The sequence below is a fragment of the Leptonychotes weddellii genome, chromosome 6 (assembly GCF_054177405.1).
Source record: "Leptonychotes weddellii isolate Sample4059 chromosome 6, ASM5417740v2, whole genome shotgun sequence".
Classification (NCBI taxonomy): Eukaryota; Metazoa; Chordata; class Mammalia; order Carnivora; family Phocidae; genus Leptonychotes; species Leptonychotes weddellii.
The window spans coordinates 108715869-108857740 of NC_138374.1; the positions used below are offsets into that span (position 1 = coordinate 108715869).

General features: G+C 46.8%; 5 protein-coding genes across 16 annotated transcripts; 3 read left to right on the forward strand and 2 right to left on the reverse strand.

The window, feature by feature from the left end:
- The first annotated feature begins 22674 nt into the window (after positions 1–22674).
- On the forward strand, positions 22675–32506 carry FCAMR (Fc alpha and mu receptor). Its single transcript, XM_006730409.3, has 7 exons — positions 22675–22713; positions 23030–23090; positions 24530–24673; positions 27393–27731; positions 28651–29407; positions 30064–30182; positions 30815–32506. The coding sequence occupies exons 1-7, from the start codon at positions 22675–22677 to the stop codon at positions 30994–30996; spliced, it is 1641 nt and encodes a 546-aa protein (XP_006730472.2). The 3' UTR covers positions 30997–32506.
- An 8893-nt stretch (positions 32507–41399) lies between these two features.
- On the forward strand, positions 41400–59547 carry PIGR (polymeric immunoglobulin receptor). Of its 2 annotated transcripts, XM_031024922.2 has the most exons (12): positions 41400–41542; positions 47302–47396; positions 48756–48851; positions 49598–49942; positions 51310–51963; positions 53242–53574; positions 54156–54479; positions 55346–55511; positions 55881–56002; positions 56854–56985; positions 57111–57169; positions 58240–59547. In XM_031024922.2, the coding sequence occupies exons 3-12, from the start codon at positions 48809–48811 to the stop codon at positions 58333–58335; spliced, it is 2274 nt and encodes a 757-aa protein (XP_030880782.1). In that variant the 5' UTR covers positions 41400–41542; positions 47302–47396; positions 48756–48808; the 3' UTR covers positions 58336–59547. The 2 variants fall into 2 exon arrangements, with proteins under 2 accessions (XP_030880782.1, XP_006730466.1); XM_006730403.3 differs by lacking the exon at positions 47302–47396.
- A 6045-nt stretch (positions 59548–65592) lies between these two features.
- FCMR (Fc mu receptor) lies at positions 65593–96510 on the forward strand. Of its 11 annotated transcripts, none has more exons than XR_014146519.1 (11): positions 65593–65803; positions 72968–73303; positions 74051–74182; positions 75162–75384; positions 77219–77349; positions 77700–77855; positions 78141–78199; positions 80481–80534; positions 86200–86468; positions 86927–87057; positions 93289–93423. XR_014146519.1 is itself a non-coding variant. In XM_081824935.1 (10 exons), the coding sequence occupies exons 1-10, from the start codon at positions 65767–65769 to the stop codon at positions 96425–96427; spliced, it is 1659 nt and encodes a 552-aa protein (XP_081681061.1). In that variant the 5' UTR covers positions 65593–65766; the 3' UTR covers positions 96428–96510. The 11 variants fall into 11 exon arrangements, 8 of the variants coding, with proteins under 8 accessions (XP_081681061.1, XP_081681063.1, XP_081681062.1 ...); XR_014146518.1 differs by lacking the exon at positions 93289–93423 and adding an exon at positions 87593–92366; XM_081824935.1 differs by lacking the exons at positions 86927–87057; positions 93289–93423 and adding an exon at positions 96166–96510.
- A 10011-nt stretch (positions 96511–106521) lies between these two features.
- IL20 (interleukin 20) lies at positions 106522–109231 on the reverse strand. Its single transcript, XM_006734052.2, has 5 exons — positions 108996–109231; positions 108635–108700; positions 108367–108519; positions 107698–107772; positions 106522–106707 (listed from the first exon to the last, which is right to left on the reverse strand). The coding sequence occupies exons 1-5, from the start codon at positions 109227–109229 to the stop codon at positions 106630–106632; spliced, it is 606 nt and encodes a 201-aa protein (XP_006734115.2). The 5' UTR covers positions 109230–109231; the 3' UTR covers positions 106522–106629.
- Positions 109232–120999: 11768 nt separating this feature from the next.
- On the reverse strand, positions 121000–127181 carry IL19 (interleukin 19). Its single transcript, XM_006734054.3, has 5 exons — positions 126961–127181; positions 126742–126807; positions 124371–124523; positions 123341–123415; positions 121000–122370 (listed from the first exon to the last, which is right to left on the reverse strand). Exons 1-5 carry the CDS (start codon positions 127102–127104, stop codon positions 122275–122277), a joined length of 534 nt encoding a protein of 177 aa, XP_006734117.1. The 5' UTR covers positions 127105–127181; the 3' UTR covers positions 121000–122274.
- Positions 127182–141872: the final 14691 nt, after the last annotated feature.

Below are 141872 nucleotides of genomic sequence, written 5' to 3' on the forward strand. Positions count from 1 at the left end.
TTAATAGATTTCTTTGATCAGGTAAAGAAAATTACTGTTTCTAGTTTACTAAGAGGTTGGTTTTAATTTTTTTTTAGTGGATAAATGTTGAATGACATCTCATATTTTTTCTACACCTATTGGGATGAATATCTCTTTAAATCTCTAATGGGATGAATTATATTAAGATATTTTTCAATATAACTTCTTGGAATATACTTATATTATTTGGGAAAAAAACATAGTTGGATCATGTTTGGAATATTTAACTTAGGTTTTTAAAAAATCTGTGTTCATAAATATGACTGATCTTTTTTTTCTTTTTCATACTTTCTCTGTACAGCTTGGGGATCCAGCTTCCAATAATCTCATAAAATAAATTTGGAACGATTGCCTCTCCCATTACCTTCTTTAAGAGTTTAGTAAATTTGGATTATCTACCTCTATCTCTTGAATATATGACAGAACTCACCTTTATAATTGTTTGGGCCTGGCGTTTTCCTTGAGATTCAATTTCTTTAAGAGTTGTAAATCTGTTAGAGGCAGTTGCTACCAGTTACATTTTTCATGCAGAGGTGATTGTTACCAGTTATGTTTTTCTAGGAGTTTGTCCATTTCACCTAAGAATACAAGTTTATTGGCTTAAAGTTATGTATAACATTCCTTTATTATCTTGAATCTTGTTAGTTACTCTTTTTTCATTCCTGGTGTTGTTTGTGAGTGTCTTTACTTTCCTTACTTGAATCATCTTTCCAGAGCTTTGTTAATCCCTTTGATCTTGTTGTCTCTCTGTATTTTATATTTCTATTTCAACTGTTGCTGTTGTCTTACATTTTCCCTCTTCACCTTTACTTGGTTTTCTTCTGTGGGTCTTTTTCTGACATCTCTAGTTGGATTTTTGATCCAGTTTAATTATTTAGTGTTCAGCCATTCTTCTAACACAATAGATGTTTATAAATTTCCCTCAAATGGTTATTTTAGTTTTGAAATTTAGTGTTTTTTATCATTTATATTGAAATATTTTTCTAATTCATATTATTTCTATTTTAATACTTCCAATATTTAGAGATCTGTTTAAAATTTCCAAATACATGGCTCTAAAAATATGGTATGTTTTTGTTACTGAATTTTAACATAATTCTTTTGTCATCAGATGATAAGATCTGTTTGATAGTAACTCTTTGAAGTTTGTTGAAAACTGATTTACGATTTACCATGGTGGTCAATTTTTGAAATTTTTTTTAAAGTCTATATTTTAAAAGAGTATGTTTTCTTTAATTAGGGCATTTAATATGTGTCCATTAGATCCACCTCGTGGTCTTATTCATAATGATATTTTTAGAAATGCAAAGACTGGAGAAATTTACCTGTTGAACTTCCTTTGTTAATAAATGATTAGCAACATGCTTCAGCAAATAAAGGAGTCTGCTAAGACCGGGGAAAACAAGGGACCCAAGAAACAGTGGCTCTCAGGAATGCAGTGACACCCCAGAATGCCAACTACGCAGCAAGTCTCCAAGCTCTAGGAGGAAGGTGCTCTGCAAACAGAGGCTTGTATCCCCCTCCCCCATTCCAAGCAAAGAATTGAGAGATTGTAAATATTTTGGATGGCAATTTTTCAATATGCTATCAAAATCTTTAAAAGTTTCATTTGATAAAATCCCTGGAAGGTGTACAAAGATGAATGAATAAGGATATTCACTGAATCATTATTTATGTTAAAAAAGTGATAATTAACCAATAAAGGATTGGTTGATGAACTTATAGTCTCTGTATATGATGTAATGCTCTGTAACCATCTGAAATGATGTTATAGAAGATGAAATGACATCAGTAAATAAGTCTGGGTATACTGGCAAATGAAAAAACATAACTCGTAAAAAAAGTGTTTACAGAATAGTTTAATTTTGTGGGAAAATACACATGAGAGATAAGCACTCGGATGTTAAAATGGGGTATCTTTATATGGTGGAGTTACGGGTAAATTTTAATTTTCTTCTTTAGCTTCCTGTATTTTTTAATATAAAACTATGAAACTGTGTTATAACTATTATAATAAAATCCATTTTTTAAAGATTTTATTTATTCATTTGACAGAGAGGGAGAGCACAAGCAGGGGAGGCGGCAGGCAGAGGGAGAAGGAGAAGCAGGCTCCTGGCCGAAGGCAGACACTCAACCAACTGAGCCACCCAGGCACCCATAAAATCCATTTTTAAAATAGTAAATAGTTTGTTCTGTCTCCTCAGCACACTGTCTTTGGGAATTGGTTTTGATGTAAGTTGAGCCTGTTGGGAGTGGTCCTGGGGGGCTCTCTTGCTGTAAAAGGGAAGCAGGAACATGGAAAATGGACCAGCAAGGACAGGGTGAGAGAGACTTTGCACATCAGGACTCGTAAGGGCGGGGAGAGCAGCTGGACCAGACAAGTGTCTCTAGCCTGTGCTCTATTAATCTATGGTACATGGGCCCCTCGGGGGGGCCCAGTCAGCGGACACTGGTTCTGTGCCATGAAGGAGGAGAGAGAGCATAGTCTCTTTGAGCCTCAAAGGGCTGGTTAAAGGGCGGGGGGAGTGAAACAACTACAGAGGTATGCAGTAGAAAATTCAAAATAACCTAGTATTATTTTGATATACTGGCTGAATCACGTAAGAGATAGTGGTACAGAGTAAATAATCAGAGTTCTGAGAATTTGTGAAGGAAAGGTAGGTGAAATGCATGGAACATAGACTGGTTCTAGCCAAAAAAATCTTTCAAAGAGTGCGTCATGCCTACTATGCATGTTAGTTTCTCATTAAGTGTTTGTGGAAGGAAAGAAGGTAGAAAGGGAGGAAGAAATGGAAGGGAAGGGAAGGAGGGAGGGATGAAAAAAGAAGAGACTTTTCAGGAGGAAGGTGTGGCTAAGGCAGTGTTTCTCAAAGTGTGGTCCTGGGGCACCTGGGTGGCTCAGCCGGTCAAGTATCTGACTCTTGGTTTCAGCTCAGGTGATGATCTCAGGGTCGTGAGATTGAGCCCTGCATTGGGCTCCATGCTGAGCGTGGAGCCTGCTTAAGATTCTCTCTCTCCCTCGCCCTCCCCCACTTGCATGCCCTCTCTCTAAAATAAATAGATAAATAAATGAATAAAAAGTGTGGTCCCTAGACCACCACCATCAACACCTACTGGGAACTTGTTAAAAATGCAAATTCTCAGGCTCCAGCCCCAAGCCCTGTGGTACTAAATCAGAAACCCTAGGGTAGGGCATGGCAATGTGTGTTTTAACAAGTCTTCCAGGTGATTTCTGATGTAGCTAAAGTTTGAGAACCACTGGGCTAAGCAAAATCGTTGAAGCTGGTGGGAGCCCATGGCAGATAAGGAGATTCGCTTTGCCAGAGCAAAGAAGTCATATCAGGGGTTGATGGGAGCCCAGCTGGGAAATATACAGGAACTCTGTATTATTGGAGGTAAAATGAATTGATTTTTTTCACAAATAACATGGCTGATATTTATATCCAACTAATATGAAGGAAATGTGTTAAAGAAAAATAATCACCCCTACTCTCTCCTCGCCAGCATATCAATTAGCTTAATATTTTCCCTGTTCCTTTATAGTGTTTGTACATATGTGTAGATAATATTTACACAATATAATGAAGTCCTACAGGCAATTTTGGGGATGTGTTTGCTTGTTTTAGTATTTTGTAGAGGAGCAGCGTTTTGATACATTAATCAATAAGTTTAAACTTTACTCTGGTTTATGCTATTATATTTTATATCTTTGCTCTTCCCAGGCCATCTCTGGAGGGTTGTTAGGACAGGAACAAAGAATAAAATAACCAATTATTGGGTTTAAAATTTCAAAAGCTGAGTTCTAGGCCAAAGACAAAAGCATTTGGAACTACATAAACAGCCCAAATCAGTTTTTCTCGCCTCAGAGACCTGATGAAGTCCACTGGGCTCGGGCAGGACTGCGGAGAATCCGGAGGAACATGTGTGTCTTGGGCCCGTTCCCCACACTATCCGCTCACCCAGGACCTCGTGAATGAGACCTGAACCACCTTCCTGAAAAGAGCCTGGAGAAATGCTAAGTGTGGCAGAAGTCCTTCCACTTAGCGCCCCGTGAGAGCGGCGATGGCTCTATGACCCAGAGAAGACGTGAGGACCCAACACCACCTCTCAGGACTCACAGACCCAGAGTCATTAAACAGACCGAATGTGGCTTAAACGGAGGCTGCCCTGAGGAACCTCCGCATTAGGAACACAGAACAATCCAAGTCCGGCATGGATCCATGACCAGAGAAGACAGAAGTCGGTGAACATCCTGGTGGGTACCAGCAAGGGCAGGTAATGACAAAGTACCAGGTACAACTCCAGGGGAAACAAACAGTTGGGAGGAGAGGTGGTAACAGGACAGAATTGCCCAAGAGTCCCCAGAATGGAGCCAACCAGAAACATAACCCTTCGCACAATGGGGGCTTGAAGGAGAAAGTAAGTCTTCCTATAGAAGATTAAACAAAGTTACATTTTTGGCACAATTGAGCATGTAGTCTAAGTTTTGTACTCACTGTGATGATGTAAGATTTTTTTTCATGTCTTGTAACAATAGTTATGAAATTGACTATATCCTCATCAAGTATACTGTATTTTATTTACTCATTTCCCTATTATTGAAAATTAAGATTGTCTCCATTTCTAATATGATAAAAATACAATAAAATAGTTATTCTGCACCATTTATTTGCCACCTACAATGTGCTAGACCCTGGTGTCCGGAGGGGAGAGGAACACAATCTCCTTAGTGTCTGGTGGGAGAGTCCAATGTGTAAAATGATCATGGGTACAACATAAATAGGATTATAAAAAGCGTGTGTAACTTGAGTCTTCTTTTCCTTAAGGTAGATTCCAAATAGTGAGATTCCTGGATTATACAGTATTGACAAGTTGCTTTCTAAAAGGCATCAATTTACACTACAATGAAACAATGATTGTTCCTATTATACTCCCCATTCCCTTGATTCTTATGTGTTCTAGAAATGTTTTCCAAATTTTGTTTACCTTTTTGATTTATTTAAATTGCTGTTGGGGGGCAGGGCAGATTTTTAAAAGTATTTTAATTTCTCTTTTCCTATTTTATTTCTTCCATGACTTTAAAGCTTAGGAAATTACTCCTTAAGAGATAGGATACTCATTTCTATTTTCTGTGAGTTTTAAAACATGATTTGATTTTTCTTCAGTTGTTCAATTAATTGATCCATCTAGAATTTATTTCAACAATTAATTGGAACAATCTCTCTAAATTGCTAGCTAAGACTATTCTTCCTGTACTTATTATTTGAAGACGCTTATCAAATGCAAAATTCTCACTGTTCTAGGATAATATTTTTTGAGATATTATGCCTGGTACTGCCTAGAGTCTGATTAGCCTGTGGCTCCCATATGTTGAATTAATGGCATCCACAGCTTCATGGGGAGGGAAGAACCATCAAGAATGGGGGAGCTACTGTTTGGTGTTCCAGGCTATGTTGAGAAAGTTTAAGAAAAAAAAAAAGAAAAGCTGGAGGAGTTTCAGAGAGCCCTAGCTTAGCGAGCTGATCCCAAGACAGAGCACTGATCAGAGAGGAACACGGAATAAGATGGTTGTGAAGTTCCCACCCCAGAGGGAGGGCAAAGGTCTCCCTGGAGAGCGGGGTGTGAGAGGGAGGAGAGAGGGTGAAGGGTTGCCTGAAATGCTTGTTGATTCCTTTCCTCACCCCAGGATGGAGCAGTGACAAAAGGTGGGGTTGGCAGGAGGTGGGGAGATAAAATGACAACCAGATAGATTTGGAGAATCTGAGAATTTCAGGAGGCTGGTGTTCTGTACAAGCTGGGTGGAGCTTGGGGAAACTATAGGTCGTGCAGAGAAAGGCTTCACTGGTGGGATGCCACACGGTTGTGATCCAAGATGGGGGACATAGTAGTGACTGAGCCAAGCTCCCTCCCCGCCCCCCCCCCCCCCCAGCTTGTCGGAGAGAACACAATCTACAGGTTTCTGGCACTCATGAAGAGTGGGATAGCTGACAGACCAGAAGAGACCTAGTCACCAGAGGCAATAGCAAGGGCCAGGGTGTGAGTGGCAAATGCCACTATGTGGCCCATGGATCAGATCAGGCCAGCTGCACCTTTCACATCAAGCAGGATGCGGCTCTCAGTGGAAGCTGTTGGGGAGCAGGGGATAGCTGAGCAATATCACTGCACCCAATATCACTTCCCAGCAGCCTGGGAAGGGGTGACCCTTCTAAGCTGTTAGGACTTGATTACTTTACCCACAGAAGGTCTGAAGATGAGAGAGGTTGAGTTACCATTAGTCATTGGTTGAAGTATCTTGCCAGGGTCACCTGGTCCCTGCTATCAACAGAAGATAGCACCCAGTATGGAGAAAGGGGACCCATCTTACACTGTAGGTGGGAATGCAAGCTGGTGCAGCCACTCTGGAAAACAGTGTGGAGGTTCCTCAAAAAGTTATAAATAGAGCTACCCTCTGACCCAGCAATTGCACTACTAGGTATTTATCCAAAGGATACAAACATAGTGATTCGAAGGAGCACATGCACCCCAGTGTTTATAGCAGCAATGTCCACAATAGCCAAACTATGGAAAGAGCACAGATGTTCATCAACAGATGAAAGGATAAAGAATATGTGGTGTATATATACAATGGAATTGTATTACTCAGACATCAAAAAGAATGAAATCTTGCCATTTGCAATGATGGAACAAGACTGTGTTATGCGAAGCAAAATAAGTCAGTCAGAGAAAGACAAATACTGTATGATTTCACTTATATGTGGAATTTAAGAAACAAAACAGATGAACACAGGGGAAGGAAAGGAAAAATAAAATAAGATGAAAACAGAGAAGGAGACAAACCACAAGAGACTTTTAACTATAGGAAATAAACTGGGGGCTGCTGGAGGGGAGTGGGTGGGGGGATGGAGTAACTGGGGGATGGGCATTAAGGAGGGCACTTGTTGTAATGAGCACCGGGTGTTATATGCAACTGATGAATCACTAAATTCTACCCCTGAAACTAATAATACACTATGTGTTAACTAAATTGAATTTAAATAAAACATTTTTAAGAAAGAAGTTAGCATCCAGAATAGGATGTAATTGTAAAACAAAAATTTTACTTTTATATTTCTGAATAATATATATATTTTGAAATTACCACCACCACCACACACACATACACACAGGGGCTCGGTCCCAGGACGTTGGGATCATGACCTGAGCCGAAGGCAGACACTTAATGACTGAGCCACCCAGGCGCCCCTAAAATGTATCTTTAAAGTCAGAACAGAACTTTAAGTGTGTTTGGGGCATGTTGTGTCCATAGGCAATGGAGAAGGAGATTTCTCTTCTTTTTTTTTTTTCCTTTTAATAGGTACAGTTGGGAATTTTTTATACTTTGTGTCAGAGGAACTCAAAACTCTTTCGTGTATCGTCAGCCTTGTGTGCGGTAGCCAGCGTGGGTAGTAGAGGAAGCTTCGTGTGGGGAGTCACTGCTGGAATGCGGGACATTTGGGAAACGAGAGAACCCCGCACGGCCTCTCGTTCCCTCTCATTCCATATGTCCCGGGTTGCCTGGGACAGTCCCCAGTTACACTGCTGTCCCAACGCAATAACTAAAAATGCCCCCTTTCACTTTCCAAAGTGTCCCTGTCGGAGTAGTAAATCACATGTCCATCCCGGCCGTGGAGCCTTCTTGCCACAAGGGGGCAGCATCTGCCCAGACTTGGCAAAGTACTGCAGCTTGTGGGCAGTTCAGTGGCTGAGGCAAAGAAAGCGGCCCCTTCCTTCACTCAGCACAGGGCTGGAGATACAGCACCAGACCCTGAAATGAGGGCACCGTAGAAGGACATGTAAGTCCTTGTCCATCCCCTGGCACGGGGCAGACGGCACAGCCATAGCTGAGAGCTGGGAGAGAAGCGGTCCTGGGGCTGGGGCGCTCTGAGCATGTGGGATTGACCTTGCGCCAAGCATTTCCGGTGAGAAGTTCCGGGGAGGGTCCTCTCCACCAGCACTTTCTGAGATCCTCACCTACAGAGACACTAGTCCTTGCGTGGAAGGTGCAGATGCTTTGATAGGTCCAACAGGCTCATGAAGAAGATGTTGGCTTTCCAGATGATACATCCATTAGTTGTCAACCCTTTTCTTTTTTTCTTCTTGTGAATGGGTTGAATTTTGTCTGCAAAAAAAAAAAAAAGATAGGTTGAAGCCCTAACTCCCAATACCTCAGAATGGCCTTATTTGATCATAGGGTCATTAAAGATGCAATTAGTTGAGACGAAGCCAGACGAGTAGAGTGAGCCCTCGGTCCAACAGGGCCGGCGGAGAAGAGAAGAGGTATAGATTGGAGGCACGCTGCCACAGGTCGAGGGTCGCCTGGGGATACCAGAAACTTGAGAAAGGCAAGGCTGAATTCTCGCTTAAAGGCTTCGGAGGCATCGTGGCCCAGCCCACACCTGGATCTTGGACTTCCAGCCTCCAGAACTGTGAGACAGTGTATTTCGGCTATTTTCAGCCACACAGTCTGTGGTGCTTTGTAACAGCTGCCCTAGGAAACTGATGCTCTCCCTCTCACACTTCTGCTGATCCCAAAGTAGTATTAGTATCTACTGCTGCGTAGCAATCTTGTCATGCACTTAGCAGCCTAAAGCAACACGTATTTATTATCTCATGGTTTCCTTGGGTCAGGCGTCCCAGCAGGACTTAGCTGAGTTCTCTGCAAGGCTGCAATCGAGGTGTTGGCCATGGCTGGGTTCTCACTGAGAGCTCGACTGGGGAAGCATCCACTTTCAAGTTCATACGATAATTGGTAGGATTCAGGTCCTTGTGGGTTGCTGGATTGAGAACCTCAGTTTCTTGCTGGCCGTAGGTCAGAGGCTTGCCACATGTCTCTCTCCACAGAGCAGCTCACAACATGGCATCCGGCCTCAGCAGAGCCAGCAAGGAAAAGAGTCTCCTTGCAAGATGGTGTTATGATCTTATGCATCTTCATCGTGGAAGTGACCCATCACCTTTGCTGTGTTCTGTGGGTTAAAAGTAAGTCACAGCTCACCTCACACTTGAGGGAAAGGCATGAACATCCTGAGGTAGGGGTCTGGGGGGTCATGTTCTATAAGAGGGTGGACAACACATTCCTAGGTTGGGTTTCCAGACTGAACTTCCAGGGGCTCAAGTTTCTGTGGTTCTCCCTGGTCACTGTCTCCCCATACACCCAAAAAATAAACATTTTTTCCTCCCCATTCCCAAATGAGGAGCAATTTCCCACTGGGCTGTGGGGTGACCCCCTTCCCAATTTTCCCCATTTCTCCCTGCAGCCAGTTGGACCATGACGTAGAAGGAAGACCCTAACACCTGGGGCAGGAGCAGAGCATGAAAGCTGAAAACAGGCTGGTCCAAGGCAAGGACAGGCCGTGTTTGTCCAGAATTTGATGGGTATTATCTTCCTTTGGGGATGAAATGAGCCACTGCTCATGCTCATCACCTTTTCCCTTGACTCTGCTTCTGGGCTCAGGGTCATTCCACCTTATGGCAGGGACAAGGGACAGTGTTGTCCTGATTGTCCATGTCTTTACATTTTCCCCATCCTCCTTTGCAGTTAGGCTGGAGCCTAACTTAGCCTAAACAGAGCAGTTTAGGCTAAGTACGTTTGGTGTGGTGCTCCTGGGATGATGAAACGAAAAGCCACTGTGTCTTGTCCATCCCTTTTTCCCCTGAGTCAGCAGGCATGGAGGCCAAGTGCTGAGAGGGCAATGCCACCAGATGGAGGGAGCTTGGTTCCTGAGAGGGGGCTGTCCTGGAGAGAGAGCCCTCTGCCAACCCACATGGGATGTCACGTGCATGACAAATAAAGTTTGGGTTGCTTAACAGCCCTCAGGCAAAACATTGCAAAGAGCAGCTCAGCCAAGCACATTTGAAACATCCAGGACCTGCCTTGGGATCAAGAGACCTACTGGGGCCCCTCAGATAATGATATGGACCATTGATCCTGCTCTATGCGATTTATAAGCCATGTGACCTTGGGCAAGTTATTTCACCTCTGTGCCTCAGTTGCCATACCTATAAAATAGGGTCCTCCCAGGACCTTCTCATACGGCTTTTGTGAAGCATAAATGAGTGAAACATACAGAGCAGAGGAACAGTTCCTGGCTCGCTATCTGTGTTATTGGCTGGCATGCAGGCATATACTCTGGACACCAAGGGGGTGCTCCCTTTAACCTTTTCCCCAACCTGTCAGCACAGGTCCCTGGGAGCTTCTCCTTGACCCAGGTAAAGGACTTGGCCACCCACCTCCAAAACAAGTCCACACTTAACATTCTTCCTTGTTGCCCAATTCCCCTCCTAGCAGGCATTCCCTTCCTTTGCTTAACGCTAGAGGGCACCTCATGCCTGGCACCATCCAGCACTCCAGCTGGGGTTCTCACTCCCTCCACTTGGCAGCCACAGGGGCCCAGCAGGTGGCTGAACTTGAACCTGGAACATATCTGAAGGAGATGGGCTTTTCACCCATCACAACAGCCAACCAACCAGCTCACACACTCTCCAGACCTGGCCTGGACCACTTTCATACAGCCCTATTCTTTTCCTTCTGTATAGTTACCAACATTTGTAGTTATGTACTTGTTTCTATGCTGATCAGGTTAATGTCCTTCTCCCCCACCACACTGGAAGCTCCATGAAGGGAGGCACATATCTGTTTTGTTCACTATCCATTTCTGACACCTAGCATTGTGTCTGGTATATTTCTCCTCCTCCTCCTACTCCTCCTCCTCCTCCTTCTTCTTCTGATTTATTCATTTATTTGAGAGAGAGAGTATGTGAGCAAGGGGAGGGGCAGAGGGAGAGGGAGAGGGAGAGAGAATCCTTGAGCAGACTCCCTGCTGAGCAAGGAGCCCAGTGGGGCTTGATCCCAGGCCCCCAAGATCATGACCTGAATCGAAATCAAGAGTCGGCCATTCAACCAACTGAGCCACCCAGGCACCGCTGGTGTATTTATTCTTGATAAATACTTGAGGACTCATTACAGTCATCCCTCTATCTCTTCTCATGCCCCCCTCCACCCATCAACCCCCATACCCCCAGACTACTCATCACTACCATCCCAACCTCATCACCTTGGGTAATAGTCACATTTTCCTAACAGGTTTTCATTTTTTTCCAAATGTTTACGCTCCAATACATTTTGTCCACTCTACTGCCCTGCTAAAAAAACAACTGTTTTCAAGACATTCTGACACACAAATTTATCTAGAAGGGAGAAACTTAGGAGGAGAGGGTGAACTTTCTTGAGGCCCCAAGATTCTTATTTATGCAGTGAGGATAGTAATACTGACTTGAGGGGTCATTGCAATGCTTAAATGAGATCATGGCAGGCATGGAGACTGTGAGAGATAAATATTCAATAAAGGATAAATATTTGTGTCAGTAATATTCTATGATTTTAACCCAAAGAAATGGGGACTATTTAGATAAGCAAACAGAAGACTTCAGTGGACTAGTTCAAAGGCTAATGAAAGAAGGAGTAGATTTAATTTTATATTTTTCTTTCTAGAAGGTTTAACTATTACCAATAGGTAGGTATTAAAAGTAGTTAGATTTTTCTCAGCTAGGATTTCCTAAAAATTGGAAATATTTGAAAATGGAATTGGCTTTGTGTGAGCTCCCAAGCACTGGAGGTAATCAAACTAAGATGGTATGCCTCTCTTTTAAAGATGTCTTTGAAGATTTTGCACATCAAGTAGAGACTTGAGTTAGGTCATTTCTAAGTTTCCCTTACACTTTATAATCCTATGATGATTTATGATTCTATGAGAATCCATTCCTAACTTTTCTGGTCCACTGAATTCTCTCACTTTTTTGAGGTTTCATTTTTTGGAATATATGTTTATATTGATATTTGAGTTTTCAAGTTCCTTCCACAATGAGGTAGTAAGTTTCTGGAGGATGTAACTTATATTTGTGCCTTACTGCCCTCTCCCTAATGCACACAGAATTATGCTGGATAGTCGCTGAATGCTCAATAAAGAGTAGTCAGAGGGGAATGGGGGATCCAGACAGGTCTTGCTTTTAGAGAGAAAAGCTCCCATGCTGAAGTAGGTGGGGCTACAGGATTCAATCCCCTTCTCTCTTTCAAGATAAACCTCTGCTGCATAAATTGAACATTTAGGAAGGAGATAACCACAGGAATATTGGGGATCCTATACATCACTTTTTGAAATGCAAAGTGAGGCTTCATCATTTCTTTAGGTATCTTTCATGTAGAAGTTATTAAAAAAAAACCTCACGTGAATAAAAGATTAAGGTTAATGATCTCTGAAGAAAATTTACCTTCTCAAGTTAAGTAATTTTTTCACTGTAGAGCTTGAAAGGTGATAGTGTGAACAAACAAGCTTTATTTAGAATTTAAATAGGAATGAAATCCCCCATCATTATGGAGCTTGTCCCGCTGTCATAAATCTGGAGGCTAAATACATCCATTTGTTTCGATATAAATCACCCTTGAGAACCCCCTTGTTATCAATTCCTGTGGGATTTCAGGCAGGTTGGGCTAGTCCCATAATCTCTCTGTAAAGGAAAGCTGAACCTGTCCTTTCTATTTCATACACACGAACAGGCTTGAGTCCAAGGGGAATGGAGACATTTGTAGAGGAGATGGAGCCCTAGAACCTGGGATGGGACATCTAGGTGGATGATCCCCCCCAAATGTTTAACTCCCAGATTCTTATAAACTCTCTGAGCCTACAGAATTAGCCTGCTTCTCCCTATTAAGAGCTAACACTACTGTTTCTATTCCTACTCCCACCTTGCTTGAAGATACTTCAAAGACTTCTCCCCTCCATCTCCCCTCCTAGTAAATAGGCTTATAACTAGGGTTAAGTCACAGCATAACCCAGCTGGGATGTTTTGGCCCTGATATTGGAAGAAGGGTGTTAAAAAGCAAAAGTCAACTGAGTAAATTGAAAGATAAAATTGGCTTTATTTAATGATCCATGAAGCAGGCAGCATACTATCCTAGCAGACAGAAAGGAGCTCTGAAGAGTTGTACAAAATGGAAGACTTTATAGGCAGGAGGCAGGGCAATGAAGTTATTCTAGCAAAGAGTGAATTGTTTCAGGCAAGGTCACCTTGCTTTGGGGGAAGGCAGGGGTCTATCCGGCAAGTTACCTCACTAGTGCTAACCAGGTAATTCTAGATTAACTGATTAAAGGTTGCATTCCTGGGAGAGACTGAAACTACAATTGTTAGATATTAAGTCTTGGTTTGTTGATGTGGGGCTTAGCACAAGTGACTCCATGTTAGGTCTTTCTTTTTTTTTAAATAAAAGGACTAGACCTCAAATGAGCTGTAAATCCTACTCAGCAGGTACAAGCAAGAGTCAGAGGAGTTCATATGGTATTGGATTCCGAAAATGCTAGATCAAGGGAGGCTGAAGCACAAGATAAGATAGGGAAGAGTATATTGATTTGGACGGAAATCCAGGGATACAAGTTTTAATGCCTGGCAGGGACTTCAGGAGGTATATGACCATGCTGTTCAAATGGCTCCTAGAGTATGGAAAAAGTGATGACCCAAGCTGTATGAACTTGAAATACCAGGACTGCCCCAGGAGGCAGTGGAGGAAGAAATGAGGGGGCTCAGGAAGTGAGCATGCTAGAGTGGATATACTGGAAGACTGGAAGACCTACCAGATGATTCTGTTCTATGGGAAGGCCTAGGCAATACATCATTCACAAAGCTAAAAGAAATAAGCTAGTGAGAAAGATACCAGCATTATCAAAAACTCAGTCAAGACTCTCTTCTGTAAGCCAGGGCTAAAGGTAGGAGAAGTAGGTAGAGAATTCGGCTTAGTGATACTAATTGTGATGATAGGTCCAGAACCAAAAAGGCCAGATGGATGCAGTTATTATGATGAGCAATAGGGTCAGTGTGGTGGCCAAAGGGGCCTGACTCACAGACAGTAATGGGGATGATTAAAAGAACATGATATTCCTAGAGGCAAAATAGACACTCAGCTAACAAAGCTATTTCTTAGCTTGTACCATTAGAAGAAGTTAAGGATGGATGACAAGGAGTCTAAAGGCAGTGGCCCCAATAACATGTCATGATCTCTTTCCCATTTTCTGGACCTGAGCTAATTTTCAGACTCAGATTCAACTAGATTCTCAGGAGACAAAACCCTGCAACACCACAGCAAACGTACACAGTAATGATTCCATAAGTCCTTTCCAAAGGAACCCACAGTCATTTATTTGGGGAAATGTATACTGGGGAAAAGGGATTCCCAAATGTTTGATGTTAGAACATAGAGTCCAAGCTGATGTGATACCCAGAGAACCAAAGCATCATCATGGCCCCCTATTCTAACTAGCGGGGCATATGGGGGCCATGTAATAAATAAAATCCTGGCCAAGGTCTGGCTTACAGTGTGCCCACTGGGTCTGCAGATACATCTAATGGTCTAATGGTAATCTCTCCAGTCCCTGAATGAATAATTGGAGTTGACATGCTTGTTAGTTGGATCATTGGGTCTTAGGCTTGTGCAGTAAGAACTGTTGTAGTGAGGAAGGTCAAGTGGAAGCCTCTGAAATGGCCCCACCCACCATCCAAGATAACAAATACGAAACAATATCACATGATGGGGGGATTGTTGATATTAGCATCACACTTAAGGATCTAAAGGATGCAGAATAGTAGTTCCCATGATGTCTCTTTCAATTCAATAGTTGACCTCTGCAGAAACCTAGCAGACCCTGGAGGATGACTATAAATTACTGCAAACCCAATCAAATATTGGCCCCAATTCCAGCCACTGTGTCCATTTATCTATTACAGCAGAACTGACATGGCCTTGGGCCCATAGTATGTAGCCTTGATTTGGTGAATGCATCCTTTGCTATTCCCTTCAGAGAAGAGGATGAAAGACCATTTGCATCTATATGGGTAAATAACCCATATATTGACAATTTCCCAAGGCTATGTTAAGTCCCTTGCCCTCTGTCATAATATAGTCCAAAGGGATCTGGACCATCTGGGCAACCTGAAAGATGTCAGCTCGATCCATTATTTATTGATGATATTACGCTAATTAGGCCATGTGAGCAAGAAGTGGCTAGCATGTTGGAGGCCTTAGTAAGGCGCACATGCCTCAGGGGATGGGAGGTAAAACTTATGAAGATCAGGGGACTGTCACATTGGTAATATTTTTAGGGGTCTAATGATCAGGGTCCTGCCAGGAAACCTCCTCCCAGTAAAAGACAAGATTCCATCTTGCACCTCCCACCACAAGGAAGGAAGCCCATACTTGGTGGGCATCTTTGGTTCTGGAGGCAGCGTATACCACACCCACAAATACGGCTCTAGCCCATACACTAAGTGGCAGGAAATGCTTGCTCAACCTTAAAAAGAAAATGGCAGGTTATTTTACCAGCAAAATAAGTGTATTTGGAAATAGGAGAGAAATTGCAATTCAGGACAAGCAAACTCTGGTGAACCATAGGCAAGTTCAGAGGGACAAAGGGAAGGTCAGCTTTTATTAGGTTTTAGGAGGAAACTGGGGAGGTTGTTTTAAACCAAAGTTCACTGGAGAAGAAGTGTTGAGGGTTGTGGCAGGTTCTCATTGCCATACGGGGTGGTTGGTGCATTGTTGCTGGGGCGGGGAGAGATCTTCCTTCTTTTTCTTAAAGGTAGGAGAGAAATTCCTATGTGAAACATGCCCTCCCTTGTACATATAATTCTTACCACCCCCCGCCCCCCCCAAGCAGGCTGCAATGTAGTTCGTGCATGACAGCACCCCCTTCAGGGCTTCCTGGCTCCATTTCAAATGAGTATTTCACAGCTTCTGCCTTTGAGTGGGGCCCAGAGCAGGGAAGGCCTCTGCCGCAGGTCCAGGCTGACGTGTCAGCAGCCCTGCCTTTTCATATCAGAGGTATAGGTGTTGGGGAAAAATGCTGTATGGAACTTACAGCAAGTCCCAGGGGGTGGGAGAATCACAACGTAGTCACATAGTCCCCGGGGGTCCTTTGGCAAAGCCATGCTGTGTGCAAGGGAGATTAATGTGTCTTTTGAAAAACGACTCCTGGTGTGATACTGGGTCCTGGCAGAGACGTAATCCCTGAACACAGGACCCCGGATGAGTGTGCATCTGCAACTGTCCATCATGAGCTGAGAGCTATTACCCGCATGAAGTCTTAAGGTCAGGCAGCCCGGCAGCAGTTCATCGTAAATTGGAAGTGGTACAGCTGGGTCTGAGCAGTGGAAGGCACGAGCAAGCTGCATGAGCAAGTAGCCCGGCCCCTCACTTCGGCTACACCGTTGCACGAGTGTCCCCCCTCCGTCCGAAGGAAGGGCCACATAGGCGCATCCCTGTTAAACCACATGGCAGCAGAAGACACAACCTAGGCTTCACTTATGGATGAGTTTGTTCGGTATGTGGGTTCAAGGTGAAGTGAACAGGAAGTGTGTTACAAGGAGTGGCCTTGAAAAACAGTGGCAAGAGAAAGTCCTTCCAATAGGCTGAAGTTTGGGTTGATGTTCTACTTTGTGTGGAAGGAAAAATGGATGTTAGAACAGATACAGAGGCCTGGATGGAGAGAGATTGAAAGAACAGTTGGAGACACATGGGTGGACATGGGAGTGGCGTGAAGTGTGAAACTCTTTGCATCACATGCTAATGCCCAGCAGAGAGCACCCACCTTGGAAGAAGCCATAGATTACTGAGCAGACGGAATGACTTGGCCACCTGACACATCAGCCAACTGCAGGCGCTGGCCACCGAGGTGCTGGCACAAGGGACATGTGAGGGATGCAGCCCCCGTCAGAGGGACGGGGCTGTGCACGGGCTCCCACAGGCGGCGTAGCCTCCGACGAACCCAGGCTGAGTTCAGCCTTGTTGCTCATGACCGTCCAACCTGCCAGCAATAAGGCAGAGCACCTAGCCCCCCATCTAACACCATTCCTCGGTGGCAAGTTAATTACTGGGGGCCCCTTCCATCCTGCAAGGACTCAGGATTCATTATCACAGGACAATGTCTATTCCAAATAGCATCATCATGAAATGATTCCAACCAGTAAGAAATATATTTGTTTCAGTCCCCAAACTCGTCACTCCAGAAAGATTGTGCTGAAAGCTGTTGATCCTGATTTCCTGCAGCCATCTATGCCAAGGTCTTAGGCGATACTCCTGTGAACTATGAAATGATCTCCCGGGGTTCTTTCCTCTGTGCTTTTACCAGTGGTCTGTCGATGAACTTAAACCATCTCAGCACTTGCCCAACTGCCTTTGGGATGTCTTCTGTATTTGGAGGGCTGTGAATGTGGCTGGATTGCAATCTTTGCTATCAGCTAAATGATGTGGAGGTTGTAAAAGCCTGCTAAATGTCATTATAGAATGATTACTTGTGCTATACAAATACTTTCTTCTCTCTTATCCTTTGGAGGAGTGACAAGTCTCATAGTTCACCTTCCTCTATGAATTTCTAAGTGATCAAGGCTTTGTAGTGGTAATCAAGGTGTTTTTAAACAATGCTTTCTTCAGCATCCAGTATTCTCACCAGAACTTGAGTTAGGGAGGGGGAGAAGGGCTGTGTCTCTCTTGCTAATAACTAGGATAGAATAAAGCTTGCAGGGGCGCCTGGGTGGTTCAGTCAGTTAAGCCTCCAACTCTTGGTTTCGGCTCAGGTTGTGATCTCAGGGTTGTGAGATCCAGCCCCAACAGCATGGAGTCTGCTTGAGATTCTCCCTCTCCCTCTGCCCCTCCTCCCACTCTCTTTCTCTTTCTCTCTCTCTCTCAAATAAATAAATAAAATCTTTAAAAAGAAGAAAAAAGAAAAAAGCTTGCATACGTAGGTAGAGCAGCAGAAAACTTTGCAGTGATGTATAAGGAGGAATGTAGGCTTTGACTATGGCCATGTGGGTGCATAAAACATCTCTATATATTGCTCTTAATTTATTCATTAGAAAACATGTTTTGGAGAAGGAAGAGATCAAAACAGATTGTGTTGTAACACAAAAGACTTGCCTTGCCTTGGTTAGCTGGTTTCTGATTTTTACTTTGTTGTGTCTGTTTAGCAAATAAAGTCCTTTGCTAAAATTGGGATTGGAGGATTGGAGGTGGGGGGCAGGGAGTGGGCAAAACTCTTCCCAGATCTGACATTTGGTCTCAGTATTATTTAGTTTTTCCTGGAGTCTGGGACCTGGAATCAGAAGGTCAGTGTCATAAACCTATGTAAAGATGCTTCCCATGGCTTTGCACTAAGCAAAGCAATTCAGTTACACTCTCAAGAGGAGTAGCCAGGACAGAGTTTTCTCCCCCATAAAACTTTAGAGAGGGAGCCACTGTGGCTCCAGGTCAGTGCTCTGAAAACTGGCCCAGGGCTTTACAACTAATTGGACTTTACTATGGCTATGTCTTTAGTAATCAAGAAGTCTCCAAAATGTTCAAAAGGTGATAAACTAGAAAAAATATCCTTAAGGATGTAAAATGACTGCGTGGTTTATAAAACAATACAATTTGACAAATATTTATTTTAAAATACAAAATCAATCCAGACATGTCCTTAGACAAATTGATTTATTTTTAATCTTTCAAATGCCAAAATGATCAAGTGGCAAAAGAAAAGAAAGAAGGAAAGAAAGAAAGAAGAAAGAAAGAAAGAAAGAAAGAAAGAAAGAAAGCAGCAGACCACTGAATAGATGAAAACCTTCAAAAAGGACCCTTTTTGAGGCTTTGATCATTAAAAGACACCTGCTCTCTGTTGCTGTAAGCTAATCTATTAATATTATTGGCTGACGTTTACTGAGAATTTGCAACATGCAGGGAACTTAAGTTACATGGATTGTCACACTTAATCCACAAAATAACTTTATGAGATAGGTGCGATTATCTCCCGTTTTCAGATGAGGAGAACAAGGAGTAGAGCAGTTAAGTAATCTGACCCATATCACTTTTCCAGTAAAAAGTAGGGCTGGGATATTAACTTGGAAGGAGTCTTAACTCCAAAGTCTATGTGATCAAACCACAATGCTGTACTGCTCCCGGAGGAGCTGGGAATGGAGAATGTAGCCAGGCATTAACCCTCTCTACCACCATTCAATTCTGGGGATAAGCAGGACCACCATGTACAGCTCTTCAGGTTGTGCACTGTTTAAGCATGCCACAGCTAAGGGGATGCATTTCCATTGTAGATGTCTTCGAACTCATATGAGAGGTTTCAGGTGTTTGTGAAGATCTGGACCTTCTAACCAAGTCCTGGAATAGTGACACACACCACTGTGCACTCAGAAACTGGCACACACACAAGACCACCTTGTCCCAGCCACACTCCCGGCAGCCCACGGTATTGTTTCTTTTCCTCTCTTATTGCTTTCAGTGACACAGTTCCTACCCACAATCTGTCTTCAGACCTGGAAGGGAGAATGCATAGACAGTACGTGTTGCTATCTATGGTTATTGTGCAACAATATATCAACTGCCTTGATTTTTCTAAAGAAGAAGTGCCCTTTCTAATTGGCCCAAGGGTGCTACAGTGTCCATCAGGGGCCTGGTGAGCATCCTTCACTAGAGTCCGAAGTACCTCCACCCCTTGGAGCTCCTTAGTTGTCATTTTGATGTCAGTTTAAAACCAACAGAGGTAGGCATTACATCTTTTACAAGGAAAAGAACCCACTCATGACATTTTTTCCAAAGCAAAATGTTGGGGTATTTTTAAGCATGTTGTTGTCCTCCGGGATGAGCCATGCTGGTCAATGCTCTCTTTCCATGGAAATCATCTCATTTCCTGTATTGTGCTTCGTCTGAAGCATGAATTAGGGACTACCAGACGTGCAGTTGACCTGGAGTCCATGACCCAAACTGGCTCTCCTGGGAGCCGATGGGGCCAGGCCAGCAGAAGGCACCAGCTGCCCAGCCAGACTACTGGGGAATTCCTCTCCTGAATTTTCTCCCCTCCCCAGATTGCTGCATCACTTATCTGAAGGGGCCAGCTAAACTGGGGCATCCTGAAAAATCTGGGGCCCTGGACTGGAGGGGAAATGAGAGATGGAAGGATGTGGATCCTTGACGTCACTGTCACCACCCCTAGAAAAGTTCTGCAAGAGTAAGTGACAGTGAGGACCACAAGGAACCAGGACCGGCTCCTTCCTAGAACTAGCAGGCAGGGCGCAGTGACTTGCTGCAGGTGCGGAGAGGTGAGGTGCAGAGCTCCATCTTGCACTTGGAGCTTCTTAGAGCTCCAACTGTTTCCAGCACTCCAGGGCTGCTTCTCAGACTCAAGGTTAAAGAAAAGAAGCTAGAAGGTGTTCAAACACCAGCATCTCAAAAAGAGAGAGAGTAAAAAGAAAAGTCCGGGTGGATTTTATCTCTGGACTGAGATGGCTGGAGAAGCCTCAGCTAAGCCAGGAGAAGGACAGGTGAGACTCGGCTTTCTCCCCAGAGGCTGGGGTCTTGTCTCTCCCTCGGGGGGAGGGGTGGTGGTGGTGACTTGCAGCAGCAACTCTCAAGTGTGCATTCAGGGGCCTTTCCTGGAGCAGGCTGGGCTCATGCCCAGGAGGCCAGGGAAGGACCATGGGGTTCAGCCCATAGCATCTCCCTCCTGCCTCCCCACTCTCCTGCTCACCCTGACTCTCCCTCCCACCAGAGTGCATGATTCCTTTGAGGCCCTGAGTCATGTGGAACCAACAAATGTCAGAAAGAGAAGGAGACATGGAGATCACACAAAGTTCTTCTGCTGTAGTGGAGACAAGGATGCATTTGCTCTAGGTCATTCTATCAGCCATGGGCAAAGCGAAGGCTCCAGAGTCCTGGTTCCATGCACTTCCCTCTATATCACATGGGCTCTTTTGCTTTCTTGTCTGCTGCCCCAGGGGTAGGGAATAGGAGGGAAGTGGGGGGGGGGGCAGTAGGGATTTGGGGAGTCATATGCAAGCCTGTGCTGGAGATGAGGTAGATGCCCTTCCCAGCAGGACAGAGGGATGAGAGCCGCCCCCCCACATGGCCCTCATACCCTAAAGTGCTGTGCATTATTACAGAGGCCTGTAGCCCCAGGCTGCTGAGTTGGGGCTCTCTGTATCCTGGAGAAAGATTTTCTGAAGGTCACTGGCAGGGTGGATGTCTGGAGACATTTCCTCTAATATTGTCCTTTCAGCCTCCAATCAAGGCTGATAACTCCCCGGAGACCTTTTATCTCACACTCTGAGTTTCCTCATTGCCCCTCAGGGGCGAGGTGGCTTTTGCTCCCAAGCCTAGAGATTGCTGTGCAGGTGGACTTCAGAGGAACTGGGTGGTGTGGTGCGGAGACTTTGACCTCAACATGTGCCGTGTCAGCACCTAGTGTGTTAGAAAAACAAGCCCCGAGGAACCTGGGCTTGGTGGACATTAATCAAACAACAGATTAGGTGCAGGCACACCTGGGAGAGCCTCCAGGTGAAGGCAGGCAGCCAGAAGCTCTGGACGGCGGGGAGGGCCTAGGCTGCCATGGTGGTGCCCAAGGCAGGGGCATCGCTAAGAGGGCACGAAGGAGGCGCGAGGAGCCCGAGGACCCTTCCAACTTCCTCCGCTCTCGGGGCTCTACCTGGATAGAGCAGGCCAAGGCTTTAGGGGAGACGGCTGGGCGGAGCCAAGCTGAGGTGACAGTTTGCAGCTGCGGCGCCAACCCATGGATTCCACCATTCTCCCGTCCTCTACTCTCTTCCTTTGCCCTTCCTTTCCTCTCCAGCTTCTCCTTGCCTCCCCCATTCCCTTTCCTCCTCCTTTAGCCTATGTCCCAGCCTGGCCACTGGCCTTGTGTGACTTAGTCTCGTCGGGCAAGGGTGGGTGGTAAGGATCTCCTGCGCTTGGGCCAGACCACTGATGGTCTGCACCTGTTCTCAACATTAGTGAGGTAGGGATTAGAGGGGGAAGGAGACTATGATTGCTAACTTAATTTGCTCTTTCTTCTTTCTTTCTTTCTTTCTTTCTTTCTTTCTTTCTTTCTTTCTTTCTTTCTTTCTTTCTTTCTTTCTTTTTAAATGTATAGGTCCTAAGAACTGCAGGCAGTAGATAGATTTAAAGCACAGATTTTGAATCAACCCAAAAGCATCCATGAAAACCCTAGGGGGAATACAAATGAAGTATAATGTACAATCTCTGTCTTTATAATTAGCAAGCAATAAAAGACTACGGAGCGGGGATCAGTATGGTGTCTCTTCCGAGAGTGGTCCATTCTTGCTCCTGCCCCATGCTACATCCGGCCCCAGAGCCTGGGGGTAGAGTGATGACACACAGAGTCCCACCAGGCCAGCAGGAGAGACCAGAGTAAGGGGAGAGCAGTGTGGACTGGAGGACAGGGAGGGCTTTCTAGAAGTTGTGGAGAAGAAAGAGAATAGGGCCCTTGTGCCGACAATTGCACGTCCTGAGAGCTAATTTCTAAGTCCTTGTTACCACCCGGAGGCACCCCACCAGCAAAACAGAAAGCTTCTCTTGAAGCAACCAATTCTCTTTCTGCAAAAAAGAAGGGGTGAGAAGGGAAGGGGGAGGGAGCTACTCTGTACCCAGCACATTGCCAGCACTTCTAACACAATCTAATTTCAGTTGTGCAACAACTCCCTGACGCATGTGCTCATTGCCCCAGGGGAGGAAGCTGACCCCCCAAGGCCCCACAACTCCCGCCTACGTTTAAACTTCAAGGGTGTCATCTTTCCACGATGCAAGGCTCCCCCACGTTCAGAGCTCCGCGCTGGCAAGTGGGTGCGGGGGCTGGGATCCTACAGGGGGAGTTCCAAGTCTTCTGAACACAGAAACCCCAAGGGTAGGGACCTTTTAGCCTTGGTGGTGGTGACCCGGGCCAAACACGCATGCTTAGGAGTGGGAGATGGAGTCACGCTTCTCTCAGGGAGGGCAGTTCCCGTCCTACTCTTGGTGACATATAGTGCATCCAGCCACAACACTGAGCACACTGAGGTCCTCCAGTGAGAAAGGGCTCGCCCAGGTCTCCCTGCTGCTCACCCCAGCTTCTCACCTGCCCCCCTCAGGCTTCTTCAACTACAGTGTTTTTTGCAGGTCACCAACCAGAGGGCAGGTTGGAAAATGCCCGTCCTCCTCACGTTGTGCCTCTTGCAAGGTGAGTCCCAAACACGGCCCAGATTCGGAGCTTGCAAAACCAGCCCTGTGCCTTCCAGGCTGCAGAGATTCCTGGCGGGTGGCTCAGCGGCGGCGTTGAGCGCTGCCTCAGCACTTTGGGCATACCCCTGGCTCTCTCTCCCGGGTCCCAGACCATGCAGTGCATCCAGGGAGGGGTCAGGTCCGGGTCCGGGGGGGAGTGAGACGCAAGAGCTCACAAGAGAGGGCCGATGCCTGCTTTGCTCATTTCTAGAATATTCACTGTTAGGATATTCCCAATGTTTCTGCTCTCTTCCCTTCAAGTTGATGACTGAAAGTCGGCTGCATTTGCAAGATGAGGGTTCCAGAGCATACACACAAGAGACAGAAGGGGCACTGCTCATTCCCACTCATTCCCAAAACACTCAGTGCCAGGCCCAGGACTAGGGACTTAAAGATGCAGACCTGCCCTGCTCAAAAGTGTTCAGAGTCTATGAGAAACTGGTGGGTAAATAAAATTTGCATCTCTGCATCTACTGATCTAGTCAGCACACATTTATGGAGGGCCGACCACGTGCCAGTCACAAGGGACAGCTGGATGGAGGACAGAGTCCTTGCCCCATAGGTTCTGGCAGGCTGGTATGATGAGGCTGGCCAGGTATAGATCAGGCTCAAATGACGCATGGCCCTGTCTCTGTGCTGTGGTGTCTAGATTTTATTTTGATGGAAATGGGGAACCATTGAGAAATGTGGTGAATATGTGCCCAGAGTGTCTGGTACCTAGAACTTAGTCCTGAGTACATACTGAACAAATAATCATTGAATGAATGAATGAAAATGCTCTGGTAATACCAAAAAAAAAAAGGATGAATAATTGTGTTTGGCTTACAAACAAATCAGAATTTTAATGAACCAAACGTTCATTCTGAGCAAGAACTCTCTGTCATATAATCACACCATCTCTTGATTTGAATCTCCCACTAGCCGCCTTTGAAAATTTTTCAGTAGAAGCAGATGTCCCCTGCCCCCAGATGAAAACTCAGGCAGGCCCATGATTTTTCTGCTAACATATTAATGTAGGTAAGAGTCCTGACTCAATTCCCTTAAGTCTCAAATGCTGAATTTGATACTTCTAAGGGTGCTGTTAAATATTTTGGACAGCATTTCAGTCTTCCTTCAAAGATATGCCCCCTCAGCCCCCCAAGGCCTGCGGTCAGGAAAGCAGCACAGGGGATGGGGTGGCCCCCTCTCCACTGTCCCTCTCCTCCTTCTCCTCCCCATGTTGGCAGCTGACACGTGGGACTCCAGCAGGGTCACAGGAGCCAAAGGGAGGCAAGGCAGAAGGCAGGGAACTCTTACTTGATGGCGGTGGCAAGGAGTTTAGAGCCGGCTCTTCCTCTTATGGCTGCATTTGTGAGCTTAGAGGGTCCCCTGATGGTTCATCTCCTCCCTTTGCCCCAGGTTCTGCTTTGACCCCTCCACACAGAAGACCCCATCTCAGATGCCAATGGAAGGGCCCTCTGCCCTCTGGGCCCCACCTCTGGGCCAAGGAAACACTCACTCCTTTCCCACCCCCATGCCGCATGGAGGAGACAGCCACAGCAGGTGCAACCATTCTCCCTCTGTCCTGCCTCAGACCTCTTGTGCTCTCTCAGACCAAGTCGGTCTCTAGTCCCTGGGCTCCCTCCATCCACAGGGCCCCCTCTCACTCCTCCCCGGGGGAAGCCAGAGCCACAGACAACTGTAGGGAAGTGATGGCAGAATGAGTGCAGGGCCCCCGCCTCCACTGCAGGGCTGAGAATCTGCATCAGGGAGCCCAGGTGGGCACCACGTGGATCCTAAAATGCTAGCCCACAGATGACTAAGAAAACATTCTAAAGTATTTATAATACATACCAAATATATTCCCAATTATATATAATATAATACATATACACCTTAATTATATATAACTAAGAGCTACTGATCAGTAATTCACCAAATGAGTTCTCAGGGGCAAGTAAAACTTGGTATTAAGAAAAGAAAAAATGTTCATTGCAAGAGCTCATTAAGGATTCTTAATCAGCCTTCTCCTGCGAGGTCAGACTGCCCCATCCTGCTGATGAACGGGGCAGAGCGCCTCTCGTATGTGCCACATGTAGATTGCAAGGATTCATGAGAACTAGGGTATGAACACTTTATCAGGGCACCATCACTGTTGTCCCGGGACGGTCCTTGTTTGTAATTGTGAATATTCTTGACTGTTAAAGGTAAGTTGCCATTTAGCTTTACTAACAATGGCACAGTCGGTGGCATGTCATTTAATCAAACCTACGGTGAGTACTGCTACAGTCATATAGCACTGTGGCCTCGAGGCTTCCTATGATTAGACCTCAAGACATATGTAGCAGGCAGGCCGGCTTCATGAGCATGGGCCTTGGGCCGTCATAGGGCCCCATACTCAGAAGGTGCTTGGTTTAATGCTCCGCTATCACTGTAGTGAACAGGGGTTAATAACCTCCGAACAAGGGGTTCTGCATTTTCATTTGGCACTGGGCTTTGCGATTCTGGAGCCAGTTCTGGCAACAGGATATTTAAACTGAACCTTCTTGGGGCACCTGGGTGACTCAGTCTGTTGAGTGTCTGCCTTCGGCTCAGGTCGTGATCTTGGGGTCCTGGGATCGAGTCCTACATCAGGCTCCCTGCTCAGCGAGAGCCTGTTTCTCCCTCTCCCTCTGCAGCTCCCCCTGCTTGTGCTTTCTCTCTCTCTCAAATAAATAAATAAAATCTTTAAAAACAAGCAGAAAAAACCTGAGCCTTCTTGGCTTCAGAGGGCCCTAAAGACATAGAACAAATTGATAGATGCTAGGCACCCACATCCTAAAGCAGGATGTTGAAGCTCCTGTGCAGGACTGTGGCGAGGACCGCAGAGCGGGTTGTGCCAGCCACAGCCCCCCATGTAGCCATCTGAAGAATCAGCAGAGGGTAGCCGAGCTCACCGGAAGAGCTGTTTTGGAGAGAGATGCCGGGGTGTTGGGCTCGCCTCCACCTGCGCCCTCACGTTCAGTCAAGTAAGAGAAGGAACTTGTAGAAAGCCACTCACCAAGCTGTCCCATGTCCCAGCTTTTCCTGACGGCAGGGCCAAAGTGTGCTTCCCGTGACCAAATGTGGGACCTACAGAAAGGAGCTGGCCTGGGGGCTCCACCACAAAGGCCACCCAGAAAGGACGGGGACCACCCGAAGAAGGGCAGGTGGCCCGAAGTCATAGGTGTGGTGGTGTTGGAGGAGGGGCAAGAGGCCAGCAGGAGAGGCAGTTCTTACAAGGAAGGAACTGCAGCCCGAGGGCCGGTCTGGGAGGCAAAAGTTCTAGGAAGATCTCTGGCCATCCCTTGTGCCCGGAGAACATGGCAACCAGACCGTAGCTCTCCCCCTCACCTTCCCCTCTGTCCCTCCAGATGCAATCCCCGAGGGGCCTAAACAGCAGTTTTGAATAGAGGGAAGAGTAGAACAAAGAGACAAGAGTTGCAACCAGTCACTGGACTGGACTGGATATATCACTCTTGACCAGACTAGACTTTTTCCTCCCCATGTAAGACTATGAAAGTTACTGTACCTGAAGTTATGCCTGAGATTTATCAAGGAGCAGAGCCAGTATGAGGAGATAGTGCAAGAACAAGCTTTGTTTCTGTTCGCACCAGGTCAAGTTCATGTCACTCAGTAAACAGGCCGTAGATGCATTCAAGCATAATTTATGCCTACGGCCAAAGCAGACATATTTACGGTATTGTTCATCTGTGCTTGGATGGTGGTACGTATTTCTATTTCTACAGAAAAGTGTGGTGTGAACTGGTGTGAACATTTTTCAGCCACCGGTCTGGGGATGGACCCGCTGAGTGGTCCAGGATTCTTGTGTTTAGGGCACCCTTCCCTCTCAAGGGAAAGCACACTAATCTGTCCTCACCTCCTTACCATCTCTCTTGGGTTTTCCATCAGACAAACCATAGTCCTCCCATCAGATGTTGACCCAGGCTCTGGACGGACTTGTATGAGAACGTCCGACACATGACAGGCGCTAGCTAAATAGTTGGTAAGAGTACTCGTGCATTTCTGTCTCTCAGATGGGGCCTTAGATACAGCTCCATTCCACAGTTGGGGGTACTCCTGATCCAGTGGGCTAAGCTCTGACGCATCCATATTGATTCTTCTTCGTTTCACTTTCGTGAAGGCATTTTCTGACCTGTTCCCTAAATCTGGCAGAGTTTGGAGCTTGTAACTCCCCACACAGTGACCATACCCAACACTCCCTTTCCTTTGACTCCACCCCCCCCCCCCCCACCACCTGCAGATGCAAATGCACTGAAGGGCCTGAGACTGGTGTCTGGGGAACCTGGGGGAGCTGTCACCATCCGGTGCCATTACGCCCCCTTGTCCATCAACAAGCATGTGAGGAAGTATTGGTGCCGCCTAAGCCCCGTGACGTGGATCTGCCACACCATCGTGTCCACCACCAACTACACTCACCTCGGCTACCGTGGCCGCGTGGCTCTAGCAGACTTCCCGCAGAGAGGCTTGTTTGTGGTGAGGCTGTCCCAGCTGTCCCCGGATGACGTGGGGCGCTATCGCTGCGGCATTGGAAACAGAAACAGCATGTTCTTCTTCAGCATGAAGCTGACCGTCTCTGCAGGTACGGGCTGATGGCTGCTGGGTCAAGTCTGGTGACGAGAATGCTGGGAAGGAGAAGGTGCAGGAGCCGAACCGACAGGTCCAGGAGGGCTTTAAGCCTGAGGGGGTGGGGGGTGATGAGGGAAACCTGGGGGTAAAGCAAGGACTCTAGGAAGTAGCCTTTCATTTCAGAAAGAAATTACCTTCGGAAAGAAGGTAGATATTCAGAAAAACTGCCTAAATGAATGCATGCAAGCTGTCCCACCCACATTCCCTCAAATTTTGTGGCCTGAATATTTGGAGAGGACTCCAAGAAGGGAGTGAATTGAAAAATGTGGCTTCTTTGGCTCACGATGTCTCTTTGTTCAGGCAAGCAGAGCAGGTAAGATACTCAGGACAGGAGAGGTTCTTCCTGAGACCGAGCCCCTCAGCAGACATCTGAGAAGCTGCCAGGTCCATGCTCTGTGTGGTAGGTTCCAGAGACATGACCTGGAGTTGGGCACCCAGAGTCCATGGAAGGGGGCCCAGGCAGTGGCCAGCCAGGAGAGGTGGCATGTCAGGGGGCAGGCAGAGCCTGGCGTTGCATTTGTCCGGTTAGATGTTGCCCTGACCATCTGCGGAGCTCTGCCTGCTCATCTGCCTGCTCTGTCTGAGGAGCAGTATGTGGTGGGCTGTGGGAAAGGGGCCAGCATGGGAGTGCAGGAAGGCTCGCAGAGTGTATGTGGGCATAAAACAAGGACCATAGAATGTCAATATTTGCAACAAGCTAGAGAATACACCTGGTTTTCCCTCATTTTTATTTTATCCATCATATTGACCAAAGACTGTTGCTTAGTGAGGTCGCATTCCTTGGAGCAAGCACCTTAAGCCTGGCATCCTTTGCTAAATCCTGCAGGCAGCTGGGGTAGTCTTTCCACATGGTCTCCCTCTGCCGTTCACAGATCCTTCCAGCACCATCCCCACGGCCACTCCGGCTACCGGTGAGCTCGTCATGGGATCCTTTGGAGTATTATCACCAGCGGCCAACAGACGGACCTCAGGAACAGCTCAGACTATAGAAAGCCAGGGGACAGGATGGGACAGAGTTGCTCTGACTCCAGGGACCAACAAAACAACAGTGTCAGCTGAGGGAAGGCAGACTCCAGGAACAACCGAGGCAGTAGTTCTAGGGACGGCCAGCCAGGTAGAGGGTTCTGTCTGGGCAACAGTCCCCACTCCAGAGAGTCCGGCTTCAACAATTGGAGGTGTGTCCAGTACAACAGAAGGTGTTTGGGTGTGGGACACCAGAGGCTCAGTAGCGAAAAGGGCGAGGCCCCGCGAGGAAGGGAGGGAGACAACTACGGAGGCCGATGGGCCACCTAAAGAAACAGAGGGGGTCAGAACAGCTCTGGATGTCACTGGGAAGGTCATAGGGACCAGTAGGCCATCAACTCTGGTCTCAGAAAAATGGGTGCAGAGAATCCTGCAAGAAGCGACAACTGTTTCTAAGCCACAAGACCTGGGCTCCGCTGAAGGAACTACCACAGCTGCAGGTGTGTGGACCCTGGGGCCCACCAGCATAGAGATGGCGTCTGAGGAGGGAGCCACTGAAGGGGACCTAGACATGCCTGCTGGCGACAGCGATCCCCAAGCCACACAGAGCCAGGCCCCAGCTGCTGGGTCCGTGAGGCTCTTGGGCAAGGGGTCCTCCATGATGAGGTAAACTCCCAGACCTTCATCTTGGCTGGGGCTCCATATCTGCCCCATTCCCGGCATGCTCCTCCGTGGGCTGACCACTGTACCCCACTCCATCTGCTCACTTCTCTCTTTATAACCCCACGAGAGCGAAGGGCAAGGACCATAAAAATCGCAGACCCTCCCTTGTTCCAGAGTCTTTGCTAAGAAACCCTGAGTATTTTCATGTGGTTTTCAAGTAAAAATCTAAACATTAGGAAAAGAGAATATTTAGGTGGAACCTTTGGGACTTTTTTTTTAAAAGATGAGGAACAAAAGCTCTAGAGAGGGAGAGGTACTTGCTGAAGACACAGGGGAAGATTGTGGCAGAGCCAAATGGCCAGGGTAGATTCCCTGACTCGCTCCGTCCTATTTCCCACTGTGCCACACAGTGGGGCCCACACACGGGCAGTGCAGGAGGGACTGGGATTCAGGGCATGGGAACCTGAAGACAGGTTCTGGTCCCAGCTCTGCTACTCACCCGCTGGGGGAATGAAGGCAGCCGACTTCCCTCACCTCAGCTTCTCACCTGTAAAGTGAGGGGTGAGGGCCAAATGCCCTTCAGTCTCCTGTCTGGCTCCAACCTTCCCTCCTCTGTGCTCTTCCCCCTCTCCCCCACCCCCCGACTCCTTCCTCTCCAGCATTTCTCCAGGAGAGAAAAACATCTCTCGGATCCTGATTCTCGCCTCCACGGTGCTGTGCCCCCTTACACTTGTGGTTCTTGGCCTGTTGCAAAAGAAGCTCCCGAGAAACAAGATGAGTGAGTTGAGTTGAAGTAGCCCCAAGGCTGGGGAGGGAGTTTTCATTCCAATCGGACACCCTCAGGACTGGGTGGGGTCAGAGTTGGTGCCAGGACCTCTGGATATAGAAATGCTAAGTTCTAGTTGGAGCCATTTAACCACTCCTGGCCTTGGTTTATCAATGAAATGGGAGAATCATCTCTATTCTTATGCCTTGGTGACATCCCAGAGCTGAAGGAGAAGCTCTTCAGAGGATGGCAAGACAGATGCTAACTGTAGGCATGCGAACCACAGGAGCAATCCCAGACATGGATGGCAGAAGTGCTGGGACCAGATGTGGGGGCAAACTACACTTACGCCCTCTGCATGGCCTGGCTGAAAGTGTCTTCCAGCCCAGGTTTAAATACTCGTAAAATGAGCGCTCCATGGTGGTTAGCTCTGATGAAGAGAGGGTGAGATTTGTGGGAGCAAGTGGAAGAGGCTAAGATGATCACCCCCAAGGCCTGGCCCAATCCTTTTCAATCGAAGGGCTCAATTGCAATTCTTCTGTGTCAGGAAGTTCCCAATGTCTTGTGGGGGTTGGGGGTTGGGGGTCCTCAGGGAATCAAATTCAGTTCCCAGTCCCTTCACAGCATGCTCTGTGTCTGTGCAGCTCAGGAGGCAAAAAGAACAGCAGCGGTCACCTTGATTCAGATGACATATTTCCTGGAACTGAGTCTCCAGCCAGACCAGCTGCCCCACATGGAAAGGAATATGCTCCGGGATGACTGTCCTCCCCAGGCCAGTCTGACTGTCCCAGAGACACACCCTGGACCCCGAGAAATGGAAGCATAAGCTGCTCAGTCACCATGGAAAGAGAACCAGGACCAAACACCACAACTTCAACCTTTTCTCATCCTTCCTCCACCTGTACGAAGGGGAGCTAATGGAGCTGGGGCTCCATCTGGGAAAGCAGAGGTTGGCCATCCTTGGGCCCAGGAAGGTCAAGCATTTCCCACAGCCAAAGGTGATGCATGACTCAAAGAAAGCTTCAAGAAAGGATTGATTGAACCCTGGTGGAGGTCACCTAGGAAAGTGTGGAATTTCCCTTCCTGGGGGTTTGAAAAGATAAGAGGCTTCCGATTACTATAACTTCTTAGCCATCATTCCTAGCCCTTGCTAGCTGCCCCTTTTCTGAAGTCTGTTAGCACTCAGCCTGCTGCACACATTTCATCATATTCACGTATGCGAGGCTTGCCTTCTCAAGTACATTCTAAGCTCCTTTAGGGCAGTTATCATGTTGGATCCACCTCACTAAGTCCCCAGAGAATGTCCAACTCAGTGGGGCCCCCAGTAAATATTTGTGACCAAAAGGCTGACTGGAGGGCATGGGTTCAGTGGCCTCTGAGATGCTCTGAGTCCCCTTCACTTGGGAGTTCCCCTGGTTGACTCCACCGGCAGGTGCTTTCTCCATAGAAACCAAAAAGAACAACCCCCATCCCTCAAATCATCTCTCCCCATTTGAGCCCACACTCATCATGCCATAGACCTTTTGACCCAGGCAAGATTTTCTGGGATTTTCCTAAACTCATGGATGAGGAGGGTATTTTTCAGTAGATTCTCACCTTCTTCATAAAGCTCCTCTTGTTCAACTGCTTATAAATCCTTGATATCAAGGACTGTTGATGAAGCTGGGAAATGGCCATTTTAAGGGGAGGGTGGTGTTAACAGACAAGGTGGCCAGAAGGAATTTTATGTGGATTCTGCTTTATAAACACTTCATTCCATGCCTATCGGGGAACTTTCACTCCACCCTTGGTCCCACTGTCTTTTCAGGGGTCACATCTGCTTTTTTATTTTGCCAAATCTGTTAACCAGCTGTCTGAACTTCATGTTTGGGCAAAGCAGCCTTTGAGCAATGGGAGAGAAAGAAAGGAAAGACTCCGATATCAAGTTGAGAATTGTCGGGTTGACATTTCCAGAAGGGTCAGCCCTGCCTCCTATGTAGTCAGCAACACTAGAACCCCTCCATTAATACCTCCTCACAGCTGGTGCTGAGCACAGACACTGTCCCCAGAAAATCATGGAGAGTTAGTGGTCAAGTTGGTGAGAGAGACCCCATTGTTTTGGATAAGTAGGGAAGTTGAATGGATCTAGCCAAATGGAATCATAGACTTTCAGAGCTAATAGATCTTTAGAGTCTAGGGTGAAGTAACTGAGGCCCTGTGGGGAGAAGTAATTTGGTTAAACCCAGTTAGTAGTAAAGGATCAGAAAAGGGAACTCCTAACCTTGATCTAGTGCTTTCTCCACTTTGCCATTGCTAAATAATCAATGTATCAAGGCAAAACTAATAAAAAAAATCAATGACACTGCAGTCATCTTGCTCCAGACCATTTTTTGTGAACACTCTCTCAGTGACCAGCCTGAAAAGCCTGTAAGAGTGCTGGAGGAGGTAGGACAGACACATTTCCCCATTCATCCAATGAGGAAGCAGACCCGGGGGTGGGGGTGGGGGGCGGCCCGGGTGTAATACAGCCAAGGTCACTTGACCCATTAGATGCAGGGTCGGGCTGAGAGCTCAGGCAGTAGAGGAGAATTCCACCTGACTAGTGTTTATGGGAGCAGTCACAGAACGTGAGCTTCTCAAGATTGTTACGAGGTGTTCTGAGGGGGAAAAAAAAAGTTGCAGTAGATCAAACAAGTTTGGGAAATGCCAGTTAAACAGTAAACGGGTTCTTATGCATACAATTTTTTGGAGCCTTTGATACACTAAAGGGCATTGTGAATAACCCTGGGGTGTGGGGATATGAGCGTTTCCCTAGCGTTTTGGACTCTGGTGTCTTGGTGAAGCAATCTCGCTGGCCTGGGTTCCTCAGATCGCTCTTTGTTGGGGAAAGCTGGAGGCACGAAAGCAGGGGCCTGCGAACCTTTTCTGGCAAGGGCCTGCTAGTAAATACTTGACTTTGTAGGACACATAGCCTCTGTCACAACTACACAGCTCTGCCATTGTAGCACCAAAGTGACCAAGGACAATACGTAAACGAATGATGCTGGCTGTGAGCCAACACAATTTTATTTTACAGAAACAGGTGTCAGGCTGGATCTGGCTCTAGAGCCATGATTTGCCAATCCCTGAGCTGAGCCATAAAAGCACACAAGACTCTGATGTCAAGGATCAGATCCCGCTCTTCCTCATGAGTTTCCCTGCCTTCCCCTGCCTCCCCCGACTACCCCTCTCAGGGACCTCTCCTTCCTCCAAACTCCTATAACAATTTCTGCTTGGGGTTCAGCAAGGAGGATGCCCAGCCTGACGACCCCATCTTGGGGAAAGAGGCGGCCAGCCTGGTAAGGGTGTTGGCCAAGTGGCTGGAGGCAGGGGTGACTTCCGGAAGTAGAACCGGCTGCCACGTCAGAGTGCATGAGGGGAAGCTGAGGTCTGCCAGGGGGAGGGGCCAGTACAAGTTCAAAGGGTCAGAGCAGAGTCAAGATTAGAGTCTCGGGGCCTACAGTTTGGAGCTGGGCAGAGATAATATCTGAGGGAAATTCTCACCTGGAAGGAAATGGGGCAGCCCCAAATCTTTACAGCTCTCCTTTATGGGCTAACCGATGCCTGGAGTGGGGCAGAAGTCAAACAGACACTGCAAGCCAACTCCACCACTTGGGATGATTTGTTTTTCGTCTTCTATCCCCAGCTAGCATGGTAGTCACATCACTGGGACAAGGGGCAGGGAAAGATCCATCACCAGGCTGGAATCGGGGAAGTCTCCCTGGAGATTTCGAATGCAAGATGCAGGGAGCCCAGACTTTCCCATGATGGAGCAGGTCCTCCCCAAGAGGGCACAGCTCTTAATGCAGCTGCTCCTTGCTTTAGTATCTCTATGTAGCAGGCAATACATTGCATTTGATGCAACGCTCCTATAAGGCAGACATGAGAATTCTCGCTTTCCAGACGCAAAAGCTGAGGTCAGAGAAATGAAGTAGTTAGACTCCTAGGGAAAGGGCAAGCGGAGAATTGAACACAAGCAGTCTACCTCCAACGTTAAATCCTTGATCAGTACCCGGCGCTGCCTTCCTCCACACTTGGGTTTATGCCCCGGCATTTGATCAGGTCCTTTCTTATTTAACCTTTGAGAGCCTTCTTTGTTTTCCTCTTTAGGCCCATGCATAGGAGGTTTTATAATCATTTCCAGTAATTTGTTTTCTTTGGTCACCTAGCGAGCTGATTCCTATCTTGGCTAAGCAAAGTATACAAGTTCATGGAGCTGGAACGGAGAGCTAAAAAAACAGTCACTCCGTCGAGGTCCTTACTGGCATCATAGAGCTCAGATCTTTCATTCCCTGCAGGGATGTCCGTCCATCTCAGGTAACCCAGGGCAAAGGCTTGACCCCCACCCCCAGCAACTTGTCATTGTTCTCCACTAAGATTTTGGGGGTTTCTTCCTCTCCTCCAGCAGCAGGTGTGGTCTGGGAAATATAGAATCAGCTCAAACACAGCTTCAGTCAGACACAAAAACGAAGGTATTTCCACGGAACGATCTGTAATGCACTTAAGGCAAGTAGACATGAATTGTGTGACTATTTTCCACGGGTACAGATACTCTAAGGCTAAGAGCTTGACAAATGTTGAATGGAAATGGAGATTCTACACAAAAGACAACGGACCCTTTGGCAGGGTCCAGCACCACCAAGCTCTCCACTTCCCATTAAGGGACGCCACTTGGCTTGTGGGCTCTGACCCCCCCGGGCCAGCCTGCTCCCTTCACTGTCAGCAGGGGGACAAATTGTCACCACCCCCCACCTGCTCCCCAAAGGGTCAGCAGAAACCAGAAGGGCAGCAGAGAGGCAGGGGAGGACGCTATGTTATTGAACCCTTGTCAGAAAGATCTTTCCTATTTTTCTCTTCTCTTAACTAGAACAGTCTTATTCATGAACAATGGGGCACTAGGCCAGTAAACCACTATTTGTCCCCTGGTCCCATTTTGTTGAAGACACACATTCCCTCATTAGCATCCAGAGTCTTCTCTGTTCCGCCTTTTCCAACCTCTGGCTGAGTTCCCAACCTTTGCTTATTTGCTGATTTGGTCTAGATCTACCAGTTCTGCTCTGAGAGTAGAAGGTCAAAGAAGGGCCACTTTTTTCCCTAACGTTACAAATTCCTGACTCCCCCGAGTATCTTAGCTAAGAGGGGGGAGAGCCAGGACTACCATGACCAAAGGCGCTTTCCACATTGCCCCGCAAGTGCAGATGTTGCACTTGAGACAAGAGTTCAGGAAAAGGGCATCGGCCAGTTTTACTTCTGTAGAGCCTGGCATGGTAAAGGGCAGACGGGTTAGTGAATGCAACTGGCCTAAACTCTTCATTTTGCCAACACACGACTCCACCCGTGTCGCGCGGACAACTAAAAATTAATTACGGTATATGTCACCAGAAAAAAAAGTGGATTGTACACCATTGCCCTGATGGGTATGTTGAGGCTCAGAGGGGCATGGGTTGCAGGGGATCACAGAGAATATTTTTCCAGTGGCCGTCTGACAGGCAAACCGTGGGCTGAAGGCCAGGCTCAGACCAGGAACAAGGAAACGGCATGTCTACAGATGGACCCCAGTGGCTTATGAGAGGGGCTGGGCCCTGTTACCTGACACTCTGCCTATTGACTTTGGATGTGTGCTCTAAAAATCTTCCTCCTTCCGCCCCTCCCTGGCCAGAGTATGGAGGTAGGAGAGGGCAAGAGAGTAGTTTGGTAACCTCAGAAAAGGCTGGTTCATTTGTTCTTGCCTCTCAGAATGAGAGAATAAAAGTCTCTGGGGCTCCTTGATTGGCCCCCGGAAATTGAGAGAGCCTTTGGACCAAGGCCAACTTTCCAGTCCAGCTTCACTACTCCTTGTTCTTCACAACAGGCTCCTCGGGGCTCCCACCACAGTCTCTGCCTTCACCGTTCCACCACCCAAATGACGAAGACAAACCCCCTTACCCCAGGAGCCCCCGAGGAAATGTTGTTTTCACTCCCTGATTGGGAGTGAACAGAACTAGGAAAACAGGTGAAGCGTGGGCCATGTGGGCAGTGACACAGGGAGGCAGGTAATCAGGGAGAAGGAGGGGGCTCAGTGAGTTCATGTGGAAAAAGGAGAGCTCTCAGGCTTTCATGCGTACTTGGTGGGGTAAGTTGCCCTCCCCGACACTCTCTGATGACCAGAACCAACTTCTTCCCCACCCTCCACGCATCCACCACCCAGCTGGCCAGCCTCGGACTTCTCCCTCATTCAGGTTGTTCTTGACATTGATGTGATGCCAGTCCCAGTCCCAGATGTCAGGCTTCGAGCTCCTTAAGAAGGGCCTGGGGAGCCAGGCAAATGCAGAGTATTTATAGCTAATTTCCCCCCGCCCCACCTACTCCCTAACAGGGAGGCTCACCTGGGAAAAGGCTCAGGCCTCCAAACATATGTCTGGGCTCAGGAGCTCCCCAAAAGCCTCCCTGAGCTCAGCCAACTAGACTATTGCAGGGCCCACTTTCATGGCGGGATTCCAGGCAGCGGCCCCACGAGGGACTGCCTTCCAGCCCGCAGCACTCAGCTGGGCACCAACGGCAGTAGTCCCCATCCCGTGGCTTCTCTCCAGCCCAGGATGGAGAGAGCACATGCTGTGTTCCTTCCAGTGGAAGACAGCTAGGGGCAGGAATTACTAGAATATTACCTACTGATGACGAGGGTAGGGCTGCTTGGACATGATAATCCCACATAGTCAATATCCTTAAAAGGGGGTGGGGAGGGGGCTTGATATTTAGCTTCGGTAGATTCACAGTCACAATTCTATTTTCCAGTGATTGACACTGACATGACCGTATGATTGGTTTGCTGAGGAATGCTGGATTTTGGGGCTGGCTGGCCTTGGATTAAACATTGACTCTACATGGGGTTAAACATTGACTCAAACAAAGATCTGCGCATGGGAGCCGAGAACTGACAGTAAACAGCAGCAATAAGCTGTTTCATCTGTCCGCTCTTATCTCCCTCGGCTGGCAAAGGCCGCACTTATAAGCACCATCTGCAGGGAGGGATGCCAGAATGTCAGAAGGGCAGGGGCGGTCTGGGGAAGGGCCCTCCAGCTCAGGCCTCCCCTTCTCTATGGGTGGCTGGGTCAACCCACGGTCTTGGAGCATCCACCTGACAATGCCAGCCTGTAGGGTCGGACCTGCATAGGCCTGTATGTTTGATCCTCTCCCGTCTTCCCTGAATCAGTTGAAGGTGCAAATTGAAGTCTGTTGCTGCCCATGGAAACACCATTCAAAAGATTCATCTGAAGGGTGAAGGCTTTGGGAAGTGGAAGAAACTTCCTAATGCTGGGAGACCTTGGTTCTCGACCCATCTCTGCCATCAACCTCATTGTGTGAACTTGGGCAAGTTATTCCACTTCTCTGCCCTTGGTTCCTCATCGATCAGTGGGAATCACTCTTTGTTCTGAAAGCCTGTGCTGTCCCATTCATTTGAAGCTGAATCATAAGCACCTGTAAGATACCAGCCACTGCACATATTATACTTAATATTTGTAACAAACACACAGGGTAAGTATAATTAGCCCCATTTTATAAATGAGAACACTGAGGTTCAGAGACCCTAAGAAACTTGTCAAGGGTCCCCTGGGCCAGCAGGTGAACCCGGGCATTCTGGGTCTGGAGCCTGTGAGCCTTCGCCAAGACCGCACTGCCTCACCACACTGGCCACCACCCAGCTGGGGTTGCTCCTTGGCAGTGGAGTGTGGGGTGATGGCTCCTCAGTTAGACCAGGTGCCCTTGGGGAACAGGGAGGCACACTGCTGATATCTGGAATCTCCCTGGACCTCATTCAAACTGATCATGGGCATAGCAGATGCTTGCAATAGGCTACAAAGTGGCCTCCCCTCCCCAAAGACACGTTCACCTCCTGATCCCTGGAATCTGCAAATGTTACCTTATTTGGGAGAAGGGTCTTTGCAGATGTGATTCAGTCCAGGCACTTGAGATGAAGACATCATCCTGGATTACTCGAATGGACCCTAAATGCCATCACAAATGTCTTTGTAAGAGAGAGCAGAGAAACATTTGAGGCACACACAGAAGGCAATATGAGCACAGGGACAAGACGGGCATGATACAGCCACAAGCCAAAGAATGCCCAGGGATCCAGCAGCGGCTGGAAGCCAGGAGAGGTGACGAACAGATTCCCCCCTAGAGCCTCCAGCGGGAGCACGGCTCTGCCCACTTCTTGGCCTCCAGAACTGAGAACACATTTCTGTTGTTTCAAGGCAGCAAAATTACAGTAATGTGTTACATCAGCCACAGGAATCAAACGCAGAGCTCACTCAAAACACAGAATCCTAGGACAGGAAAAGCCTTGGAGACCGCGTGGCCCAGTCCTCTCATTTAACAGAAGAAACAATCGCAGCCCTAAAGGAGGAATCGATTTGGCAAAGGTCACTCAGCAAGTTAGAGACAGAGCCAGGACCAGGGCACGTGTCCCGAGTCCAGACTGGTGCTCGTGTTGAGTCCCAGGGTCATGAAAGTCAAATGAGAAGCCCTAGTTCTTATTATTAGTATATTCTTCTCATGTTATTATTTCAAGAGGGAGGGGGGTACTTGAAAGCGCAGGATGGGACGTAAGTTTCAGAAGGTATGATTATTGCTGAGTTGGGCAGTTGGACCCTCTTGGCCAGTCCCTCCCCACTCAGGACAGGGAGGCAGGAGCTATGCCTTAGGGCCACTGAGTTCCTGATGGGGAAGCCACAGTGAGAGAGCGGAAGTTGGGTGGCTCCAATCTCACCACTAGCATGTGGCTGAGCCCAAAATAAGATGCAGGGTTTTGACTTCCCGACTCTTCCCTACGTTCTACTTCTTGTTTTCCCTTTCCCCTAAGCTGGATCAGTAGGCCCGGTGGGCTGTGCATATGTGCGTGTCTGCTAAGATAGTTTTGGGGACTCCTGGGAGCACACACCAGGACGGAATCTAGGAAATTCTCCCCAGTGCAGAATAAGGAAATGGAGTGGGAGATTTCGGGCCCCTGAGGCAGCCTGAGAAGCAACCATTTCATGGATGTGCTTCCCTCCCTCCCTGCAAACATTTATCAAGTTTCTGTCCTAGTATTCAGTCGGCCTCCCTTAACCCCTACTCCAGCCCAGACAACTGGATCCAAGTTATCCCCTGCCATGGGGAAAACAAGTTAACGCGAAACAAGAGAACAAAACCTACAGATAGCTGACGATTGTGTTTGAAAGGAGAGAAGCATAAGAAGGAAAACCTTTGAAAGGAGCTGTAACCTGGCAGAACCAGGCTTGTCCTATCCCTGTCCCCACACCATCTCCACCTCCCACGGATAGCCACCCTGAACCCGGGCAGGAGAAAGACTGCTTAGCTATTGATGCACCTGTGTGCCCTCCCACTCACCACAGTGGGGCTTATTCTAGGGTTAGAGGTGGGGGGAGGAGGTGGACAATGATGGAGCTGTCCAGAGCGGTTTGGGGATGCCAGAGCCAGGGGCGACTGCACCTTGCTTGTCCTGTACAGCCCTTCGGTGGTTCACAGTCTTGTTGACATTCACTGCAACTCCAGTAACACAGGAATGATGGGGCCCCCAGAAGGCTACAAGGGGCGTTAGGAAAGAATGAGGGTCTGCTGCACAGGCTTCCCAAAGACATCGGGAGGATGCCGACAAGCCCGACTTACCCTGCCTCCATAAGAAAGGCAATGAAGGGCTAATAGATTGCAAAAGTCCTATCTGAAGGAGCCCAGAAGTAGGGACAAGGAGAACATAGAGTGGACCATAGATAGTCTCCAGATGAGCAGAGACAAGGGCCACTGACCAGCAGGACAAGTCACATCTCCGAAGACAAGGCTATTTCTTGCCCCAGGATGAAGCCAACATAGAACCACGACAAAGCAAGGTCAAAAAAATAGGGCATTCCTTCTTACTGCCTCGACAGTAACGTTGACATAAGCCACCCCCTTGTCCATGCCCCACTTCCCCCAGACTTAACTAAACCCAGAGGAGAGAAGGGAGACAAAAAGGAAGGTAAGTCCCAAATGAGACTGAGTTTTAAATCAGGAGTGAAGTGACGGAGAGCTCGTTGAATTGTACCGAGCTTGCCCGGAAGAGACTAGGTAATTTTATTTTCTAGTATTAGTCAGATTGTGCATTTAGGGTCTGAAATTAAGTTCCATGCTAGAAAATACAATTTCTTTTCTTGCCATCCAAACCAATAGTTGCAGGCTGATATCCACTCCTGAGTGAGTGGTGAGCTAAAATAAGACTCGGGGCTTTGACCGCCTTGCGTTTTCTGGGATTCTATTTCTCCTTTCCTCCTTCCCCTTCTGGGCTTGGCCGGCAGGATGCTGTAGGGAGAGCCTGGGTCAGTCCTGCACAGGTAGGATGGGGCAGGATTCTGTGGGAGGGGTGTGTGTTGAGGGGTAGGGGGACATATGAGTGTGTGTTGGGGAGTGGGCTTCACTTGTGTGACACGGGACTACTAAGATCATTTGGGGCACCTTTGGGAGTCTTAACCGGATCATCTCCGGGAGACCACCAAGGATGAACTGAGGTAGGGAAGGAGGTTCCCCACCCAGCTCGGCAGATAAGCACCGACTTTGCTATGGCGCAGAGCCTGGGTCCCAACGTGGCTCTGAGGTCCGCCATTTTCTGGGGAGCCCAGAAGCAGCCCGTCTTTAATCCCTGCAGAGAGTAAACTTGGACGAGCCACGGTCCCCCAAGTTCCTGGAAGCACTGGGGCTGGTAAAAGGGGACTCTTCAGAAGATGTGTGAAGAGCGGACTTCATCCAGGCTAAGTATCCTAGAAAGTGGGGGGTTCCTGAGAGAGTGGGGAGATGAGGCCAAGGACTGTGAGCCGCTCCTGCCACCTGTGCTCCATCAAATGCGTATGAACCTCATACCATACCTGGACCAGGGTTTTACGTCTAATATCTGTTATACCCTCAACCCGTAGGTTTGGGATTACTAGCCCTATTTGTCAGATGAAAAGAAATATAAAGATGACTTGCCTAGGATCTTGCAGCTAGAAAAAGGCAGAGTTGGCTCTTCCTGCTTGTACTCTGTGTCTCATCCTGCTGCAGTAATGATGGAGGGTTCCCTGGTAACAGTCTCCCCAAGGTCAAGGGGAGCAAATGGAACCAGTCAGAAAAGCTGGAAGGAAAGGAAAGCAGGGGATCTGTGAGAGTCACGTGTCCCTGGCTGGCCGCCAGGCCTACGGGACAGTGTCCCTTTAAGAGCCCAGGTGTGGGTCAAGCACTGCACACAGTTTCAGTTTTGGCAGCACCATCCAGTGTCCTGCTGACAACTTTTGGAGAGCCCCAGGCTGTGGACCGGCCAGCAGGCTGTGCCCCCGAATCTGAGTTGCCGGGAGAGAAGAAAGTGGCTTAAAGTAAGTGCGGCTGCTCTGGGATCTGCAACGGGATGCCGTCTGGGAAGGGCCTGGGATGGTGGCTCAGGCAAACTTCTACATTCACAGCTTCCAGCCTGCAGACGGTGGGGTGAGGAGGACAAGGGCCACAGCCTGTGTGGCTGAGCATGTGGTCGGGGAGCAGAGGTCCATGGCCCAGAGAGATGAGCAAGGGCGCACGTGTGTGTGGAAACCCCCACCCCTTTTCTGTGAAATATCAGCCGGTGGGAAGAAGGAACGTCTGTGGTCAGCATATGTACTTTTTCTCTAAGTTCGTCCCCTGAATTCCCGACTGACTCCTCCATAGTTTAACCGTGTGACCTTAGGCAAGTCACCTCATGGCTCTCTGAGCCTCCGTTTCTTAATCTGTATAATGGGGATCCCAATAATACCTATCACTCAGGTATGTGGGGTTCAAATGAGAAAATATGTGTGAAGTTGCTTTGTAACCTCCAGAGCAACATAAAGATTGTGTGGTGTTTCTCCATTTCGTTCAGTTACTCAAGGACTTAACTGAATACCAGACAGACCTGGTATTATGATATAATGCACAGCAAGTCCTCTAGTCTTGGAAGCTTTCCACCTCCGGCTTTCTGGTGAGGGCACCTACAGCCCCTTTACAGGGCTTCAGAGAGGCTCCGGGATCCTTTCCTGTTTGAACCTAGTTTTGATCCAGTTGATTCCTGCCATGCGGAGGCATAATATGTATCATCTTATCACCCTGCCCTCACTAAGGTGGGGAAAACGAGGTCCTCCTGGGGTGAGTAAGGTGGGCAGAGCCCCCTCCCAGGCTCAGACAGCATTCCGAGTCCTGTTGCTCCCCCTGGCTCTGCAGTCAGGAGGCCCCCTTCCCTCCACGCTCTCCCCTTGCCCATCCTGACAGCATCGCTAGCCAGCCACGAGACCCTCGTCCATAAGCGCAGCGGCTGCACAAGCTCCATTCCCGGGCCCCCAGCTCCGCTTGCGCCAACTGTCCCAGGCCTGGGGCCAGCCGACCTGCTGGTGGCTTCGCACCAAAGCCTCCACCGCTGCTCTCCCCCTTCACTAGGGGGATTACAGGTTCCTGAACATCTGGAGCGGGGATGCGCCCGTTCATGGGTTAGGGTAGAAGGCAGTTATCTGCCCACCCAGAGCCAGCTCTGGAAGTCTTCATCCATCCGTACTTCTCCTTGGCCCTGGATGTGGTGATGTAGCAGAAAGAACAGGGAAGCAGAAGTCAGGAGAGCCACTAGCTCTCTACTCATTAGCTGTCTCTTAGCGCCTCTAGAACCTCTGTGGCTTTATTTTATCAATAGTGTGAAGACAGCAAATTCTGTGTCGTGAATTCACTTACCCCGGGCTTTCACAGCATCATCTCGTTCCCGCCTGAACTAAATCTAGGAAGTAGGCAAGGAGGGTATCATAATCCCATCTATAGGTGAGGAAACGAATCCTCCATGAGTTCCTGTGAGTGGTATAAAGTCACCCAGCAAGTGTGAACAATGACATTTTGGTACATCCATTTTGACAGGGTCGTGGGGACCTTTTGACATCGCCTAAAAAAACAAACTACCCAACTTAAAAAAAAGTAACGTTATCCACGCATGTGCTCGGCAGGGGCCCTCCTCAACTGTGTCTTGCCCTCTCTCTGGGTGGACTGCGGCGGGGATCCCAAAGTCCCTGGCATTGACCATGTAGAAAGAAGCTTTGGAGGCAATGTGTCCAGTTACAGGAATCAAACATAACATGCCTTACACATGGTATGGGCTACATAAATAGCAGCTATTATTTTTTTTTTCAGGAAGAAATTTCTCTGTTGGCACCTACCTCTGGGTTCAGGTGTCTCTTTACAGGAACTATCTTTCCTGTGAAAAGTGAAGAGGAGGAAATTGGAGTAACTTCTCTAAGAGTGGCTTTCCTGCTCCCTCCTCTACTGACTTCTTCCTCTCAATTTCAAGACCCACCTAGTACAGCATAGCCTCTGCTCTTGGTCCAGAGTACCTGAATTTGAATCCCATGGCAGTCACTTACCAGCTTTGTAACCCTGGGCAGATTTCTTACTCCTCTGTGCCTCAATTGTCTCATCGGTGAAATGAGTTTGCCCATTTTATTCTCTCTCCTAGGGTGGCTGCGAAGATTAAGTGAGGTAAACACATGCAAAGCACTTGAAAATAACTCCATATGTGCTAGCTATAATTATATCTCCCACTTCCAACCTACTCTCCTCTTCCAGACCATGCTGGTCTAATCTGAGTAGCTCACTCCCAGTCCTCAAAGGATGCCCAGTGAACAGACTTCTATTCTCCTCTCACTATAGGACAGGAAAAAGAGAAGACTGTGCTCATTTTAGAGAGGAGATGGGAAAGGAACTAACATTTTTTAAGCTGACAACATCCTAAGGACTTTACATATGTTGTTTCATTTAATCCTTTATAGCGATTTTCTATACTAGGTACAATTGTCTCTAGTTTACAAATGACGACTTGAGGCTCAAAGAGTTTAAATATCCTGCTCCCAAATCACACAGCCCCCAAGTGAGAGACCTGATAACCAAGCGGTGGAGCCCATACTCTGTGCCACTCTCCAAGTGCACAGCAACCATGAAAGTCAAGTGCACAGACCCCCACTCCCTTGTGCTTAAGAGTGATTGTAACCTCCTACATTGGGAAGGGCTCTTTATACTATTTAAGTACTTCCATATGCATATCCCAGTATCCCCTCCATATTCCCCATCCCACAGAAGCCCTTCTCTCTAGAAGACTCAGGGACTATGATGCTCATTTTACAGATGAAGTTGTTGAGCCAATGTATTTTGCCCAAGTGATACAGCTCTTCTGCTAGCCGGTAACAGAGAAGGACTCAGGACCTCTGGGTTCTCTTCCATCCTCTGGGCTCCTCTTCATGCAACTGCCCCTGGCATGCCCAAAACCGAGAAGGCATTTGGCAAAGTGAAAGGAATCAGCCCTGACTTTGCCCTTCCCAGAGAGGGGATAGAGATGGAACCATTTCCAATCCCATTTGACTTTGCTGAGCATCTGGTCCTTGCCAGATGCTCTCATGCAAGCCCCTCTGGGTTGTAGAGACCGATCTCCGTTGGCCTCTGCCTTCCAGGAGCGAGCCATTTGGCTAAGTGGATGAAATAAGTATCTACATATCAAGGTAGAATGTGATGGAATCAATAACAAGGTTCTAAGTTTTTGCAGAAAGGTCATCTGGAAATACACGAAGCTTATTCCCAGAGTTTCATGGAGCTGGTTTTTCAAATGCGTAGTTTCTGCTTAAATTTTGCATTAATGCAGACCATTTTTGACAGGGATAGGATTAGAAAGTCTTGGATCTTTTTAGGTCATACATTCTTCAGACCCCTTGACTGTTCTTTCTCCATCTTCTTGCCCTCTAGAATTCTTATTCCCTTCCCCCAACATTGCCTTTACTTGGAGACTCTCCCACACTCCAGGACTTACATAAACTACATAAACTCTCCTAAGCTCCCACTTGTCATTTCAAGTCTGAGGTCCTTCCAAACCACCCAGACTGCTCTCCCTCCCTTAGTGATAATGCAATTTCCGGGATCACTCTAGTATGTGCTCTGCTCCTGCACCCAAGGGAGATAGAAGGGATAGTCCCAGATGGACTCAGGCAGTGTCTCTTTCTCTCAGGAGATAGCCCCGACCCCAGCCAGGCGAGCTGCTCCCTGCTCTTCTGAGCTCCAAATTTCTTTCTCCTCCAAGTTCACACTCACAGGAAGATGTCAGAAACTGCCAACTTGGCTTCAAGTCCCTGTAGTGCGTGCTCTCTGTCCTCTCTGAAGCCCCTGGGGCTGTGAGGCCCTGACCGACCCTCTGCTGGGTACCAAACAGATGACGAGCTCAGAGTGGCTAAAGGCCACATGGTTCACCAGCAGCCATGCTAGGACCTGGTCCAGGAGATCCCTCTCCCTCTGAATAAAAAAGGAAACTATAGATTCGATGGACAAAGGTTTGGATTCCAACCTAGTAGAGCTGAAGTTCAGTCACTCTAACCGAAGGAGAGCCAGGTAGGTTAACTTTATAAGGTGATAAACTCTATTCTCCAGCACAACCTAAACCTGCCCCAACCCACAATTGTGTGGACATGTTATAAATGTGTCAGAGATAGTAACTTGGTAACATGAGAGTGATTTAAAATATCCCAGCCTAGCTGGGAAGAAGAACAAGTCCTGTTTTAAGGACAAGAAAAAGTGACTTCATGCATGTCATCTTAGCCTATGTAGATTCCAAAAAAACAGGTCCCTCTGCTCAACTAAGGAGTGATAATAAGGCAGTGCTCTGATTCTGCTGTGGATTCTTGGGGCCAAGAATTTCTCTAACCTTTAGCTCTCTCATCTACAACATGAAGATAATTATATCTACCTCTCCGGGTTGCTGTGATGATGGATGAAGTCATGTAAGAAAAGCATTTAGCAAAGCATCTGGTGCCCTAGTAGGTGCCCAATAAATATTATGCTCTTTCCTTAAGCAAATTGTTTAAACCAGCTCCAACCACCATGGACTGGGGCCTCCCTGAGACCTGAATTTCCCAGGTTTGGGAGAAAAGTCTGGTTTTGAGAGGAAAGATCTCTATTGATTTTCAAAGCCCGGGGTCCTTTCAGCTGCTAGCAGAGAAATTGTGCTTCAAGTTTAGCTTTGGACAAAGAAGATTTCCTGCTTCTGAGAGTGGGGGTGCTCTTGCCCTCCCACCATCTCCCTTGTGATTAGACTCTGTGCTCCTCACCAAGGTCACGCCCTGCCAGGTTTGCCCTTCCAGCTGTGCACACCTGATGCTCTCATCCCTGGCCCCTGGCTGTGCCAAGGCTAACAGGTCCATGTGCGTGTCCTCTCCCCAGGTAGACACTCACAGCCATGTGAGCATGTCACAAATGAGAGGAAGCCTGAGCCAGAAGTTGGGACCCCCACTTGGGAAAAGCAGGCATCTGCCTCTCTGTAACCCGGAGCAAATCACTTTTATCAATCCCGAGGAGGTACCCATTCCTGTCTCACAGAAATATTAGGGAGCTTGCTTATCTAAAGGTGAGAATAGGAACCAGAACTGCTGGCTTGGCTCTTAAAAGCATGTGGCATTTTGTCCCTGCCCCCAAGGCCCAATTTGCCCAGGATAATTTCCTTGGGACTCTGCAGCCAGCCCATCCCAAGTCTTCCAGAGGAGACAGACTTCCCAGCCTTCTGACACCTAGTCCCACCTGGAAGTCTCTCTCATGGTGACCCATAGCGACCACTCAGGTGGTTCCTCTAGCCAACATCTCCTGACTGCATCCAGTTTGGGGCTGACGTTGGCATTTGGCTAAGAACCTACCCCAGAAGTTAACCATTGGCCTGGTGTGAAAGGTCTGGGGCAATTAACTGGAATCAAGAGAACCTCAAGCTGCCACCTGACACCCATACCTGTCCTCCCCTTTCCAAATCCACTTCCCTTACTCTTCCAAAGAACTGGAGAAACAGAATACCTTTATCTGCACAAGGAAATGAAAAGATTCCGTGCTGGGGAATTCCCCCCCCCGGAAAAGAAATAACCAAGATAAACAGCTCTATTGCCTTTGGCTCAAGCTAATGAAGGGAGTCTCTGGGAGCGGGGTCAGGGGCCAAGGTGGTAAGGGGAGCCTGGGAGATCCTTCTCTGGTCTCCCTAGTGCTTAGAGCTTCCTTATCTTTATAGGTGCTCGTTACTGCCCTGTGCTTATTGACATGGTTTTCTCCCTTAACGCTCTCATTGTCAAATCCACTCCAGAGGTTAAAGCCTACAGAAGTTCGTGGGAAAGTGGGGCTCCTCTGTCTACTTCTTTCATCCTCTGGGCTGCAGCTTGGATCCTAAGGACAGCGGTGGTAAGGTTGAGCCCTAGGACCCTCAAACTTCAACCCCCCCACCCCACTCCAGCCCAAGGCTACATCCACAGACATGATGAGGTTTACCAGCAGCAGACCCTCCAAGGGACCTTATTTTGGATTCTCCAGCTTCCTCTGCCCTGAATCATAAGGCAGGATAATAAGTCACAATACCTACATTTTATTTTATTTTTTAAAGATTTGATTTATTTGACAGAGAGAGACACAGTGAGAGAGGGAACACAAGCAGGGGGAGTGGGAGAGGGAGAAGCAGGCTCCCCACGGAGCAAGGAGCCTGATGCGGAGCTCGATCCCAGGACCCTGGGATCATGACCTGAGCCAAAGGCAGCTGCTTCATGACTGAGCCACCCAGGCGCCCCATCACAATATCTACATTTTAAACCCTGACCCTATAACCAAGTCTCTGGGAAATCTTGGGCCTATCACTCAGCAGCATCTCAAGATCTTGATTTTCTTAACCATAAGATGGTTGTAATTATATCCATTCTGTCTTAGTTAAAGGGAAGTTATAAAGCTCCAGTAAAGCATAAATGACAATGCTAAGCAGTGGGGGCTCTACAAGTGACAAGAATGAGCACAGGGCTAAGCCTGCTGCTGGGTTTGAGGTGCGACCCAGTGCATTGGGAGAAGGCAAAGAGCTTGGATTGTGGAGTCAGCCAAGTTTGGGTTCCAATCTTGCCCATCTCCCCCACCTCACCCTGCCCACCCAGACACTTAATTCCCATATGACCTTGAAGAAAGCACTTAGCTTTAAGCTTTTGTTTCTTCCTATGTAAAATGTGGGGAAGAACAACCACTTCAGAGTGGGATATTAAGTTTAAATAATACATGTACATTATTTAACACAGTGCCTGGAAGGAGATCATGGTAAGAGACCATCATTGTGACATTTACAACTTTAATCCTTATCAGGCCTTCTCTATGGGTCTCAGTTTGTTCATATGAACACACCATAAAGTATGCCAGGGATATAGGGAGGGCAGCTGAAACAGAGATGGGGCCACTTGTTGGTATAACCCATCATCCAGCGAGCTGTTCCTGAGATCTTACAGACCATGCCGCCCAGATGGGGACACAGGAAAAAGGGCACCTGCGTCCTTACCCCAAGGAACGTGCAGCTTAGTTGAGAAGACAAATATCTACTTACAACTATTAAGGAATAAAAAGCACTGTGGAATAGTGGGAATTTGAACTATAATGGGAAAGGTGGAGCCATTCATTCTTTCAACAGGCTTTTTGTTAGTTACTAGAAGTACAAAACCAAACAGGTGGTACAGGAACTCTAAGGCCAGCTAGCCTTGGAAAACACCAAGCTTTATCCTTTCTATTGTCTTTCAGCCTCCTGCAAAGAAGTTGACCTGGGTGGGACAGCCCCTCGAGAGCCACTAGCGATGGGACTCCTCTTCCTCACCTGCCTGCTGGCTGTCTTTCCAGGTGCGTCTGTCAGGACCCAGCCCACCCCTCCAGGACCCAGTTCCCTGGGAACACTGAAATCAGGCCTATCCCCAGGGATGCCACTCTCAAAACTTGCACTGCCTCAAGGAGGAGTCACAAAGATGATGCTGAAAGGTCACATCTGAAAAAAAAAAAACCATGGTGACCAAGTGTTGGGGGTCGGGAACAGGAATGGCAATCCCTCTTTTCAAGGACAGGAGTCTGGTTAAAGGTCTTCACCAGGAGGAAAAAAAAAAAAAAAAGACCTTGACCTCAAACCAGACATCCCTATGAGTTGCTATGGGGTTTTGGAGAAATGGCTTATCCTTCTTGGCTCTCAATATTTTTATCTGGAAAAAAAAAAAAAAAGAATCTACAAAGTGTTTTTAGAAATATAAGAAAATGCTAGATAACAAATGCAATGGTATAGCACCCCACAAAGTGACTTTTTTTTAATGGACAAGGATATCATGGAATAAGTTTGACGTTCCATTGTCCTTAAAGTGGTGATCTTTAATGAGTGACAGTTAGATGTAATAATGATTAATCAATCATTTTACCCAATCGCAGCAAATCATGCAGCATTGTCCAGCAGCAATTGTCCCGCTAGAGTACATAACAAATGATCCACAGAAGGCACATGTGTCAGGCGCAAGATTTCATCTCCTGGGGGGAGGCCCTCGGGATCCTTTCAGCAGGCTTTACCTGCCAGGGCCTCCGAAAACCTCTGTCTTTTGTCCCCACAGTGGTCTCCATGAAGAGTCCCATATTCGGTCCTCAGGAAGTGAGCAGTGTGGAAGGTGGCTCAACATCCATCACATGCTACTACCCAGACTCCTCCGTCAACCGGCATACCCGGAAGTACTGGTGCCGGCAGGGAGCCAAGGGCCGCTGCACGACACTCATCTCTTCGGAGGGCTACGTGTCCAAGGATTATGAGGGCAGAGCCAACCTCACCAACTTCCCAGAGAACAACACATTTGTGGTGAACATTGGCCATCTCACCCGGGATGACTCTGGGCGCTACAAGTGTGGTCTGGGCATTAGTAGCCGAGGCCTGTCCTTTGATGTGAGCCTGGAGGTCAGCCGTGGTAAGAATCCAGGCTCCCTGGGCTCCTTTGGGAAAGTGAGAGGGACTCATCACAGCTGTCATGGGAGGGCTTGAGGAAGAATTTCCTGAGAGGCAAGAGTGTTTGGGCATGGGGTGGGGAAGCCTGTGAGTTCTCTTTCCAGAGGCAAGGACTTTTCATAGTAGAACGTGGAAGTGAGACAGATGGGACCCTTGGGGGTGGTGGGCACTCTTTCTAGGTCTTCAGGGCCTATGACATTTGAGGGTTTTACTAAGGCAGTTGCTTAGAAAAGCGTCAGGAGAACGAGTTCTCTCACTGTGTGTGTGTTGCAAGTGGGGCGAGAAGTCTTTGAGCTGAGGGAGACAGAAAAGGCAGGGAAAGATTTATAGGGACCCTTAAATCACTTCAGATCAAGACCTTAAGGTCACCAGAGGGCTTCTTTCAAAATGCATTTTTGACCTGGGATCCATTAGTCCTCAACATAGATGAAATGATCAGTTCTTGCCCCAAGACCAGGGCCCTGGAGGAGTGGGCCACCGAATAAGCCTGTTCTAGTTAAGAGAAGAGAAAAATAGGAAAGATCTTTCTGACAAGGGTTCAATAACAAAGGGCATTTCAGATAATCAAGGGAAATTAAGAGAGAAAGAGGTCTTAAGGGAGGAAAACTGGAGGGGTTCTCAAAGATATATCTCAAAAACATTCCCCTGGGATATGCCTGGGTGCTATCTGTGGACTGAATAAAGAGTTCATTCAGGTGGTCATGGAGAGTCAGAAAAGGGAAGAACTTTAAGAGCCGAGGAGAACTTGGAGTTGATCCTATACAGGATGTCTGAAAGAACACTGGAGACATTGGGTATACAGCCTCTGATTAAACACTTGAAATGGCAGAAATTCATTACTTTACAAAGCAGCTCTTTCCATATTTGGACTGTTGCAAATTTTAGAAACTTCTATCACAATGCACTGAAATCCATCACCCTATACTTACATTCATTCTGCTTATTTCGACACACATTAATTTGGGTGCCTACTATGTATAGGCCTTGTGCTAGGCACAACATGGGGAACCATACATGTGTAAAGCATGTCTTTGCTCTCAAGGGACTTCCAGGCTGTGGGGAACATAATTAACTCTAGGCAAGATCAGATGTAATAAGAGATACAGATGTAAGTGTCAAGAGAGCACAGAGGCAGAAGAGATTAGTGCCAGCTGGGGGAGAGCTTCACGGAGGAGACGGCAGTAAGGCTGGTCCTTGGAAGAGATATTCTGACAGTGTCCTTCTTGGAAGGAGGGCAATGAAGGTGATAGGCACAGCCAGACCCTCACTGGTAATACTGAATAGCCCTCTGTTGCAAGAAAGTGAAATCACCCGCCCGTTATCCTGCAGGTCCTGGGCTCCAAAATGACACTGAAGTCTACGTTGCTGACTTGGGCGGAATAGTGACCATCAATTGCCCCTTCAAGTTGGAGAATTCTGAGAAGAGGAAGTCTGTTTGCAAGAAGACAGGCCAGGTCTGTGTTCTAGTCGCTGACTCCAAAGAGGAGGTGCACCCCGACTATGAGGGCAGAGCAGAGATCTTTATTTCGGATACCAACCAATTAGCGTTCAGTTTCATTATCAAACGACTCCAGCTCAGCGATGCTGGGATGTACGTCTGCCAGACCGGGGATGATTCCAATGGTGATAAGAGCAACGTGGACCTCCAAGTGCTGAAGCCTGAGCCTGAACTGCTTTATGGAGATCTGAGGGGCTCCGTGACCTTTGATTGTGCCCTGGGCTCCGAGGTGAAAGATACGGCCAAATTTCTGTGCCGGATAAGCAATGGGGAAGACTGTGATGTGGTCATCAACACCCTGGGGAAGAAGGCTCAGGTTTTTGAGGGCAGAATCCTGCTCACTCTCAAGGATAACAGCTTCTTCAGTGTGCATATCACCAACCTGAGGAAAGAGGATTCAGGGTACTACCTCTGTGGAGCCGACTCTGATGGCCAGTTTCACAAAGGCTGGCCCATCCAGGCCTGGCAACTCTTTGTCAATGAAGGTGAGACCTGAGATGGGGAGGGGAAGAGGTGTGTCAGCCCAGCAGGTGGGCGCCTGGCTCATACCCTATGAGTCTATCCAATATCCATCAGTCAGTCAGCGTCATCTGCTCTCCACTGAGCCCTGAGCTGCCTGCTATGTGGACAGCTGGACAGGAGAGCTAGAAAACACAGCTTCAGCCTTGTGTTATCTACTAATTCTTCTCTGTCAAAGGCCTTTTGATGGCTGTCCCTGATTAACAAGAAGGAGAGCGAAGCTCCTCATTGAGGCAAGGCCCGCAGATTGTTTGGGTCTCAGAGAGCCATGGTGAAGACTTAGCCTGGAATCCCAGTGCCATGGCAGGGCTTGCAAGGGCCACCTGTCCCTTCTCCCTGTCTTTCGAGCAGGATGGCACTTCATCCCTCATACTGAAATGGGAGAAATGTTGGCTTATCTTCGTGTCAGCTCTCTCCCAGGAAAACAATGCCCCAGCCTCTAACTTTCCCCCTCAACATCTCATAGGGTTATTTGTTATTCTGCCATCTGGCCTACTCAGCTCTAGTTTGGCAAGTCAGCAAGGTGGTGAAATCATTAAATCCCCGCTCCCCCCCCTCACCTGGGAGCACCCTGCAGAGAGTTACCCTCATGAGAAACAGCAAACCAGTACTTGCAGTTCAATGTCACCTGTGACATTTCCTTAAGGGGCTCACATTCCCTACGCGTCACTTTTATATCCAGCTCAGACCTCACCACATTCCTCAGCATCTTCAGTTGTCCAGTGCTCCCACTGGACGTCAGCTTTAGTTTTTTGGAGAATGGCCATCTTTTTTTTCTTTTTTTTTTCCCTGAGATGGCCCTCAGAGTTGTCAACAAGTAAACCTTCTGTGCTACATAGTTCATATTTTAAATCATACCATCTTAAATATATTTTCTTAATTTGGAGAGAAATCATCTGGCCATTTTTATGGGATGAGCTAATAAACAGACAAAAACTTTTTATAGAGAGATTTCATAAGAAGCCCAAGGAGAAGAACTGATAGTGTCTCCTTAAACTCCTTCCATTCTCTGCCCAGAATAAGGTGTGGAAAGGAAACAAGATGCCCACACTAGTGGTGAAGGTCCCTGGAGTCTGGTTGGATGTCTCCAGCTACAGGCTCTGTGACATTAGAAAGGTCTTTCTCATTCTCTAAGGAGAGTGAGGTAAATAGTCTAAACCTCACTCTCTGCCCTCGCTGAGACCATGGGCAAGAGGTTGCCCAGACCATGTTGCTGATGCTCCATTCCCTCTCTGTACTTCTAGAGACCATAATTCCCAAGAGTCCCTCTGTGGTGAAAGGTGTGGTTGGAGGCTCTGTGGCAGTGTTCTGCCCCTACAACCCTAAGGAAGCAAACAGCCTGAAGTACTGGTGTCGCTGGGAAGACACTCAAAATGGCCGCTGCCAACCCCTGGTGGAGAGTGACGGGCTGGTTCAGGAGCAGTACGAGGGGAGGCTCACGCTGCATGAAGAGCCAGGCAATGGCACCTACACGGTCATACTCAACCAGCTCACCACTGAGGATGCTGGCTTCTACTGGTGTCTGACTAACGGCGATCATCGCTGGAGGTCCATGGTGGAGCTCAAGATTGTCGAAGGTAAGAGCTGAACTGGGACAAGAGGGAGGGGAGGCAGCCCCAGGAGCCATCAGTCAGCAGCGACATCCCCCTCAGCCACTCTTCCTCTTGTCTCATCCCATGCTGATGGAACAGACCTCAGGAGAGAGCCCACCTACCGAGACATCATGTCTTCATAACTGTAACAAGCACCCTTTCCTGTGCATACCCCACACTCTCCAAACTACCACATGTAGCACCTCTTATTCTTGATAAAGAATATTGGCCTCTTTGACAGTATATATGCCATCAGCTGAAGTAGAGTGCAGCTCTTTGTATTGCGTCTAGAAGAGAAGAGAAGAGAAGATCAAGGAAAGCAAACTGAGGTCAATGTGTAAGAGTCTATGTTTTATGATAGACTAGATTAATGCAGGAGGATCATCAATAATAATTATTACACAGGCACGTAATTACATACTTTATGTATTCAGTATAATGTATTTACTTATAATGCTATCCAGAGAGGAAATGGGCCATGGATAAAGATCCCCACCACAGTCACTTCCCTGCAGTATCACCAATGCCAACTTGTGTGCCCATCTCTCCCTCCCTCCCTGCTCCAGGAGAACCAGGCCTCAAGGCACCCAAGAATGCCACTGCTTGGGTGGGAGAGACCTTCAAGCTCTCCTGCCAATTCCCATGCAAATACTACTCTTATGAGAAATACTGGTGCAAGTGGAGTAACAAAGTTTGCAAAACTCTGCCCAGCCAAGCTGAAGGGCCCAGCCAGGCCTCCGTGAACTGCGACCAGAAGAGCCAGATCATTTCCATGACCCTGAACCAAGTCTCCAAGGCGGATGAAGGCTGGTACTGGTGCGGGGTGAAGGATGGCCTCCGATACGGAGAGACCATGGCTGTCTATGTGGCAGTCGAGGAGAGGGTAAAGGGTAAGTCTCTGAGGTCTATGTCCCCTGGAGACACCAGAGAAGGTTCCTGCCTACCAGCTCCTCCATCAGAGGTGGCCCCCAGGTTTGGCTCTAAGAGACTGGAGGCAGGCGAGATTTAGCCTCTATCTAGTCTCATTGAGCCTTCTACAAGGAACATGCAAACCGGGAAAAAAAAAAAGTGGGTTTGTCATATAACCGCAGCTTCAAGACAAGTCCTATAGTTGCCCCTTCAGGCTATTTTGAAGCCCTTTCTATAAGTGAGATCTTCTACCTAGTGAAATTTCCAAGTCACTATCACATGCGATATACTCTACTAAAGCCTGCTCTCAAAGGAGGGCCAGATATCTTCATGTATAAGATCTGATAAAGAAAATTAAGGCAAATTCTTCTAGCCTGTTTGCATTTTAAGTCTCTTTTTAAAATGTCACATGGAGTGTTTTATCCCTAGTGAGGGTATTATAGTCCCTTTAGAAATCCTACTGTGCAGTGGTCCCACCCGTCTGGTTCACTGAAGGACCCATTGCCAAGCTACCACCAGGGGGCAGCACGATTGCACCCAGCCCTTCCGTCAGGAGACCTGGGGCAGGGTTTCAAAAGCTGAGAAAAATCTCCCTATCTCCAAATGATGGGTCAGCCCCTATGCAGAGCTAGATCTATGCCATGGAGCCTTGTAGGTGGAAATGAATTTGGTATGAATGGGACAGAGATCATCTATTTCTAGTGCTATCGTGGACTCGCCTCCTACAGCCTTGAGATCTCACCCTGACCCTGTGATTGCTAATGAAGTCCCACTCTTCTGATTGCCTAATCTCAAGGAGTGAAAACATAGAAAGAACAATAATCCAGCCCCACTTGTCTTTCTCCAGGGTCCCAAGATGTCAGCCAAGTGGATGCTGCTCCTGGTGAAGAGTCAAGTGTCAGGGAGGTTGAGAGCAAAGTCATTCAGAATCCCAGGCTTTTTGTGGATGACAACACAGTGAAGGATACCGGAGACCCTGCAGATGGGAGCAGAGCATCCGCAGACACCAGCAGGTGAGGGAGAATATCCCAGAGGACAAGGACCTGAGCTTGGGCCGTGGGGAGCCCAGAGGAGAGCCTGTCCTCCTCTCACTAGGGGGGCAGGCCTCACTGCCTTGGCTTGTGCTCAGGAGGGCCCAGTGGTGCTCTCAGCCCTTCTCCTGCGGCTGGGGTGGTGTCCACCATTCAGTTCAATTTCCCAGGCCTGGGATGCAGAAAAGGCCCAGTCCCTGCCTTTGCCATGTCTGGGAAGGCTCCTTAGAAGAGTAGAGTTAGGGGGCTGTATCAAGAAGAGGGAAAGAAAGAGCTAACAGGACCCAACCTGCTGGCACATCCTGGGATCCCAGGCTTCCCTTCCAGTGACTAACTCAGTCCTTCTTCCAGCTCTGAGGGACAAAGTGGGAGCTCCAAAGTGCTTGTCTCCACCCTGGTGCCCCTGGGCCTGGTGCTGGCAGTGGGGGCCGTGGTCGTGGCGGTGCTCAGAGCACGGCACAGGAAGAATGTTGGTGAGTGCCTGGGATGCCCCTACCCGCCCCCCCAACCCTGAGCCCTTGGACTTCAGTGGGCGGCTTAGCTGCCCTTAGTGTGGGGTTGCCGTGGTCCCTTCTCTTTCATAGGTTCTTTGAGAAAGGGTTCTGGGAAACCCAAAACTCACATTAAGTGCTCCTGTCTCTGGAAGGCCACCTGTGATGGCTCAGGGTCCAAGTTCAGAGGCAGGACTGCCAGGATGAGGAGCTCAGGATGCAGGCCTACTTTGAGAACTGGCTGGCTGTGTGACTTTGGGTGTCCCCATTTCATGCCTCAATTTCCTCAGGCTGGGATAATAGTAAACGCCTCACAGGGCTGATGTGAGAAGAGAACGAGGCACTGTGCCTTGAAAGGTCAGAGGTTGTTGGGGCACCTGGGTGGCGCAGTCGGTTGAGCATCTGACTCTTGGTTTTGGCTCAGGTCATGATCTCAGGGTCGTGAGATCAAGCCCCATATCGGGCTCTACTCTCAGTGGGGAATCGGCTTCTCTCCCTCTCTCTCCGTCTCCCTGTGTCCCTTCCCCTGCTCTCTCTCTCTCAAATAAATAAATAAATCTAAAAGAAAGAAAGAAAGAAAGAAAGAAAGAAAGAAAGAAAGAAAGAAAGAAAGAAAGAAAGAAAAGAGGCAGGAGTTGTTGAGTCTTGATTCCCCGTAAGAAGGGATGGGAAAGGAGACTCTGATCATTTCCATTCTGCTCTGGGTCAGAGTCAGAGATGAGCGACATGCCACGCTGCCCCCTCCAGCTATCCTGTGGGGTTCCCTCAGAGGCAGCGTGTCCTGCTCGCATATGTCCTCTGTCCCTACACCAACTCCTCTTTCTCCTGGACAGACCGGATTTCTATTAGAAGCTACAGGACAGACATTAGCATGTCAGACTTTGAGAACTCCAGAGATTTTGGTGCCAATGACAACATGGGAGTCTCGCCAGTCACTCAGGAGACAACTCTTGGAGGAAAAGATGGTATGTCCCTCACTCAAGGGAATGCCCAACCCCCCTGGGAGAGCAAGAATTAGACCTGACTCTGCCTCTGGGGTGGGAATATAAGGCCAGTGAAGGCTAATCCCCCCACCTTGCTCCTCCCACAGAGTGCAACACCACCACCGAGAACACCGTGGAGACTGAGGAACCCAAGAAGGCAAAACGGGTAAGAGTGAGGAGGGAGAGGGAGGCCTCACTTGTGTGACAAGGAAGTGCAGCAGTAAGGACTGCAGTTAAACCTCAAGAGAAACCACCTCAGTGTGGGAGCTGATGTCAGAATAGGGAAGGTAATGAAAATAGTATTCAGGAGAACTTTTTGAGGGCAAGACGTGTTTTACTGGTTGTGGTGTTGAAGTGGCTGAGGCAGAGGCAGGAGGAAAGCTGATCGGCTGTGAACATGCCAGAAGGAGGGAGACTGAGGGATAAGAAGGAAGTGCATAGAAGCTGCAGACACAGGGTGGGAAAGGTCAAATGTCAAATGCCAGTGATTAGGTGGATCCTTTTCCTGGGCTGTGGAACCTGTGGACATCAGGCCACCCAGCCTCCCTTGAGAGTTTGCTCAGGACCAGCCTTCTGCTTGGGTCTGAAAGACATTTGCTGACAGTGGGCACTTTGGTAGTCACCAGAAGCCCATCCCCACCCCAACCAAGTGCCACATTGCTTACAATCCTACCAGAGGTGACTCCTGACTCTGGGTCACATATTAACCTCCTCCCATGCCCTGTGCCTCCTTAGGCCAGGGTTTTAATGCTTGTTATCCTATCTACTCTCCCTGGAAGCAGCAGAGACCCCGAATCTGGAACAAGTAGGGGAGGAAGCTTGTTCTGGAGACAGCCTTCCCTTCTAGCTCTGTGTCGTGGCCGAGCTCCATCTCTGAGCAGGTAGTGAAAGAAAAACGTGAACCACTGTGGCTGACACCAGTCTAGACCACCTTGCCCTTGGACTGTGTGGGCAGCTCTTCCGGGGACAGGCCCAAGCAACAGAGGTGGTTCCACTCCACCTGTCAGAAGGCGGTAGTGAGACAGAGGGAGATATTTTTAGAAACTGCAACTTTCCGCTTCTCAAAATTAGTCCTTGGTGAGCATGGGGAGCTAGAATAAGAGCAGCAGGTCAACACAGGCTTGGGTTGCTTAGGCCAAGATTATGAATTCATGATATTAGTGCCTACCCTCCTTGCACCCCCCACCCGCTGAGCCAGTGCCCCAAACACTGACTCCTGTCCTATTGCTCCCTTAGTCCTCCAAGGAGGAAGCCGACATGGCCTACACCGCCTTCTTGCTCCAGACCAACAACATGGCTGCTGAAGTCCAGGAGGGCCCTGGGGAAGCCTAGGCGCCAGGCGCTCTGTCCTTTCCCACCACTCATGACAATCGCCTTCAGAATCATATTGATCCTCAGGGGACCTCAACTCCAGGGGGCTTCACTGCGTGCACTCACACCCCACTTTTCCTACCTGTGCTCAGAGGGTTTGCTGGTCCCTCCTCAGTGGTATCCAAGCCCGGCCTAACTGTTCCTGGTGGGGTTGAGGGGCCAAGAGGGGTTCCATCTGCAGCTTATTTTAATGAGACAGCCCAACATGTAGAAGGAGAATTAAGATCTTAGAGGCACCTCCCAGAAAGAAGAGAGATCACGTGGGTGGGAAGATAATTTCAGAAAGAAGGCTTTTCCGCACCCTTCTAATGGGATCCTCAATGGGGTTCCCCTCTCCACGCCACCCTTCCTTCTCTGCATCCCCCCCTTACATCTCCTCTTCTTTCCTTCATTGAAAATACATATTTGCATACTCACTAGCATCAAGGCACTCTTCTAGACACGGACAGAGAGGCTGCAGACCCAGTCAGCAGCCTTTTTGTAAACATCCCTCAATCCTTGGAAGCTGCAGCTCCTCTCAGTATAGTTATACTCACCAAGACCTGAAATCCTCATCAGGGACACTTACCTCCACCCATAGTGGGAGAAATCATAAACTATCTGGAGTCCTAGGGCCTGAGGGATCATGTAACATGGGCATATATACAAGGAATCATAAACACACATGTTAACCATTTCACAGGAGAGAAAATTGAGGTCCTGAGAGGTGAAGAGGTTTGCTCAAGGGTACCATGTAGCATAAACTAGTGTCAAGACCAGGGGTGGCGTCTTGTGTCTTCTTGGCCAGGAATCTCTCTATAAAAGCCCCTGCACTCCTGATGGAGGCAGAGTTCTAGAATAAGGAGGAGGAGGAAGAGAAAAACATAATGGGGACTAGTCTTTCACAAGCCCCTCCTCAGGGAAGAGGACTCTTTCCCTTTCTGTCACTCAGAGGGACACAAGGGGATAAAAGAGTGGTCAAACACTGGTAAGCCACTTACTTGAAGAGTTCCCAACCAAAGGGAAGTAAAGACGGTGTTTGATGATGCCAGGGAGGGGCTGATTTCCAAAGAGCTAAGGTTTAAGGTCTTTTTCCCTCTGAGCTCTATACTTCAACCAGCACCTACCAGCTGACACTCGCTTACAAATCAAAAATGTGACTCCGTTAATAATTAAAGACCGTGATTGCCACCAGCGAGGCTCAGACTGCATTTGTCCCCATACCTTCTATTTCCCAGACAGCGCTTTCAGAGTGTTTTGCTTTGGTCCCACTCTCGGGTACTCCAGGCTGTGGGCCCAAGCCAAAGTTCCCCTCCACCTCCAATGCTGGGCTGAGAGGGGGCTAGCAGACTGCCTACAAGTGGGACCAAGATGATCTTCAGTAAAAGAATAGTTAGGGGTCTACACCGATGGTCAAGATCCCAAAGCTCTGTGTTATAGAACATAATTAGGACTATTTATAATGGAATAAACTGAAAGCAAGTATAACTGCAATCCTCTTTGGCATTAAAAAAAAATCTTGGTTAAGCATCCTTGGAATACTTGACCTTGAATCTCATACCTTCCTGGGGTATCCTCCCAGATGGAGAGGCTATTAATCAAAAATAAAGTAACCAAATGAGTAAACTCCCTCCATAGAAATATCAACCAGAAGCTAGTTAAATGATAACTTAGCTTTTAGAATAGTTGACCCAAAGTGTCCTGGGGGACAGCAGTTAGATAAAGGACCTCCCTGTCTGCCAAGGCCATTCCTAGGTTCTGGCACTAAACCTTGTCATGGTCTATAAGCCCCCAGCCCACGCCAGACTCATCCTCACGGCCTCTGTCTATGAGAGTTCTCTCTGGGAGAATGTTCTTCCCAGGTTTCTATCCTGCCTGATATGGGGCAGAACCTTTGCTTCCATATGGACCTTGAACATACAGCTTCCGATACTTTGTGCTTCTAAGTCTGCCCCTGACAAGACTTAGATTTCAGTCCTCCTTGATCTCCCCTCCTGCTCTACCACCTGCAGTGTCCAGGCTTGATTCCCAGACCATGAACTAGGTCAGAACCTTGGGCTTCACCCTGGTCCAGAGAGGTGGTCATCAGGAATGTTTATTTCCCTGTTCTCTGTAATGAGGATGCATATCTACAAGGTCCATCAGAACCTATCACTGTTTTCCCCCTGGAAGCTGATCCCTGACCTCCAAACCATTATTTGTAGGTCAGAAGGATTAAGATGCAGCTTCTATAATTAATGCCAATAACCCACAAGCCAATCCTGACCTCAGACAGCCTGTCTTGGTCCCTAGAATCAAAGGCCAAGAAATGCCACTAAACAATTGCCATAGACAATCTTACATTATTCTTAATTGATATTATAAATAAGTGATACCAGGTATAATAATGTACTACCCAAAGTCCACCTTAAATCTTTCTATGAGTAAGGAAGCTGGGCTGTAGCTGAAATGGAATATCTAATAAGTTAAAAACTCACCAGTGTGGGGGAGTATATTAATTTCCTAGGGCCGCTGTAACAAAGTACCGTAAACTGGTTGGCTTAAAATAACTAGTTGGGCGCCTGGGTGGTTCGGTTGGTTAAGCGACTGCCTTAGGCTCAGGTCATGATCCTGGAGTCCCTGGATCGAGTCCCGCATCGGGCTCCCTGCTCGGCGGGGAGTCTGCTTCTCCCTCTCCCGCTCTCCGCTCTTGTGCTCTCTCTCTCAAATAAATAAATAAAATCTTAAAAAAAAAAAATAACCGTAATTTAGTCTCTCACCATTCTGGAGGTTTGAAGTCTGAAATCAAGATGTCCACAGGGTTGATTCCTTCAGGAGGCTGTGAGGGGGAAGCTGTGAGGGTGTTGTGACTCTCTCCTCGCTGCCAGGGGCCGCCAGTAATCCTTGGCGATCCTTGGCTCATAGCTGCACCACCCCAACCTCTGCCCTATCCTCCCTTGACATTCTCCCACTGTGTCTCTCTGTGTCTTCACATGGCCTTCCTACAAGGACACTTGCCATTGGATTTAGGGTCCACCCAGATCCAGTGTGGCCTCATCTTAATGAATTACATACAGCAAAGTGCCCATTTCTAAATAAGGTCATATTCTGAGGTTTCAGGTGGACATAAATTTTGGAGGGACACTAGTCAGCCCAGTACTGGGGAGTAACAATCAACTGTGGGGTTAATGATAAACCAAATAGCAATGATCAGTCCAGCAATCACTCAGAGAACTACTTAAATATTTCTGATGACAAAAGAATCTTGTCAAGTCCTTGCATTATCTTGATTTTTTTTCTTTTAAACAATCTATTATGTAATAATGATTACATATTACTAAGGCCTAATAGTAGCTGAGAATCTGCTTATAGCAGTTGATTTTGGTGTGTAAAGATAGATATCTATATCTATCTATATCTATATCTATCTATCTATCTATCTATCTATCTATCTATCTATCTATCTATCTATAGATATACAGTTTGTCCAAGACTTTCCCAAGAGTCAGGACAGAACATGTCTCCTAAGAACAGTAGACAGTAGAGAGGAGCTGACTGTGGTAAGGTCTTGAAGCTGGTCCCCAAGGCAGAGAAACAAGGACTGTCCCCCTGACCCCACAAGCTTCTCTGAAATGATGAACTCTACCAGGGAGTCTATACAATAAAAATAATAAGAGATCACCTCAGAAAGACCATATATCTAAGTAGACAGGGGGTACACCATGAGAGGAGATGTAAAACTGAGACTGATGGCCCCCAGCTGGCCAAGGAGCTGAAACAGGAGGGGAAGGAAGATGGTCCTGTAAGACTCCAGGAGTTTCACGGGCTTGGTAAGTCTGATAAAGAAATGGGCAGCCAATCCACCCTCTCTAGAGTCAAAGTGTGTGGAGGTGAATACTCTAAATTCCAGATTTTTGCTCATAAGTTATATTAAAATTCATGAAAAACTCTACATATTCAGGTTCTAATCTTAGAATACCAACAGAAGTATAGCCCTATTCAGGTAAGAAGTCTTACCATTTCCTGTAGCAGAAATCCACGAGTAGGCTTATAGTAAAGGTTAACCTTCCCAAAGCCCCATTCCTGCAGAATGGCTCACTCCAGGACAGGCAAGCCTGTGGTCCAAGTTCTTAGAAAGTGGGAACCACAGGATACCTGAGCCAGGTATCTCTACCTGAAGTGGGCTCCCCGGTGAGTCCAGCAGGCGGGGGGATTCTCATGGTCTGTCTTTGGGGAGAGCAGTGCTGGGTCATGGGGAGGGCCACCTAGGATCTCATCTTTTGGTCTGGAAAGGCCCAGGAAATGGCTGTTTGGAGACGGGTGACATGGGAGGTCAAAGTAGGGTGATGGATGCTATAACCAAGCACAACCCATAAGGACTTCCACCTTAATGGCAACGGCTAATCTCCACTGCACTTATACTATATTCCAGGTATCGTGCTAAATCCTTTGTAATGCTTACCTCAGGCAATCCTCACAGCCACCTTATGAGAAATATCTCTCTTATCCCATCTGTAACTTAGAGAGGATAATATAAACCTAAGTTATTATGGGGACTAAGTGAATTTTCCCGAAGACTTAGAACAGTTCCCGGTGTACTTGGTATTATTTATTCTGTCCACCTGCCTGTCATGAGACTCAGAACTTTTTCCCTGGGGTTCATCCCTCTGGTCAAGCACTGGCGCCAGAGGATGTTAGGCCATGGAGTCCCCTGCATGTCAGTGGGCTTCAGCTTCTCACCCCTGCTCCCGGGAGTGGGAGCTCCAGGACACTGCAGTTGCCCTTAGAGGCAGAAAGGAGAGAGAAAGTGTAGATGGGGAAAATAAGAGAGGGAGAGAGCATGAAGACAGTAAACTTCTCCCACTTTGAGTTTAGCCAGGGTTCGGCCTTCCCCTCGAGACCCTGGGGCAACATCTGGAAGTAGAGACCTGATGGCCCAGGTCTGGGAGTTTTGATTCCTCAGACTCCAAACATTCCCTTCCTGCCTGGCAGTCATGAGACACCTACTTCTTGCTCTGAACAACCCCAGCGTGATGTCTGTAAGGGTTTTATCTGGGCCACACATGATGTGAAAATCTCTCATCCCACACATGCCCAGGCACGGGGCCCTGGCCCAGTGCATCCAACCTGCATCTTCCTAGACACACACGTTCACACAGGCAGCATGTTCACACCCACCCACCACACACCGCGCACTCATTTGCACACTCACAGCCATATGCCACACATTCACACATTACATCACACACGTTCACACAGGCAGCATGTTCACACCCACCCACCACACACACCCTGCACACACTTGCACACTCACAACCACACATTCACACATCACATCACACATGTTCACACACGTAGCATGTTTACACCCACATGCCACGCACACACCACACACATTCACACACTCACAACCATATGCCACCCATTCACACATCACATCACACACATTCACACACTCAGCCACACACCACATAATCACACCTCACATGCCACACACACCTCGTTACACCACACATCATACACTCACACACTAACATGTCACACATGACACATTCCCGTGCCCTTCCTCACACTGTCCCACATGGCACGTACTTCACACACAGTCACACATCACAGTCATCTATCACTCATCACTCACACGCTGCACACCCACATTTACACACTCACAACCACTCACACACTACACATTCACACACACACACTCTCATGCCCACTGTCACACACATGTGTCACATTCACTCATTTATTCTCTCTCTCTCTCCAAGCCAGTCCCAGGCCTTGAGCCCAGCAAATGGCAGAGCCCCAGAGTGGGACAGCTGTGGAGAATTGGGAAGAGCCTTCCAAGTAGGGAAGGGTGGAGGCTGACTAGAACCAAGACCTCTGGTGGTCACTCACTCTAACCACAGGCCTCAGGCCTGTCCTCTGCCACCTTGGCCCAGTTTGCGGTTGGAGGAAATCAGAACCACAGCAGTTCGGTGCTGGTGGAAACCCAGGCAGGGGTGGCAGGGCAGGCTGCCTGCCCACACACATTTCCTCTGCACCTGCTCTGGGCCTCACATGTGACTTCCACTGCGGATGTTGTCTTTTTGTGTTTTGGAGAGCATGTGACAAACCTGGTGTGTAGGGGCCAGTGGGGAGCAGTGTGCGCAGGATCACTGACAAGCCTTCCCAGAAAGGGGGTGGAAATAGCCTCAGGCCTCCGTGGGCGCAAGAGGCTGCAGCGCCTGGAGGTGGGGATGCTGAGAAGCCACCTCGAATGTAACCATCAGGAATGAAGCCCTGAGGATCCCCTCCTAAGGAACAGCGCCAGGCATCTCCACAACAAAATGCCCTTCAACCACCTCTATGACCATGGCTTCTGCCGGGCCTCATGAAAGCCCTGTGACATATGCAGGGCAGGAACCATTCCTATTTATCAATGAGAAAACTGAGGCCCTAGGCAAGCACCAAACCAGGACCAGAACCCACATCTTTTGACTGGATCCCAAAGCTCTTTCTGTGATACCTCGTGACTGAGGGCCTCAGCATTTCTCTATCCTCCATCAGGTACTGGACCTCCCCTCATGGTCCCTTGGGGGCTTGAAGGCTATCTCTGCCAGGATGTGTGACTTAGGCACTGTCACATCATCTTCTGGCATGCACCTGTGGTCACCGGGTGGTGGCCTGGGCCCCCGCCAGAAGGCAACACCTTTAGGAGCATAGCTGGGGGATATGAGGGGTGGTGGATATAAGGTTCTGGGTAAACTGGGATTAATTAAGATTCCAGGAACAATGACCTGCAGGAGGGAATGCCAGGCTCATCTAGTCCCACCTTCATTTTCTAGATAAAGAGATCTAGGCTTAGAGAAAGGGAGTGAATTTCTCAAAACCTATGGTTAGTAGTCCCACATAGTAGGTGCTCAAAATTATTTGTCAAATAAATTCAAGGGCTACAACCAGCATCTTCTGACTTCAGGCCTAAGCTTCTATCCATACGGTTTTCCCCAGATGGAGAAAATTGGTGATAAGTCTCTTTTGTCCTGAAGGCAGGGATAAAGCAAGTGACTCTGGCTCGGAAGTTAATGAACATACATAAAGCATGGAGGACCCTCCAAGAAAAAGTGCTCAAGGCAAAGAAATATCATGCCTGAGAGTTTCTAATAGTTTTTAGGAGCTGCCTAGAAGCCCTTTGAACCCTGGTGACCCATTCGTACTCAACATAACATGTTTTCTTAATTCCTAACTTCCGCTGTGGTTTGCTGGTATTTTCTTTTTTAGTCTAAGACTAGTTAGCAAACAAGACAAGATGTCATTTCCTCATTTTCAAGCCTTGCTCCTCGTGGGGCCAGAAATCTCTTTCAAGCTCCAGATTGTAAAGGTTTCCTGGGTGAGCAGTGGGTCTCTCTGCTCCCGTCTCCAGGGGCTCGTGGATGGGACCTTGCTCTGAAAGGAACCATGGACCTCTGGCTTTGGTCACTTTGCTTCCTGCCAGGTAAGTGCCATAGGAAAACACCCCACACATCTTATGAGGTTCGGATTGGCCACAGGTAGGGGAGTTGCGGACCATCTCTAGCTCTGCTGTTCCTGGATGGATTTAGTTGCAGACCAGTACCTAGGGCAGGATAAGGATGGAGACCATGTGAAGTTTGGTACGCCCTCCCCACTCTCTGCTAGTGCCCCTCTCCCCACTCCAGACACATCTGTGGGGGGCTCAGATGTTGACTCATGAGGGCTGAAGGTGTCACCTCTCCTAGACATATTAGCCTGATAATGGGGGATCTTAAAGCAAGTGCCTCCAAATTCCTTTCTTCCTACCTCTACATTCTCTTTCTTTGGGTCTCTTTCACTGCTGATTTTCAACTTCAATTTTAAATGAAGACTCCCTCATCCATTCAGTAACCCTAATCCATTTCCCAAGTTCCATATCTCAATTTACAGCTTTCTTCTGGGAACCCCCACTTCAATATCCCACCAAGATCTGAAATGCAACATGCCTAATACCTTACTTCAATTTCCTCATTGGTCCCCATCAAATCAGGTACTCCATCCATCTTAACTATCTCTGATATCAGCTGCAGAATGCAGAATGGTTGTTTTTTTTCTTTATTTTTTTTTTACCACCTCTTCCCATTTATCCCCATCCAGGCTTTGACCCAATCAATGGCCAATTCTTGTAGTTTCTGGATTAGTATTACCAGAATGAACAACAGTGGCAGTCTCTACTAGAGAGGTTAACAGAGGGAATGGAAAGGAAGAGAACACACAGTCATCCCATAACTATCTTTCCCACTTCCTCCAACCTGACCTACCTGCAGCTCCAGATTACTCTTTCTAATGCTTGACTCTAACCACAGGATCGCCCTTCCCAGCAAACTTCAAAGGCTCCCACTGCCTACAAACTCGTCCCTTGTGCTCCCCTTTTATTCTCTGAGCTTACCACACTCCCCTGAACTTCCCTAACCTCCAGCCAAAGAGGATTCCTCCTTGAACATGTGCTACACCTTTTTGCCACCATGTTCTTCCTCATGCCATTCCTTCTGCTAGGATCATCCTTCCTCTTACCTCCACCTTTTATCCTTCAAAGTCCACCTCGGCCTCCACCTCCTTCTTATAACACTTTCCAGAGCCCATCTTCTGCATCCCCATAGCTGACCTTATTCTGCTTTATATTGTGACTTGGCATATATTCCCTTCATTTTGTTGATTAAATGATAAGCTCCTTGAGGGTCAAAATTATTTTTTTATTCATATTTGCTTTCCTCCTGATAGCCTGAATATGGAAGAAAGTCAAATATTTTTTGAGTTGATGATTAAAAAGTCGTAAAAGTCCAAGGAAATGCAGCTTTAATGAAATGTCAGACTCTGTAAGAGGTAAATGGAATGTCAGACTCTGTGAGAGGTAGTAGGACTTATGTGAACACAGTGGATGGGTAACTAAACTTAGGCCTGAGAGGAGAGAGGGGTTGGGTGGTGGTAGAAGATCTCTAGGAGTGAAGGGTACTTAAATTGTACCGCTAAAGTCTGACCTGAGCAATACCACCATTCTAGCTGGGCCAGAGGAATCCCTGCTCTGGGTCCCATCCTTCTCCATTTGTGACCTTCCCCACAGGGTGAGGAGTTCATAGAGCCAAGGAGATTGTCCACCTCAAGCCCCCACACAAGTCCCCTCTTCTAGACCTCAAGTTCCCTGTCCAAATGACTCTGGGCCCACTTTTAATGACTGTGTGAACCTCTATCCTGGGTCTTTTATCCTAGTATTCCAATTCTATAAAAGAGTGGCCACAGGTGACTGTTCGGAATGATATGAGTGGAGCTAATATGTAGAAACTGGGTTATCTGTCATGGACATACCAGGACTCTTATGGTATGGGCAGGAGACAGGGATGAGAAAAGAAGGGAGATGGGACAGAGGCTAGGGATGTGGGGAACATTCTTTCCACATAGAAATGATTTAGAGTGGACATCTAAGGAGTATGTGAATTTGCCAAGACAGTTCATTAGTTTGATTTATAACTTTAAAATACCTAGACATATGATATTTGGGCCTTTATTTGTATTTCTGCTTCGGGTTGTACAAATGTTGGGGTGGTCCTGGTTCCCAGGAACCAGTGCATGGGGCCCCAGCCATAGACCACATTGCCTGGAGCCCTAGATGAGGTTCCATAATAAAGCAAGGCAGAATTACATGATATAGGCTTTCAAATCTTTTTTTTACCTTGACCCCCAAAATAATAATACATACACTTGATGTTGTGACCCAGTCCATGCATGCGCGTGCATGCGCGCACACACACACACACACACACACACTCTTAAAATTTATTCTTGATTTTTTAATATAATATGGGAATGAGTTTTGGACTTCAGCAGTTGGATAGATGCTGATGTAATCTTCTGAAACAGGAAAAACTTAGAAGGAATAGGTTTTGGAAGAGAAATCAAGAATTCTTTTGTTGTTGTTGTTTGTCTATTTGTTTTGCTATTGTAAGTTTGAAATACATCTTAGACATTCAAGTAGAGTCCAAGTGGAGATATCAGAAAGGCGATTCTAGAGCTCAGAGGTACAGACAAGACTGGAGATAAATGTTCTAGTGAAATCTACATAGAGTTAGCATTACAAGCCATGGGCATAAATGAGCTAGTGTGGGGAGAGTGAGGGAAGACCAAGAAGAGAACCGGTCCAAGTTCCAAGCCCCAAGCCCTGGGGCAGCCCAACACTGCGAGTTGGATAGAGAAGGAGAAGAAAGTAAGGAAATTGAAAAGGAGCAGTCATTGAGAGTGTGGTGTCAGGGAAAGCCACAGGACGTTAGCGTTTCAAGGTGGGAGGGCTCAGTTCCCTCAAATGCTGCCAAGAGGCAAGTAAATGAAGACAAAGACACCAAATGTAAGGAAGATTTGGGGGAAAAAAGGAAATTTGGGGAAAAAAGGAAATTTTTGCTGACCTGGACCAACAGTTCTAGTTGAATGTTGGAAACAAAATTCTGACAGGTGTAGGTGGAAGAGGAAGTGGGAGGTGTGGAAGTGGATTCCATGATCATGATGACTTGTTTGAGAAAGAGAATGGAAGAGGGGTGGCAGAGGAAGGGGAGGCAAAAAGTAAACAGAGGGCTTTTTCAACACGGGCAATATCAGAGCAGGTGTGTAAACCACGGCAATGCCAACAAAGAAGAGACCAATTGCACAGGGAGGAGAAAGGGACAGCTGTACCGGAGAAGCTCTAAAGAAGGTGAGCAGGACGGACTCAGGACACAGGAGGAGGGACTGGCTTTTGGGAGGAGAAGGGACTCTCCATTCCTTTTTTTTTTTTAATTATGTTATGTTAGTCACCATAGAGTACATCATTAGTTTTTGATGTAGTGTTCCATGATTCATTATTTATGTATAACACCCAGTGCTCATTACAACACGTGCCCTCCTTAATACCCATCACCAGGCTAACCCATCCCCCCACCCCCTCCCCTCCGAAACCCTCAGTTTGTTTCCCAGAGTCCATAGTCTCTCATGGTTCATGTCCCTCTCTGATTCCCCCCCTTCAGTTTTCCCTTCCTTCCCCTAATGTCCTCCGTGCTCCTCCTTATGTTCCACATATGGGGACACTCCATTCCTTGTGACAGGACAAAGAGCAGATGGCCAGCCCGGACACACATGTTGGCATATGTGGGGGTGGGAAGTTGAGTTGGACGTTTCTCATCCTTTTTTAAAAATTCACACTCCATCTGACAAACTGGCCAACTTCCTCTTCCAGACATAATTCTGCTGCAACTTGAGTTGACAGGGCGCTCATCACCTGGAAAACCATGGCTACACAAAATCCAAAGTCTGTCTCCAGAGCACAGCCCCAGCCAAGGCCTTGTGGGCATTTACCATGTTTTTCATCATGGAAATTATGTGTTTTTTCCCCATGCTCCAAATATATATATGTATATTTATTTATAATTTATATATATAATTTATATCTATTTATAATATTATATATTTATATCCAATTATATGTTGAGAGTGACTTTTTAAAGCACATATATCCCTGTCCCCTACCATCACCACTGAAAAGCAAGTCACCAACTTAGAGATCAATGTCGCTTACTGAGTAGCCTCTCTAAAATACCAATATTAAGCAGGGTGGGTCCTTTAGTCACCTCTTCCACCCCTCCCATTAGTTCCCAGAATCATTTGGAAATATAGCTATATAGTTCAGAATTGCAAAAATTCAAGGACACCTAGGATGTTTATTTTAAAATGCAGGTCCACAGGCCCCACCCTAGATAGATGTAACCACCATGACAAAAGGGAAGATCAGGTCATCTGCAGCTGAGTTAGTTCCTCCAAAATGAATCTTATGCACACTGTGCATAAGTTCTATTTTTTAAAAAGATTTTATTGACTGATTGATTGATTCATTCATTCATTCATTTATGAGAGAGAAAGAGAGAGAACGAGCAGGGTTGGGTAGGTGTAGAGGGAGAAGCAGACTCCCGGCTGAGCAGGGAGCCCGATGCAGGGCTCAATCCCAGGACCCTGAGATGATGACCCAAGCCAAAGGCAGACACTTAACCGACTGAGCCACCCAGGCACCCCTGTGCATAAGTTTGAAACCAGAAGATTATGTCTGTCTTTTCTCTCTTTGAGAAATCTGCTTTTCTAAGCTTTGGGTGTGGGTTAGAAGCTACTATGAACTCCAAGGAGAGCTGGGGTCTGGTCATTTCACATCTCACCAACTCGTGCTTCCCTGGGACCAGAGCTCAGTGTATCCAGCAGCTTTTCTTGTGTTTCATCCATTCAGAGTTTGCACAGTAAGGATGTCTTAGTCTGTTCCGGCTGCTTCAATAAAATACCATAGACAGTGTGACTTAAACAATAGACATTCATTTCTCACAGTCCTGGAAACTAGAAGCCCAAAATCAAGGTGCCGGCAAACATTGCCCTTGGTCAGGGTCCTCTTCCTGGCTGACAGACAGCCGCCATCTCCTTGGGTGCTCATACGGCCTCTTCTTGTGTCCATGGAGGGAATGAGGACACTGATCCCATTATGAGGGCTCCACTAACCTCATCTAACCCTGATTACTTCCCAAAGGCCCCACCTCCTACTACCATCACATTGAAGGTTAGGGCTTCAAACCATGAATTCTAGTGGGACACAAACATGCAGCCCATAACAGAAGATCTGGGTAAACCACGGCTTTTCCAGAAGCTCATCCCTGAGCAGAGTGAGGTCACTGGAGGTGTCTGAATAGGTGGTGGCCCCCCTCTGCTCTATCTTGCCCCCACCCACATTGTAGCATCTTGCTCTTGGGAAAGCAGCATTCACTCTCCTTTCTGGCTGGGTTGGTCCAAAAATACAAGTTCACTGGCAGGTGCTGGGCCTCACACACAGGTGCGGGATGTCTGGTCACACAGGGTAATTCCCCCACCCCCTTGATCAGGTTTTTCTCTTTTGAATGGGTCACCCTTCCATTGCCATGTTCTAGTCATGAGGCTGCCTCACACACCTCAATTTCCAACAGCTTGGAAGCAGCATTGGATTACTTGTGTGAGGGTCCCCATGGCAGATATTATGGGTCTGGCTGCCCCCCCTGCTTCTCCTTACCATTTAACACCAACTACACTCTTAGATTTGAACATGCTCCTATAACTGCTTCCCTTCCTGCCCCTCTTCCCCACCTCACATCCCAGGGTTGCTTCAACCTCTTCACTGTTATCCACGTTCTCCCCTCTCTCTGGAATGTCCTCCCCAGCTCTCTCTGCTCATCCAGAAACCTCAAGCCCTGCTTCTTTCCTTGACTCTCCTCATTTTACTAAACTCTTTGGAGCTATTCTTAATGTGTGGTCAGTGAATGAATTTCAAGAAATTTGTCAACTCCTTTCTGCCCCACGAACATTCCATGTTCTCTCTCCTATCCTGGCCTCTTTGGGGGCTGTACTCACTGCCTGGAAGAGTCTTTCCTCTGGCACCCAAGTCCCCTAGCCCCAATCCAACACACACATTTCACCCTATGCCCCTCTTCCCAGAAATATGTGGACTCTTATTGGGACCCACTTAGTTGATATTTAATCTTACTTGGACTTACCCTCTCTTCCAGCTGACTCAACTGCATTAGACCTGTCTTCTCTCAGCCAAAGCATAAGCTTTTTGATTTCAGGGACTCATGAACCATGTATTCCTCCATGCTTCACACCCTCTCCCACACACATACAATGTGCACACACCTGTGCAAACATGCATGCACACTCACACACACCCTTGGGTTCCATCTATGTTCCCTACTCCAGTGAAGATGATCATCATTCTCTCAGCTGCCTTCCACGCCCAGTCTTTCAGGTCACTACTGAGACATCCTTTCTTCCAGAAACCCTTCCTCAAACTACACCATCCCTCTGTAACAACACGGATCTGGTGTCTCTGCTCACTGCTTCCAAGGAATGCTGTGTATCTCCATGGTGGGGTTTATTACACTGTGCTGGGGCTATAGTGACTGGCCATTTGTACTGCCCACTAAATGATTCATTCTGTGCATGGAGGGATGCCAGCTACCTTCCTGCCACATGAAAGGCATTCAATAAGGGCTTGGGTTTTTTTGTTTTGTTTTGTTTTGTTTTGTTTTTTAATGATTTAACAAATGAAACCGAGGGTGAACAGTCTATTTGGCTGAGTGGATCTGAGCAAAACAAAACTAGACAGAAAACCTCTTGCAGCAAAATCGCACTGTGCCTCCCAACACCACACTGAAGTCACTTGGGCACCATGTGCTATTTGGGGTCACTATGGCATAGCATCTCTCCTTGGCGTGGGGCAGTAGTTTGGCTATATTCTTAGGGGGTTGGTGTCTGGGATCTTATGGGTTGGGTATGAATGAGGTTGAAGGTTATGTTAAGGCTTAGGCTGGGAGAGGTCTGGCTGGGAGCCAGCCTCCGGCCAAAGGGACCAGGGCATAGAGTGGGCTGAGGACATACATAGGGTTAGGGATGAGAGCAGGCGGAGGATGAGGCCAGCGCTAGAGAGCAGGAGAGGGCCGAGGCTGAGGGCCAGCTGAGGCTTGGTCTGATGATGGAGATGGGGTTGGAGCTAGGGATGAGTGTGAGGCTGGGCTGGAAAGAGGGCTGGAGTGGGGGGTGTGGTTGGGAATGGGGCTTCCTCTATATTAACTCCCTCTCCCTGCAGTGGCTGGGGCTGTGAGGATCCTCCCCGAAGTAAAGATGGAGGGAATGCTGGGTGGATCCGTTACCATTGAGTGCCCGCTTCCTCAAATGCATATGAGGCTCTATCTGTGCCGGGAAATGGCCGAATCTGGAGGATGTGCCACCGTGGTGTCCAACAAGAACTTTGTCAAGGAAGAATACAAGCACCGCGTCACCCTGAAGCCTTGTCCAGATGAGAATTTGTTCCTAGTAGAGGTGACAGAGCTGGCCAAGAGTGACAGTGGAGTCTATGCCTGTGGGACAGGCATGAACACAGACCGAGGCAAGACCCAACTAGTCACGCTGACTGTCTACAGTGGTAGGTGCCCCAGGCTCCGTGCACCCAGCAAATGTCTCCACCCGGGAAGGCTGGGACAACCACTGAACTATAGCAGTCCTCCAGACTCTCATGCTATTGCCATGTTAGCCAGTCCAAAGATCATTGGGATTTACATAGTTGAAACCTCACAGTCCCCCAAATTTCCTGTCCAAACCATTTGAAAGGAACAAGATTCTGAAACAAGATAAGCACTCTTCTTGTGTTGTACTGATTCCATCCTACCCAAGGCCTGAGGGGAGTGGGGGTTTAAGATTGAGGAGAGGCTCTGAGACAGGCGGAAATTAGAAGCAAAGGGACATAATTGTCCTACATAGTTGTCCCATGAGAAATATCAGGGATAACTCTAAAGGAAAGACAGTCATTTTTCAAGCCACATCTGTAGGCCAAACTTGGTACTTTATAATCGGATTCTTTCCGTATGTCTTCTCCCAAATCCCACCTTTCTGCATTCCTCCACTGACATTCCTAACTCAAATGCAGCACTAATCCCACAGCCTAGAATCCCAGTGGTGGCCAGTGCGAAGGTTGGCTGAGTGAAGGTGAAAGAATATTTATTTCGGGGAAGTCTCCAGCCCATTTTTTTTTCTGCTCTTCCTGGTGGACCCTGCCCTCATCCCCTGGCTGCCATCCACCCTGGCTGGGTCGTCTTCAACTCCTACTAACATCCCTTCCCCAGGTCTCAGTCTGCTCTTAGAGCCCACCAGTGTATTCCCCTTGCCTCCATAGAGTATGAGCCATTCTGGGAAGAGGAGCCGATGCCCGAGCCTCCACCTTGGCTTCATCGATTTCTACGCATGCCGGTGCCCCCTTGGCTCCAGATGCCTGCGCATGACAGTTCTTTTGAATTCATACATAAAGGTCAGTTCACCAAAGCTAGGGCAGGGCAGGAGGTGGGAGAGATGATGTAGCATTGTGACAGTGGAGGACGGGGGATGTGTTCAGTTCATCGAATGGTTGGCAGAGCACAGCTGAGTCTCAGATGTGTATTTCCCTGTCTTGGGAGAGGGTACCTCCCTGAGATTAGCATCCTATGTCCTTCAAGCCCCTCCTAAAGCCTTGCCGACTTGGCACTAATTGCAGGACTTACACATCACCACCAGGTGGCACCACAAGTAATGAGGTTTGTGCTCCATTCACCAAAAAAACTTAGCTTTTTTATGAATGACTTGTGGAAAGCAAGACTGGGCAGACCTTTTCCAGCCAGAGGTCCTTATGCCTCCTGTTCCCCGTAGGGCTGTCTACATTTGCTGGAATACTGTGATTTTAACAATTCTATTTTGCAATAAAAAGACTGATGATTATACTTATGGTACCTTTACTTTCCTATATCCTTTTCCTGTTTTAAATGCATTTTGACATGCAATATTTCCATCACATCCTCACATCTATCTTGTGAGGTAGATACATTAATCGAACAATTGTCACACTAGAGGACTTTGCTGGGTGCCAAGAGGGATAGTGTAACTGAGTGTACCGTATACCCAAGGTTGTGACTGATGGGTGTGGGCTGGAGGAGAATAGACAAGCACAGAAATACAGCATAAAGCAGCGTGGGGATGGAATTACAAACAGGGTTTTCTCCATGCTCAGAGGAGGGCAAGCTCTTCTGCCCAGGAAATCAGAGAAGGCTTCCTGGAGGAAATGGCATTTTGAAGCAAATATATATAGAATTCACTAGGTGTAGAGGACATGCTAAGAAAGCATTTCAGGCCATGAGGACTGCAAGCACAGAGTCTAGGTAAAGGGAAAGAGTGTGTTCAGGAAAGAGAGGGTGACCCAATCCTGCTAGAGACTAGAGTGTATAGAAAAAGTCACTTTTTTCTGCTATCTCCTGCAGTTACCACACCAGCTGAAAGGACGGAGGCCCCTCCAGAAATCCACTCTTCCTCCACCACCCCAATCTCTCACCACCTTCGAGTTTCCAGGGCATCTTCAGTAGCAGCTGCCAAGCCCCCAACCTTCCTGCCATCCACCACATCCTCAAAGACCTCAGCTCCGGAGAGGCTGCTTAGACCCCAGACAGCCAGCTACAACTACCACACCAGGCTTCATAGGCAGAGGTAAGGGGTCTCCACCATCCAGGATGGGCTAGAGGTCAGGCAAAGTAGCCTAAAGTTAGGAGATCCACTGAAGTCTTCCCGCAACATTTGCCAACAGAGACCCTTCTTGTCTCTAGGCCACTGTGTACTATACTACCTGAGTGTAGCACATTAGCTCATTAGTCCAATGACAAGAATACACTTGGCAATGTCCCAGCAGGAGATCCTGTAGAAATGAGACCCAAATCTTTAAGTCACTCAGCATTCACTCAGATCTGCTTTGATGGGGAACTAAATAAGAATAAAACTAACGATGAAACACTTAACTATTCAAATTAATTTCACCTGTTTTCTTTTGCTTTTTCAGTGTGGCTACTAGGAAATTTAAAATTACATGTGTAACATTGTATTTCTACTGGACAGCACTGCTCTAAAGGGTGGGGGACACCCAGAAAAGTGCTGCAGTGGACCACTAGGGCATTAGAGCAGACTTCCAAAGAAAATCTATAAGAATTGGAATTAATTTTGCCTAAGCAAAGACAAGCATGTTGATGAAGAAAGGGACCTCCAACATCATTTGGGTTTTATAGATGAGGTCATGAGAACTACGTGTTTTCAAATAGAACCAGGACTCCTGATTCCTAGTTCAGTAGACTACACCAGCCTTCCAGTGGAGAAGAATTCAAGTCAATTCAACCAACATTTTCTTTTTCTTTTTTTTTTTTAAGATTTTATTTATTTATTTGACAGAGAGAGAGCGAGAGCAGGAACACAAGCAGGGGGAGTGGGAGAGGGAGAAGCAGACTTCCCACAGAGCAGGGAGCCTGATGCGGGGCTTGATCCCAGGACCCTGGGATCATGACCTGAGCTGAAGGCAGATGCTTAAGGACTGAGCCACCCAGGCACCCCTCTTTTTCTTTTAAAAGATTTATTTATTTGAGAGAGAGCTCAAACGGGAGGGGCAGAGAGAGGGAGAAATAATCTCAAGCAGACTCCATGCTGAGCACTGAGCCTTCTGGGGGCTCACTCTCACAACCCTGAGATCATGACCCAAGCTGAAACCAAGAGTCAGAAGTTTAACTGACTGTGCCACCCAGGTGTCCCTCAACCAACATTTTCTCAGTTTCCATTATCTGCCAGGCATTGTGCTCTGTCCTGAAAAATTAAGAAAGATGAAAACATGCAATATCCAAGTCTTCTCTTACTAATGCAAGTCTGACTGTGATAAGGGTTGTAACCTGTATAAACACAAGAACTGAGGACAGTGAGAAAAAATTGATTCTAGTTTGCCATGCTTGCAGAAGAAAAGAGAACTGATGTACTGACCCGTTAAGGAAAGTAAAATTTTAATCTCTAGAGAAAATGGAGGGAAGACCTTCTAAGCAGAGGGCACCTCATGAGAGAAACATCTTTTCCATAGTTACAAGAAACTGAACTTGGTTTATATTTGCACTCATCTTGTAGAGAAGCTGAGATGCAGTCAGAAGGGGAACTGACATTTACTGATTGCTTCTTGGACCAGGTGCTTTCACTTCTTTATACCTACAATTTTATTTCATCCTTGAACAGTTCTGTGAAATAGGCTTTACTATACTCATTTCCTTAGAAATGAGGCTCAGCGAGGTTCAGAGACTGATTCAAGATCACACAGCCAGTAGAAAGCTGAATCTGAATTTGAATCCAGATTTCGTTATGCCATAGACCAAGGCTCTTTGGGGGCGGGGGGCGGGGGATTTTGTTAACAAAGGGACAAACCTCTGCCATCTCCAAAAAAGTTGGCTACTCGGGAGTGCTGCCTTAAACCTCCCTCCCTCACAGACCTCTTCCTTCCCTCTCCCTCTCCTTCCTTCCTCAGAGCCTTTCACCAGGACCCCGTGCCTGGGTTGGAAGACCAAGGATTTCACATCCTGGTGCCCACCACCCTGGCCCTCATCCTGCTGGCACTGCTGGGACTGTTGATGAAAAGGGTCATTCAAAGGAGGAAAGGTGAGAGGCTGGGGGCTCAGTTAGGGCGAGGTGAGCATTCAGACTCCGCTGGAACCTCCCTCCTCCCACCCCCCAAGGGAAACTCTGGAGCTTCAGATAAGCAGCCTGGGGCATGAGAACCGTGGGAGGGGGGTCCACGGTCTGGAAATGGGGACGAGGAGGGCGGCCCTTCGGTCTTCAGTGTTGGGCAAGGCTGTGCCTCATACATTCGGAGCACCTCCACTGCAGCCCTGGCCAAGCCCCCGAGGAGGGAGACAGCCTGTAGTTTCCCTACAGGGACCCGAGGGCGGGGTCGGTGGCCACAGGCCCCTGACGCCTTTCTCCTCTTTCCCCGCGGCTTTGCCGGGCAGCCCTCGAGAGGCGGGTCCGCCGAGCGGCCGTGAGGATGCGCGCCCTGGAGGCGTCCCAGCGCCCTCCGCTGCATCGGCCCCGCGCGTCCCAGCCGCCGCGCTCCCAGAACATCTACAGCGCCTGCCCGCGGCGCGATCCGGCGGCGGACGCGGAGGGTGAGCCGGAGGCGGGGCACGCCAGGGACGGCGGGCGGGGCGGGGACAGCCGGAGGGGAGGGGCGGGGCGGGGGCAGGGCCGAGAGGGACTGTGGGCGCGCTGCAGCCGCAGAAACTGCGCGGACGCCGAGGCAGCGCACGAGCCCGGCGCCTCCAGGAACGCCCCGCGCCTCGGCGCCCGCTCCGCCTCCTTAGGGCTTCCGGCGTGTTGGGGTGGGCCGGGGGCGGGTCGGGGGCGGACCGGACCGCGGCCACGCCCTCACCTCCATCTCCATGTCTCCTTAGGTGACGGGGAGGTACCTCTCCCAGGCCCGCGAGCATCGGCGCCCCCTGTCGCTCCGCAGGTAGGCTCCGCCCCGCCCCTTATTGGCAGCCGCGGCCGGAAGGGCGGCCCTACACCTGGGCTTGGCCGGGGGGTGGGGCAGTTCCTGGAGCTGCCCGTTAGCCGGAGGGCACGGCTTTCCCAGCAGCTCCTGGGCCCGGAGTCTGGGAAGACGTTGTGTCAGTTTTCTCCTCTGAGGGTGTCGGTGGACTGAGTTGCCCAACAATTGTGGTAGACTTCGTTACCTGGCTTCTAGCCAAGCATTACTGTGGGATAAATGGGCACTCTGGAGGCGATGGATGGCAACTCTACCACACGGAAGGACTTTCATGTGAAAGAGCTGCGATTTCCAGGAGGTCTTAAGGGATTGGAATCTACCCAGTTTTACCTTAATATGAGGGAGAACTTTCTAGTAAACTCTGTAGGATGAGAGGAGGTACTTTGCCCAACGCTGGAGGTAGTAAGCCTGGCCTAGAGGATGACTTGGCAGACAGATGTGAAGATATAGATAGGATTCAACCCTTGGGTGAGGAGGATTCCTCTGGAAATCTATGAATGGACATAGGGAGCTCCTGTGTCTATGGATGGCCATTGGCAGATGGGTAAAAAGTATTTAAACTGTCCATTCATTTTTGTTTATCCAAATTAAGAAGAGAAACTATTTTATTCTCTAAAGTAGCTCACAGTAGTTAAAAACTACTACTACTATTGCCTCAGAAACCAGGAAAAAACTAAGTGTGGTGAATGTTCTTGTTTTAATTAGGGTGTAGACGAAGCTAATGCAACAGACCCTAAACCACAGGGCTCACAAGATGGAAGCCTATTTTCCTCCCAAGTTAAAGCAGGGGGCCAGGAAGAGGTGGCCAAAGCCACCAGGTCATCCAGGGACTCAAACACCTTCTGTCTTGTTGCTCCACTATCCTCTGGAGTCTCGCCTGGTCCACCGTCAATGCTCAGTCACCAGCACTAGGTCTCCATTCCAGCCCCTGAGAGAAAGTGAAAGGTGCTTCTTTAAGACCATGACCCTGAGGTTTCACACATCCCTTCCAGTCACATCCCATTGGCCATAACTTAGTCATGTAACCACACCTATCTTCAAGGGAGACTGAGAAATGGAGTTCCTAACTGGGCAATTGTGTGCCTTGCTAAAAAGGGACAGTGATACCCAGTAACAAGTAACAGCTATGCCACGGTCGCCTCCAGCTTCCTGACCTTGCCCTCACACACCCCTGCTAGAGAAGGTTCACAGTGGCTTAGGTATGGTCCGGCCGCACCATCTACCTTTCCACCAGCCCTTTCCTCTTGAACTTCCCTGCTACCACACACACCCTCACCTGAGCCTGTACCTTGCTCAAATCTTACTCTTCCTCCCTGCTTGAAACTCTCATTCGCACTCTTAGGGACAAATATCTTGACTGAACCAGTCCACCACAAGGTGTGTATGGTTAATAGCTCAGTATTTTGGCTTTCATAGGGAGCATCTTGATTTTTCAAGCAGAATAAATTACTCTTAGCTGATGAACTGTAACAAGCAGTAGGAGACATATTTTTGAAACAAATTGCAGCTCATTCCCTCTCTGGTAAAGTTCACGAAGTAATAGTTCCTTTCCATGAGTGAGCCTTCCTGAGTGCCTACTATGTTCATGGGGTTGGACTTGTAGTTCTTGGCACTTGTATTTCAATAGGTGACTCTCCCTACTGAAGCCTTCTTGGGTGGATGTTATACTAATTGTGCAGTGTTGGAATCATGGCATAGGCCTGTCCTCCCAAGAACTGACCCATCCTGAAGGCACTTGATCCTGAAGTTGCTTTCCGGGGAAGAGGAGCGCCACTGTGCCCAAGTGGCCTCCTGCCTTCCTCCTCTTCCCTACCGCTTCCTGGAATGTACTGTTATGCCACATCATAGCCTCTCTGAGTCCTTACAGAGGTGCAGGGGATGACTCACCCTGCTTCTGAATAACTCCCTAAAAAGATGCATATTTATTCCACAAGTCATACCATCTAATCCCAGAGGGGAAACTCCTCTGGCAGCTGAGTCCCCTTCAGACCCATGCTTAGCCACGTAACTTTAGCCTGAGCCCCATTTAAGGCATTTCCTGCCCACGTTAGATCGAAGTGGTTTCCAGTTATCTGCGGTGAGACGCCACCCTGAAACTGCCCAAGGCTGAGCCACTTATGTGTCTTTGCCTTCTAGAAATTGGCAACCATGCACATACCCCCTATTGCCCACTGTGGAAATCTATTTGGAGAGATACTAAAATCACCCTCCCCAGATCCAGTGATGCTTCTTTGGTTGTTCCCAGGTGTCTGAAGCTCTCTGGCTCCATGCCCCATCTCTGAAGACCAGCTGTGAATATGTGAGTCTCTACCACAAGCCTGCTGCCAAAGTGGAGGACACTGATTCAGATGACTATGTCAATATTCCCTGCCTGACTCACCTATCCAGCTGTCCCCCGGGACCCAGACCTTGGTGCCAATGAGTCCTGTCTAGCTGCTGGTTTCCGATACTTGCTCTGTTTTCAGAGTCCTCATTACCTCTCACACCAACCTCAAGTCTCATTCCTGTCTCTCCTGAGAATAGCTCAGTAACCCCTTGCAGCTCTTCTTGCACACCTCTACAGCCCCCTGTGGTTTTCAAGTGGGCTCTGGGCATGCAGAGCATTTGTCCCAGCGCCACCTGCTTCTTCTCCAAGCCATGGGATTTGCAGAGTGTCTGATCACAGGCTCCTCGCTGCCCTGGCTCTAGACTCATGGCATCAGGCTGGAGCATAGACATAGGTGTTGCTTCAGGAGACTTTCTCAGGCATGGGCGTCACACCAATAGAAGGCCCCTGGACCTTCTAACGAAGATATGAAATGCCCCTGGCAACATCTTTGCCCTGATCTTGAGGCTGGCTCTCACTAGTGCGCTTCTATTCATCTTGAGTCCTATGGTAAGGACATTTTTTTTATATGATGAAAGGTTGTAAATTTTCAGAACCATGCTTGTTAGTGTTAGTGATTATATGTATATATTCCTAAATCCTCTATACAGTCTCCCTCGCTTGATGTGCATAAGTACATTGACCCCAGTGTCTCCCCTCTTTTAAAAATAGAATAGCTTGTATCATCTCCTTATCTTCCTTCCATGGCTTAGCACTGATATTTGTGCACTTAATGTTGGTCTGTTTTGACCATCCCAAACCGTTACATCTGTCTGCGTTCAGAAATGCCCCCTCATCTCTGCCAGGTAACTTCTGGCAATGTAGGGGAGGAAAGTGGCTTCTTGGAGGGCCAGGTGTTCTGCAATAGCACTTATGTCATGAAAGGAGAGATATCCCCCCTCCTACATACACCTTCTCTTAAATTTTCTGGACAAGGGCATAGGCAGATGTTACATCTTTGGACTGAAGTCAACTACAAAGTTCAGCCGTAGCTTGAGACTAAAGAACACCCAGTCTTGCTATTCAGAAGAAGACCTTTCCCGGATGCATAACTCAGCCTTACTGGGGACTTGCCCACACTTAGGAAGAAGAGGCTGCCAGAATTGATTTCCCTGCTTCTTATTAGCAGGGAGTGTCATTGAAGATTGGACAGTAGTATGATGACACCGTTAGCAGTGTCAGCTTGACAACGGCACCCTCTCCAGCGGCAGATAAGAATGAGTAGTATAAGAAAGGAGGGCCCCCAAGGAGAAGGGATGGTAAGAATAGGAGGGGGAGAAATGAAATGTGTAGTGAGCCTGCTTTGTGCTGGGCACTTAACCTTCATCGTATCTTCTATCATTTACATTCCAAACTGATGCCATCGCCTCCACCCCAATGCTGTGCTCCTGCAGATCTCATGGCAATATGGTTTCTATGCCCTGAAGTGCAACTTCATATTCCAGCACCCCTCATTGTTCCTCAATCATTCAAAGACAGACAAAAAATCCAGTTTATTAAGCATTTACTGAGCACTCATCCACTGCCCCACACCAGATGTCAAGCATTGTGGAGGATAAAAAAGAAGCATGGGGCACTGTCCCTGCTGCCTACACAGAACTTACAGTCTGACAAATAAATATGGCATCAGTTAAAACACTGACAGGAATTAAATAGAGTTGTAATAAATACAGAAATCTACTTTGTAGATTATTCACAGCATCCAAGAGAACCTTCCATGACTGTCTTTGGGGCCACTTAAAGAATGAAGTCTTTGAGGATAAGCCTGGCCAAGAATGAAATCCATCGTCAAGGGTGTGAAGTGCCCAGAGAACATCACAGGAAGGGATACGGCACATTTGAAATGACATGGAGAACAAGAAGTGTATCCTGGTCTCTGCATTCAGAACTGGTAGAATTTCTCCATCCAGGTCAAGAGAATGTCCACTTCTCCAAAGGCTTTGGTTTGGGCTGCTTGTATGTCCAACTAAAGAGAGAGGAGAGTTGAAGATCTACCATATTAGCCACAAAAATAGGTTTCCTTCCCACCCACAGCTCCTGGAGCTGGCTGTCCCCGTTCTGGGATGGCCTCTGATGAGCGCACCCACCCATCACTTGTTCCTTCACAGGGTTGGGGGAGGCAGTGAGGACCAATGGACCAGTGAGTAGCAGTGGATAAGGAGCAAGGGAAAAGAATCTGGAGTTCCTGATAACAAGAACTATAGAGCCCCAGTGCAGGGTGGATTTTGCCACCTCCTGAGTCTACTATGCAGATGAAGAATCCGAGATCCAGTTGGCCCCCTTCCTCTGTATATGATTACTCTTCACCATTTATTTTTAGGATGATATATCTGTTCCTCAAAAAAATGATCAAAATCATATATTTTTTGTAGGGGGTCTGCGGATTAAATTTGGATTTTCTTTGCTGTCTTTATTTGGGAGACGGTAATATATTTTCCCATACTTTTTTCCTCACAAACTAGACCATTTGAGCATTATGGAAAATACTGCGGATAGGTAGCTTGTGTTTGGGGTAGGGGGCGCACCTCAGACTCCAATTGCCCAGCTCAAATATTCATAAAACTTTCACAGGGTAAGTCCTTAATAATGAAATCATCTTGTAGGGAAATAGAAAAGCGTTTTAATATGAAAATTGGCACAAAGATGGACCACGTAGTTTGTGGAGCTCGTGCAAAGTGGATGATAATTGATGCAAATATCCCTGTGCTTGTGCAAAGTTAGGTGGCTTTGGGGCACGCCTGGTGGGGTCACCTGCAGTGCGTTCTGCATGAGGTCTCCGAGGCACCCTCGTGTGATGGTTCAGGCTAGTCTACTGGTGGGTAGGCGAGCTCTCGAATCCTGGCCTTGATTACCTGCTGAAATGCTCTCTGGAACAGCAGAAACCGCCGGCGCGCACTCTCACTGATGGAAAACATCTCCTTTTCCTGCTGGATAATAGAAAAAAAATTGTGCCAAGTGTTGTGTAGCAGCAGAGGCAAGCCCCCTCCACTCCCTCCTAGTGATGCCAGAGGGGTTCCCCCAGGCCACCTCTGAATCCCACATTCTCAAGGTAGCCACTGCTGAACTCCCACTGGCTGTGGGGGCTGACTCCTTTCATTTTCACAGCAATCTGGCTACGTAGGGGTGATTATCTACATTTTATAGGTAAGAAAAATGAAGCTCAGAGAGGTTGACTGCTTTGCAGAGGGTTATCCAGCTGGTTAGAAGCAGACCTGAACTTGAATCCAGAACTACAAGGTCCAGATTCCAGAGCCTGTGCTCTTTCCCATGACAGCATCGAATCCCTGTCATGAATAAAAGCCAGGACTGGAGAAGGAGGGGGAAGATGTCTTCTCAAACATGTCATTTCCCGTGGGCCCCGGTCACAGCGTTGTTCGACTCACACTGGGTTGTAGTTTTGACGCGATGACAAAAAAGTTGTTGGCCAGAGTAGAGAATGACTTCCGGATCCTGGAGTCAGCTGCCTTATCCAGAGAGTTTTTGAAAACAGTATTCAGGTAGAACTTCAGCAGGGCACGGATGAGGTAACAGCTCTCGGTGTCCTGGGGAGGATCTGGGTTACCGCAGAGCTGAGCCCTCTGCCCACCTTGACCTGGCATGAACAACCCACATGCCACACGAGGCAAGATAAGCACATAGAGAAAGAGATCTTCTAGGAGATGCTGATAAACATTAGATCTGAAGGAGCCTTCAGGGGCACGCAGAGCGGCACCTTTGGTTGACTGGAGGAACCGCAGACCCAGAGAGGATAGACACAGAGCCAATCAGTGGCAGACACAGACTTAGGTCCCAGGAGTCCTGGTTCCCCATCTGTTTAATGTTCTTTCCTCTACACCACATGGCCTCTCTAATAGCTGTGTGTGTGTGTGTGTGTGTGTGTGTGTGTGTGTGTGTGGCGGGGTGGGTGATGGACCCTGGAAAGCACCCGACACTTGGTGGTCCAGAGTTGAGAGTCCAGGGAAAGAACTGGAAAGAGAAATGAGAAAAGGAAACTACACTCTGGAACATAGGGATTGCACTCGAGCTCCCTTGAGCACCAGAGTGAAGTTCAGTGCCTTGCAGGGATCAGGGCTCAGTACATGTGCTGTCTGACTGCCTAGCTGGGTGAGGGGACGACAGTAATGGGTGAGAAAGAGGGATGCGAACCAATGAGACCTAAGCAGATGTGGAATCCTGGCAACTCTGGCTAAATGGAGAAAGATGCTTGTGAGCCTCAATCCGCACCACCCTCCATGCCACCACACACACATACCCACGTAACCTGGACACAAGGGTGATGACCCAGACGTTGACTTCTCTGGCTCACTGCCCAGCCCTGTCCTGCGTAGGCTCAGTCTGTGCAGAAGTGGTCTCTATCAGCCTCCCCTAGACCACCCATAGAAGACAAGCCACGAGAGAGAGGCATAGTCCTTCCCAATGTCTGATTACCGAGACGTTCTGCAGAACCTCCTTCCGTAGCAGCCGGACACTGGTGATGTTATCCTTAGCTTGCTTTGGGAATAGAAAGAAAAGATGTGTCCAGCTTGATGGGCAGCACAGAAATCAACCTTACAAATACATGCTGGCCCCCAAATCTATCCAGTCTGAGATCTCAGAGGCCAAAGGAACCAAGGGAGGACCCAGAAAGGTCTGAGCTGAGGTGGCCCCTCGAGTGAGGGTACAAGTTTCCAGCCACAGAAATCACTAAGCTTAACCCCCAGAGGCAGATGGAATTCCAGGAGCTCTCCAAGCCTTGATGGGGGACCCGTTTGATTCCTTTGGTCAGGAGGAAATAAGCCTATTTGGTTTAAGAACGACTAGGGGCAGGATTTTGCCTCCATATTCTGTGGGGGTTGGTGTTGGGTGGGGGTTGCACCTCTGAGTTGCCTCTTGCCCTTGGAGCTTCCCCTGCAACCAGCCATATCCTCCAATTCTCAGATTGTATTCAAAGCATCTTTGTGAGAAAAGAGCTTTAGAGCTCATTTCCCCACCTCCTCAATGTGCAAACAAGGAAACTGATGGGGGAGGGGTTTTGTGCCTGGTCGCAAGGTCAAGATCACACCTAGATGTCCTGTCCCCAGTCCAGCACTCTCCCCTCCCCCAGGCCACCTCACTAAGCTCCCTCTTTCTGCCCCAAATCTGAATCATTGTTTAAGGAGTGCATTTGCCAGTGTGAGTACTGGACCTGGAGTACATTCAGGCCCCGGAGAAATTCTCAGTCACATTTCACCAGCTGCCCCCTCCCACCTTGGCATTAGCATTCTTTTTACCATTAGCTAAAGCCTTGGCAGGTGGGAACAGACTAGCAGGAGCCTGGCAAAGCAGTTGGTGAAAACTCCAGTGGGTCTCAAAGCAGTTCCCATGACTTCTTGGTGGAGTCCCATGTCCCCACCCTTTGCATGTAGTTGAAACCCAGATGAATCAGGCCCCCTTCTTTATTCCCGTTAGGCTAATTTATTTTCCTAGAGATTGACCACATCTTTCTGAGCCTCTGTTTCCTCATGTGCAAGAGGGAATGTGCACTTGTGATGCCTCTGATTTCATAAAGTTATCATATAGGAAAATAATTAGCAAGTTGCAAAGGGCTTCATAATCATAAAATAGTCTCCTGCACTCACAGGAAGCCCCGCAGCTGGGTCCAGAACACCACTTCACTCACCACAATGTCCTTCATGGCCTGGAAGGCCTCCCACAGTTCCTGGAGAACTACTCCCTCCACTCGGCAGGGTCCGAACTGGAACTCTTGGCCCTGGACCCCTGGCACCTGGCTCCAGAGAAGCAGCACCAGACTCAGGCAGAGGAGGGTAGTTGTCTGCCCTGGAAAGCCCATCTGCAGCAAAGGAAAGACCAAGAGGATCCTGCTGGAAGAAAGGGAGGCATCCCACTGAGGTAGGTCTTCTGCCCCGCCAGTAGCATACCCAGAATAATGCTCCTTGGCTCTCCCTCAGCCACCTTCAGGGACACACAGATGTGAAGTCAGAGACCAGGGTAAGTTCCCAGTTTAGAATATTGCAAACATGTGGCCTTGCTGGGGTGTGCTGGGGTGGGGCTCAGGTCTTTCTGCCCCTCCATCTCATACCCACTGGTCTCGTGTCTCTCTGAGCTTCCCCACCTTGCCTACCCACGTCCCCCACACCCAAAACCTCCATACTTGCTCCATGACAATTCTCTCCAGCCAACAACTGGCCAGTCAGAATTTAACCAAGAAGGGTGAAGAAATGGAGGGGGCGGTTAAAGTGCCAAAGAACATGTGTAGAACATCCTCCAAACTTGGGAGTATAGGGACCTTAACTAGGCATTTGCTTGTCTGAGCTCCACCCTTGGGCAGGTCTTTTCTCCTCCCCCAGGAGAAGACCATCCTGACTCCTCATCACAAGGGAGCCCAGGGATTAGTCCTGACCCATTGGGAGGGGCCCAGACAGTACTCTGCCACCTCAACTGACCAACTCACCCCTGACTCGAAGAATTAACTTTTCAGGTAACTGAACAAGAGGGAGGAATCAGATTTCCAGGTGAATCACCTTTAAAACCTCCCACTAAAGCACCAGTGGATGACTGTCTGAAGGGGCCCCAAGCTAGGGGATGGTAACCCATTATCTGTTTGTCACACCCATGTGCAGAGAGTTCCTTCTCCCTGCTTTCTTTGCCCTTTGCTTTCCTTCCTTCCTTCCTTCCTTCCTTCCTTCCTTCCTCCCTCCCTCCCTCCCTCCCTCCCTTCCACAAACATTTAAGAACCTGTCTCACTCTGGGCACTGGTCTCACACCCGAAGCCACTCAGTTCCAGCCCTAGCCTGGGCAGGAAGGTGGGAGAAGACCTGTCCCTGGAATGACTGCCAACACACGGGCCAGAGGGTGCAGGATAAGTGCCCAATAGCCTCTGTCACGTAGCTCGGTACCTCACTGTCTCCCTCAGAGCCTTTTCATTCTGTTCCTTCAAATGCCACAGCCTTTACAGCCTCTCTTGAAAATGCATCTCTGGGCCTCATAATCCTTCCAGCCTTCCTTCCGTCCAGCCCAGATCCTTCTTGGTGTTAAAGTGGAGAACGCAGCTCCTCATCCATCCCTCTGGCTCCAGTTCCTGATGAGGAAGCGGGCCAGTGCTTCGAAGCAAAGTACTCCTGCATCTCCCATCACTCACCTCAGGTCCTGCAAGGGATGCTTGAGGGCTTGGTGTTCAGGGGTGGCTGGCTCCTGTTTATGGAGGGGCAAGTTGGACAGGCACCTTCACCATTCACTGATCAGGGGTGTAACCGTGGGTGCAAGGTTCTTCTCCCAGCAATGAAAGCTGTTTCAAAAGTAAAGATGTACAGGCTAGCAAGTCTTTGTGGAGATCATATATATATATATATGGGGGCTGGGGGGAGGGGCAAGGAAGGGGGGAGGTGGAGAAAGGGAAATTGGTCATGCTTTCCTAGAGAATTACTTCACTGCCTACTCACCCTTCACTTGAAGACAATGGGGCATTGGTGAGCTGAGGTGAGCTGAGGCCTTGAGCTGAGTTCTGGTTATGCCACCAGCTCTGTGAACAGAGGCAAGTCTCCCAGCTACCCTGAGGCTCAGTTTCTGCATCTATAAAATGAAAACAAACAGAAAACCGCCCCACCTCCCCCAAAAGGCAGGTGCAAGGAGCAAATGGGAAAATGACACAGTGCTTTGTAAACTCTATACACATGTGAATACATTATTGCTATACAGAGTACCCCAGTCTCCTTACTCCAAAATCATTCAATAATTATGCCCTATTAATGAGGGGACAGTGACCTGGAGACTCAGGATAGCTCACCTGTACTTTGTGATAGCTCAGGGCCCAGGATTTTAGAGTATTTCCTCACATGCAGCCACCAAAGGCCCCATCTCAGGTTCAGGAAGAATAAGGCAGTGTGTGCATGACCAGGCCTGGAAAGCTGAGGGGCCCTGGTGTCCTGGCAGGCAGGCTAGCCTCAGCCTGTGCTGCTTGGCCCGGGATCACCCAGGGGAAGCAGTATGTCATGAGCCAAGGTGAAGACACCCACCCATATGTCCAGCTAGCAAGGCGCTCAGGCTTGGGTTGCCCCGTGTATAAAATGAAGGGTGGACCTTAACCATGCTCCCAAAGCACGTTGCACAGAACCCGATCCTGAGGGACAAGAGACTTCCTAGTCAGTAGATTCCAGAAGGCTGGCTTGTGCCAGCTCCTCTTGGGAACATGTAATGTTCCTGAGAATAATGAAGACTGAGAAGTCCCATGAGGGCCGGGGGCGGGGACATGTGTTTGACTCTGTTTAATGCAGCATTTCCCATGAGTATTTGACCATGTCCTTGGGACACATTGTGGAAAACGCCGGATCCTAAATCAGGGATTGACAAACTACGGGCCAAGAATAAGCTAAGAATGGTTAACCCTGTGACCTAAGAATGGTTTTTACATTTGTTAATGACTAAAAAAACCCACAAAAAACGAAAACAAAACAAAACAAAAATCAAAAAATGAGAAGTACATGAAATTCAAATTTCAGTGTCTGTGAATAAAGTTTTACTGGGACACAGCCACACCCAGTTTGTTTACATATTGTCTATGGCTGCTTTTGTGCTACAATGATGGAGACCAGTAGTTATGGCTGAGACCGTATGGCCCACAAAGCCCAAAATATTTACTCTCTGCCGTTTGCAGAGAGAGGCTGCTGAGCCCTGCTCTGAATTACCTTCCTGCACAAACATCTGGGTTCAGGCAAGAGACATGCGAGTAGAATGTGATGTGAGGGGTGGGATCATTTTCCCCAGCTCAGCGGAGAAGGAAGAACAGGGGACCCTGGAAAGAATTGGCCCTTCCCAATCTCTCCAGCTGGCAGACCCTTCCCAGTCTCTCTGGCATCAGCACCCCTTCCCCTCATCATACATTCAATGGCCTTTATTTCCTTAAACAGACAAAATACTTGCTGCAGTCCCCGGCCAGCAGCCTGGTCTGCTGCCGCCACCTGTATGAGGGCCAAGCTTGAGTCCTTCGCTCCTGGAGGACCTACATCTTGCCCTCCAGTCCTCGACAGGAGCCCACACCACACCCTTTCCTCCCCCTTCAGGATCCAGGGCATTACTAAAAATCCCTAACTACTACGGGAAGAAGGTGCCCAGAGGCATTCATGAGATAAAAAGAACACAAAGTAAGAATGTAGCAGTGGTAGACAAGGAGGAGGCAGGAGAGGACTGGAGAAACAAGACAGCTGAGGCAGGAAGCTGAGAGAGAGAAAGTGAGCCCCAGGGCAGCTGCAGTGCTAGACAACTGTCTAATGACAGGCAAGGGGGCAGGAGGGATGAGCTGTTAGCAGGGCAGGCTAGAACAGAGGCATGAGGTCATGGATAGAGCTCAATAGGTTCCAGGATACCCACCTGGGGTCACGAGCAGCTCATTCTGTCTAAGGAAGGCATAATATAATATGGATATTCCAGGCAAACATGTGCCTGAGCTTAACACAGCACGATTACCTGGGAAGAGAGGGCAAGGAGAGAACTCAAGGACCTTGGCCCAACGTCAACTGAGGTTGCCGGTTATAAGCACAAGCTTTGCGCCCAGGCAGACTTGGGTTCAAAACATGATTGAGTCGCCTATGAGCTGTCTGCATCTCAGCTTTCTTATCTATAAAGTCAAGTCCCAAAGGCTCACAAGGACACAATGACGTAGAGCCTGTTACTCAAAGTGTGGTCTGTGGACCAGCAGCAACAACAATATCTGGGAGCTCATTAGAAATGCAGAATCTCAAACCTTTCCCACAAAACTACTGAACCAGAATGTGCATTTGAAGAAACTCCAAGGTGATTCTTAAGTATATTAAAATTTGAGTTCTACATAAAACACATGAAGGACAACCCAGTGTCTTCCATGTGGTGAATGCATAACAAATAAGCGCTTCAAGTCAAAGTGGATGGACTAGAGCAGTGATTCTCAATGGGGCAATTTTGTCCCCAGGGAACATTTGACAATGTCTGGAGACATTTTTGGGCATCCTAACTGGGGAGTGTGGGAGGTGCTACAGACATGGAGTGGAATGGGCCAGGGCTGTTGCTGAACATCCCACAGTGCACAGGACAGCCCCTCACCACAAAGAATGATGGGACCCCAAATGCCAACAGTGCTGAGGATAAGAAATCCTGGCCTAGAGGAAAGTAGTGGCTGTGGGGGAAAGAGCTGAAATAGCACCAAAGATGGATAAGAAGGGAGCCCTTGCTGGGAAGGGGGCAGTGGACAGATCACATGGTCAGGGAAGTGGAAAAAGCAAAATGGCAACTTGGGAGGGAGCAGATGGGCAAGGCCCAGCCCACTCCACTGGCTCACCCCTGGGCAAGCTCTGAGTCTCTGACTTTGAAATGTTGGAGAAATTGGGGCTGGTTCTTCGGACTATATCCACGTATTTTTACCCAAACTCCATCCTGGACTAGACTAAGACCAGAGGCTCTTCTAATCTCTCTCACCCAGAACTTGGGGGAATTTCCTTTACAAAAATATTAGGTGGGAGAAAAATCTCTGAGAATAAACTTTGATTTACAAGGCTACTTTCCCCCCAAAAATATTCTTTATTAGATTTGGGAAGTTTACTCTGTTACTCTCATACCACCTGCCGTGTATATCTCTCTACAGTTTCAGTTTTATGTTCGAGAAGTAAATCTACTCCTACCCCACATCTCCTATAAATCCCCCTAAATCTCTAAGGAGAGAAAGGGACTGAATTAGGATGGAGAGGTGTCCCATCAGCACTCTCAGGTGAAGCAATAAAGAGCTCACTCTTAGAACTGAATACCCCCTTTCTGACGGATGGAAATGCCCTGCAGGAGAGAAGCAATAAGCCCATTAACTAGGATTTCCTGATAGCCAGGAGAGAAAATAAAGTTACATCATCATTTTTTCTTCCAGCAAACTGACTTTAATCTTCATCCTAAAAATGATTGTTATCTCTCTATTTGGCTAAGGAACTTAGGCAGTAATAGATGTGGGTTACCTGGGCATTTTGTCAGCCTTTCCCTGTCTTAGCTGCTATCATTCCAGGAGCAGAGATGAAACGTGCGTGTCTACTGGTTGGCCCCCTTAGACTGGCACTCTGCCATCCTACCTTCTCTTCTGTCGTTGGTGTTACAAGTAATTTATTATTACAGGCATTTCAAAAGATGAAAGTAAAAACAAACAAATTCTTCTTAAATTTGTACAGCATTCTTAGATATACAAACCACTTCCAAATAAATGTTCCCATTTGATATACACCATAACCTTTTTGAGGAAGGGGGACAGATATTATTTCTTTGCAGATTAGAAAGCTGAGAGTCAGAAGAGTCAAATGATTTTCCCTCGGACACATAAATAATTGACAGAACCAGAACTGGAGTGCAGGTCTTCTGGTTTTTAGTCTAGTATTCTTTGCCCTGTACCACCCTTTCCGTGCCACTTTCCAATTGTGCAGACGTGCATTCATTTACTGAACAAACATTTCCTAAGCACTACTGAGTGCCAGAAGAAGCTATACCAAAAAATGAATCACTATAATAACATTTATGTAAAACTGTCCAGAAAAGACAAATCTATACAGATAGAAAATAGAATTGTGGTTGCCTAGAGCTTGGAGTTGGGGGTCTGAGTGGGTAGGAGGAATGGGTGTGACTGCTAATGAGTTAAAGGTTTCTTTTGGGGCGTTAAGAAAATGTTCTAAAATTAGATTACGGTGATGCACTCTGTGAATATTCTAAAAGCCATTAAATTGTACACCTTAAACAGGTGAACTCTATGGTGTGTAAATTATTATCTCAATAAAGCTGTCAAAAAATAAATTGACATGCAGTCTTCTGGGCTCTAATGCATCAGTAAAGTGGAGATACACTTGCAAACAGATAAATTGTCACACTGTGTCTTGGGTGCCTTTAACAGAAGATAGAGTTCATGGGAACATGGAGGTAAGACAGAATCTACCCCCATCTTGGGACAGTGCTGGAAGGGGTAAAGAGGCTTTGCAGTAGAGATGATGTTTGATCTGAGGCTTGAAGCCTGAGCAGGAGTTTATCAGCAAAAACAAAGGGAGGGCACCTGCCTGAGACCGCTGTGACCCTCACAAATTCCATGGCCATACAACTACTGTAGGGGACTAAGAAAAAGAAGGATCTGGACGCTGCTAGAAGAGGGAGCACCACTGATTGTTCTTTTGCTTAATGGTTCATGGAAACCAATGGGGAACAGCAGTTCAAATACAACTTAAGAGCATGTCAAGGGACCTAGGGTGCTGCTGATCCCTCAGAGCTGCAGGCAGGAATGGAGAAGTGAGGGGAAGAGCCACGGTCCTCACTTTCTAAGCAAAGGCTTTTGGCCAATCACAGGAAACAGAACCACACGAGACATCCAGGTCTGAGAACTGCCCCTGCTCCCCAGAATCAGGCTCCTGTACCCTCCCACAACCTGCAAGACACCAGCTTTGAGTCCCAAAGACATGAATATTTTAAATACCTGACAGTATACAGGTTGGGGAAAATGATAGTTATAGTCTCCTGAGTAGATCCAGGTCTAGGATTGTGGTCCTTTTTCCTGTGTCGCTCTGTCTCTCACAAATCCCAGATTGCTTTTCCTAATGGAGATTTTCCTTTTTTTAATGGAAGGAAGGAAAGGAGGGAGGAAGAATGGAGGGATGAAAAGAAGGGGGAAAGAAATGGAGGAAAGAGGAAGGAGTCTTACAGATTCTTGTCTCATCCCTTTTTAAAACAGAATGCACGCTACTCTAGAAGAAACTTCTAAATGCACAACTCGATTATACTGCTCCTCACCCACCAAATCATCTTTGGTTTCTGGTGAGAACCCTCTCCCTTCCCCATTCCCACCCATCGCTCTTCTTTTCCGTTTCTGTATCCCAGCAGTGCCTAGCACAGAGCCTTCTACTTATCAGGTGTTCAGTAAACATGGTTGTTCTCTAATCAATTGTTAATTTCAAAATTGAGTAAATGGAATGCATTTAAAGGGGATATAAAGTAAATTAACCTGAGTTTTACTTTTGTGTGATTCTTAATTGATTATTTATGGGCAAAAGCTACATAATGGAATGCTGTCCAGCCACTAATAATTTATATTTAAATTCTTAAAAAATTATAACATTTTAGGCATAAAAAACAGTTACAGAATGATATATGCAGTATGATCCAATTTTTATACCAAAAAGAGTGGGCATATATGCTGAAAATGATCAAGAACTATAAATACCAAGATGTTAACAGAATTATCTTTGAGCGGTAAGATAATGGATGTTTTCCTCCTCTATAGTTTTTCTTCATTTCCAAATTTATACAAGTTGGATATAAATGCAAGTTTCTTTAAAAGCTATTTTTAATTTGGGGCATCTGGGTGGCTCAGTCGGTTAAGCATCTGATTCTTGGTTTTGGCTCAGGTGGAGATCTCACGGTCGTGGGAGCAAGCCCTGTGTCAGGCTCTGCGCTTAGCGTGGAGTCTACTTTGGATTTTCGCCTCTCTCCCAATCATGCTCAAATAAATAAATAGAATCTCTTTTAAAGTTATTCTTAATTTAAGTAAATCATTAGTTTCACCATTGCTCACTGAAAATTGTTGAAATTCCCTGACCTAGAAATAAATGCACCATCTCTGAGACTAGGTCCATTCATTTTCCCAGCTTTATCTCTTCCCCACACCTCTGCACATTGTGCTCCCAGCCCAGCTGAGCTGCTCATCTCCACCTCCTGCCTCTGCCCCTCTGTTCACAATCTGGGATGTCCTTACCACCTGCCAAACACTAACCACCACCTGTTGTCTTGACATAGAAAGATGGTCATGATATATTGTTGACTGTCAAAAGCAGATTGCATATATATGCATATACATGTGCACACACACACACACACACAAACACACCCTGTTAAGGATACTTATTTTGAAGGAGTAAGAACACAGCCTGAGTAGAATTTTATTTTTATCTTTAAACTATTTGGTATAATTGGCATAACCAACAAACACCTACTACCTTTTCATTAAAAATTTTACCTGCTCTTCAAGTTCTCTTCCTTGAAACCATTTCCAAAAGCTGCAAAGAATTTCTATCACCCTGGAGCACTGTAGCAATTTGAACCTTTTTTCTGTTTTAAAAAGATTTTATTTATTTATTTGACAGAGAGAGAGATAGCGAGAGAGGGAACACAAGCAGGGGGAGTGGGAGAGGGAGAAGCAGGCCTCCTGCGGAGCCCAATGTGGGACTCGATCCCAGGACCCTGGGATCATGACCTGAGCCGAAGGCAGACGCTTAATGACTGAGCCACCCAGGCGCCCCAATTTGAACCTTTTTTTGCAGTACTGAATCCCCTCCTCTTCCCTTCCCTTCCCTCCCCCTCCCTTCCCTCCCCCTCCCTCTCCTGGACTAAGATCTTGGGAGGGCAAAGGGATAGATATTGTATCCTTCTCTTTTCCTTACACTGTTCAGCATAGAAGAATATGTTATTGAATAAATAGTGAGTAAGATACTCAATATGAAAGTATTCAGAGTGATTTGAAATCTGCATTTTGTTGGGTTAATCTTAGCACGTGAGTTAAGATTTTAAATCTCTGAATGTACTCTAGGTTGGATACCCACTTTAATGTATGGCAGACATTGCAGTTGCTCCTCACATTTGCAGTTTCCCTCTTCCCACAACATGGGAAAATCACACTCCCCTGTCCTATTGAAGTTAAATGGGCCATGTGACTATTTTGAAGTGGAAGAAACATGTCATTTTGGGGGGAAGAATTAGAAGCCGTGCATACTTCTCCATGCTCTCTCATGTCCCACTCGTGTTGAGATGGCAGCATTACAGGAGAGAAGTAGTTCCTTCAGCCTGGGCCCCTGAGTATCCATGACAGGCTGAGCCTCTTGTTAACATGTCTTGTATATGTGAAATAAGTGAGAAATCACTTCTGTTGTATTAAACCACTGAGGGAGATGGAGGTCTTGTTTACTACTGCAGCATAACTTAGCCTAACCTGGTTAATGTTAGAGGGGAGAAGAATTTAAATGTCTTTAAAGATCCTTTCAACCCTCAGGAAATGAATTTAGACCTTGATTTAGGAAGAACTGTTAGTCTAGATGCTATTTAGACAACTCATTATAAGCCAGAGATTCCCAAAAATCCTTCTTTGATGGAAAGCACTGCTTTTTCCTGAAGTACAATGCGAGCAATGCACTCAGCAGGTTCTGGTGCTCACCACTTTGGGATCCAGCAACTGGCTGCTCAGTCATTTAGGAGTCACACAACGGGACAACAGCTCCAGAATGCAAGATGGATGGAGTCCGAAAGCCTGCCTGCAAGAGAGAGAGACTTGTGCTCCTGGCAGGAGTGATGGAGAAGACCCTTCTACTGGTAGGTGCCAGTAAAAAGCTTTGGGCAAGCCAACAACACACACACACACACACACACACACTTCTCCCACATACTTACTTACTTACTACATGGATTTTAAAACAGGCAAAGAAAGGCAGGTCTGAGCTTGCCCTAGAATATGAGAAACTAGAGATTGTGTCCCTGAAAAGCCTTGCATATGATGCTTGAAATGCAAAATGACTTGGGTTCTTAAACCCAAATTTTTGTGTGTGTGGTTCCTTATCTCCAGATTTTACCCACAGATACATGATCAAATCCAGGGAGTCATCAAAAGTCAAAAGACTGATGAAGAGGAGTCGCTGCTTCCAGCAACAGTGGGTGGGTCTCATTGTCCATTCTGCCTTCAACTTCCAAAAAATATCTTCTTAGAAAATGTATTACTCATGGAAATGAAGAGAGGGTATTTCCCTCTGTGGAGTATTTCCTGCCTTGAAAAGTCACCATGCCTTTTCCCAGGTGAAAAAGAGAGCCCTCCAAGAATGGAGATGTAATGGATCTAATTGCTTAATCCTGATTGAGTGAATTCCTCTTTCCCACAATAAAATAATAATAAAAATAACCTGGAAAAGCATAACCTGGATGTTCCTGTTTCATTAACCTGTGATTAAAAATGAGAAATTAAATATCTCAAAGTGCTGTGGTCCCAAAGACTCATGCAAACATAGCAGATTCTTACAGAGTCCCACTCTCCAGAGTGGTTTTTTTTTTTTTTAAAGATTTCACTTATTTATCTGAGACAGAGAGAATGAGAGAGACAGAGAGCACATGAGAGGGGGGAGGGCCAGAGGGAGAAGCAGGCTCCCCGCCGAGCAGGGAGCCCGATGCGGGACCCGATCCAGGGACTCCAGGACCACGACCTGAGCCGAAGGCAGTCGCCCAACCAACTGAGCCACCCAGGCGCCCTCCAGAGTGTTTTGAGAATTCTCAAAGGCGTGTCTTTCATAGACATGTCCATGAACCAGCCTGTACCATCAGGGCTGGCCGAGCCAGCGACTGTAAGCTCCAGCTGCTGCCCCAGGGATGGTGAGACTGGGATTCTCCTCACCAGGTTCTCAGCGCCAATTTGCTCCAGCCAAAAAAATGTTGCAAGGTCTCATTCACCCCAATAGGATGTTGGCCCAAAGTGTTACAGAGTTCAGAGAAACAGCTTTCCCAGTTTATATTGCAAGCCCTTCTCAGCCACATACTGGGACACCTACCAGGATGATTGGTTTGGGGACAACTTCTGGTAGCATGGGACTGGAATTAGTCATTTCTTTGGCGAGGTGGGGGTTGGAGGGAGGTCTCAGCCCTAATCCAATAAACCAGGCTGTCGTGTTATACCTTACAAAGTACTTCTGCAATTTGATATTCTCGGAAAACCATGTGGGACAGAGCAAATACCATCTCCATTTCATGGAATAGAAAGCCAAGGCAAAGAGAAGTTTCGTGATTTGCCCAAGCTTATAGGGCCAGCAAATGGAGCTACTAGACTTGACCCTGGGATTCTGACTCCAAGCCTGAGTGCACAAAGGGCAGTAAGCACAGTACACTGGAAAACATGCAGCCATGGAGTCACACTTGGTGTTTGGGTTCCTGGCTCTGCAATTTACTAGCTGGGTGACCTTGGATAAGTCTCTTAATTCCTCTGTTCCTCAGTTTCCCCCCTCTATGAGTGAGAGTAACAATGCACCTCATAGGTATTTGTGAAGATTAAACAAGAAAGTACATGCAAAACACTTTAGAAAAGAGCCTGACACGTTAGTAAGCACAGGAAAGAGTCAGCTGCTACTACAATATTACTAATATTATTTTTATATATTACCATGACACACCTAGTGCTTTTTATTAATAAAAAGAGTTTGAGATGGCTATAAATAACTTCTTACCCTTTATCTATATGCTCTTCTATTTAGGAAGAATAAAAACAGCACTTCTAATAGTACCCCATAGAAAAACAGCAGAATAGACTGTGGCTAATCCCAGTTTCTTAGGATGTCTGCAAAATTGCTTTAAAATGATAATAGCTCAGGGGCGCCTGGGTGGTTCAGTCGTTGGGCGGCTGCCTTCGGCTCAGGTCATGTTCCTGGGGTCCTCGGCTGGAGCCCCGCATCGGGCTCCCTGCTCCGCGGGAGGCCTGCTTCTCCCTCTCCCACTCCCCCTGCTTGTGTTCCCTCTCTCGCTGTGTCTCTCTCTGTCAAATAAATACATAAATAAAATCTTTTTAAAAAATGATAATAGTTCAGCCCCAAGAAAAGTCATATGAGAATATTATATGAAAACCTCAAGACCAGAATTTGTGGAGTGAGCTCTTTTTTGATTAACATTTATAATGAAAGCAAATGAGAACTAAGTCATTTCCTAATAAGCCAGATCATCTTGTCCTGGAATCATTACGCCTTAAATAACTATTTGTACTTTCTGCTAAGGTTTGTTGATCTGAAAATGTTTTTATTTCATGTTTATTTTTAAAACAATAGCTTTATTGATATATAATTCATATACCATAAAGTTCACCCTTTAAAAGTGGTTTTGGGTATATTCCCAGAGTTGTGCAACCAGCACTGTTATCTAATTCCAGAACATTTTCATCACCCCAAAAAGCAACCTCCTACCCATTCTTAGTCACTCCTCATTTCCCTTATCTTTAGTCCCTGGAAACCACTGGTTTATTTTCTGTCTCTATGCGTTCGCCTATTCTGAACATTTCCAGACATTGTATTTGAAAAATTATAAAGATAATTTCAAGCTTAGAATATAATTTTTCTCTGAGGTGGATTTATATTTGCTTCTGAGAGTAGGGGATTAGTTAGTTATCTCAGATTACTTTAATTATTTTAATTACTCAGATGACTTTAATAGATTGAGATGATTCAAAACTGATCTTTCTGTCCCTGTTAGGGCCAGTCTATGGAATACGATGACTCCTAGGGGCAGCTCTTTGGGGTCTCAACCCCAAGCTTGGCAGGGAGTTAATAGGGCCCCTCTTCAGCAGGCTCTGAGCGCCTATTGTTGTTGCCCCAATCCTGTAAATTTGTGTTAAATTCTATACATCTTCTCAGTCTCCCAACCTTTCCTTAACTTTTCTCAATTTAGATGACTTCCCTGAGGGAAAAGCCATCCCCAGTGCCGAGCCCAGCACTGACTGGATTTCCATCTCCCATGTCTTCACTCTGTATTTCTTCCTGTCTTGTTACCTCTCCAATATCTTCAGTTTTTATTTCCATATTTCCTGATTTTTCCAATTTTTCTTGGACTCTTCTCAGTGAGAAGTTTCACTTAAAATCCAACAGGTATTTCCTCCTTTATGCAGAACAGATGAAGAGGAAAATACTTCCACATATTCAAGAGCTCCCAACAGCTTCAGAAAAATCTCTGTGCTCTGCCATTGGGAGGACAGACACCCCCACTGTGCAGGGTCTGGGTTCAATGAGGTAACCTAGACCAAGTGCTTAGTGAGGTTGTAATAATCATTTCCCAATTTGTTCCAGCCTGTATAAAGCACAGAGCCAAATTTTGATCCTTCTAGCAATTTATGATTCAGAATCTTATGATACATCCTTTGTGGAAAACTCTTAGCTCAACTTCATTGTATTGTCTGCGTTCCAAGTGTTTCATCCATTTTCCTTACATCTTGGATTGCATGTATCTTTATAAGCTGCTCTAAATCACTTTAGTAGGAGGTGGGACATAAATAAGTAAATAAAATAAGTTAAATAAAGGTATTTTAAACTGCTATATGATATACATGCAGAAGGAGATATTGATATTAGCACAAGATTGAACAAGTTGCCTGAGGTAGCAGAACTTTGAGGTCCTTTGTCTTCTCGTGCCACTTGCTGACATCCTTGCTCATCCTTCAAGGTCTAATCCAAGGATCTCTCCTTTGGAAAGCCTTCTCTGGTCACACCTCTACACAAGTTTCTTTCTTTAATCATATTGGGCCATCTATTGCTGGACAGTGACTTGCCCTGCCAACCTCACTCTCTTTATATGCCTATAATCTCCACAATGCCTAGAAAGAGAAACTGCCTTAAATTGAATTATTTTTGTAACAGCTTTACTGATATATTATTGTCATGCAATAAACTGCACATATTTAACACGTGCCATTTGATAAGTTTTGGCATATGTATACATCTGTAAAACCATCACCACCATCAAGATAATAAACATATCCATCACATTAACCATTCATTTATTGGTGGGCATTTAAGTTGTTTCAAAATTTTATTTAAAAGAAAGTTGCTCCAAGGATTCATGTACAAGTCTTCATATGGGCATATGCTTTCTTTTCTCTTGGATAAATGCATAAGACTGGAATGGCTAGGTCATTTGGCAGATGTTTACTTACCTTTTTACAAACCGCTAAGCTGTTTTCAAAGTGGTTTTATCATTTTACATCCCTAGTAGCAGTATACGAGAGTTTCTGTTCCCCCCTATCCTCCCCAACACGTGGTATGGTCAATCTTTATACTTTTAGCCATTCTAGTTTGTATGATGTAGTATCTCATTGTGGTTTAAATTTACATTTACTTAATGACAAATTTTGTTGAGCATCTTTTCATGTGCTTTTTGTTTTGTTTTGTTTATCTTCTTTGGTGTCTACTCAAGTCTTTTGCATATTTTTTAATAGATTGTACGCTTGGATCTATGGTCCATTTTGAGTTAATTTTTATGTATGGAGTAAGGCATGGAGTCCAAGTTCATTTTTTTCCATACAATATCCAATTACTTTAGCACCATTTCCTAAAAAGGCTATTCTGTCTCTACTAAACTGCCTCTATAACTTTGTTAAAAATCAATTGCCCATGAATGTGTGGGTCTTTTTCTAGACTCTCTCTTCTGTTCCATTATTCTATTTTTACAGCAATACCACACTGTCTTAAATGCCATAGCTTTATATAAGTCTTGAGATTAGATAATATTAATTCTCCAATCTTGTTCTTCTCTTTCAGAAGGCTATTTTTGGTCTGTTGTGTTTTAGTAGGAATTTTAAAGTGAATTTATCTATTTCTACCTTAAAAAAAAGGCTGCTGAAAATTTTATAGTGATTGCATTGAATTTATTGATTAATTTGGGGAGAATTGACATTTTAATAATATTGAGACTTCCAATGCTTGAATATGATATATCTTCCCATTATTTAGATCACCTTTTATTTCTCCCAGCAATGGTTTGTAGTTTTTAATGCAGAAATCTTTGTTTAAAGATATATTTATTTGAGAGAGAAAGAGAGCAAGTGCGAGAGGGGGAAGGGGTAGAGGGAGAGACTCTTCAAGCAGACTCCTTGCTCAGCACAGGTCCTGATGCAGGTCTCCATCTAACGACCCTGAGATCATGACCTGAGTCAAAACCAAGAATCAGATGCTTAACAAACTGAGCCACCCAGGTGCCCCAATGAAGAAATCTTTTACATCTTTAGCTTGATTTATCCCCAAGCATTTCAAAATTGTTTATGCTGTTGTCAATAGTGTGTGTGTATATATATGTGTATGTGTATCATATACACACATGTATATTATTTATGTATATTATTTAATATATATTATTATGTGTATTATAATAATATATATATTATTATTTCTGCTTCCAATTGTGTGTCACTGGTATATGGAAATACAGTTGATCTTTGTATGTTGATCTTATATTCTGCTACCAAATGAAATTTTCTTCTTAGTTCTAGGAACTTTTTGTAGATTCCATCAGATATTTCTACCCAGACAAGCATGTCATCTATGTATAAAGACAGTTTTACTTCATTTCTACTATGGATGACTTATTTCTTCTTGAATTGAGGCTTAGTAATGTTGGAAGTCCAGGGACCTGAGTTTTAATGCCAACTTTGCTATAACTAGCTGTGCAACCTTTGGCAAATTGCTTTCCCTCTCTGAACCCCAGTCGCCCTGTAAAGTGATCCATGTTCTCTCCCACTTCTAACATTCAGTGAGACAAAGAATGCTTTCTGAAAGGTATTAGCACTCTAGTTGTAATCCACGGCTTCCTGCCTCCAGGTCTCTGAGTCCTACCTTCTTCCCGTTAAGCAGTTGACTCATCCTGCTCAAGACAGTTGAGTTGAACTGGAGGGTGTCACCTCTTCTCCTCTCAACCTTCCAGTGAAATAAGGGAGTGGCTGTATTCAGTCATCCTTTTACCGTTTGCTCTGCTGCCTCCTATTGGCAAAGCCCAGTCTTCAGGGTGGGTTATCTGTGTTCTGGCAAAAGCCAGAGCATTTAACTCAGGAAAAAATCAGGTGAGAGCCACATACATAGAAAAAGCAATTTCATTGGGTATTTTAAAAAATTTTGTCATTACACACATTTCATCCTTTTGCTTTTGAATTCAGTCCTTATCAATAATGTAATGTGGTACAAAGATAGGATAGGCTAAAAAGCTGAAAAGACACAGTCCTGCCCTTCAGGAACTTGAGTCCAACAAGAAAATGGTCCATTCTCTATCTTTTTGAGAGAGGGGTAAGCAGACAAAGCTACGCTGGACTATGTTGGAGAAGGCCTGGATCCTTAAAAATAAGGAATTTGGGCAAACCCAAGCTATGATGGGAATGAGAGATAGAGTGGATGTTTTTATTCTTTTGAGTTACCCTGCATCTAGATCTCATTTTTAGGTTTGGGAGCTACCTCTCATTCTGAGAAGGAGCCCACTCCCATCAGAGGGAAGACTTGTCCAGTCTTCCCGGCATCCAGGGCACCCTCTAAGCCTACCCAACCAGATGTGCTCACCCCAAATTCTGAATCCAAACCTGGTGATACAGGAACCATGAAAACTCCTTCTGGTGATGGAAGACAGCAGCAGCTACATCTGATCCCCTGAGTCAGTTGTAGCACATCTCGTTTCTAGAATTCAGAATCACCTGTTCAACTCTTTCATTTTACAAATGCAGTGTGGACTAAATTAAAACCAACCAAATGAGAACAGGCAAAGGCTATTTATTCAGAGCTTGTTATAGCAAAGAAGTCAGCTATTATCACTTGTGTTTTAACACAGACTTAAAGGCCTGCGGGAGTGGGAAAGCTTTACAGTAGGACACAAGAAAGCCTTTGGGTATGCCTTGATTGGCATGGGGAAGCTCTCGGTGGGCTAACTAGAAGCAGGACGTCCTATGTGATTGGTTAGGAGTGTGTATTTGGCTTTCCTGGTTCATGCTAAGTTGGGAGTGGGAACAAAATATGGGGAATCTGTCAGTTACCAATCAAATCATGACCATCAACGGACCAATTGCTACAGGAGCTATGGTTTGGCTTCCAGGCTGGGTGCTGTAGGCAATGGATTGGTTTCCTATGCTGCAGATTGTAGATCAGAATTCTGTTTTTACATATGGTCTAACCACTGTCCATTTGTATATTCCATCTCTCAGCAGAAACTGAGACCTGGAGAGGTAGAGTAACCAGAACTGATAGGTCAACATGAGGTTCAGCATATTTATCTTGTGACCTCCAAAGGAACTTACATTCTGCTTGTTGAGGAGACCAGGTTTAGACCATGGAAAAATGAAGGTCCACACAGATGTCATAGAGAGTAGTTGCACCAGGAAGTTTGAGTTAGCACTACAGCTTGGTAGAAAGGCTCATCACCTTCCTCTCAAGGCAGATATAGGCAGGGCTTCTGTTGATCAAGGGCTCTCTATAGACTGGACATTCTGTCCAGATGGCGAGGTGAAGTGGTCAGATGCATGGTTCTCAGTCTTTCTACTGTATTCATAGTTTACCTCCACCATTGTAAGCTGTGTGAACTTAAACAGATACTTTACCTTTCTGGTCTTCAGCTTCATCATATGTAAAATGGCAATAATCAGAGCTATCTCATCATGCTTGTATACAAATTAAATGAGTGGGCACTTAACAACACACTTAGAACAGTACCTAATATGTAATAAGTGTTTGTTCAAGTTAGCTATGACAATCCCACTTAGTATTCACATCAACCCAGCGTGGTAAGTAGTATAACCTGCACTTTGCAGATGAAGAAACAAAGGATACTTATGTCACTTCCCCAAGATAGTGGTTGTCAAAGTCAGGATTTTTATTCATGTCTCTATGAAGTCATCACACATTTTTCCTTCCTACTGTACCTCCAAACTCGAGATGCCATTGTTAGAAAAGTGAACAGTACAGTGGGAAGCATATAGGGCTGTGGTATCAGGGTGCACACATTCAACTCTTGGTTCTGCCCCCTTGCACAAATTACTTACCGTCTCTGAGCACTTTATCCTTTGCAAACTGGTAACAATACTATCTACCTCACAGGGTTGTCTTAAGGATTGAGTAATACGATATATGTGAAGTTCCAAATACAGTGCCTGACACGTGATGAGTACTTAATAAAGGACAATAATCATTTTAATTGTTGGAGTCAGAAGTGACAATCATAAACCATTCTTTAGAGACTGTCCCTCACTGGCCCCACCTTTATGAAGTTTTCCCTTTACCCATAACCTGATGACTTCTTCACTGCTGAATTCCCTATTGTTGGTACTATGATAGGTCAAGCAATGACTTGGAGGAAGAAATGGGTCTTGCTGGGGAGAGGGCTAGATAGGCAAAGAGATAACAAGTCATTGCTAACATGGTAATGTATAGTCCCAAACGACCCAGGCTTCCCATGGCCCAGACTTCCAGAAGAGTCAGAAACATTTCCCAGGAAACAAATGGAGGAATTTCATCCTTGGCTGTGGGGTTCAACCTGTGACACACCCATCTGGAAGACTCACACCCTTGGCAGGTAAAACCAGCTTCTTCCTTGCTATTCAATGTCTCTTGGAGGTGGTTGTTCCAATTTTAACACCGAGTTCAGTGAAGTTGCCTCCTCAACTATTCCTTGAGAGTTGAAGCTAAGTTATTTGTCAGATTGGTCACAGAAAACCAGGATACATGCAACTGGAAGGTATGATAGAAGACAGGTGAGATGGAGTAAAAATCCGATAGCAAATAGGTAATAATTATGTGGAATATGAAAGCAGAAGGTGTCTTGTTTTCAAAGGAACATAAAAAACCATGTCTTCCATCACCCCAAAAGGTAGATATTATCATCCTGTTTTCCAGAAGGAGAAACTGAATTCCAAGAAGGTTAAGTTTTACAGCCCAAATCACTCAGGTATTGAGGGTTGAGTCATGATTTGGATCCAAGAAAAAAGATCTGGGAAAAATACACCTAAATGTTTAAGAGTGGATAATAGATGATCTAAATTTTCTTCTTTATGTTTCTCTGTATTTTCCAAACTTCTCTCTTGGGCAGTTGTTACTTGTATAATGAGAAGAGAAATTAATAAAGTTATTTAAACTTCATCAAGGCCCAAGCCGAGGGCTGAGAGCAGAAGCCAGAGGCAGTGAGGGGAGCTGGCTTTGGGAGCCGGGACATCAGCGTTAATCTGCTGTTCATTAAATTGGGAAAACTAAACTGCTAAGCTGGGGTGCAGTTCAGAGTGAGGTGGGGAGGAAGGAGGCAAACGGCCAGTGCCAGAAGAGCTTAGCGAAGCTCAACATGTAAGGGGCCTGATTAGAGAACACTGACTTAGTAGTTGGTCACAAAGACAAAGACTTGATCCAGAAACAACCTAGACCCTGGGGCTGGCCAGAATACAAAGTAAAAGAGCCTCAAGATAGTGTTCATGCACTAACGTGGGCAAGGCTCAGTAACTACACGTCTGTGTAGTTCTTAACCCTTATAATAGAGCCTTCTGCCCACTGTATTTTGTGTTGCAATCAAGACTCACTTCTGCCCACTGTATTTTGTGTTGCAAAAGTATGAGAACCTAAAGTGAGAAAGAAAACCAGGCACAGAGAGGACAGTGCTCAAAGCCAACAAGGTGAAAGCAGACTGAAGCCCTTCACTTGGTCACAGCCCCTTTATGTAGAGGGCAGAGTTGTGGGATCAGAGATGTGAGTCAATTAAGACGTAGAGCTGGGAATACATTCAGTAAGAGAAAGAAGGCCCAGGTTCCCACTGGCCTCTTTCTTCCCCAAAAGAGCAAGAAGTCCCTAGGTAATAAGAGATTCAAGGTCTCCCTACCATTGTTTTTGCTCCTGAAGCATTTCCAAACTCCACAGAGATATTATGCAAAGAAAACTTTATTTGTAGAAATACATTTTGGCCATACAGGATTCCATAGCAAGTATGGGGTTGGGGAGTTGAGTGGGGGTGGTCAGTAATTGTAAGATAAGTCTGCAATTTCACATCAGAACTCCTTCCACAACCCACACTTAGTAGCCATTAGTTCACTTTTAAATATCTCACAGAGTCTTGGCAGTCAGTAAATGTGCCCTTAATTTAATAAAATGAATAACACCCCTAGCCACCCCTCTAGAATTTAGAGGGTTTGTTTACTTTACGAAAACCTGCATGAAAACCTGTAGTCAGATTATAAATACCATCCGTGAATTTTTTAATAAGTCTTGTCTTCACAAACAAAAATAAATAAGTTAATTAGCAAAAATAAATAAATATATTAACTAATAAATACACCCAACAGTAGAAAGGATATTACCAAAATCTTATAAAACCATGGGCTAGATTAAGGGTGCGAACACATGGAGACAACCACAATAAGGAAGCAAATAATAAATAAATAAATAATAAACACGATGACCAGCACTAAATTATATAGCAGCGAGATGGTGGTTTGGGGTCATGCCTCCGCCAGTACCAAGGACTGGGACTCTCGGCCAGCACTGCTGCCAGTAAGGTTATCACTCTCCTTCTATTTCATCTCCTCCATCCATTGCAGGAGAATGTTGAGCTCTCCCAAAGCCTTCACCACTGCTGCCTGAGGCGTAAGCTGAAAGACACAACTTCTGTGGTGAGCACCTCATAAAAAGACAGTATGCACTCCCGGGTTAATTCTCCCCTTTCATTGGTAGGTCTGCAGGGGATTGTAAGCATAGTATTCTTTTCAAGGTGGAGAGCTTGAAAGAAGTTGTGGAATCTCGAGATCTCACAAGAGGAAGGAAAATCATGGAGTCCATTACATAGGGAAACTGAAGCCTAGAGGGTGGCAGAATTCGGACTACAACCCAAGCCTCTTGAATCACAGAGATCAAAGTAATTAGGCTGTTTTGTTTTGTTTTGTTTTGTTTTTAAGAAAGGTGTGTGTGTGTGTGTGTAAGGGTTGACTACTGTGCAACTTCAACTGAACAAATATTTATTGTGTTAAGCATTGGGCTCCCTAGGGATTCAAAGATGAATGGCACAATCCCTGCTGACAGGGAATTCAGACAAGTGAGGGAGACAGAAGCAGACAACTAAAATGTAGTGTGGTGGATAGAGGATGGAGCCCCCATGGGATCACAGGAGAGGCGCCTAACTTTGGGAGAGTAGTCAGTACCTTCCTGGAGCTGATGCCTAGGATGAGTATCAAAGGATGAGTAGGAATTAGTCAGTGAGGAGTAGACTCCAGGCCTTCCTGGCTGATGTGCAAAGGCACCACGATGAGAAACAACATGGCATGTTTTTGAGGGTATGTGTAAGTGCGTGAATGTTGGAAAACTATTGCCTCTTATTTGTACAGCTGGAAGATCCAGTTGTCTCTGGAGTGACTTGATGGAATTAGGGCCATTTCCTCTAGAATCCCAGAGCATCTTCCAGAGACAGCACCCTTATAAAGCCCGGATGGGTGTCCCCTGGGTTAAAGCAGAGGGGTGGTCCACATGACCTCAGAGAGTTACTGAGGGCTACAGGATTTCTACCAGTATGAATAGCCATCCCATCCATCTGTGATCTCAGTTCTAAAAAACACACCCATCCCAACCAAGGCCAAAATTGCATATACCTCTTCGAAGTGACTCAGAATCTGGCTGTATTTCTCCATTGCTTCCTCTCCACAAGGGCATGTCATCTGGGCATGCTGAAAAGAATGCCACAGAATAATAGATTTTATTAAAGATTCTGATTTTCTGCCCTTGTCACTACTGTGAAGTAACAGGAATTCTACTCTTTCACCTACATTCTTGCACATACTCCATTCTTATAGAAAAGTCTTTTCAGATCTCATCATTGGGGATCAGAAAACTAATCATAAGCTAGAAGAGGCCAGTTTTATAGGCTCAAGTATGGAGCTCTTTGTTGGATCCCCAGGTCCTATTCAGACCTTATCTTGATATTGAGTCCAATGGCTTGCTGAGTGGCTGCCTGGACACAGGATACGCTAATATATCGTAGGATCTTTCACCTACAGAAAAAGTGTAATTTCATGGATAATAGATAATTTTCCTGAATATTAAATAGCATTCTGTAGCTATTTAGACGTTGTGCCTGGAGCATATACCCAAAAGTCAGTAAAACTGAGTTCTTATTACCTAGTCACATGGCACAACACAGATTTTGAGAACTTTTGGACTCAGTTTTTCTATCCATTAAATGGGAGTAAGAAAGAGCTTGGTTGCTAAGTCATTGAAGTTATGTGCAGCAATGGATCCTTTTACCCAAGACCTTTACTCACACAGAGCCAGAGGTCCTTCTTGATGGTAAGAAAAGAGTTGGCAAGACTGCTGGTCTTCCGGAGGATATGGTGGTCAGGAGTCTGATAGTTTTTGAATACCTTGTCCAGGTAGAGTCTCAGTATATGGCGCAGTAGGCAGCACTGATCTGCAGGCTACAAAGAAGACTAGTATGTTGGTGGGGGAAGAGCACCCAAGGACAAGACCCAGGGTGATGGAGAGGCCTCCGATTTACATTTTCTCTCAGAACTTTATGGACCAAGCACATACCTTTGTGTCTTGCAAAGACTCAGTCTTCCTCAAGATTCTGATATCAATGATTTCATCTTTGGCTTGCTAAATGGAAGAAGGCAAGACAAGAAAGGACAGGTCACTGATGACTGCCAGGTCTTAGACATCAAGACCTCTCATCCTCTCCCTGCCACACAGCCCAGCAGACAGTGTCCCTTTCCAAAACACTCTTAAATTGTGAACTACAGCTGTTTCTTGGGAACACATCCTCCCTGGTAAGGAGTCCCCAACCTATCTCTTTTTGTGATCACACTGCTGGGCTGCCAGAGGACAGAGAAAGACAAGTAGAGAAGAAGAGAGACAGCTACTGGAACAGGGAGGTGTTGCCTCCCTCACTTACCACACTGTCTCGTATCTCAGAAAATCCACTTCGCATTTCCTGAAGGTTTGTGGTGATCACACAGCTTCCCAAATGGAGTGTCTTCAGCCCAGCAGAAGGTGTCCAGAAGAGATAAAATACAGCAGAGAGAAGGCAGATGGGAAGACCAGAGGCTTTCATCTCGTGCCAGAATCTGAAGACCAAAGGAGCTAGGAATTCAAAGGAAAGAGAACGACTTACTGGTTTTCCCAACATCATGTCTTAAGAAGCCAATTCAGTCACCAGGGACATGCCTTCCCCACGTGTCCCCTGGTGAAACTCAGTAGCTTTGCCTGGCTTTGGACAGTCTGGCCCTTTCATCTAACTTACTAAGAAAAGCTGCTGAGCCTCCTGGAAGAAAAGACTCTGGGTGTTTTTTCAGGGTCTGAGTGTGAGTTGGTGCTACAGGTCCTGACTCCTTTATTGTGTCCCCATCCCAGCCCCATCGTCATTGCCCAGCAGGTAAGGCCTAGAGCAGCAGGCCCTTGCAGTGAGTAGACAGAGGATTACATTTCAGGGAAAATGTTAAAACTTGTTTTGGCGAATTGACGTGTACAGTCTTCCCTTCCAGAATGCCGATGTAGCTCACTCTTCTGGTCCCTTTAAGCCTGAAGGGGACCTGCAGGAAAACAGAATCTCATAGAAGCTGTTGCTGAGCCACCAAAAACAGGCAGGGAAAATTGTCTGTGGATATTATGGCCACCCCCCAGGGCAGAAGAGCTTAGCTCTTTGGTATTTGTCTGGGATCAGGTTGGTTATTTGGGGATAATAGACTTATTTCAGCCCCAAAGGCAAACAGAAAGTCAATGATTTCATAACAGTCCTACTGCCAGGGAAAGTCAAGATCTGATGGGCAATTAGCCCAGTTACACCTAACACTTCTCCCTCCTGAGGTGTCTGAGCTCCACAGCACCCTCTACAGGAAGGCTAGAGTCAGGCACATCTGAAAGGAATGCAAGAGGGTGCTCTCTCCTGACTGCAACTCCTGGCTCTGCCCAGGCCCCCCGAAAAAGGAGAAGAAAGGCAGGAAGGGAACTCATTTCTTCTTGGGATAGGCTGCTCCTATCCCCAAACTGCTGAGTTTTTGTTTGTTTGTTTGTTTTTTAAAGATTTTATTTATTTATTTGAGAGAGAATGAGAGAGAGCACATGAGAGGGGGGAGGGTCAGAGGGAGAAGCAGACTCCCCGCTGAGCAGGGAGCCTGATGCGGGACTCGATCCAGGCACTCGATCCAGGGACTCCAGGATCATGACCTGAGCCGAAGGCAGTCGCTTAACCAACTGAGCCACCCAGGCGCCCCAAACTGCTGAGTTTTAAGATAAATTATAATGGGCTGGGATTAGGGTGAGGAGAACAAAGCACTCACCTCGAGCACAAAATTTAAGGGGCACCAAAAGTCTCAATAATCAAGATAAGTTAATATTTTAATGCAACATCAGAATTAATGAAAAAAATCCATGATGAACAACATATCAACATTTTAAACAAAGACAGAAGCTGACAGTGCCATGCTGAGACATACTGGCTAAAAGTTCCCATCAAAGTAGGTGGTCCCAGTTTGCCCAGGACTGAGGGGTATCCCAGGACACGAGACTTTCAGTTTCAAAACTGGGGAAGTCACAGGTAAACCTGAATGCTTTAGTCACCCTACAGCTACGTGACCCTGGGCAAGTAAACTTGCCTCTTTTAGTTTTGTTTTCTTAGCCCCCCAAATGGTGGTAATAATCCTTACCCCAGAAACTTGCTTTGACATTTATAGAAACTGATGCATGGTTTATACATCTAAAATATAGTGAGTAATCAATTCATTTAAAAAAAAGAATGATGTTAGTTGCCTTGAGCATAGGGGGTGTATAGTAAATATAGGTTAAATTCAACAATTTGATTAGCATTTATTGAACACCGTCTTAAATATTGTGCTAGGTACTGGCATGAGAAGATAAACATGACACTTCTCTATCCTTAGGATATTTGGTCCTATTGGAAAGGACTCCTTTAGATGTGGCCCTGAACACACTTGGATAAATGATTGGGAGAACCAGCCTGATCCCCAGAACTGTGTGAATGGTGTAGGGAAAGGGAGTTCTCTTACCTGAGTTCAGGAAAGGCTGTTGCTTGTGGTCTCCTAGGAGTCTGCCTCAAGCCAAGAGGCTTCCAGTTACTTATATATGTCATATAAAGGCTGTGAGCTCCTGCAGGTGAGGTCTGAAACTCCCCTGGAATTTCTCTGGTGGCATTGCACTTCCTCCCATCCTAAGGCAGATTAATTGCAGGCTGTGTTACCTCAACACCCTCCTCCTAAAGAAGCCTTCTTGGGAGACGACTGGGTATAGTTTTTAGATAAAAGATGTGCCTCTTTTTTCCCCCTCCCTTCCAGAAGGAAGGTAAAATGGTAAATCAGGACCGGAAAGATCGCTGAATTACAGAACTGGAAGAGAATTCCAAGAGGTGATTTTGTCCCCTCCTTTATTCTTCTAATTTTTATTTTTTAAGATTTTATTTTAAGTAATCTGCACACCCAACGTGGTGCTGGTGAAGCGGGAGAGCAAGGTTCTTGTCTCCCAGAGTGGAAGAATGAATCTCAAGGACAAAGGAGAATGAGTAAAGCAATAGAGTTTTATTAAGTGAAGATACAGAAAAAGCTCTCAAGAGTGAGAGGGGTTCCAACAGGGTTGCCAACAAGGGCCTCCCCTGACAGTCTTTAATTTAGAACTGACCAGGGAGCTTGTGGCCTTACCATTCTTGTGATGTCTTGGCTTGAGTAAGGACTGGTAATAACATTTTTTTTTATTTTTTTTTTAAAGATTTTATTTATTTATTTGAGAGAGAGAATGAGAGACAGAGAGTATGAGAGGAAGGAGGGTCAGAGGGAGAAGCAGACTCCCTGCCAAGCAGGGAGCCCGATGCGGGACTCGATCCCGGGACTCCAGGATCATGACCTGAGCCGAAGGCAGTCGCTTAACCAACTGAGCCACCCAGGCGCCCTGGTAATAACATTTTTAATGGCTTACTTCTTTTTAGGGTCTCGTTATTCTTTGTTGGTCACAGGTGACTGTTATAAAAAAAGACACTCACCCCACACACCTAGGGCAGGATGGTCCAGTTTGTTCCCTTATCTCTGGTTTCCCCAAACCTCCACATTTTGGGGACTTCTGTGAGCCTGATCACATAGCCCCCTTTCTATCTCTCCCTACCTAGCCCCACCTGTCCCTTATTCACTGGGACTCACAGCCCTGAGATAAAGAGTCTCATGTAGTACCAGCTGAGCCAGCCAGGCGTCCCACCCTCTCCTTTAAATCCAGTTCTCTTTAACCAGGTTTCTCTCCAACCCAGACACTGGGCTAACTCCTGCTGTTTCTCCTTGGCTTTTGTTATTTCCAACATTTCTCTCCAACAATGGCCACCCTGCTTTCCCTCCATTCATCATTAAAGAATGGACCCCAATTCTTTCTTTTTGAGCTATTCTGGGCCATTCGAATCCCTCGCTTCTCTGACTTCCACTTGCAGATTTTTCTTTGGCATGTAAGAGAGTCTAATGTCACCCTCTGTTTCATAAGTCTTAGCCTTTTCTCCCTAATGACACTGAAAAATTTTCTTAGACAGGGACTAATCCACCAAGTGGGACACTTCCGCGTAAGATTAAATCAAAACACCTGGAATTAACTATATACAATGCTTTGAAAACTCCCAAGATGGTAGAGATTATACTATATTCCTTTTCAGCTCTTAATACCTAAGACTCTGGGGTCCTGTATTTGAGTTCAGGGATTCCATGGTTTACAGGATGACTTTCCCATATGATTTCATTTTTCTGGATTTCAGTTTACATATCTGGATTTCAGTTTACATATCTGTTAACATATCAGTTTACATACAAATGAGAGCAATAGAATAGGTAACGTATAAGAACCATCTCAATTCTGATATTCAATGTCACTATGATTCCTTGCTCTTCTACCTTTTGGGTCAGAGTGTTCTTTTTAATGTCTTTTAATGTCTCCCTAAAGTGAAGACCATAACTTTTCATTGTAATGCTTGATAAATGTTGAGAATATGTGTGAATATCTAATCTAAATATCTCTTGAGCTCATGCCTGTTTTTTTGTTATTGCTGCTAGGTAGACCATTTCTCATGATCATCCAGAACTGTGAAAGTAATGAGAAACATGGTTTGACAAGAATACTTAAAGTCAAAACCTTCAGATAGTATAAGCTGTTCTCTTGCCGGTGAATTCCTTTCCTTTAAGCAAGAATGCCATTGCTTTGTTTGAGGTTACGTGTAGTGATTAACTAAACTTATTCAAGTGCGATCCTGATTCTACTTTAATAACTGAGTCTCTCCTTTTCCTACATTGAAGTACTTTCTTCTCTTAAAATCCATTGAATACAGGGCGCCTGGGTGGCTCAGTTGGTTAAGCGACTGCCTTTGGCTCAGGTCATGATCCCGGAGTCCTGGGATCGAGTCCCGCATCGGGCTCCCTGCTCAGCGAGGAGCCTGCTTCTCCCTCTGCCCCTCCCCCCTCTCATGTGCTCTCTCTCTCTCTCTCTCTCTCTCTCATTCTCTGTCAAATAATAAATAAAAAAATCTTAAAAAAAAAAATCCATTGAATACATCCCATTCCACTCTCTGTACAGATACCAATTCAACTCTCCTCCTCGATAAAACTGCCCCTCCCTCACCCTAACCTCTCTCTCGCTCTCTGTCTCCACCCCCATTTCCTGGGGAAAATTGGTCCCTCCCAACTGTGGACCTCCACTCTACCTTGCAAATACTTCTTTTTTACTTATCACAGTTAACTGTCATTTTTTTGGTTGCATATCTAGATATCTCACTAGCCTGAGAGCTCTGTGTTCATCTTTGTGGTCCCAACATTCAATGACTCCTGGTTAGGTGCTCAGTTAATACTTGATAACTATTGAATGAACATACTTATTTTAAATCATGTCTTCTTTATGTTATATCCTGCCACAGGATCGCAGGCTTGGCTGAACTAAAAATAGAGACATACAAAGCAATTAGTCATTACCAAATGGCCTGAAATCAGAGAGAGATAGGAGGATGGGGAGATGAGGGTAAAAGATAAGCTGGTTTGAGGTCAGAAGTTATATTGGTCATATTAAGGAATTTGGATTTTATCCAAAAGCAAGGAGTTATGAAGGCTTTCAGCAAGGAGCAACATGATTGGATAAGCAAACTAGAAAATCTACTTGAAGCAGTTAAGACAGGGAGGAGTGGGGCCCAACGAAGGGCTTTCAGGACAGAGATGACTAGGGCAAAAAAGCTCACAATGTATTTGAGGACTAGCAAATGGCCTAGCTGGCTGGGGCTCTATTTTGTGTAGAGGGGCAATGGGAGATCAAATTGGAAATATGGCTTTATCATCAAGGTTATCATGCCAAGGAATGTGGACTTGGACTAGGAGTCTAGGAAGAGAGTGTCTAGCTCTAGCTTTACCTGCAGCTTGCTGTGTGGTCTTGGGGAAATCACTTCCCTTCTCTGGATTTCAGTTTCCTCATCTGTAGATTATGGGGAAATTAATTAAATGATTTAAGTCCTTTTCATTTCTGCCTTTTGTTTCTGTGATTCTTTGTCCTCACACCCCGCCCTCCCCAAAGAAATAAGGAGCCATGGAGGGTCTTAGAGTGGGAGAAGAGATGTGGTAGTAACTGTACTAACCATGAGATCCTCAAGGGCAGCAGAGTGCTTGGCACATTGTTAGCGATCAACTAAAATACTTGGTGGATGATGTGGCTGTGGTGAAGAAAAGGGGGGCACATTTCACGAGCACATCAAGCTAACTCTAGGAAATAGGGTTTTAAAACTGAGAGTCAGCAAATAATCAGTGCCAGTGTAATTGTAAAGGTGAGCTGGGCAGAGGAGATAAAAGAAGAATCCCTTCTTATGAAATAAATTCAGCTTCCTAACCAAGCCATTTTTGGGCAGGAAACAATTTTCTAGAAACCAAGAACAAAACCCAGCCACTCCTTTTTTCCCAAGGCAAGTCCTGTGTTTGCAGCTCAGGGTTTTCCCTGTCTACACCAACGTCACAGTTAGCTGTCACGTGGGCTTCCTGCCCAGTTGCATCACCTTGGAGGGAAACACTTGGGTGTTCAGGTTCTGCTGAAGGAAGAACTTCAGCTCCCTGGGTGGGCAAGTAGAGACCGTTCTCACTCCCAGGCCTGCAGTGTGGAGCTTTGCCCAGCCTGCAGCCTCTGGTACCTCCCCTGCTACCCCCCTGCAAGGTGGAGATGAGCGGAGCAGCTGACGCTATCTGAAGCATACATTTTCAGTTCCCTATCCTCAAAGCCTACAAAAAGGGTGACGTCATTTCCTTTTCCTGCGTCTTTCCATCATACTCTGTTTAACCAACTTGACTTGCTGCCACCCTTTCTCTTGAGATTTCCTCTGACATAGCTGAACCCAGAGTTGGCTAATTCCTCCCAACCTCTGCCTGCAAAGTGGGAACAACTGGGAAAACCCTCCCCTGGACGTGGAATCTGGGAACAAAAATCCACACATGGCCTTGAATTAAGTTTCCTCATCTAGAAGAATAGGGATGACCTTAATTCTTTGCCTTTTAATTCCACAAACAAGCATGGAGACTCCCATGTGGGGCACTGAGCTGGATGGCCCCAGAGCACCGGAGTGAAAAGATTGGTTTCTTGGGACCTCTTGTGGGATTCAGAGCATTGTAGGGAAACAGCCTCTAATGTGGGAGATCTTAACCTGGGAGAAGGTAGGTGGAAAAGTAACACATCTTTTCCCTAACCTCTAATCAAAATTTAGTATTTTCTTTGATTATGAGAATAGGAAACAAATACAAACCACAGAAGTATTAGCAATACCTGTGACTTTGTCACCAATAGAAATCACAAATATTTTTGTATCACATTACAGTTGTTTCAGACACTTCAAAATATCATTTATACTCATCATTACTTAGAACTGTTAGTAGTTTGTAGGCCTGTCTGCTGCTAGATCTTGTTAATGCATTAATAAAGAAGCACATTCATTATATATTACCTTCTGTTATTCTATATTTTGATAGTTGTAATTTAATATAATTGATTTCTTTTGTAATCCTATATATTTTATTTTATGTATTTAGAAACATTATTCTGAGTAGGGTCCATAGGCTTTGCTGTGTGCCAAGGAGGTCCAGAGCACACAGAAGGCTGAGATCCCTGGCCCTAATGGCAGGCACAAAGACCCATAGGTATGCCAATCACACTTTCCCAATTGTGACAGGAAGTGGGAGAGGAAGGAGGTTGTTTATGAAGATGATGGGAGAGATTGTTTGTTATCAGGACATTCCTAGAAAATTCAGAGTCTGTGTTCATCATGGGCCCTGAGGGTTGGGGGGTGTGTGGAGATTATTTCTTATCTGAGTTGGTTTCTTGGAGAGAGTTCAGTTGGAGCAAGGCTTTGAAGAACTAATGATTTTATGAGGTTTGGGGATGGAGAGGCTGTGGCAGGAGCAGAAGGACCCTTGCTCCTTGCAGTGGGATAACTAGAACAAAGTTCCTGATGCAGAGGGTGCTTCTGTACCTGAGGGAGGACGCCCCTGTGGGTGTTGGGTGGAGTAGGGGGTCAGGTATTGAAGAAGGTTGAAAAGGGTCAATGCCATGCATGGTGAACATCCATCTGAGGAAGCGGCCCTCTGAAATCTTCCATTTCTAAGAACCAATGACCAGTTTCCTTTGGTGATGCTTAGGTCAACATTGCACACATCACACAGGAGCTCAGCTGACTTGCTTACCGATTCATTTCCCTAACTAGATTCAAAGCCCTTTTTCAGGCACTGGTTCCCCACAGAGACTAAGCTCTCTGACATCCAACCACCGTCCCCTCAGACATCATTTCTAGCTCTCCAGGCATAATTCCATTGCCTCAGCAGCGTCCTCCAAGAGGTCACCGCCAGGGAGTGTTGCCTGCACTCTGCCTCAGGGGCACCTCCTTTAGAGTTGCACTGCAACCTTCTTGGGCTAGGTGTGGTTGTGTTAAAGACACTGAGGAGGTGAGGAAGAGGTCAAGTCAGTACTTCTTGAGTTCTTTCTCCCCACTCACAGAGCTGCTGGCCCAAAAAAACTGAGAACTCCCTGCCCAAGAGGGAAGGGGCTGCTGCTGGCCTTGTCAGAGCAGACAATGTGCCTTAGCAGGCACACTCGGGACCATGCTGCTCCCAATAAGCAGGGACCTAGGTTAGCAAGATGCCCAAAGGGCTGGCTGGCCCAGGAGAGGAATGGGAGGCACTGACCTTCAGGCTTCAAGATGTGGACTTGAAGACCATAAGACAACAATCGGGGGCAAAATCAAAACCAGAGCCAGGGAGGCCAGACAGAGGGGAAAACTGATTCCTTGTTCTAGGCTAGAAACAGGGATACAAAACAGATGTATCCATGGAGGACAACGCATGTCCTACAGCTAAAAAGCCAAGCCACAGGTTTCTTGCAAGAGGGAGCTGCCTAGACGTCTGGGATTGGCTTTGCTTCATGTACGTATTAATTTATTTGAGGCCTATGTATATACTGAGCACAGCCATTCACAATGTCGCCATCCCCGAGGAGCACAGTCTGGAAAGAGGAGATGGACACTAACGGATCTCTGACTTGTCAAACACTGGAAAACCACTCTAGGTCCCAGGGAACACAAATGGGGTAGCATGGGGGTGGAGAGGAAGGAGCAAGAGGAAGACTGCTTTCTGTCCCTGGGGTGGAGCTATGGTTCTTGGGAAGTTCAGCCTAGGCTAGGGCAGAGATAGGACAGCAACGGAGGGTGACCAGAGGCTCTTTTGTTGTTTGTAGCACTTACTGAATGCCAGGCACCGAATACTTCATAAAAAATTTTTTTTTAAGATTTTATTTATTTATTTGACAGAGAGAGACACAGCGAGAGAGGGAACACAAGCAGGGGGAGTGGGAGAGGGAGAAGCAGGCTTCCCGCCTAGCAGGGAGCCCAATGTGGGGCTCAATCCCAGGACCCCAGGATCATGACCTGAGCTGAAGGCAGACGCTTAATGACTGAGCCACCCAGGCGCCCCTACTTCATAAAATATTAGCTCATTTTATCCTCAGGCAACCCATGAGGTAGGTATGACAATTCTTTTCATTTTCCAAGTAAGGAAACTGAAGCACAGAGTCTTCTTAGTACCTAAGAAAGTGACCAGATAGAGGTATCCAGACTTGGGGCATGCTGGGACAAATGGACTTCATGGTAAATGCTGGATTCTGAACCCTCTCTGGGGCCCCGTGCCTGGATCAAGCCTTGTTCCTGCAATAGAGGAGGCCTCTTTTACGACACTCTCATCTACGGATGGGGGCTCCACGGCAGAGATCTGAGACTGGACTAACCAAGTGGGTCTCAGAAACAGAACTGGAAGTAGAGACTATTTCTAGAATGCTCTAGAGCTCCCTCATAGCAGGTTTTTAAGAAGTTATCCTCCCCCAAACTCCTTGGCCAAATGGGATATGCTGGTCCCCGAACCTACCTCCATTCATCCCCAGCTGCCTGGAGACAGCCTGTGATCTGCAGGTACCAGGGATTGTGCTGGGCATGAATGAGGCAAGGTCCAGCCAGGTCGAGGGAGGGACCCCGCACTGGGGCGAGTCTGTGACTGAGGAAGGACGAGTGCAGGAGGGTGTCTGAGTAGCAGAGAGATTCAGGAAGACAGCCAGAGCCTGGCTGGTTGCACTGAAACTCCAAGTTCCCTCTCAGGAACTCAGCTGACAGCCTCCTGGGGTGCAGGAGGTCAGTGCCTTTTCTCTTATCTCACTTGCCAGTGTAAAAGACATGTAAGAGGAAGGCTTTCCTGAAACAGTGGTGTTTTATGGGAAATAAGATTAGAAAAGGTGAGAATCAGTAGGAGCAACCATCATTTTTAATGAGCACCTACTATACAGCTACTATACACATCTACTATAGATGATGTCCTGAATCCTCATAAAGATTCCGTGAGGCAGCTCTCTCCTGCCTTTAAACTGAGGCTCAGATTAAGTAGATTGCCTGAGGTCATACAGTAAGGGCAGGAGCAGGATTTCACACAAAAGCCTATCCTTTTATCCTCTTGGCCAATCTTTCGGGCAAGACCACAGTTCTAAAAGACAGTTGCCCTAAGCATGCCTGGCTGTCAGTGATTTGCTCTGGAAGATGGAAGGAGGAGAGAGTGTTCTCCAGGAGGAGCCCAGACTCCCAGCTGGACCAGGAACATCATGTGACACATTCAGAAGCTGGCTTCTGCTTCTTGGCTCTGTGTTGGCCCATTAATGAGTGTGCAACTTTGCAGGATTGTTGCTAGTAACCCCAGGTCCTTTTTTGTGAATCTGGGTTTAATGATCTGCATTGTTTGCATCCAGCATAGTAATCTAGGTCCTGAATTATATAGTCTTGGCCAAAATAAAGTGAACTCCCCCAGCAGCAAGGGGAGAGAATACTGGAGCCAGGAAGATGGGACCTGGATTTACTGTCTACATCTGCCGTCCCTTAGCCATGTGATTTGGGGCAAGTGTCCCACCTTCCTGAGCCTCAGCTGCTTTCACTGCTCACTTAGGATAAGACCTCTGACCTTGGCTCCTCTGGGACTCGAGCGAGATCATATATGTAAAGTGCCCGCCGTGGTCCTGCCACCTGCTGTGAGGTCCCTCCCTTGGCACCTTAGCAGTGGAAGGCCAGCCCTAGGTTTGCAAGGGTGTCTAGGGGCTTGTAGAGGACTCAGAAGGGATGGTTTGGGGGAGAATTTTATACTTGGTTCCTCGGCAGGCATGTATTAAGCACCAGCTCTATGAAAGCAGAAAACAAACAGACAAACAAAAAAAAACCAACAAGGCCAAAACCAGAAACGTAACTCTGTTCCAGGCTCCCTGTGGGCTACAAAACAGTTCAGGAGACATTCTTCAAGTCTGGAAGGAAAGAAAGAACAGGTGCACAAGTGAAGGGGACAAATGAAACACGCAGACAAGAGATATAGAAGGAAAGAGAGGGAGAGAGATCTTCTCCTTCCCTAGTTCTTTCTCCCCCTCCTGCCCATCTCCTCCTCCTCCTGTACCACTTCTTCAGCTAGGCAGGTACAGCTCATGACTCTGGGAAAGCGCCTTCCCTGCCTCCTGCCATGCGTGCACAATGTGAAGGCAGCGTTCCATCGTGACTGAGGGTCCCGGTTTTGGAGTAGGACGCCCTGAGTTTGAATCCCAGTTCCACAACCAGCTGCATGACCCTAGGTATGTGTGGAAACTCGCCAAGCTTTAGATCTCTCCATCGGTAGAATTGGGTTGGTCAATCATCTTTACCTTACGGGAGTATCGTGAGGAGGACTCTTAATAGTCTATTAATCCTGTCAGAACATAACACTGGATTTTTTTTAACCCTACCTCTGTTTACCTGTATATGTGCCCACAATGTGCAAAGGCCCTAAGATGAGAGCATGCCTGGGGTGTTTGAGGAACACAGATAATAGGCCGGGATGGCTGGGTCGAAGTGAGCCCCAACGCGCAGTCAGGGCACGGTTAAAGGAAACGGAGCTGGGGAGGCCATGTGGGCAGATCACAGGGCTCTCTAGGCCGTCTTAATGACTCTGGCTTTTAAATGAGCACACACACGGGTGGCTCAGCAGGTTGGGTGTCTGCCTTCGGCTCAGGTCATGATCCTGGGGTTCTGATACGGAGCCCCGCATTGAGCTCCCTGCTCAGCAGGAAGCCTGCTTCTCCTTCTCCCTCTGCCTGCCACTCCCCCTGCTTGTGCTCTCTCTCTCTGTCAGATGAATAAAATCTTAAAAAATAAAATAAAATAAATGAGCTCACACAGGAGATTGTATAGGGGTCATTATCCACATTCCAGACAACAAGGACCAAAGAAAGTCAGTGACATGCCACAGGCAGTTCATGCCAGGAGAAGCCTTGAAGCCAGACCCTGGCTCCTGGTTGGCACTCTTCCTACCAGCGGGGCAGCCCCCACCCTGCTGGGCTCTGGCAGGGGGCGGGTGGGCTTCGCCACGCCTGATGCTCTCTCACAGCAACACTTTGAGATTGGGGTCACTGTCTCCCCTTTACAGAAGAGAACACTGAGACAGAGACATTAAGTAGTTTGTGCCAAGTCACACGAGCTGGGAGCCAGCGTGTCTGACTTCGGAGATCCTGCCCTGTCCATGAAAGTGGGCTCTGTGGGATCTCTTCCTCGGGTAGCAGTGAAGAAAGGATGCTTCAGGCAGCCGCTGACAGCCCAGATGTTGACGCAGGCTGGTGCCAAGAAAGGCTCATCTCAGCACCCAGCACGTGGCAGGTGCTCAGTAAGTGTCAACTATTATTGCTGCTCACCACGTAGGAGAGTCCTTCTAGAAGATGGTGCCCATTTTGGCCTCTCTCCACTGTAGCCCGGGCTACTTCTCTGTCCAGCACAGCCCATGCCTTGAGCTGCACCTGTTCCACTCTGTACCAGGACAACCAGCCCTCTGTCAGAAACCCCCTCTCTCTAGCGCAACCTATATGCCCATGGAGGACGACTTTAGGGTCAGAGGTGTATCTAGGTTGGGAGCAGTAAGACCGAGAAAGTCACAGAGATAGAGAGAAGAGGAGTGATGTCGAGAAGCCGGTGGTCAGAAGCCCTGCGTCCATCTTCTTGATCATTAGGTGGAGGACAGGGTGCTGGGTGGGGGCTTTGGGGACCCCGTGTGGAGCCCTGCTCTGCTCTGATTTGCTTTGGGACTCAGTGATTCTTATCCCTCTCGAGCCTCGGTTTCCCTACCTATGTGCATTCTTTAAGGCCCCTTTCACTTCTAATGGTCACCACTTAGGATTCCTCAACTGGCCCTTGCTGAATGAGACACTTCCACTAACTGGCAGAGAACTGAGTTTATTCAGGAAAATCAGTCTGTACAATATGCACTACAGGACATCGCTCAGCTCGCATCACAGACACGGGATAAACAAGTGCACAATAAATTAGGGGGGAGCCCACCCGTTCCCTCCATGATGGCCCTCAGGAACCTTTCCACAGACCCGTTTATTATAAATATGACGGCAGACTATTTGGCTGCTTTAGGTGGAATCAGGCAGCCCGGGTCCAGCCAGTGGGCCTTGCAGACCCACGCGGAGATCTGTTCAAACCGAGATTTTTCCCTGCAACACCCCAGCCCCAGAGGAGAGAATTCCAAAGTGGAGAGAGGTCTCTTCGAAACACCCTCATCTGCATATAAACGGGGCCTTCCCCATCTGCCTCCCTTCAGGCAGCCCACCCGGGGCTGTTGCTCCCTGGGGTGTGAGCTTCCTGGTCATCAGGCCGCAGAAGTTCCTTGATGATTCTTGTCAATCCAGGCTAGAAAGACGTCAAGCTCTCCCAGAGACTTAATGGCAGCAGACCGGACCTCCAGCTGAAACCAGGCACATTGTCACAAGAACCTGCCTTTCTAGACTACACAATCGTTTTCAATTCTCTCCCCATGTTCCAGTCATCATGAACTTTCCCTTTTATCCATCAGTTCTATTGGCAGAGCATACATACCCCAAAATTATTTTTCTAACAGGCGACCCAAATTGTTTTTCCCTCAGTTTCCTAATTTATCAAATGCAGATAATGGCTCATAGCATCGTTATGAGGAACATGTGTTAATATTTGCAGTGTGCTTGGGATAATAGCTGGTTCGTGGCAAGAACAATACAAGTCTTAGCCAGTTATAACATTATCCTATGGAGCCTCTCCACAACGCAGCAGAGCTGTGAACAGACTCCTGCCTCCTGACTTGTCAAAGCATTGGCATCTGTTGGGAGTGTGGTTGAAATGCAGAATCTCGGGCCTCATTCCATACCTACTAAGCCAGAATCTGCATTTTATTTTGGCGAAGTCTCCAAAGGATGCATGTGAGAAGCACTGCTTCTGCTCCACCTCTGTGTGAGATGTGCGTTCTACATGTGCGTACCCGTGAGAAACACTGTTCTTGGTCACCCCACAGAATGCTGGTGGCACTTACCGACCACAGTGACACCTAGCAGGTAACGTTTGGTGCACAACAGCTTACAGTTCACTGGGGATCTTGGCTCCCCCTGTGTCACACCCATCTGAAATGGTGTGTGCTTTCCCTCCAAATCTAACACAGGTTAGGTTCTGACATGTGAGGGCAGGAGAAAATGGTGGAGGCGTGAGAAGGGGAGCCCAGGAAATTAGCCAAGGGGCTAAGACCTACACACTCCTTGCTGACACATAGAATTGGGAAGACCAGCAATAAACACTTGTTGAGGGAGTGAGCGACTCTGAGTGGAGAGGAGGCAGAAGGGTTGGCACACGCTCCATGAGGGTCCCACGTCCTATCTCCATCTTCTGCATCTCCCCCTGCCTACCCTTACCTGATCATAGTTGTCGTGGATGATTCTGGTGGCATTGGTGGCTTCGTCCCTGCAGTGACACTGCATCTGCTCCTGCTGTGATCAAGTGGAGGAAGCACCCATCAGAGGACCTTTTCACCCGGCCTGCTTTTTCCGCCCAAGGAGGGATATTCCTCCTTCTCCCCAAGGGTGGAGCTATGGTTCAGCTAAGGTGGGTCAGATGGGTCAACTCGGGTTGGAGCAGCGAGGGGGAGAAGAGTCTGTTGATAGAGTCGCCCTGTGTTTGACCAGGTTTTTCTCTCTGGGTTTGCAGCTCACCCGACTGGAATGGCCAGGAAAGTAGGGGCCAAGTCTGCCTTGTCACCACTCGGTGAATGCAGGACCCCGCACGGAAGGCACTAAATATATATTGGATTAGTGAATTAAATGATTGATTAAATGAATCTTAATGTAAGTATGGCAGGGGTCATGACTTCTAACAATTTTAGAACCGGAGGAACAGAAAGGAGAGAGAATTCGCCACAAAGTCACACGGGTAGTCATTGGCAGGGTTGGGGCTAGAACCCAGGGTTTCTCCTGGTCTAAGTTTTTGTGGGTTTGTTCGGGTTTGGTTCCGTTTCTGGTTTTTGTTTTTAATAGAGTACAATGAATTTATAGGCAACCCTTAGGGATAGACTATAGGATGGAACAACCCAGAGGTCAATGGGTATGGAAAGCCCAAAGGGCCATGAACAAAGAAACTAGAGAGACACGTATGATGAGCCTTTACTCCTGGGCATGCCTCTGTCACCTGCCAGCACTGAGATCGCTGAAGGAACACTTTGATATAAGGTCACCCCAGGAGGATGATCCATGAGGAAATGGGGTCTGCTGAGGTATCAGCCGGGAAGAAGCCCTGAGGAGGAGGTTCTGGACAGTTCTCCCCATGGATGACAGGGCAGGGGATTTCCCTTGAGTCTAGGAACCACTACAGAAAGCCGAGTGAGATCAGCGTGTCCTGGGCCCTCCCTGGGGCTGTCGGGAAACAGAGAGTCCTGATGTGACCACTCACACATTGTTGCAGAGCCTTTTGCATGTAGAGGAAAGAGTTGGCAATGCTGCTGATTTTTCTCAAGATTTGGGGGTTCAGCTCCCGATGATCCTTGAATACCTTGTCCACGTAAAATGCCAGGAGGTTCTTGGTCATGCAGCATACGTCTAAGGGCTACAGACACAGTTAGAGAGAGCCCCAGGAACCCTCTTCTCTTACCATCTCAGAGACCAAAGAAGCCTATTTGTTAGGGGCATCAAGGAACAAAATAGCTACAAGTCAATTTTTTAAAATTCATGTTGTTCTCAGAGTATCCATGTCCTCTCACCACATCAAAGCTACTTATGACGAGAGATTGCGATTCCTCTTTTTTTATGGCCAGGAAATATAACAGCAAGCGATGGAGCCCAGTCACAGACTAGAATTCTCTCTACAGCATGCCAACATGTCATCACTAACTTCAGCTTAAACCCTTCCTGGAATTCGGTGTCTCCCTTTTGAAAATATCCATGTCTGAGCAGCTTTCTGGAAAAGTACTTCCTTATGTTGTGCTGCGGTCCGCCCTTCCGTACCCTCTCCCACCCATCAACCTGTATATAAATATCAGGAGCTCTTGCATACCAGGTGTGTGCTGGGCACTATTCCTTCCATTGTAATGACACTGTATTTATCCTGACCGCCCTGCTCTGCTCCCCCCCACCACCCCAATCTGTCCTTTTTAAACTGCAGGGATCATTTGAATGGAGCTAAGATTTGCAAGAATGGAAACTGACAGCTGCAGAAATGCTAACATCTGGGCATGTCGGGTGCTAGCAGAGTGTCTTTGTCTCCAAGGGGCAGGGGGCCTTGAATTCCCAGGACACAGCTCAGAGCAGTTGTCCAGGCTGAGTTTCCTTCTGGCAATTTACCTGAGACCCAGTGAGTTGCTTGGCAGGAGATTTATAGCCCAGTCTGAGGAGGGAGGGGTGTGAAGCGTTTAGGGGGACAGTGCAACCATCTTCATTAGCATTAAAGCAGCAAAGCCTCCTTGGCCTCACAAGCAGCTTTTCCTAGATGGCAAACTCTACTTGTGACGCAAAACCCTTCTTCGCTCCTTCTGGTTCCCTTAACCAAAGGAGCAAAAAGTGGTATACCTTTGTTTTAACAGGGAGGGAGGGAGAAATATGATAAAGACCTGCATCTTCATTGACTCTTATGCCACATCAGCTGTTTCTGGACCTAGAGAGGAGAAAGAATCTGGAGACAAAGGGGGCTTGGGGGTTTAACCACTGGCTCAACCACTGACTAGTCATTTTCTCTCCCAAGCTATGTCTTTGCTCATTTGAAAATGATGGCTTTGGAATAGGTAGCCTTCTGACTCCCTTCCAACTGCACTATCCTATGAGTCTCTCATACAGTTGGCTGGGATAGTATTTAGTAAGTGGCTACATCTATTTACTACAAATGGATCAGGCCCAATACTGCCTATAAGAATTATCTCACTCAGAGAAGCCAGAAGAAAAAAAAAAGAGTAACTCATTGCAACTATTCTTTGCACTCTGGCAGATAAATCTCTGAAAAAAAAATGGATCTTTCTAGAATGCTTACAAGGACTGGAGGAGCTCATTTTTAAGGGAACTTCTCAGTGACCCCTTCTGTAAAGTGAATTCTCACCTTGTAAGCCAACTGTTTTGTAACATACTCAACACTTCTCGCCTGGAGAGTTTGGATGGATCTCTTTACTGGCTTTCCTGCCTCACATTTTCCATTGTAAAGAACATCACCAGACAGTCTTTCTGAAAGATTCTGTGGTCATACAGTCTTTGGCTCAAGAACCTACAGTGACGCCTTATTGCTGTATTATAAAGTCAAGGCTCAGCCTGGCTTTGGAGGTTCTTTGTAAGATGACTCCTGTGCATTTCTCCACCTCATCCTCTTCCGCTCAACTCACTCAGCTGCACGTACCCTCATGCCACAAGCCTGGTTGCCTCACTGTCCCCTGACACACATTCATTGATCTCACACACATTCTCCCTGATCTCCAGACTCCTTCCTCCTTCAGCCACTGACTCATAGCCAACTCAACTTTTAAGTCACTGCTCATTTTCTCTGCTTCCCCATGAAACCTTCCAGAATTGCCCTGAGCCACAGGCAACCTGCCCCATTTGAGCGTGTGGCACCCCCAATCCCTCTCTAGGTAAGTGGTGCTTCTTTGATCCCTCCTAGGGGTTTCCAAGTCCCTGAGACACAAGTGTGCCCTAACACATCAGCTGGCAAATGAGAAACTGGGAATATTTCAAGAGTACACTGGAAATTGGGAAGGAGAAGAAGATAGGGTAGGGATTTCTTTCTCAGCCCAGGGCCACTTCACCATAAAAATAACAATACAGAAAGAGCCAATACAAGCCAATACCTTAATGCTATGCAGCGTCTCCGATGTGGACAGAATGGTGACATTTTGGAAGGTGTCCTTAGCTTGCTATGGAGGGAAACATAAGGACAGACATAAGCCGTGAGTACTCCATGTCCCCCTGAGACACAAAGGATAATGAAAAGGAACTTGCTCTTCAAGGTAAGATGGAAGGTGAGACACACTCCCTTGCCCACACCTTCACCCTGAACCCATACTCACGATGGTTTTTTTGATTTCTTGGAAAGCCTCTTCTATATGGTGTATGTCCATGGAAATCAGACACCTCCTCAGACCTCGGGCGCGCATTGAGCACAGGAAGAACATAGCAGCCATGAGCCAAAGGGAAACACGCTGTGCCTTCATGTCCTGCAGGAAGGGATGAAAGTCAGCTGCCCAGCTGAGAGGGGAAAGCAACGGGGACCCCTGACCAAGCTCGCCTCTGGACCTCAAGGCAGACCAGGCAGCAGCCAATAAAACAAGACTCAGTACCTCAGCCTTGTGGAGTTCATGGTCATGTGTCTCCTCCTCTGGTTTTCTTGAATCAATTGAATGAGCCCTCTCCCTCCCCCGGTGCCCCCACCTTCACCACAGAAAGCACAATACAGTGCTCTCTCAAGTCCCAGGGAGTCTATTTGTGTGGATATCACTCCATTATGACTCAACAGGGCTCCTTTTGTCAACAGTGATGAAAAGCATTGTTTTTAATAAATTAAATAGGAAAAACAGGGTTGGTAATACGCCCTAGGAATTAGGCAACAGATCTGAAAAACCCTAAAAGCACATTTTTTTAATGTTTGCTCCCGAAATAGGCGACACCCTTTTATTATAAACCCCCAATGTGTATCTGCTTAAAATCATTTGTTTGAAGCCAACTCTGAAGATGTCACCTTCTGGAGAAGATGAGAAAGGGAGGCACAAGACACCTCCAAACAGCTCATTAGCCACAATGAAGCGAGAGAGGGGGGCAAGTTGGCGGCTTCCCCTCTGTCACCCACTGAACCAGGGGCTGTGAGGGACAAGTTTGCAACTCGTTAGTCCTAGGCAGGGCCAGACTCTTCTAATCCCATCGCCCTCCCTGCCTCTGTCCTCCATGCCTCTCCCATGTAACCACTCTATGGTGTCATGTGGACACATGGAGAAAAGTCTTTTCCCCTGACTTTCCCCAGCACTAGTCCAGGGCTTAGCCTTAAAGAGAAGTCTTAGGACAGCACGTGTGATGAGACCAGCCCTCTGCCCAGCATCCTCCGTGGTGCCCGCCGGTGTGTGTGTGTGTGTGTGTGTGTGTGTGTGTGCTGGGGTGGGTGTGGCCCATGGCAGTGCACAAGATAGGAAGCTTCGGGGCTGCGGAGCCCCCCACCCACTCCTCACTGTAGTCCCAGTGCCAGAGCTATAAAGCACATGTGTGTGAGAGTGTGAGCCTCAGCGGGCCCCACTCCCCATCACCATTCCCCCGTCTTCCTTGGAATCCCCAAGCTCTTCTCCAGAAAGCCAAGAAATAGCAAATCCTGTTTCGAAAACCATTTTGCCTCATGTCTTAGTAACTCAGTATCATTCCCCATGGGCACACAGTTGTAGAATGATCCCTCACCATGTGGCAGGCATCATGCCAAAGGGCTTGATTCATCTTTCTCCATTGGCAGGGAAGACTGTAGAGTCCCCCACAGCTCTAGCCTCCCTCAAGGCAACTAAGACACTTCTACAAAGTCAAGTGACTGGGAAAAGAGCACAGTTTTTCCTCTGACAAGACGACTTTCAGAAGCAGTGGGACACCTCTGATCGCCCCATGCTGGGAGCCTCAGACATTGTGCAGAGGAGAAAGATGCCTCCCTTAGTTTGGTTAGGTGAGCCCAGACATCTTGGCCGATTCAGAAACAGTAGTAGCTAATGTTTATCATACATGCCACATGTGGGGGGTATTGTGCCGAGCATTTCCCACAATTCTTATTGAATGCTCACAACCACCCTGTGAGGTGAGTTGTTTCTGTCCCCATTCTACCCAAGAGGAAACTGACACAGAGAGGTGAAGACATCTGCCCAAGGTAGGCAGCCAGCAAGTGGCAGAGCCAGCCCTGGAAGACAGGTGGGTTGGCCCTCGAGCCAGCTGTCCTTACCACCACACCATCCCATGGACAGTAGCATTCCCTCCGGGGCTCAACTGGATTTCCCAGCAGCTCCCCTCCCACCAGACAGACAGGAGCACCTTCCTGAACCGGTCCCACTAAACCAGCAGTGCTCCTTACATTTAAAGGGCTATTTAATACTGCAAAGCCTTATTTTAAAAAAGAAAAGGTATCAAATGCCCAGCACAGCTCCTAGAACAAAAAGGTTATAGTAGATATTATATTCCTTCCTCTTCCCTTCCCTCCTGCCCTCCTTCTTCCCCATTCTCCATCTTTTCTTATTGAGAACAAGGTACTAGGAGGTTCATCCTCTATATGGAGTACCCTTCCCCATCCTACAAAATACCCAGGCCATACACAATGTTGACAGGTCACCTCTCTATAGCAGTGAGGGACAAGGGCTAAGATGGTGTGCCCAAAAGCCTCCAGCGAAGGCCCACGTGAGCCTCACCTCTCACCAGGTGCTTCCAGGCCGCTCCTGTGTCTTCTCTGTCAGCTCTTTGCCACTCAGAAAAGGCTGGTCACTTTTATGCAGGTGAATAAGAGGAAATGTTGCCAAGGTTTACTGGGTGGGTCCGCCTTTGGGAGATTATTTTTCTCCTTGTTTCCTTAGTATCTCATTTCCTTAATCGTTTTCTTTTCTTGCTTCTTTGAGATATAGCTGATTAATCATTATTAAGAAATGCCTCTTTCTTCTGGGTCTTGACATGCAGCTTCTAGGAAGAATAAACTCCCCATCTCCATGCAAATGAGAATTTCTTGCAATTCTGTGTCCATACAGAAAAATCCAAGTTAGGGTCACTGTGGCATGTCACCAACTGTACCCCGCAGGCAAACTCAGGAAAGTATTCTCCTGGCAGCCCCACCCTGACAGCAGCCAGCCCCATGAGGCGCTGCAGGCGTCCTTGGTCCCGGCACAATCCATCGGCCCGATGCCTCATACAGCTGTTGGGCACCTTTTTGTGCCAGGGGCTAGTGAAATGCTCTACGTGCATTATTTTGTTTAACCTTATGGGAAACCTCTTTTCCCCCTCTCAGAAATATATCGATTTGAACATCATCTCTTTCCTCTTTCTCATATCCCTTGGAGGGCCCTTTCACCTCGATTAATGCAGGGAGAGAAAATGAGAAGTAGAAAGTGGGAAAATGAGGAAGTCTAGGGGCTTGGCAGACTCAGGAACAGAGCCTAGAGTCCTTGTTCTTGGAACAGAAGACCCTCCATCTAAATTACTCTTTGTATACAAACTCTACATCATGACTTCTCCAAGGATCAGGGTTTGGGGTGATGGTGAGGGAAAGATAGGTTGTAAAAAGTTTCCTCCCCAAATAAGCACAGCTTGTTTTTACCAAATGAAACACTCTCAATGAAGATGGGCTACAATTACAAGAGACCCACCGGGCCCTTTGGACAACGGGCTGGAGCTGACCTTGCATGCAGCTAGACCGGGGAGTGATGGGCAGGACACCGGCAGAGAAGAAAGAGGGACAGGGAAGTCTGGGGACTTTTTATGGGGGTAGGTGCAAGGGAAAGAAGCTATGAGAGCTAAAAACCTTGTCCAGCATCTTGGACTTAGTGATATAATACATGTCCTAAGAAACAGTCTATTGTAATGACCATGGTGTAGCTCTAGATTTATACCCTGCCTTTCCCTCTTCTCTGTGAGACACTAGACAAGCTGTTTATGACTTTTCTGAAGCTCAATAAAATAAGTAAAATAAACTATGAGGATTTGAATGAGCTAATGGACTTGATCCATGATAAGTACTCAATAAATATTATTTATTCCAATGCCATGTGCCAGGCACCTGGAAAAGGAGAAGACACCTTTGTTAGGAGTTAATAGGTGTCTCTCTGTTCCTTCTAGCAGGGAGAAAGGAGCTCTCTTGAGTCCAGAGATCTCCCACCCACCCACTCCTGCTTCCCCACAGAGGGGCTGGACAGGAAGGTGGTTGCTGTGTTCCCAGCATGGCCTGAGCCTTCTGGCTTGTAACTCACAGATGGTGACCCACCCCCACATGCTCCATGATTGCAAAACTGTCCCTTCTGGCTCTCACCCTGTATTCAACCCCTTGTACTCAGACTGTATGTTCTGACCCAGCTTTCATTTCAAGGCACAGATGCCATATCTCAGGGAACTTGCAGAGGAAGGAAAAATATGTGATGTGTTTATAGCTCCTTTCTAGCACACAGTATATCATAGCAGCTGGGCCTATAGCTCTGGAAGCAGCCTGGCTTAGGCTGCCTCCCTCTAGTCCTTGTGGCTGTCAGACTGAAGGCAAGCCAGTTCATCTTTGAGCCTCTATTTCTTCATCTGTAAAATGGTGCTAATTGTGCCTACTGAATACTCGCTATGTGGGCAGGGTGTGTAGATTTAAATGACCTGGCACATAACAGGACATTCAAAAATAGTAACCTTTGGGGCGGCTGGGTGGCTCAGTCAGTTAAGCATCTGACTCTTGATCTCAGCCCAGGGCATAATGTCAGGGTTGTGAGTTCAAGCATGTTGGGCTTCGTGCTGGTTGTGGAGCTTACTTAAAAAATTTTTTTTAATTTAAAAAATGGTAACCTTTGTTAATAATTTTACAGTCCCCTTTTGAGGCCCTAAATTGGGAGGAAGGAGAGATAATAAGAAATGATTTCCCTCCATTCTAAGCCTTGCTGCCTAACCATATAATACTTAAAGTAAGAATATAGATTGCGATGGAATGGCATTCCTTCAAGGACTGCAGTCAAACCATGGATTTGATCCACAAATGTAGGGCTCTGTCTAACCTTAGTATTGGATCTTCTAGAACCAGTTGACCCACCACCGGAATACCAGAGCTCAATTTTCCATCTGGTACATGGGGAAGCAGAAAGAATGTGAAGAAAGACCTTTGAGCCAGAATGAAGAATGCTCTGAGCTTGGCCTGTGCTGGACACAGCTCTCTCACTCTTTCCAATCCCCCGTCCCCACCCACTATCCACTCCAACTTCATGAACTGTTCATGGTGGTGCCAAGGTAATTTCCTCTCCATAAAAGAGTGCAGCTGGCCCACTCCTCTAAGTGCTAAATCCTGGACCTCAGACAAAAAGTGAGGCAGGCATTGCACAACTCCAGAGGGCACCATGCCCATTGCCTTTTATGGGAATGAGGCTCCATGGAGTTGAGTGGTGTGGTCCTACTGAGTGATCTGAACAAAATGGATAAGGTCTGTATGAATGATTTTGTGCGTATCATTGCAAGGACTGTACCGCACTAGAAAAAATGATAGAGAAAGGGTTTGTAAAAGAAAGAAATGTTGGTACTGATGAATGGATATTCCATCTGGGAAGTAAATAGGAATGTAAAAAGAATATAAATGTTTAAATGTCTTGATAAATACATTTGCATTGTAATAAATATGTTTAGAATTTGTATATAGCAGTGAAAATAAAGCAAAAAAGGATATATTTCCCAGTCCTTGGGGACTTTAAACTTAAAAAGTTTCTCCTTTGTTTGGGATTTAGAAATGAGGGTCAGAAAGGATAGCAGAGAACACCCAGTTCAGCATTCCCATTACAGCAACAAACAAATGGAGGCATGAACCAGCCCTCTGGCCACACAGTGAGGAAGTGGCACCCTGTTCTCAAATCTCCATCTCTTGACTTCTAGCTCAGTGCCCTTCCTAACCCCATGATGCTTTCTTATCTTAGGATCACATGGAGTAGAACAGAACACAAAGCTATGGGGAACCTCAAGCCTGTTTAGCAGGGGAGGTGATGTAACTCTCCCAGGCCAAGCTGTTCTGACTTGCCTTCACCCAGGAAGTCCATGACCTAAGAAAACCTGAACTGGCCAATCCTGCCTAGTGGGAGAGGGAAGGACAAATTGGGCATCTATGCTACAAACACTTGGCCATGCCTTCTCCATTCTCACCACAGGACCCCCAGTCAAGTCTTGCTGATCGAGGGTCTCCGATCCTGCTTGAAACCTTATGCCAATGGATTCTACAGGTCAAATGGCATGAAATAATCCCTATGGAGACTGGGAAGGGGGAGCCAGGGATGGGTAATGGAAAGAGTCCAAGCATTGCCTCCCCATTCCTTTCCTGAATCACTGACCTGGTCTCATTCCCAACAACACATCTTCTCCTAGGAAGCGATACTTTCTAAAGTGCAAACCCAGTCTTGGTGCTCCCCAGCCTAAAACTCCCAGCATGGCTCCCAGTGGCTACTAGGATAAAGGGCTAGCCTGTCCCCATAGAACTTCAGAACCATCACAATCAGACTTTGTCCACATCTTCAATTTCATCTCTCTTCATGAGCCCCAAACACCTCACTGCCCCTTCTCACCTAGAAAGCCCTCCCCTTGCTTTTTCTGCTTTGCAAATGCTATCCAGCTTTCAAGACTTAGCTCTGGTGTGACTTCCTATGTGAAGTCTCTCCCCCTTCCTTTCCCTCTGCCCTCTCCTTCCTCCTCCCTACCTCCACCCTGGTTGAGTTGACTCCTCTTTCTTTCATATTCCCACTGGATGGATACCAGATGCCCAGGTAACTGTGAATTTCACATAAGCACATTTCAGTGCTCATCCATCTAAAATTCAGTTACCTGGGCTCCTGTATTTTCATTAGTCGAATCTGGCAACCTTACACTGAACCGTCTATAAAATTCAACCCCAGCAGGGGGCAGACCCCGCTTGTATGAGGCCTGTAGCTCATATAATCAGGGAGGGAGGGTACTTTTCAAGAAAAGAAATTTTAAAATAAAAGTACAAAATTAGAGACCAAAGTGAATCTTTATTTAGAATGATAAAGGAAATCATAACAAATTACAAATTTTAAAAGCTGACAAATATCACACACCACAAAATCCAGGAAGATAACTGAACACTTTTATCAATTAACTACATAACATCTCTTTGTTTGTTTCTTCTTTGACAATGATTTTGAAATGTTATTTTCTATGAAGAGAATAAAAAGATAAGTCTGTCTTTCCTCTGGTATGGTTGTCCAAAATTGGGTTTTTTGTTGTTGATAGTTGGAATGCATGACATATGTGATAGGTTTGCACCCTACACACATGGAGATACTGATAATTTCTGCCTCACGAAGTTCCCATCAGAAGAGAAAAAGTATAATCATATATATTGCATTATTGAATAAATATTTCTATGTTGACTAGATTTTAATGAAAGCCAAATCTTTGGCTTACAGTTGTATATGCCTGGAAGAATTTTCAACACACGTCTTTCTCTCTCCCATACATCTCAAACCTTGCTTCTCTTCTGCTCACACACTTCCAGTAACAAGAATTAGCACTGTGGGTGGAAGGAATTTTCCCAGTGCTATTCTCACACCAGAATGGCTAGCAATATCTTAACCACATACAGATGTGATTATAAGCCATGGAAATATATCTCAATAAAGGTCAAATGCATCCCCAAGTAAGCTACTCCAGATCCCCCAGGTATTGTGGCTTCTCTAATATTAGCTGCCATGAGGAGAAGTCAGAGTGAAAAACGCCACTGATCTTAACTGATTAAGGCCAAAATACCTTCGTCTCATCAATTTTACAAGAATATATGACATGTGAACATTGCCAAGACCCCTCCACAGACTTGAAAGGAGCCCATGCAAGTGAGGAACCTGAAGCTTAAACTTCCTTAGCTAAATAGTAAATCCCCACTGACCACAGACTCTAAGATAGTACATTGCATTTATTTGTATTTTGTAATTTAATTTTTATTTTTAATCAAAGATGACCACATACATGATTTTAGAAGGCGTATATGTGATGCAAACTGCAGTCAGTTGCCCCAGCCCTCCCTACTTCCTGTTCCTATGCCCTGTAGGCAATAGCTGACAACATTCAAGTTCCTCTTCTGCTACCTAGCTCCATAATTCTAAAGAACATGCATTTATTGCTATCTCAAAATCTTTGTTTTAGAAGTGATCTATCAGCTTACTACAATGGAAAATAAAAATTTAGTTCTTGAATAACACCCCATGCCAATATGCTCACTTCCCTCCCCTGTCCTGCAAGTATAAACATATCACAGTTACACTTCTTTTAAGGCATCATGTCACAAAAGTCCACTTAAGGAGGAATGAGCCACTGGGAGAAGGAGAAGTCCTGCTCTCGGGCCCTTGTGTCTCGACTAGCTCCAAGGAGAACCAGAAGAATAGTATCAAATCCAAATGTTCCATGTGCTTTTCATTCCATTAGCTTACACTTCTCATGGTCACGAACTCAGAATTCACAGACGGAAGGAGCTAGATTAACAGGAATAGCTAACAACTATTACGCATGTTTATCAGCCCAGGCACAGTATGAAGCATCTATATACATTACCTCTTTTGATCTTCCTACCTGCTCTGTGAGGTGGATGCTGTGTTTGTGTCTATTGTTTTAGCTGTGGAAGCTGACACCTGTCAAATGCTTCAGCCCAGGGCACCAGGGAGCAAGTGGCAGAGCTGAATGCAACCTAGGCAGCCTGGCTCCAGCACTCCCACTCTTAAACCACTTCATTCTACCAGACATGAAGAAGCATCTGGTCCAGGCTTCTCATTTACAGATGAGGAAACAGCTGGCTGTATAATTTTGGACAAGGAACCTCTGTGCCTCAGTTTCCTCATCAGGAGAAGTGGGGTTGATAATTCCTGCCCTGCCCTCCTCTGTTGCAAATCATGTGCCGCATCCATGTGTAAGGGGTGATAAGGAGCATAGTGAGGGCATCCATCTGGAAAGAAAGAATTGCCTTTTCTCTCTACCTATTTATCTAAGAGTGCCAGATTACCTCGCCATCCCTAAAGCTTTTCTTGTAGCACGATCATGGTTTAAGTACAGAAAAAGTTAATGATGCCCAGACTACAGATCCAAGATGTCTGCTTTGTTCTTTTGAGAAGTTTGTGAAATACATGGGATGACCCCCCAAAAAAATGTGCAGAACATACAAACTTTCTTGTCTTGTCCAAAGCCACACAGCTGAATAGTGGTGGACAGGGGACCCATATCCCAGAACCCTCAAACCAGTGCTCTTTTCATTCACTTGACCTTTGTCACTTCTTCTGGCTTCTTCCTACAAGTATAGAAACCTTCGTATAATTAAAAAAAAAAAAGACATTTCTTCCCTCCAAGCAAAGAAAAAGTAAAGCAGCAAATGGTATAGAGAATATGGCTTGAGAGCACCCTTCCCAACCAACAAATCCAGGCATGTCAGCAGAAACTGATTCTGTAGAAATCGGATGTGGTTTTTCCCTTATTGGTAAAATGAACCGTGTCAGTTAAAAAGAGCCGTTCCCACGGGCACTGGGAACCAGGGAGTTCCTGGGGACTTCATCTCAAGAGACCTAGGGGGAGAAGGTTGAACTGGAGGCTGTTGACTTACTGCATAGTTATAGTTAGCGGGCAGCAGATCAAGGGCTCATGGATCTGAAATACTTGAGGTGGGAGAGCAGGCAGGCAGGAAGACTACATCCTGTGTCCACATTGTCTCCTGGACGTCTCCCTAACCAGCAGTACCCCATCACTGAATTATCCCAACTCTTAGGATCCTGTCTATCCAGAAAGCCAGAGGTTTTGCTTAGACTTCCAATCCTAGGAGATGGTCTCCACTGGTTGGGTTAAACCTCCACCATATTCCAAGTACAGATTCATTCCATCTGGCATGCTTAGTGGAAACCAGCTGTTGGCATGTCTTAAAAGTGAGCTAGGAGGGACACCTGGGTGGCTCATTCCACTGAGCGTAAGACTCTTGATTTCAGCTCAGGTCATGATCTCACGGGTGTAAGACCGAGCTCCGCATTGGGCTCCATGCTCAGCATGGAGTCGGCTTGAGTTTCTCGCCCTCTGCCCCTCCCCCTGCACATGTTCTCTCTCTCTCTCAAATAAATAAATAAATCTTAAAAAAAAATGTGAGCTAGGATTTTCAGCTTAAGGCTCAAACTTAAAACATGTTGCAATTCCTCCAGGAATCCTCTTGCTCCTTTCTATTCTTTTCCACTTGGTCTCCTCTCAGCACTTGTGAACGTACTCTGTGCTCTGTTCATTTTCACTTTCAGTTATTTGAGCCACTCTGAAATCTCCTTCCCGTCAGACTTGAAACTTAAGGAGGACTGAGACTGTGTCTCCTCCATTAGAGAGTGCGTTCCAGCTAGCAACCAGATGGCTCCTATCCTAAATCAACCTTTTAGTTGGAGAACATAAGGTCAAGTTCTTGCTTGGATATAAACTCCATGATGGCAGGGATCTTTTCTCTCTTTTTTATTATTTTGTCTCCAAAATGTAGCACATAGTAGATATTCCATAAATGTCCGTTGAGTGAATGCAGGAATAAATGGCAGATGATGGAAACTTCCAAAAGCATAGAAAATTGCAGTTTTTTGATGTTTCCCCACAGCCTCCTGTAAGTTCTGGTGAGTTCAACATGAAGGGTTTGCCCACTAAGCTGGTTGCCCAGTAGGAAAGGGTCCCCAGATTTGTACTATAGAAATATTTTTCTTCTGTGCCCCTTAGGTGAAGCCCTACCATAGAAAAATCAGAGAGGTCAGGTGCAAAGGGTTTGCATGCTTCTCTCCCAGCGTCCACAACAATCAGCCCCCATGAAGAAGTGGAGGAAAGCAACCCTGGCTGTTGGAGTGGAATTGTATAGGTCTTTTTCTTTCAGTATATGCACCTATGCTAGAGATTTAAACAAAATGTGGTACCAGAAGGAAAAATTTTGAACGTGACATTTTCTAGATATTAAAGAATTATCAAACAGGAAAAGAAAAAAATTCAATTTAGCCAGTTACATCAAAGTAAAATTCGTCTTTTGTCTAACACACTTGAAGCACAATAACACTTAAGTACATTTTAAGTGCCAGATTAACTCGCCATCCCTAAAGTTTTCCTTGTAGCACGATCATGGTTTAAGCACAGAAAAAGTTAATGATGCCCAGACTACAGATCCAAGATGTCTGCTTTGTTCCTTTGAGAAGTTTGTGAAATATATAGGATGACCCCTCAAAATGTGCAGAACATACAAACTTTCTCTCTGATGTCCATCCATGAACATTCAGGATTCCATACACTCTAAATTTAAAACCTTAAAAGACTTGGATTTGAGTCTAATTTTGACGCTGGCTATATACTTTTGGACAAGTGAACCTCTGTGCCTCAGTTTCCTCGTCAGGAGAAGTGGGGTTGATAATTCCTGCCCTGCCCTCCTCTGTTGCAAATCATGTGCTGCATCCATGTGTAAGGGGTGATAAGGAGCATAGTGAAGGCATTCATCTGGAAAGAAAGAATTGCCTTTTCTCTCTACCTGTTTATCTAAGAGTAGTTCACAATATGCTCAGTGATGAAAGTCACAGAAAGAGACAAATCTGATGCTCAAAGGGACCTGCCACTGGGCCTTTCAACTGAGTTTCTTCATGTTAGTCCTGCCTATAGAAGGGTCTTTCCAGGGCAGGAGGCTTGCACCATCTCTCCCTTAGGAGAAAGCTGGAGAATAATTTCGGGCCCCCATAGGTCTATGACCCCACTGACATTGGCAAAGCCAAATGATGCTGAGCTATGGAATAAACCCGGACTTAGGGTGACCATCCATCCCAGGTTGCCCGGGACTGAAGGGTTTGCTGGGACACAGAACTTTCAGTGCTGAAGATGGGAAAGTCCCAGGCAAACCAAGATAAGCTAGTCACTACAAGTTTGACTGAGAAAGAAGGGCGGGATTTGAGATGATGCCACTTAGTAGCTGTGCAACCTTGGGCAAGTCCCATAAGGCTAACCTCTATTAGCCTCAGAAATGCTTTTTTTTTTTTTTAAGTAGACTCCACACCCAGCATGGAGCCCAACACAGGACTTGAACTCATGACCCTGAGATCAAGACCTGAGCTGACATCAAGAGTTGGATGTCCAACCTACTGAGCCACCCAGGCGCCCCAGTAAATGGTTTTTAATTTGAAAATGCAAGCAACAGGAATGTAACTCACTGAGGGGAGTCTGTGCCTTCCACTTCTCCACCAACACTCTTCCCAATCACAGGTAGGATCTGTCATCATTTCATACTCTCCAAAGCATTTTCACAGACGGTCTTGCTTTATATTCTAAATTCCTCGTACATAGGGAAAATGTTCCTATCGTCTTTTTCCAGACAGAAAACTGAGGCTTAGTGATTGGAGCATCACGCACCAAGGCAGAGCTAGCCCTCCAACCTGAGCACCTCAACGTCTGATTCAGGTGCCTTCCCTCCAAACCATTCTCCTTCCCTCTCCCATGGGCAGCTCTAGTGCTTTCCCCCAGCTGGGGGCCAGGCCTCTGGAGACTAATACTCCACTGTTAACAAGAGTGGCAGTGCCAGAATGGGCATGAGGAGACATTTCACCCCCCACCACATAAACTCATGATCATTGCTGGGCACCACAAGATTTAGGGCTCAAAATGTTCTTTCCCTCTGAACACGTGGAGATTCTTTGACCAAGCTCAAATGTGCTTTGGTCAGATCCTTCTTAAGAAAAGCAGGAACCTCATCCCCATGGCTTTGTGCTTCGAGAATTCCCTTGGCAGGAAGCAGCCAGAAAGGCCTCCAAGGGGTGCTGAAGAGTGAGAAGGTTATGGGCAGGACAGCAGGAACAGAAACCATTCCCTGCATTACCTACTCACACTTATTCTTCAGTCACGGCTCCTCCCTTCCAGACCTTGCATAGAGTTAGGTTTGTTTAACAGCATTGGCTCTCTCTTCAATCTCTCTCCTTTTTTTTTTTTTTCTCCAGCTTCTAGGATTTTGTTAACATGAGTTTTTAAAAACAAATGTCCCTACCAGTGTGGTGGTGAGGGTTGGGGAAGAGGGGAGGGGAGAGGAGGGGAAAGGAATTCTTCTCTACTAATAACAAAGCTGTACTAGCATGTTCTCTTTTTAAACCATTAGGAAAGAAATCCTTGTGGGCACTTCAGTTGGTTGAACATTGGACTCTTGATTTCGGCTCAGGTCAGGAACTGAGTCCTGAGATCCAACCCCCAGTCAGGCTCAGCGGGGGGTCTGCTGGAGATTCTCTCTCTCCTCCTCCTCTGCCACCCAACCCCCCGCCACTATTGTTCTCTCGCTCTCAAAAAAAAAATTTTTTTAAAAAAAAGAAAAAAATTAATCTTCATTTTGCTAGGGAAAATTTGTGGAGACTACAGAAAAAGGAAGGAAAGAAAAGTGGTTACTCACAGGCATTCTCTCCAGGAATAACCCTGCTGTCTTTTTTTTTTTTTTTCAACTTGGATCATGAAGAGAAAAATGTTTAGAGGGTGGACACTGTGACACATATCCCTATGCCCCAACCCCCACAAGGGCCCTAACCTGAGCCCACTTTAGTCACTTATACATTCACTCAACAAACACCCATTGGGGCCCTGTGATGTGCCAGGCACTGAGTTAGGTTCTGAGAATACAGTGGCAGACAACACAAACAGCCCTGGCCCCCCACAGACTTCTCAGTGGTAGAAGAGAAAGGTCATTAGTCAGTCACGGCCACCACATCACCCTTATCACCCAAGAGCTGACCTCTGTGCTAAGCACTTTTTTTTAAGATTTATTTATTTATTTATTTGAGAGAGAGAGAGAGAGAGTGAGAGAGCACACATTGGGGGAGGGGCAGAGGGAGAGACACTCAAGCAGACTCCCTGCTGAGCAAGGAGCCCCACTCAGAGCTCAATCCCACAACTCTGAGATCATGACCTAAGCCAAAACCCGAGAGTCCAACACTTAACCAACTGAGCCACCCACGCATCCTTGTGCTAAACACTTTTAATTATCATTATATTTGCTCTTTATAACCCTGTGAGGAGGTACTATTCTCAACCACATCACACAGATTGAGGGAACTTAGGTAAGAAGAGCTTAAATATTTGGACAAGGGCCATAGCATTAGTGAGGGAGAAGCTGGGGTCTGGACCCACAAAGTCTGACTCTGGAGTGGGGTGAGGATTAGGACAGTGCTGCCCTGGGAGACCCTGTGTGGTCAGAGAAGAGCTCCTGAGGAAGTGAGGTTTACCTGGAAACACAAGACAGAAGTACCGAATTCCATTCTTTATTCCAGATCATCCACCAGACTCCAGCATCCCCCCTCGGGAGTCTCACCCTATCTTCGCCCCTAGCATGGTTCTTCAAGACACTAAATCTGCCATTTCCACGTCCCTTCTATCCTGGGGCAGTTCCCCATCAACCCTTCTCAGACTCCCTCAGCACTCCAGCTTCTTACCCAGGACCCTGCCCTGTCTCGTTCTCTCAGGGGCATCTTGGAAATTCCCCTTCTCTCCTCACCCCCAAAATTTTCAAGCTTAGCCCACAACTCTGGTTTTCCTAGCACCAAATATTAATCACAGTTCAGGCCAAAACTGCCATGCTCAGGTTTCCCCAAATTCCTGGGAGGGTGGGGCAGGGACGTGATGAGGAAGAATCTGGGACTTTTTAGCTCCTGGCCACCCCAGAAAGGCAGGGCAGGAACCAGGCCTGAGGAAACTTGAAGAACCTGGCACCTCCTCCAAATTAAGGTGCAGACCAAGCCTTCTTCCCAAGTGTAATTGGCTTTCATTCCAGAGGATCTGCTTTCCCTCCAGCCCAAATGACCCTGGATTCAAAGGGCAAAGGGAAGGTGGATACTGATCCCAGGGTGGCAGATACCAGAGAAGTCTGTCACTGCTCACGTCTGCCTCTCCTTAGCTCTGCCAGGCCTGGGAAAGCTCAGAAACACCTGGCAGGTGGCAAACTTGCATCCACCCGCTGCAATGGAAGCCAGTAGGAGAGAGAGAAGCTAATGCCACTGGAGCAGGGACTGAGCTTTTGCCAAGAGAAAGACACACCCAGACTGTTAACCTTGAACACTTCCTTTTCCAGAGGATTCCTCTTTTGGGAATTCTAACCTCAGGGAACTCCCAGAGCCTGAGGAGGAGGAGCATGTGGGAAGGTACTGAAGTCACTCAAGGTCTCCTTCTAGGGAAAAGCCTAATGGGGGAGAAGAAAGAAGTTTTGACAAGGTCAGCTCTTCCTCTGAAAGCTGCAGAAGTCATCAGAGTCGTGGCA

Bases quoted from the DNA above. Each gene is read 5' to 3' on its own strand.
- IL20 (XM_006734052.2), bottom strand. From the start codon at position 109,229: ATGTTGGGAAAACCAGTAAGTCGTTCTCTTTCCTTTGAATTCCTAGCT. The intron at 108,701-108,995 runs GTAAGTGAGGGA...TCTTCCATTTAG, and splicing joins CTGAGATACGAGACAGTGTG to CAAGCCAAAGATGAAATCAT. The intron at 107,773-108,366 runs GTGAGTAAAGGT...CATTCTTTTCAG, and splicing joins AGAAGGACCTCTGGCTCTGT to CATGCCCAGATGACATGCCC.
- FCMR (XM_081824935.1), top strand. From the start codon at position 65,767: ATGGACCTCTGGCTTTGGTCACTTTGCTTCCTGCCAG. The intron at 77,350-77,699 runs GTGAGAGGCTGG...TTTGCCGGGCAG, and splicing joins GGTCATTCAAAGGAGGAAAG to CCCTCGAGAGGCGGGTCCGC. The intron at 77,856-78,140 runs GTGAGCCGGAGG...ATGTCTCCTTAG, and splicing joins TCCGGCGGCGGACGCGGAGG to GTGACGGGGAGGTACCTCTC.
- IL19 (XM_006734054.3), bottom strand. From the start codon at position 127,104: ATGAAGGCACAGCGTGTTTCCCTTTGGCTCATGGCTGCTATGTTCTTC. The intron at 126,808-126,960 runs GTGAGTATGGGT...TTCCCTCCATAG, and splicing joins AAGAAATCAAAAAAACCATC to CAAGCTAAGGACACCTTCCA. The intron at 122,371-123,340 runs GTAAGGGTAGGC...GCCTGGTTTCAG, and splicing joins TCCACGACAACTATGATCAG to CTGGAGGTCCGGTCTGCTGC.
- FCAMR (XM_006730409.3), top strand. From the start codon at position 22,675: ATGCAAGGCTCCCCCACGTTCAGAGCTCCGCGCTGGCAA. The intron at 27,732-28,650 runs GTACGGGCTGAT...TGCCGTTCACAG, and splicing joins GAAGCTGACCGTCTCTGCAG to ATCCTTCCAGCACCATCCCC. The intron at 30,183-30,814 runs GTGAGTTGAGTT...GTGTCTGTGCAG, and splicing joins GCTCCCGAGAAACAAGATGA to CTCAGGAGGCAAAAAGAACA.
- PIGR (XM_031024922.2), top strand. From the start codon at position 48,809: ATGGGACTCCTCTTCCTCACCTGCCTGCTGGCTGTCTTTCCAG. The intron at 48,852-49,597 runs GTGCGTCTGTCA...TTGTCCCCACAG, and splicing joins CCTGCTGGCTGTCTTTCCAG to TGGTCTCCATGAAGAGTCCC. The intron at 56,003-56,853 runs GTGAGTGCCTGG...TCTCCTGGACAG, and splicing joins ACGGCACAGGAAGAATGTTG to ACCGGATTTCTATTAGAAGC.